Raw genomic sequence first — 144,179 nt, forward strand, 5'->3', positions numbered from 1 at the left:
TGGACGCCCCTCGTCCCCTCCCTCGAAAGGGTCTGCCTCGTCCACCTCGGCTATCTCGGGCATAGCCTCCCCGATTTCCTTCCTTGGCACGTTCCAGTTCTTTTTCAGGGCATTCACTTCTCCAGTGGCCAAATCGCTTGCAGATGGCACACTGATTCTGCCCCAGGGGTCCCCCTGGCCCCCGGCCCCTTGAGCCGCCCCAGGGGTCCCTCCGACCCCTCAAACCCCTATCCATTCTTGGGCCACCTCGGGTGGCAGGCCCGCTCATCAAAGCTGCAGCAAGCAATTCTGCCTTTTTATGCATTTTTTGCTCCTGCTTCTGTTCCTCAATTTTATCCCTGTTCGCAAAAACCTTCCTTGCAACTTCCATCAGTTCACTCATAGATTTCCCAAGAGCTCCCTCCAATTTCTGCAATTTTCGCCGTATGTCAGGGGCTGATTGGGAAATGAAGGCCATTGCCAACATGCGAGCATTTTCAGGCTGAGTAGGGTCTATGGGGGTGTACATTCGGTAAGCATCTAACAGCCGGGCATAGAAGGCTTCCGGGGCTTCACCAGCACCTTGGATCACTAAAGAAGGTTTTGACATGTTGGTGGTGGGTTTTCCCGCCACCTGGATTGCTTGCACCACAAGGCGCTGGTAATCCTGAAGGGACCTAAGATCCTCGATCTTATAAGGGTCCCATCTTGGATCTTCAGAGGGAAAATTTCTAGCCACCCAGCGTTCAATGGTCATATCCCGGGCTGGCATAGTTCCTTTTAAGATTTTAAGGGCGGCATTCCTAATCTTTTCCCTCTCTTCTGGGTTGAAGATGGTACTCATCAACTGTTGTAGATCCCTCCAAGTTGGATTGTGGGTATCTACAATAGTTTTAATTAAATCAGTAACCTCCGCTGGTTTGTTACAAAACGGACCATAATGCATTTTCCAATTTAAAAGGTCCGAGGAGGTAAATGGAACATGTTGAAACACAGAGACAATTACGGGCTCCCTGTTCGGTTCAACGACGGACTGATCTACCCTCCTGAGAGGGCTCAGAAGAGCCGGTCCGTCTTCCGACGAGTCCGCTTCCTCACTCTGCCTGGTATCCTTTGAGCGAGTTCGATCAGCTATGGGGCCTTCCTGTTTCCCAAGGGGCGACTTTTGTCCCCCCACTGCTCCTTCTAATTCATCCGAGGAGGGGGTGATCTGTTCGCTTTTCTGGGTTTGTCGCTCCTTCGGGCGGGCCCCCCCCCTGTCCGATCCATCCAAACTGGTTTGGGCGGAGCGGTCAATAGGGGTTGGTACCCCTGGTGAATCGGGGATACCCAAGTCGTCCATGGCTCTCAGGAAGGTGTCGGCTCCTTCTCCTGTACTGCCAGAAACCGAGGTGCTTGCCCTCTGGCTAAAGTCACCGTCCCCCCGAGGGAGATACGGTGGCGGATTGGGCAGCTCCTCTGGGCAGCTAGGAAGGATGGTGGGGATTGTTTTTTCCTTTTTATATGGCAAGGTGCGGGAAACCAATAATCTACACCTTGCAGCTTTGCACTTTTGTAGCCAAATGAGGGGCTCTCCTTCAAAATGATGGAAGCTTAGAGACAGTTCCTTTCCATCCATTTCTCTTAGCTCTGTTTCTATTCTATATAATCTGTATTTTCTGAAAAGAGAAATATATAATAGCAGCTCCTGAAGTTTAATGGCATGGGTAGATGATCTTAGGGGACAAGGGAAAGAAGTGCTACCTAGGAAAAAATCAGAAAGAGAAGGAGGAGCTCCCAATGGCTTATCTATCAGAGAAAGAAACTCAGGAAAGATCCACCCTAATTGATCAGACAGTTAAAAGTAGTAAGGGGAAGTTTGTATATTTAGACTTGTGAGATTCTATTAATTTAGCTTTACAATAGAGTAGATTTAGCTCAGCTAGTTGTGTTTCCTGTCTGGTTTACCTGACAGGACTGACATGAAGACACCCTGGTTAGGCTTCAGGGCAGACCAAGGCCTGGAAGATGTTGCACATGTGCTGCTCTTTTGTCTTTGTTTTCTGGGATTCCCACAAACTATATGTGTTGTTATTGTTGCTCAGTTGCTAAGGTCTGTCCAACTCTTTGCAATCCCATGGACCATAGCATGCCAGACCTCCCTTCCACTTTCTCCCAGAATTTGCCCAATTTCAGCTTCATTGCATTGATGACACCATCTAACCATCTCATCTTCTGCCATCCCCGTCTCCTTTTGCCTTGAGTCTTTCCCAACATCAGAGTCTTTTCCAACGAGTTTTTCTTCTCATTAGGTGGCCGAAGTATTTGAGCGTCAGCTTTAGTATCTGAACTAAGTGTGGCATGACCATTTTAAAAAACATGTAAATTTATCTTTATTCAATAAAATCATTAATTGCATTCAGCTACCAATTCAGCAGTATTATGATCCAGATTAGTCTTCCCGAATCTGATTGGTTTTGTGAAAGTGTTAAGAATTGAGATTCTGATGCAATTCATTTGTAATAACAAGTTGAGATATAAAGATGAGATATAGTTTCAACATGAGGTTTTCTATCTGATTCAGCTACTGTATTTGTGTTCTTTCACAGCTAAGGAAGTGGAGGCGGTTTGGTTTTGTTTGTTTGTTTTTTGTGAGAATAAATGCAACTAACAAAGTAGATTTTATGAGTGTTTGAGGGAGAAGTAACCTTATTAGAGACAAAATAGGATTTGTGAACATTCTCTCTTTTTTTCTTTAACAGAATGAAATATGAGTTTCACAACGTTTGAAAACTTGAAAACAAAGGCAAACTATTTTCACAGAAATAAGTATTGGTAGCATTTCAGGTTCCTTTTAAATTGTGCATCAACTCTAACCTGTGCTGTGACACTTTTCTTTTTTCTTTAGACTGGATAAATGATCAAATCTTTGCAACTTTATTCATCTCTACCAAGGTTCAGTGGCACCAGTATGTTATGGGAACAGCCTCAGTCTTTCATCTCTTATGAAGAATATGAAAGATTAGGAGGCAAAAACACCTCCTGTCTTCTATTCAACTCAGATTTAAGGAACCAGGAATGTAAATGTGTTATTGTGGATGTTGTTGAAGTTCAGTTTCTCCTCTTCTTTGTAGTGGCCAGAAAATTAAATCCTTGTGGCTATGCCAATGTCTACTGATTCCCAAAGCACTGTATCTTCTGACAGACACTCAGTCTTCTATATCATATGCAGCAAAGAGAAAATTAGGATGTTAAAATATCTGCTAAGTTTGATCCATATGCAAAAAGATTTTAGAAATCAGGAATGTAAACATGTTGCGATTTTGCTGAAGTTGTATCTGCTGTTTTGTCCAGAGCCAACAGACTCTGGTGCTCTGAAAACCAGAAAGGAACAAGTATAGAGGGGATCTCTTAAGAATTAATAGTATTAATAGTATTAATAATAATGTCGGCAGTTCAGCGGTTCGAATCCCTAGTGCCGTGTAATGGGGTGAGCTCCAATTACTTGTCCCAACTTCTGCCAACCTAGCAGTTCGAAAGCATGTAAAAAATGCAAGTAGAAAAACAGGGACCATCTTTGCATCCTCTTTTTTTCCTTTTTTTAAAAGCTTGTATTAGTTTTTCATAGTTGTAAGTTATTACACTATTAAATATATCCAAAAAAAGTAAAAGCAAGGTCTGGTCAGTGTTCACAAGGAGAGCCTGAGGATGATTATTTACAATCAAGCCTTTTAGAGATTCGCATCTTGAGTAGTAGGTCATAAGGATTGACTGATTGGTTGATGATATGCCATCAAATTCTCGTTGACTTTAAACCACCATGTAAGTAATCTCCCAGAGTCACTGGGAGTAGAGCAGCATATACATTTGATTAATAATAATAATAATAATAATAATAATAATAATAATAATAATAAGTTAATCTTTAGTGAGATTCACAGCCTTTGAGGCTGGTTAATAGCTCAGCAGCTCGAGTCCTAACCAAGGACCTAGGAACTGTTAAGTATCGTCGGAGGATGTAAGCTGTTCTGAGTAAGGTGGTTTTTTGTAGAGTCAAAATGTTCAAGTCGGATAAATTTAGAATTTCTAAATAGCGGGGTAGCCCTTTGGGTATTGCTCCAAGGGCTCCAATTACAATCGGGACAACACACGATTTCTTTTTCCACAGTCGCTCAACTTCAATTTGTAAGTCCCGGTACTTTGTGATTTTTTCTTGCTGCTTATCTTCAATTCGTGCATCATGATTATTATTATATTTTATAATATTATTATATTTTATAATATTATATATATATATATATATATATATATATATATATATATATATATATATATATTATTATTATTATTATTATTATTATTATTATTATTATTATTATTATTATTATTATTATTATTTTGTATTCCATGGTGATCTGTCCCTCACTTGGTCATAGGGAAAATCTCATAGAAAATTAGTGTTTTTAGAGAACAAATAGGAGTTGTAACAAAATCATTTCCACATGTAGCAGGTTCCTTGGGTAATTGATTTCAATAAGATTTTCAAGGATTACATAGACAATCAATGTGGCCTGAACTGGAGAAGTGCTAAACCAACCTAATCTCACTTCTGAGATTACTATTTCCTGATCAATGACTAATATTCAGAGCATTTCTGATCAGGGCTGAAATCAAATCAGCACAAAATGCAACCATAGGTAAACTGCTTCTGACTCATTACCAGTGGCCTGCCTTTTACATCTTTACCACTTGCACCATCTACATCAGGATTCAGGGCTGTCAAACTCCCAGCCCGCAGGACGGATGCGTCACACGCTGGCCACTCCCCAGCCCAGTTTAGCAAAAGGGAAAAAAGTCCCGATACATCACGTGATGCCGCCGTGATACCGTGAGTTTGACACCCCTGATCTCTCGCTGAAGATTCACTGCATAATCAGGCTGAAGAAGCTTTGTAAGACTTTGTTTGTTGTCATGGTATAGGGAGCCAAAATTGGAAACTGAAAGGAGTTGTTTTTGGACTACACTGAATTAAATAGAACTCTCTGCTCCCTCCTTCAACACACACACATTTCAAAAAGGAAAAAAAGCCAAATACCAAGATTGGTAAAAGCAAATTTAACACTAGATTTCTATGTGCTAATTCTGGGCTTATAAGCATTAGCTATAATTCACAAATAATTACAGTTTTTAATATATTCCATTCTGCTATTATTCTGATGTTAATTAAGCATGCTGCAACATTTGGTAACTTTCAGGATTTTTGCAATTAAAAAAAAACAACAACCCTGGATAATAGAAAAAAAGTGAGCTTTTTTGCAATCAGAGTAAGAGATAATTTTGTAATTGTAGTTACATTTGTTATAAAAAATCATAAGCGTCTTCTTTCTTTTTATTGTTTCTAAACTAACCTAAACAAATTTTGTTCTTTTAATACTTTGTGTTACTTTTCTTTGTGCAACTTTTATTAAATGTTTTAAAATTTTAATTTATTTTTATTTATTAAGAAAGGATTCTTGCAGTTCAAAGCGACGTCTAAAGTTTTAGTTGCCACTATGAATTCTACCTTGCTTTTAGTAAATTTGCCTAGGATCATTCTTTTGGAACTGGCCAGCAGTACGTGCATCCTACATTTAGTGATAGAGCTGACAAGAATGAAAGAGCCGAGGTGGCGCAGTGGTTAGGGTGCAGTGGTTATGGTGCAGTACTGCAGCTACTTCAGCTGACTGCTAGTTCAACAGATCAGTGGATCAAATCTCACCGGCTCAAGGTTGACTCAGCCTTCCATCCTTCCGAGGTGGTAAAATGAGGACCCAGATTGTTAGGGGGCAATATGCTATTTAGAATAGTATACTAATCTTTGGTGTAAGCCGCCCAGAGTCCTCGGAGAGTGGGCGGCATAGAAATATGACTAATAAAATAAATAAATAATAAATAAATAATAATAATAACTTTATTGTCATTGTACTGTTGTATGCCCAGTATACCCATACAACGAAATTCACTTAACACCCAGAAAACACCTATTCAGAAAACGTGTAGTGTCGAGTTTTAATTGTTCTGTATCTTCTGCCAGAAGGCAACAAAATAGCTATGTCACCAAAGTCATCTGATTTTCAAAGTGAGGGGTAGAGTGTACATTTCCAGTAAGTAATTTATTGGAGACAGACTCTGGCTACAATGATCTATACGGTGGGTTGGGCTGTCTCCACTTGGTTTTCCTTCTGAAAAAAATAAAAACAGAATGTGGAGGGAACAAACCCCCTTATACCTCTTCCTCTAAAACTGGACAGACTTTATGATTTTTGAAATGCCTTTCCTATGGTAGATGCATATTTTATTGGGTTAACTTGAAAAAAGTTGCAACCATTTGTGCATTTCCATATTTAACCAATGAATAGATCCTTACTGAAGGGAGGTGCATTTGTGCATAAACAGAATCTCGATATTAGCGCATACCTCTTATTTTTACATGGATGATTTCTACCCACTAAAATGAGTGGATAGTTTGATAAACTACATGAGCAATACACATTTTTCCCTATTATAAATATATTGTGAATCCTTGCCTTAGGAATTTAGGAACAAGCCTGTTCTGATTCTTTTTGACATTTAGGCATAATGCAAGTACAAGTAAAAGATATCAAAATTGTTTATTATATTACTGTATTTACTGTAGTCTATTAACGCTAGTCAATTCGCAGCTAGTCAATTGTGAATTGTTTTTAGATGAGAATGGATATATAATATTACAGATTATTCCTGTAATATTAATTCCTACAAGATTATATTTAATTGCAACATTTCTGCAGTATTTGGGAAAATATTAACTCATCTAAGGATACCTTTTATTTCATCTAAAAGTTTTTATTTTCCTTTATTAACGTCCAACAAATTAAAAGCACTAAAGCCCTCCAACTGTGTTCTCTTCAGAGGTGGGTTTCAGCAGGTTCTGACCAGTTCTGGAGAACCGGTAGTGGAAATTTATCAGTAGTTTGGAGAACCGGTAGTAAAAATTCTGACTGGCCCCATCCCCATCTATTCTCTGCCTCCCAAGTGCCAGCTGATTGGGAGGAAATGGGGATTTTGCAGTAACCTTCCCCTGCCACGCCCACCAAGCCACACCCACCAAGCCATGCCACACCCACTAAGTCACACCCACAGAACCAGAAGTAAAAAAATTTGAAACCCACCACTGGTTCTCTTGTGCAGCCTAATGAAACTCTGGTTGAATTTTAGAGGGACATTTTAAAGTAAGTTGTTCCAGAAGTGAAGTCGAAGTGGCATGTTGCATGAAAGTTTCATTTATTTGTAGAAGGGGAAAGAAGAAACTTGAATTTCATGATCCATCATTCAGCTCAGCTATCCCAATTGCCCAGCTGGCCATAACACATTTATTCTGGATAAGTGACATGGAAGACATTCAATTTAAAGAAGTACAAAATGCTACAGTCAGCAGATAAATCAGAACGTGCACCACTATCCAATTAATCATGGGCCTTGAGAGAATTTTACCAATGTTGCTTCTTCATTGAGAGTACAATGTGTGCTTTGTGTAGTATTCACAGTTTATCTACTGAAAGTTTAAAGATCAAATCCATGGTTAATCTTCTTTTCATGCATATCTTTGCCCATCTGTGGAAGAAAATGCTAGCTGGCTAAAGAAATAGCAATGCATTTCAACAGCGGCATACAAATTTCCATTCCATGCTGCATAAGCTATCATATGAATAGGACAGGACAGGACAGGACAGGATAGGACAGGACAGGACAGGACAGGACAGGATAGGATAAGACAAGACAAGACAGGACAGGACAGGACAGGACAGGACAGGACAGGACAGGACAGGACAACAGAATAAGAAGGGACCTTGGAACCACCACCTGCTCCGGCAGGAAACCCTATACCAGTGTTGGCGAACATTTTTGGCATCGAGTACTGAAACGTAGTGCGCATTTGGCGCCTAGCGCGCATGCACAGCCAACAAACCAGTAGCAAACCGGTTCAGATTTCACCATTGCTTTATGGGTTATATCACTTCAAGCTTCAGGTATAAAATGACAATGGAATGGTTTCTTACATTAATAAATAACTCTTTTCATGCCTGTTGAAAATTAGCATAGCAAGAAATAGGCAAAATTAGAGCCTTCTACCCTAATATATATATATGTGTGTGTGTATTTTGATGCAAGGAATGTTATTTTAAAAAGATTAGAAGAAAGCCAAAAAGGAACATTTAAAATTACTACTTGTAAAATATCCCTGCAGCAATATTGTCTTCTGTGGCACACTTTCACCACATCCGATGAGTGTAATTAGACCAGAATGTGGAGGATAAGCTGATTTAAGATGATCCCTATTCAAAATATTTAACATTTGTACCCTTCGCTTACAGCATTCCCTTGCTTGTTATTTGCTAAATGAATGGCAGGGGATGCAAAACAGCTGACAGGGAAGTTTTTAATTCCTGAACAGGCATAACAAACACGGTGAGCAAAACATTTATCTCAGACAAGTTTGAGACAGAGTAGTAACTTATTGGATCTGGTTATGATCATTTGTTGGAATATCAGGTCATTGAGACTCTATTCCTTTTGTGTTTATTATTTTTTGAACTTGGATGTCTCCCTCCCTTTAAGTCATATTCTTTTTTAAAAAAAAAAATCATGGAAAGTCATAAAGCTGTGCTTTTCTTTGAAAAGCTAAAAAATTTTTTTTAAAAAAATCTGAAGCATTAGTAATGGCATTATTAACTCATGTATTTCAAACTGTTCAGTTCTTTGCTGGTTTTTTTTTTCCTGGGCCTTTTGTGTTCTCCCTCTGAGCCTTTCGTGTTCAATCAAGCAGTACATGAAGCTTTTCTAAAGTGACAGTAAGAGGGTTGACAATGTGTGCTCCCCCACCCCATCCGAGATAAATTACAATGTTCTTTGTGAATAAAATGCTTCGGAACAGAGGTATTAGTAAGACACACTGAAGCTGCAGCCCTATGAACATTAGTATAACTCCCACTAAACCCAATAAGATTTGCTTTTGGATAGATGCTAATAGGAAGCGGTGTAAAAAAAAAAGATTGAAAAGGAAAAAATAAAACAGCCAAATCATAATCCTTTATATATCTCTTTCTAGAAAAACAGGCAGTCCAATTAATGCTGCAATTAAGTGTAATTGTTATAGCTAACACATCTGACTGATGAAATCCAATTTTATTCTAATTGCTGCAGTAGTTACACCAATCATGTTTTCTTTAAAAAATGAAATGTATGTTCTGTTTAAACTTTCCCCTATTTTATTGTTGTACATATTTTAAAGAATATAGGGAACAATTATACAAACCAGGGGAATTGGTCTTTAGCTTACTTCTGCAGTGAGCTGGTGATAAGATGGATGACACATGCATTTCTCTCAATCAGACATGTAAGCTGGGTGTTTTTTCCACCATCACCAGGAGGCTGTATGGGTGAGCCCTATATCAAAATCCAGAGTTAAAAATACACATTTTTACCAATTCAAATAGGAATTCTTGAATATGAGTATGCTCATGTTTGTTGCTACCACTGTTTAACCTCAGTTATGAAGTTTCTTGGTGCCATAGCTCCCAGTTTTAATTCTACTTCTTATTTAAGATAATATTAAAATATTATCTTTTAAAAATATTTTTTAAAACTTAAAAATATCACCGGTTACAGCAAACTTCTTTCTCATGCTGAAGGAAATCAACAACTGGCAGATGACCTGAATGTATTTTACTGTAGGTTTGAGAAAAACTACTGCCACTTATCTCCACAATCCCCATCTCAGACATAGTAACAACAGCCAAGTCTCCTACAACTGACCACATCCCATTGGGCCCACCACCTCTGATGATTACAGAAAATAAGGTGCAAGGTCTATTTCACAGACAAAAGCCAGGGAAAGCACCAGGCCCAGACAAGGTAACTCCATCTTGTTTAAAAGCCTGTGCTGACCAACTGGCCCCTATCTTCACCCGCATCTTTAATAAATCACTAGACATGTGCTATGTTCCTTCTTGCTTCAAATGCTCTACTATCATCCCAGTGCCGAAGAAACCCTCCATCAAGGAACTGAACGACTACAGATGTTAGTAAGCAGAGGGAGATATTTTTTTCTTGTTATCCTCCCCAAAAACTAATGTGTGTCTTATTCTCCAGTGTCTTATACTCCAAAAAATACGGTAATTCCCACAACACTGTCAAACTATTTACTAAGACTGTATTACTATTATTCTTCTCATCCTTCCTATTACCTATCTCCTCCCACTTATGACTATTGTATTTTTACAATTTATGTTGTTCTGTTGTTTCCTAGTATGATTTGATTGCTTATTAGTAACCTATGACTATCAATAAGTGTTCTATCTTATGATTCTTGATGAATGTATTTTTCCTCTTTTTTTTTCTTTTTTTCCTTTTATGTACATTGAGAACATATGCACCAAAGACAAATTCCTTGTGTGTCCAATCACACTTGGCCAATAAAGAATTCTATTCTGTTCTGTTCTGTTCTGTTCTATATGGTTGTTGTTGTTTTTTTAAAAAAATAATAATCAGCACATGACTTGTTTCATGGAATTTTAAGATCCAATTATCTGTTCTATTTTGAAAATAGCAACCTACTTGGAATTCATGAAGGAATAATTTTCTGAAAACAATTTATTGTTCCCCAAGCATTTGACAGAACACGATACTTTGAAGGGATTTGGAAAAGTGCATATCCAACAATTGTTTAAAATTCAGTTTAATGTAATGGTAGTTTGAAGTGACAATGCTAATTTCAAAGCTGCTTTATTTACATAAAAATTGGCTTTTTTAAAAAAAAAAATTCTTTATTTCACAGATGAAAAACAAAAGATGTCTCAAAAGAACCCAAATTGCTTTATTTGAAACACCATATGCTAATTATGTTTGTAAAAGTAAGCAAACATGATAAATGAATGGTGCACACTTGAACTCGAGATGGGACATGAGTGACTTCTGGATCAGCATACTGAAAAATCAGCAAAACAAAAATGAGTAGAAAATGTTGTACTGAAAATATTTTACCTCAACTGGCAATTTCATAATTTTAAAAACTGAATTAGCTCTTTCACCACACAAAAGGCTAATTTATTTTTTTTATAAAAGAAGGTAAAAATCTGATGAAGTTAACTGATATATTATGAATATTGCACTTTTAATTTTAATTTTTATTTGGAAGTAAACCCTGCTGATTTATGCAGAGCCTACTCTCAATAAAGTGGGCTTTGAATGTGTAGCTTTCCAAGACAGTAATTGCATATTCCAATGAACTCTTGGTAGTACAGTGGTCTAAGGCACCCTGTTATTAAGCTGGCTATTAAGACCAGCTGCCTGCAATTACTGCAGGTTCGAATCTCGCCAAGGCTCAAGGTTGACTCAGCCTTCCATCCTTTCTAAGGTAGGTAAATTGAGGACCCAGTTGTGGGGGCAATAAGCTGACTTTGTATAAATATACAAAAGGATGAAGGCTATTGCTGAGCACATTGTAAGCCGCCCTGAGTCTCTGGAGAAGGGTGGCATATAAATCAAATTAAAAAAAAAACAAAAACTCCATAGCCTTGCTTCTCAGTAGATTTGCAGATGATCAAAGTGTGATCACCTCTGTTGAACTTTGGACATTGCTGTAATTTTAATACAGATATTAAAAACTGTCTTATGCCTAAGCATATTTACCCATGTAATAGGGCTGTAATACAATTATCCTTCTCATCTTTCCTATTACCTTCTCCTATTGGTATCTTATGATTTATCACTTTGTATCTAATGATTTATGATTATATCTTATAACTTATGATTTATCACTTTGTTGTTTTATGTATATTGGGAATTTATGCACTGGAGACAAATTACCTTTGTGTCCAATTACACTTGGCCAATAAAGAAAATTCTCTTCTCTTCTCTTCTCTTCTCTTCTCTTCTCTTCTCTTCTCTTCTCTTCTCTTCTCTTCTCTTCTCTTCTCTTCCCTTCCCTTCCCTTCCCTTCCCTTCCCTTCCCTTCCATTCCATTCCATTCCATTCCATTCCATTCCATTCCAAATTAATACCCTGTTTCCCCTAAAATAAGACATCCCCTGATAATAAGCCCAATTGGGCTTTGGAGTGCATGCACTAAAATAAGCCCCTCCTGAAAATAAGCCCTCCCCAAAAATATTTAAATGGATGCACAGCCGGTCCCTGCCATTTCCTCTGGTTTCCTCCACGTGCCCCAAAATAATAAGACCTCCCTGAAAATTAGGCCAAGTGCTTATTTTGAGGTTCAAAAAATATAAGATAGGGTCTTATTTTTGGGGAAACACGGTATATCTAATTTTGATTCTATCTATAATTTTAATTTTAATAAATTAAAATTACATAAAATATGTAATTTAATGTAGAATAAAAATTAATGCATCTATTTTTGATTTTATTTACATTTTAATTTATTTAATTTACAGATAATTTATTTATTTAATTTATTTATTTAATATACAGATAGAATCAAAATTAGAGATATGAAACCTGCATGTCTTGGTGGACCAGTATGCAGCATGTAAAAAGTCTTGTGTCAAGTATTCTGCATTTCTGCAGAAACATCTGTTTACAATGATGTCCCTCTGATTTTTTTGGCTATCTAACAAGCAATTCCCCCCAAAGCAGAAGAGCCACACAGGGAATAAGAAGGTTTTAAGCAAGTTCTGAAGTTTTCATTTAGAGCAGCAGAAGAAAATATTTAGTACCTGGAAGGTTCTTTTGGCATTTAGTGGGGGACAAGTATTGTGAGTGGCTGAGTGATGAGAAAGGGGTGGAGCCTCATCATGCACATGGGTAGACTTTTTTTTTTCAAGGACTCCATCTCCAGGAGGACCAAAAAAAAAAGGCAAGATGGTGGTTATAAAAACCCTGCCGACTTTTTACCGTTTTCCCCAAAATAAGACATCCCCTGATAATAAGCCCAATTGGGCTTTTGAGCGCATGGCAATAAGGCCAAGCGCTTATTTCAGGGTTCAAAAAATTATAAAACGGTCTTATTTTCAGGGAAACACAGTATATGCATGCAAAAAGGGGTAGGACTTTATTTGGAAGGTCTCAGCTGCCATCTTTTACCCCTCCCTGCACTTTGGGAATGGAAGAAGGTTTTCCTCATTTATTTTAGAAAAACAAAAACATGCTAAATCTATTACATTACTATTTTTGTGAGTTTCTTACCACAATGAAATAGGAGACTGAACATTGAGAAAAAAGGCAATGAACTGCGGGTTGCCTCCTATGATTGTTATGGAAGATACTGCTGAGTTAAATGGCACATCAGGTTAAGAGTTGTGAAGCTCAAATTCAGGTTGTTGATTTTTCCATTGTTTCCAATTTGTATACTGTATTATCTTGGTAATTTTGTTTTTCTGCAAGAGTTTAGCTACTGCTATTGAAAAATCAAATCTCACCCATTTATATTTTATAAAGAGCAATATAGTCCCAAATACTTTTGAGATGTTGAGGTACTCAGTATGTGTAATGCTTCAGTAATAGACATCAGTGATGCTGTCACCTTGTTAACGGGAAATGAAATTAAATAATTCAAGCAGACAGGACAGTTTATAGAAGAATTCATGCTGTATTACAGTAAGCTTTATTCTTTCAGCATAACATGAATAATGATAAAGAGAGGACTAAAGCAAGGATGGAAATGTATATAATGGGGAAAACATTGCCAATGATATTAAAGAAAATTTTATGAGATTTCGTACTACAAATATTACAATATTTGTGGATACGTTTTGAGAAAATATACTTTGACATTTGTGGATACCACATTTGGGAGAATATATACTTTGACTACAATCCTCAAAATTTCTACTACCGGTTCTCCAGAACTGGTCAGAACCTGCTGAAACCCACCTCTACATAGGAGTCATGTAAACTAGTGAAGCTTTCAGCAAAATGCTGTATTTCATTCAATAAAAGGAGTTAAATAAAGATGGCAGGAAAACTAAAATTAGTTTTTTACTTCAGAGCGCTCTTGGTGGGAAAGGAAAGAATGGAAGGGAGAAGGGAGAAGAGGAACCGAGCACTAACAAACACTTTATGATATTTATCTCATACTAGATTAATGATATTTAGTGGATAATACTAGATTTTAAAGATGAGACATGTTTCAAAACATGTCAAGAACATCACAGTGGCTATTCTTAAAATTTCAGTGCCTCATAATAAAATCTATTTCATTCTTTCTCACATACATTGTAGAAATTACACAGATAAAAAAGTGAAGTACTTAATGCTATTAAAGAGTAACAAAGCTAACAGAAATTATATGGCCGTTATTAATTATGGTGAGTTAATCCCTAACAAGTTTTTAGCTAAGAAACTAAAAAACTAAACTTTTAGTATTTACTAAATACTTCAGACAGTGCTGGTCAGAATGCAACTCTTATTTCATGAGGAAAATTAGTTTTCCAATCTTTCTGTTTGCCTGGTGAAATTTCTTTTTTCTTTTTTTTAACCTGCAGATTTCAGTTCTCCACTTTGACTATTCTTTTCTAAGCCTCTTAAATACTGATAAGGGGAGGGTTTCTATTCTTTCCCTTCTATCTCAACTATCCCCTTCTCCCTTTTAAAGGTCTATACAATAGTCAGAAATGGCAGTGCTACCACAGGGCATTATAATTCCCAATATAAACTTTTTGAGCAAGATATTTCAGCTCAAGGGCATGACAGGAAGATAGCAGAAATATTAAAAAAAAAAAAACAATTCTCTGCCACACAACAGTAAATTTCACAATAGAAAACTGATAAGAAACTTAAAGACAGTCTGGAAAAACATTTTTTTTCCTGATTCTGAAATGGGTGCGTCATTTTTTAGGTGTGCTATCTTTCCATTAAATAGAGTATCATCTATGGCCGTGATGGTAAACCTATGGCATGTGTGCCATAGGTGGCAGGCAGTGCCCTCTGTGGGCACGCGAACCGTCACCCCAGTTCAGCTCCGCCATGCATGCATATGCACCTCCTGCCGGCCAGCTGGTCATTGGATCTCTGCCACGCATGCACGGGGGGGGCAGGGGGCATATGTGCCGCGCATGCATGGGGACCCCAAATTGCATGCACACGCACGCATTCACACACATACACACATGCTTTGGGCACTCGGTCCAGAAAAGATTAACCATCACTGATTTATAGAGTTGCCCTGTTCCAAAATCATAATTTTCTTAAAATGCTTCATAATTGTTATATTTTTCTCCAGTTTCAATAAAGAAGAAAAATCCTGATAGTGAACTGATAGACACATAACCTAGCTAAAGAGTCATTATTTATTCTTGGCCATGAATACAAGCAGTTAAATTTGATAGATATTTAAATTTGTCCACAATGGCATGATTGTCCTCTCATTCCTAGAAAAGGCAACATCATCAATTTTCACCTCAAGAAACCTGTTGACAATCACTTTTACATCTGGCAACCACAAGGACAACCAAACACAAATATTTTTTAAAAATTCTTGATAGAAATGAAATGCCAGGCTGGAATTACTTAATTAGTTAATATACATCATGTTTGTTTTACAGAGTATATAGACTAAGAATTTTGTGAATTTCCACCTCAGTAGGCACTAGAGAAGCTGCTATGAAGATACATGGTAATTGTTCTGCTAATTTGGCATCTTGTCATTGGTGGACATGGAGCTGCTGAATATGCATGCAAATATGAAGCTGACATGTAAGCAGAAAGTTTGAAGCCCTGCTGGGACATTGCTTATAACAATGTTATCCAACGGATTTTGGTGATTAAAGGAGAAATAAAAGAACACTTTCTCTTTTAGTTCTTCCTGAACATGATACGTTTCTGTATTTTTGGATATTAATTAGGTCCAACAGGTACTTTTTTTTAAATCCTGCACCACAGATATGAGGCATGGTGGCTCAGTGGCTTAAAAGACACCGGAAAAGGTCTATACTCCAGCAGTTCGAGCCCTACCCTGTGCAAAAGAGTGAAGTCCTGTCACTTGTCTCAGCTCCTGCCCACCTAGCAGTTCTAAAGCATATACAGTAAATGCAAGTAGATAAATAGGTACTATTTCAGTGGAAAGATAACAGTTCTCCGTGTTTCACTGCTCTGAATTGCAGTGTGCTGTCATGGTGGCCACATGATTGCAGAAACATCTTTGGACATCTTTGGACAGAACTGGCTCAATAGCCTAGAAATGGAAATGAGCATCGCCCCATCAAGTCAGCTATAACTAGCAGAGCACCTGCAGGGACTCCTTTACCTTTACCCCAGATAGCTTTTATTTTGATTTATTCTTACAATCCTAATTTGCTCATCTAAATCCTCTTTCCATTGGAAACAAAGTAGTGACAATAAGAAGCATCAGGGGCCTTTAAGAAAGGACAATCTTAAAATTTGGTGGCAAGCACAATTTGACAACATCTGTGACAACTACAGTTTTCACATTTGAAGTTCAAAATTATTCATACGAATGCCAGAGAAAATAAAAAAAAAACGTAATGCAAGAATTCATACAACACTCTGCAAATACTCGGGCTTTCATTTTAATCTAGTACAAAGCCTTTTTGATTGTAACAGAAGGAATTCCTTATCTTTGTGGCTTGCAGCTTGTCTTTAAACACTTTACCTCTGTGGCTATTTGGAATCTCTTTAAATGCTGATATACCCAACCTTTTGATATTTCTCCATGTATTATCTTTGCATTGCTGAGGAGCTCCAGATTGCTAAAAGCAAAATTGCCTGCAGACATTAATCCAGAGAGCATTAACAAAACAAACTACGAGGAAGCAAATTTTAAAGGAAGCTTGTAAATATTGTCTTAACAATCATGCAGCCATTGCTTATGCTTCTTCAGGCAGAAAATGCAGACATTTCTGTTATATTCTTTTCCCACAGTGGTTAAAAGAACATCTCCCGAAGATGTCAGTCTACAGGGGATTCAGGGAGGGTATAGTGAAAAAAAATCAGTTCCCAATTGCTCAATTCAAAGTAATACATTGTTTTATTCTGTAAAACAAAGTAAAACATTTAAGAGATGTGCTATCACACTTCAGGTTTGCACGCTTAAATTTCTGGGTATATAGCTTAGTGTCTGAATTCTTTGTTCACTGAAATACAAAATAATGCATGGAAATAACACTAGATTGAAACATGTCCTTTACATCTGAGTCACACTTCACTTACTGTAAAAGAGGCATTTTATTTTTGGAAAATTTGGTAAAAATTCACATGAAAGCAAAAGAAAATGCTTACCAACATTAGAAGAGTTCCAGCCATTCATAGCTTTCGTCATGAAAGTTTCCTTTCTGATAATGTTTCAGGAATAGTTGTGTGAAAATGCATATGCACTTTTATAAATGACAGCTTGAGCCATAAAAAGCTGTATGAGTGATAAGCAATACCTTGAACTGTGCCCCCAAGCCCCCCTCCCACACATACACCAACGATTAGTGCAGTATTAGTATTATTCTGCTCAACAAATTTCTACCAGTAAGGAAATGGCCAGCTAGATTCTTCACCAGCTGTAGCTTCTGGGTGGTCTTCAAGGGCAGCCCCATGTAAAGTGAGTTACAGTAGAATAACTAGATGATAGGTGACTCGTTCACCAGCTCCTTCTGATCTAGGAAAAATTTCAATGAGTGGATCAATTAAAATTGCCCTGGCTACAACATGCACCTCTTGCTTTAGTAACAAGTGCAAGTCCAGGAGAACTCCCATATAGCACAGCAGTTCTTTCAGTGAAAATGCAAATCCGTCAAGAGAAATAGGTAGAATTTTCTTGATAAGTTAAAGCCTCTGCAAAAATGATAATTTCATCTTTCTAGGTATCAAGCTCTTTGCAAAAGAAAGAAAAAAATCCACATAATGCAAATTTTCCTCTTGGCTATATTTATAGTATTGGTAATTGCAGAATAACAGAATTGGAAGGGACCTTGGAGTCTTCTAGTCCAATTCCCTGCTCAAGCAAAAGATCCTATACCACTCTGGACAAATGGCTGTCCAATCTCTTCTTAAATGATGGAGTATCCACAACTTCTGGAAGGAAGCTGCTTCATTGATTAATTGTTCTCACTGCCAGAATTTTTTTCCTTAATTCTAGATTGGATCTCTCTTTGATAAGTTTCCATCCATCACTTCTTGTCCTGCCCTCAGGTGTTTTGGAAAATAAATTGACACCCCCCCCTCTCTGTGACAGCACCTCAAATAGATTACTATCATGTCATCCCTAATCCTTCTCTTTGTTACACTAGACATATCTACTTTCTTCTACTGTTCATCATATGTATTAGCCTCCAGCCCCCTAATCATCTTTGGTGCTCTTCGCTGCAATTTCTATCAAGACATCAAATCTATTAAGACATCACAGCTGAAAAGCTGGCTTTTCAGTCATTGGAAGTTAGCTAAAGGGATAGGATTAGGATTAGTAAGCATTATAACACTGGAAGAAAAAAAATCTAAATTAGATTTACAACAATGAATTGTTGATACATTGTTTGAGAAGTTTTGATTTAGAATTTGCTTTTATTTTTGGTGTCAAAAGGACAAGAAGAAGACTTCCAAGCAATTTAGTCACATGGGGGTGTCTGTGTTTCTGTTTGTAACAAGATTTCCCCTTCCTTCCTTCCTTCCTTCCTTCCTTCCTTCCTTCCTTCCTTCCTTCCTTCCTTCCTTCCTTCCTTCCTCCCTCCCCCCCTCCTTTCCTTTTCTATTTATATTATTTTTGCTGCATTGTATTGTATATTGTTATTTTTGTGGACAAATATTTACTTCCCAGTAAACATCAATATAGAGACTAGATAACCTGATCAAGAGAACCCATGATGATAAACAAAAAAGGTCAAATCACAAAAGGGGAACAGTGGCAGATGAAAAGCAATGGGCTCATTTTCCCTGACTCCTATGGAATGGCCCAAATCACACAAGTCTGACATATCTCTGGCATCTCACAGAGGGGAATGAATATTCTGTCTACTTCTATCAGCTATCAACTCTCCACTACAATACCTCCCCAAAAATCAAGGGCCTAAAAATAGAAGTCTGTTGAAGTCTGTTTATTTATAATCTAGGCTCAGCACTGTTCATAGAAACAGATTACCTCTGCAATATTGGATAAAACAACAGCAGATATTCAGGATTAAGAGGTCTTAATCCTGTTCTGCATTGGACAAAATCAGGAGGAGGAGGAGATAAATTCTATTATCTTTTTGGAGGGCAAAAACAGGGAATGTCATTCTTAATTAAACCCTCATACACTATCCAGGCAATTTCTGAACTCATTTTTTTCTGTCCCACTTCCAAAGTATGCTTTTCCATATCTCCTAGAATGTCCCTCTCTGTTTCAGATAACGCATTTCAGATTGTTGTAGGCTAACCCCTGTAAATTGTGCAAATGGAAATTGAGTCCTCTGAGATTCTGAATGGGGTGAAAAATAACCCATAATGTTCATATAGTTTCATTGCATATGTAGTCATAGAGAGATTATCATTATAATAGTAGAAATAGAGATGGAGAGAGAATTAGAGAACAGCAAGAAAGATGTTTGTAGTTATACTCTGAATTAAGGTATAGATTTGGTATATACTTTGAATTATTGGATAAATATGTTAATATCATAGAGTGGCCAAAGTTTCAAGTACACATTCAAAATACAGAAGAGAAACCGGGGATTCAAGCTAATATTACATTCTTTTTTCTGGCTTGTATAAATTGTCTTTTATCCCCTGTGATTCCTAACAGATTCAAAATGTATTATCCTACCCAAATTCTGTGTTCACAAGCAAGCACAGTGGCAACTTTTGCCTGTACTGTTCACCTAAACAGCATTGTTAAGTGTTACTTGTGATACATTTACCACTTAATAATACCCTTTGATTATGAGTACATGTAACTGCTATTTAAGAAATAACACGTGCTAACGCTTTTCTACACAATTTGATGCCTCTCTGATTCCATAATTGCTAGTTTCCTAGGATATTATGTCACAAAATCTGAAGAAATAATGGCTTGTTTTATTCCAGACAATACATTTCCAAGCTGCTTAGAGCTGCAAGCATGCCATAAAAGCTTAACGAGAATGAATATTCACTCTGGAACCAGGTTGGCCTGTGTAGCATTGCATAGCAACTAGCACAATTCAGCATGATTTATTTGATGCCAGGACTGGTTAAAGTTTCCTGCCTCAAGGGGAGGCTGTTTTGTATTGACAATGTGTGCTAACACAGAGAATGCCAACAGCACAAAAGAAAGAGAACTGGGAAAATGCAAACATTTAACTATAATAATTATTTTTTGTTATTTACTATGAAGTCACTGGTCTTTAGAGGAATAATAGCAATTGTGTGGGTTCAGCTGGTGGTTTTGATCAGCACAGAGTCCCAAAATGAATGAGCGCCTTCAAAACTTGAGTTTTCAAAATACTGCTTAAGTTGACTGTCATAAGGTGCCTAAAACAATCCTGCTCCAATGCAAACAAATGGAGGTGGCGCTAAATCATCTTGAAATCAAAGCAGTTAATGTCAGAGCCATTGGAGAGCCTATTTGTTGGGTCTCATGGTCGTAAGGCACCAGCTATAAAGTGGGAGTTTGTGAGTTCAAGTCCCACCTTAGCCATGAAAGTCAGCTAGATAACCTTGAGACAGTCACTATCTCTCAGCCATAATTCATCTCACAGGGTTGTTGTTGTGAGGAAAATAAGAGGAAAAAGGTATGTTGGATATGTTTGGTGTGTTGAATTATTTGTAAAAATAATAAAGGACGAATATAAATAAGAATGAAAAAAAAATTAAAAAATTAAAAAAAAATTGCCTTGGCTCCTAAAACAGATAAGCACAAGGATATTAAGAGAAGAAATAGTTGTCATCCCCTTTACATGTGCATGCACATGCGTGCATGCACACACACAAAGCACCCATTGTTGCATCTTGAAAGCTTCTTTGTGGCCCTCTTTGTAATACACAATGGAGACCCCAGATAATGCTCGGAAAGGGGAAATTGGACTAAAATTGCGAGTTATATTAATTTAAGGTAGTTCCAGTATATAAATGTTTCTCGTTCCCTCCTGCTGCACCTGATCCTGTTATGATCAGGAGGCTCTATTCATTCTGTAGAGAGAATGTTGTAGTAGTGGCCAATGAGAGAAAAAAGGAACATTTTTTTCACCTCACACAAGCTTTTTTAAACTAACTTATCTTTGGATGTAAGCCTTTGATCTCCCTGAGCATTAGGCATGAAAAGGAGCCGTATGCAGCTCCAGAGCCGTGGGTTGCCGACACTTGTTCTAGTCCAACCCCTTGCACAAGCAGGAGACAGAATATACTATTCTGTCCAATTTCTTCTTAAAAGCCTCCTGTGATGGAGCATCTACAACTTTTGAAGGCAAGCTATTCCACTTGTTTATTTTATTTGGGAAATTTCTCCTTAGTTCTAGCTTGCTTCTCTCCTTGATTAGTTTCCATCCATTGTTTCTTAAAATACCTGTGTAGAAATACCTGTCATGTGAAGCCTGAAACAAAAACATTGCTTCTGGCAAAGGCTCAATACATACCTCACATGACTCTGAAGCACATTTTCCTCTTTACATCTGAAGCACTGTAAAGCTGTTCCCACCCATGTATGGTCATGGATTTGCTACCTTTCCCATATTGATCTGCATATACATGTTAGGAAGTCCTGGGGTCACTATTTGTGCAATATTGCCTTTAATATTAGCCTGGGTTTGGTATTTTTAGCTCTTAAAGTCTGTTAGCAGAAAAACATGACATCCGAGGAGTTACAAGAACATGGTAAACTCAACCTTTTTTTTAAAAAAAAATGTCAGGGTAATGATGATTTAATAGCTGACCACCTACTGTAATGTTGTAATGCTGTAATGCTGTAAGACTGTAATGATGATGCAATGGTAGCAATGAGTCAGCAGGGTTATTTGACTGCTACCACTTTAAGAGGCTGTATATTTAAGAGAGGCCCTGTGAGGGCGTATCTCTCTCTCCAGGTGTGCTTCCATGCTATAGTTGATGATTGATGATTGATTGCCTGACTTTGCCTAGCACGTGTATGTATATATTCCTTGTAGATAAACTACTATTTGAAAGACAAGCCTCTGTTTACTGTATTTTGCTCCTGAGTTTTCTCAAAATAGTCACACTGTGTGCACTCTGACAAAAAAAAACAAACCCTAGAATTACGTAAATTAGATCTCTTGGAAATGTAACTAATATAGAGCAATCTGCTGTCTCGTTTTCAGAGGAAGAAAAGATGGCTTTGGAAACATTGTCAAGCAGTTAAAGGAACAGTTGATGATGAGAAAAGTATTTAGACAGTCAAAAGCATGCCTAAGAGCTATAGAAGGAAGCTATGTCCTTGTGAAATTAGAAAACTGCACCGAAGAACACATCACAATCTAGGTTGCCAAGTCTGCTTCCAAAAAAAAAGCGGACAATCCGTGTGTGTGTGTGTGTGTGTGTGTGTTAAGTAGTAAAAAAATAAAAAAAAATTTACAATTAAATTATATATTTTCTTACAAACATTTTAACATACCATTTTAGGTCAGTCGACACACGCTACAATACATTTTAAAAATGTGAACTGTACATAATTTTATAATATATTTTTATTTTAATCTCATCATTAATTTTTTGGGAGAATCGAGTTCAATGGATATTCGATCTTTGTCTCATTCTAACTTATGAAAAAAAAGACAAAACGCGATTCTCCTATCCTTATTCTCTTAGACTGTACAGCTTTAGATTATGTACCATTTCATCATAAAGCTTTTGAATAAAAAAATGTCCACTATTTTGTGAAAAAAAATAGTGAACATAATGTGAAAAAAGCGGACTGTCCGCTCAAATAGTGGATACCTGGCAACCTTGGCTTTTAAAACAGAAGCATGTGTAAATAAATGTTTTGAAAATACCAGTTGGAACAAGTTGGAAAATAGGAGAAAATCCAATACCAAGAGAAAACTAACTAGAAAAATATCTGTGTTCTTCTCAAAATGAAGACTAAGATATTATGCTATAGATACTATAGATACACAGAGAGAGATACAGATATGGATGATACAGATACAGCTAGGGGGTGACATGATATTTGAGGGGCTGCCACAAAGAAGAGGGGGCCATCTATTTTCCAAAGCACCAGAAAGCAAGACAAGAAACAATGAATGGAAATTAACCAAGGAGAGAAGCAAGCTAGAACTAAGGAGAAATTTCCCAACAGTGAGAAAATAAACCAGTGGAACGGCTTGCCTTCAGAAGTTGTAAATGTTCCATCTCTGGAGGTTTTTAAGGAGAGATTGGACAGAATAGTATATTGTGCCTCCTGCTCATGCAGAGGGTTGGACTAGAACGGGTGTCGGCAACCTGCAGCTCTAGAGCCGTATGTGGCTCTTTGGGCCCCTTGCTGTGGCTCCCTGCCGAAAAAGATCCCACCACTGGCTGGCCCCGCCCCTCGCCCTCTCTTCCCAGCTACTCCCCACCTGAGAAGGTAAGGCCGATAGTGGCGGATGGAGACTTGTTCCATATTCCAGAGCGGGAGCAAAGCAGCCCTGTACTTGCCTCTTCTTCTGGCCCTAGTTGGTGCTGCGCGCACTTGGTTGCTCAGGGAGATGCATGACTTTCTCTACACCCTGAAACACTGGCCCGGCCCAGCTGCAGCCAGTGTTCCACATTGTAATCGGCTCCAGGAGGAGCAGGGGATGTCATCTCCTCCATTGTGAAGCATGCTACATTTAAGAGTGCTGTGCAAGGCGCTGCAAGAGCAGCAAGCAGGCCATGGAGGTGGCAAGAACACTGGTGTCAGCTGTAGCCGGGCTGGACCAGTGTCTCGGGGCAGAGAGAAAGTTGTGCATCTCCCTGAGCGACCGAGTAGCGACCGGGTAGGTGTGGCTGGGGTGTGTGTGTCATATGACTGGGTGGGAGTGAGTGACATTGAGTTGACCACACCCACCCAGGTTTTGTGGCTCCTGGTGTTTTCTGTGGGAAATGGGTCCAAATGTGTCTTTGAGTGTTTAAGTTTGCAGACCCTGAACTAGAAGACCTCCAAGGTCCCTTCCAACTCTATTATTCTATATTCTGTAAGATCCAAACTGTGACATGTTAATTAGACTGCTTGGCTCTTCATATTGCACATTACTCTTCTAGTTGCACTTTGCACTGTTACTCAGCAGTGGTCCTGCTTTATTACCCCAGCCTAATTTGCCTTGGCTCCTGATTCCATCTGCATCTCCTAGCTGGATTTCTTGATTTTATTTTTAGAGAAATTGAGTTGATTGTGGCCCCTGATTGTCTAAAGACTGCTGAAGGCACTGAGGCTCTGACAGGGCAATAGCCAGTAGCAACCCACCACTGATGCCATTCCTTTTCATGCCACATTTCAAACAATTAAGATAAAAGGGTTAAACTGAATTAAAATAATATATTAAAAAGACTGGGGCAAGTAATGGGAACTCACCCTATCATGTAGCACTCAGGTCTCAAACCAGCGGTGAAATCTGCCCAGTTCTATCCAGCTTGCCGAACCGGTAGTGTCGGTGGCGGGACTCTCCATCCACCCATCGGGATGTCATCACGTCCCATTTTTTTACCTTCTGCACATGCACAGAAGAGGCATGTGTGTGCTACGCGCACGCACACTCCCACACACTCCCGTTCCCAAACCGGTAGCGAAAGTAAGTGGATTTTACCGCTGTTTCAAACCCAGGCTGTTGGCTTTCCAGTTGACAAGCTCAGATTATTAACCGCAGAGTCATTGCTCCACCCATAAACTTATGTTTATATAATAAAAACCTAGATATTTTGAAAACAAGTTACTATTTTTATTATTACAGAATGTTGATTAATCCATCAAATCATCGATATGGAAGGACCGTTTAGTCCATGAAGTCCAACACTCAGTTAGTACAAGTGGCCAGGTCAAGATATCCCACATAAATGTCTTATCTAACCTCCAGTTGAACACATTTAATGATGGGACGCTCATAGAATTTCTGGGTAATTAATTCCATTGCCTGGTTTTTTCCTTAAGAAGGTTATTCTAACAGTTCATTGGAATCTGCCTTCCTGTAATTTAAATTCATGATGTTGTGACCTGTAGTCTGAAAAGAGAAGGAACCGGTTTGGATCTTTTATGTGACATAGAAAGTAGACCAGAACAGAATAAGGTAAAATAAATAATCCACATAATATGGAAATTATCCTTCCATGCCTTTTTTGCAGTCATATTGTATCCTGGCTGAGACCACCTCTCTTCCATTTCAATTTGTAGAGAAACACTGTATATAAATATTCATCACACATTACTGTAGTTGCTGTCTTGCATTGATAAACAGACCATCATTTAAATAATAGTGCAAGGTAGACTTTTAACTCCTACCAGTATGAAAAACATTTTCCTAAGTCAATTCATATATTAACTTATCCATCAGAAAACATTCGTAGATATTTAGCACCACATGCACATTTCTCTGGTTTTGCATACAAAATAAATCAGACATTTGTTTCATTCTTAATGCTTATTACATAATGTCAAATGTTCAACATAAATGAGAAAGGTCATTTTGAAACCAAATTAAAATAAATAGATAACAATGTTTGTTAGTTTCTGTTATATTTCTCATGGTTAGTTATTGTTTCTTGATTCTAAAGCAGGCACACAGAGGCATCTAAAAAGGATGAAGGCAGTAAAATCAAACTATAAAATAACCAGCAGTTGAGAGAATGTCTGCACAATTTTAAATATGGCAGGGTAAATAAATACGATCTATTAGAATCCAATAACTGACTTCCTAAACTAAGAGATCCGAGAAATATCTTAAAAGGAGTATTATTTGTCCCCATTTGTATTTAGTGTTTCATTAGCAAAGAGTGTATATATCATAGTCTGCACTGGCTTATTAATAATGTTGCTGGGTAACCTAACTGCTTCATGATCAAGAAAAATTCTCAGATGCCAGTTTAGCAAGTCCAAGCAAGTCTTAGGATTTATAATTTAAGTCTGAATGTAGACAACCGGGCTAATTTAAAACAGCAAACCGGGAATCTTCTTAATTAAAGAAGCTTTGACATTTTAATGCTACGGTGCATAAGGGATTCATATACACAATCAATCAAGTCTTTTACGAGAACTGTGATTTAAAATGTAGAATCCGATAAGAAATGAGTACTGCATGGTCAATCTCTATTATGAAATATAAATGGAGATAGGAAGAACAAACTAATTTGAGGTAAATTCTTTTAGAGCAGGGGTGTCAAACTCACAGCCCAAGGACCAGATGCGTCACATGCTGGCCACCCCCACCCCCATTTTAGCAAATGGGAAAAAAGTTGTGTCAGGTGACGACAACGTGACGCTGTGAGTTTGACACCCCCATTTTAGAGCATGAAATGTGAAAACAACTCTTTACTTGTCACTAGGAGAGGAGATATCTGTGTGAATATAAAACACAGAATAAGATAAGATCTGCTCATTAACTTTATTAGAGCCATATCATATGTGAAACATGTTAGTATGAATGTATTGAAACAAATCAGGCTTTTTAAAAAAGCACAATAAAGCATGTCAATACACCAAAATGTTAAATCACCCAATCCTTTACCGAACATAACTTTGATCCATAGACATGGACTACAATTCAGCTACATAGTTATATGAATCATTTATTTAGCATGTGTATTTATTACAATGATTTATAGTCATCTGCCATAATTCTGAAAGCAACTTACATTGACAGTAATTTAAAACATCCTTCAAATCATTCTTTTAAAAAATTAGAATAATTACATAAAGACTTATCCCCCTCTCTCTCATCTATCTATCTATCTATCTATCTATCTATCTATCTATCTATCTATCTATCTATCTATCTATCTATCTATCCCATCCATCCATCCATCCATCCATCTATCTATCTATCTATCTATCTATCTATCTATCTATCTATCATCTATCACCTAGCTATCAATGCTGATCAACTGATAAATTATTAATCTTGGTGTAATATCCAAGTCACATCAAAACATGTGATGCTGTATTTGTCTGAAATAAGACTTGGCTTTTCCCTATCAATAATTTAATTTTAAAATGGGAGGTTTAAAGTAGCCAATTTGTCCCATGAAATGTAAAAGTCATTGGGAGGTTGGCGGCATATAAATGTTAACAACAGCAGCTTATTAAAACAAACAAAACCCTTTAGAGAGATTTAAGGGAAGCAACAAAATTGACAAGTTTTAAGGAACTGATTTCATCCTTTTCCTCTAATACGTCCAAACAAACATGTATCTTTAAACTTAAGTGCACATGCACATACATTCACATTTGTTAAAAAATATCTGGCCCCAGCCACTCTGGGAAGTTTGCATTGTGGGCACTTTCCCTGCAGTCTCTCTTAAAGGAGTCATGGTGGTTCAGTGGTTAGAATGCAGTATTGCAGGCTAATTCTGGTGACTGCCAAAAGTTCGATCCTGATGGGGCTCAAGGTTGACTCAGCCTTCCATCCTTCCAAGCTCAGTAAAATGAGGACCCAAATTGTTGGGGGCAATAGGCTGACTCTGTAAACCACTTAGAGAGGGCTGTAAAGCACTGTGAAGTGGCATATAAGTGCTATTGCTATTAAAGGAGATGGCTTTCCTTGCCAAACTAGACTTGGAGGTCATGAGGTGCTGATGAATAGATGTCCATTGGCAATGAGTTCTGGATACAGATAGCTGAACATTCAAATAACCACTAGCAGTAGATAAATTGGAACAGAAACTTATTTACTGCCTCCAAAGGCAAAAAGACCAATCTTTCTATTCTTCTCTAGATCTAAATAATTCCAACCATGTTGCATTTTTATTAAATATTTTCTGTATCATATAAGCTAATATTTGCTTTCCACGCTATCCTTTCTATACCATTTTTCATAGCATCTATTATTTTTCTTCTATCTCCATGCATGTTTTTTTATAAAATTAATCTCTTCTTCATTCATTTTGTACAGTATCTGTATTAGTATTCTGCTCATAGAAATTCTGAAATTCCCTTTCTTCAAATTGGCTCTAATACAGTTTGTTTATTTGCCCCTATACAATAGGTCTGCAGTTTGGAGAGTAAAGGAGTCTTGATTTCTACTTAGCTAATCAAGGAATCAGGAACATGGATTCAGCATTAAGCCTCAAAAGATGCTCTGTGATGATTGCTATTGAGAAATAGAGGATTCAAATAAACCTCACATAGATTGCTGCTCTGCCACCACTGAGAGCTTTCAGGCAGCTTGGCCTCAATTGCCAATCTACCACCACCGAGTGGTTTACAAGGAGCAGATCGGTTCTAGCCAATCAATTGGGAGGCTTCTTGGCTTCTCAATTTAAAGCTAAGGTGTTTTGTTTTTTTCTTCTTTGCCAAGACTGGCAATTGAGGCCAAGCTGCCTGAAAGCGGTTTCTGATGCTCTCAGTGGTGGCAGAGCGGCAAAAAACTGTTTAAACTCTTGCCGCGGCGTTTCAAAGGGCTGCCCTACAGCTGATCAGTGGTAAAAGGCAGTGTGATGGTAGACTGGTGAGCTCCAAAAACAAATGGATAGACCGGTATAGCTCTGCAAGCTAAAACCCTGGTAGACCAGTACCTCTGCTAAATCCTAAAGAATTGTTTATCACATGACCATCAAACCATGCCCACAAAATAAGCCACGCCCACAGAGCTGGTAGTAAAAAATGTTAGAACTCATCCCTGGGCAAATGTATTCTGTTGAATACCAGGGAACTTCAGCTACGATTTTGTATTTAGCTTGGAGTAAATCCTATTTTAGTCTTACTGAGTGAATTTATTATTTTATTTTATTTTATTTTATTTATCTTATCTTATTTTATCTTAACTTATTTTATCTTATTTTATTATTTATTTTTACCTGGATTTTGCTACCATTTCCCCCTTATATTTTCCCCTATTTTTTTTTTATCTCCCTTTTCTGATAGGGTGGTATATTTTAAATCCTTTCTCCAGCATAACTCTTCCATGCTTGCTTTATATAACTATTCCCTTTCAAATTTCTTCTATGTTCCTTTTCAGGAATATAAATATCTCCTCTCATTTTCTTCATTTTTCATCTGTCAGGTACTCTTTCTCTAACTATTTATTCATGCTAACCCCTCTACCTCTCTCTGCTCTTTCTGTTCAGCCTGTGTCTGCAGATGAAAGCTGTTCATTCACATTACAGGTATTATTACAGGGGAGACAGCCTTAATGGAGAATTGTTTCCTTAGCTGAAGCACTTAATTGATGCCGTGAACTTATTCCTTGAAATTTAACAGATATAAAATCAAAGTGACTGGAGATGGCTTATAAAATGGGAGGTTGGTTTATGATGAGGCCAAATTGTTCTCTTAATTCGATTCAGGGCCCCGAACCTCTGAAAAACATCAAGATGAAGTGCTCTCTTGCGCATAAAGTACACATTTTGAAAAGGCAAGGTTAGTAGGATACTAGTTTGTATCTGGGCTGTATTTTAACCGTTGCTCCATTAACTGCATTATGCAGTGTTCCATGGATCACAGGGAAGAGAATTCATTCTCACCAGCTAGTATGAATCTCACCTGCATTCTATAAATGCTATGGTAACCGAAAATATACAGTGAGTAAGCAGGGTCTCTGCTTAGTCTGTTCTACTGATCAACAAAAGATGGATCGGAATCAGATGTACCGGTATATTCTGAAATGTAAGTCTTTCTCAAGTAATAGCAGATATAATGCAATGGTAACTTCTTCATCTGGTCAAATTCCCTTGCACTGAAAATTTGGATCAAGCTATCAGGTTGTAAAATACGACTGCACTCTGAGGATCTTTTAAATGCTTTCTCTTTCAGTGTTAAAGCACATTTCTTCTGTCATTTCAAAAAACTAAAACATGTACACCCAGCAAACGAGCATTTTAGTTTATTGTGGGAACTGAGGTATTATTTGGGGAATAAGGTCAGTGTTTTCTGCTGTGAAGACAGCTGCTACTCAGAGATGTGGAGAAATCAAAGAGCTCTCAGACTGTAGCCGTTCACTTTAAACTCCATTTCCTTGAAGCCTGACCCGGAAAAGGATCGGCCAGCCACACTTCGATGTTAAATTAGCAAAGCTAATTTACATTTTGCATTGTGCTTTAAACAAATTTTAACACACATAAATAACCGTGTGCCTGCAGTGGTAGGAGACTTATAATATTTATTGGTTTATTAAAATGATTTAAAATTCAAGCTAGAAGCAAAGAAACTGAGCTTTATTCCTGCCAGGGGTAAAATCCAGCAGGTTCTGACAGGTTCTGGAGAACCGGCAGCAGAAATTTTGAGTAGTTCGGAGAACCGGCAAATACCACCTCTGGCTGGCCCCAGAGTGGGGTGGGAATGGAGATTTTGCAATATACTTCCCCCAGGAGAGGGGAGGGAATGGGGATTTTGCAGTATCCTTCCCCTATCACGCCCACCAAGCCACACCCACAGAACTGGTAGTAAAAAAAAAAAAAGGATTTCGTCACTGATTCCTGCCTTAGGTGTGAAGCCAGCTGAGTGACTTTGAGCCAGTCACTCTCTCAGCCCTAGAAAGGGCTGTCCATTTCTGAAAATGGTTTTAAGAAAACTGCATGGACTTGTCTGAAATGTCACCAGAGATCAAGAGCAACTCAAAAGTACTTTCCCCCCCCACACATACACATGCAGAGTTACATTTATTTTATTTTATTTATTTATTTTATTTTATTCGATTTCTATACCACCCTATTCCCGAAGGACTCAGGGCTGCACAGCCAGACAATAAAAACACATCCATACAAAATTTAAAAGTAGAATAAAATCAAATTAAATAGTTTTGGCTCCGATTTATGTTTATATATGTGTGTGTGTGTGTGTGTATGTGTGCACATCTTTCCATATGCATGTGTGTGTGCTTTTCTCTCTCTCAGAATAGATGTTTGGGTGTACATAAAAACACACTTGTAATCCTAAAGAGAGCTACACAGGCAGTGGTTTTCAGGTTGCTCACCTGCAGCTATATTCACTATTGCAGATGCAAGAAGCTTTTCAGTTCAGGTCTTAAAATGCTTGAATTAAACTAATAATAAGAGCCTTGGTGGCACAGCAGACTAAACTACTGTTAAAAGTAGCACTTAGCTGCCAGCTGCCTGCAATTACTGCAAGTTCAATTCTCACCAGGCTCAAAGTTGACTCCATCCTTCCATCCTTTTGAGGTAGGTAAAATGAGGAGCCGGTGTGTGGGGGCAATAAGCTGACTTTGTATAAAATAGAACACTGCTCCGGGGGGGGTGGCGGCGAAAGCCCTACTAAGCAGGTGTATACAAAAGTATGAAAGCTATTGCTTAATGCATTGTAAGCCGCCCTGAGTCTCCGGAGAAGGGGGGCATATAAATCAAACTAATAATAATAATAATAATAATAATAATAATAATAATAATAATAATAATAATAAATAATAAGAAGAAGAAGCTGTGATTTCTATGTAGAATGAAAGCATCAAAGAAATGACTGTGTTCTCCATGAATCACTTGAAAGTTAAACTTAAGACAATTTATGTTATTTATATAATCATCCTTCTTAAGCCTTTCCATATAGATCAGCACTGTACACACATACTTTTACTTTTCCAGTGGAAGTTGTCTTCAGGCATTTACCATAGAAATGGTTTGACTATCAAAGTCAGAAAATGCTTCCCATGCACCTTTCTCTCTAGGCTTCCCTGCATTCGTCTTGGAGGTCTAAAGGAGAGGTATAGTTGTATTGGGTTAATATGTGTCCCACTCTTCAGATAATCTGAGAAATAAAGCTAGGGATTTTTTTTATATATATTTTTTATTTTTTTAAAAAAACAAAAATATAAAACATTCCATCTTTCCTTATGCAGTATGTCGTCTGTGCTACATCATTCATCATTTATCACATCTTTCATGTTTACATTAACATTCATTTTATAATATGTTAAGTATATTACACATTTAAATATTGTAAAAATTCCCCATTTTCTTAGCATCTTTCAATAATAATACTCTGTTAACATCAAACATCATTATTCTCTTCATACATATATGCTAACAATTTTCATCTTATTTATAACTCTTTCTTAATACTTATTCTTGGTCTCCTTCATTTCCAAACTCCATTTTTATTCTCCAACCATTGATAAAATACTTTCCATATCATATAATATTCACTTTGCTCTTTCCCTTTAACGTTAATCTTAAAATTAATGTTAATCTTAATTAACATTAAGCTAACATTAATCTATTTATTTCTGCACATTCTAATATTTTCATTATCACCTTCTCTTCAATAGGACTTTTTCTGCCAATGTTGTGCTAATACAATTCTAGCTGCAGTTAATACATGAATAACTAAATATACATTCTCTTTATTATAGATTTCCGGTAAAAGTCCACATGGAAAGATTTCTGGTTTCAACTCAATACGTTGTTGTATCATCTCTTCCATGTCTTAATTTTTTTTAGAAATAAAGCTAGTTTTGTATCATAAGGAGAGCAGTGTTCTGTATGATCCATGTACTTGTAAGATTTAGATTGCTAGCATCTCATAGAAAAACCAAGAAAAAGTTCCTTTTCAGTGGCATCAATCTCTAATCATTAAAAACTTTTATTATGTGCCTATTTTTTATATAATGCTTTTACCATTGTCCATCTGTACATGACTGAAAATGCCAGATGGTAATCTTGCACTGACAATGAGAACATTAAAAGAAAAAAAAAACCCTTAGAAATCTACAATGTTTGAGTTTTCTATTTCTTATATACCTCACAGTTTGAAAAACTTAAAGAGACAGAATAAATGTTCCAATCATTTAACCCAAAATAGTTTCTAAAGCCCTATCTATTTTTGTCAGAGCAATTTGTTCCTGACCTCAAAGGCTGAATAAATGCAGCAACAGATTGCGTAGCAGATTGTAAAGAGAAAATGGCCTTTCAACTGTAGTGATTAGGATTCTGTGAGAGTTTTTAAAGTTCACAGAACATAAAAAGTAAAGTTTTCATTCTAACGTCATGCTGAATTTTCTTTAAAATGCATACCTCAGCATATTTCATCTACTTCCATACATTTGCTGAAGATCTAGTTTTTCCTGTGATCCATTGAGATCCACCCAAAAAAAATCTCCAACATATCAAGATGTAAACCTGAATGAGTCCATTGTGATGATTTTTGAAGAGGACAGATAAGAGAGAAGATGAAGAATCTAGAATGGTCAATATCATTAAGTTTAATAATGACAACAAAGAATTTAAATCTTTTCAGGCATTTTCCCCACACTGGTACATCAACAGACTCAAAATATGTCAGTCCTTACAATGAAGCCTATTTATCAATGAGTTTTACACGGACCGATGATCCAAATTGTCCTATTCTGTTGTGCCTCATCTGTGGAAAAAAACTTACCAATGAAGCAAAGTTTCCAACAAAATTTTAAAGATACATAACTACAAATCACAACCACATGACAAATAAAAATTCTGATGATCTTAAACAGTTGTTGGAATCATAGAGCAAACTAAGAAAAGCTTTTGTTAATAAAATGACAGTCAGTAAAAAAACAAACAAAGCCAGGAAATTTCAATAATTCTGTTATTTCATAGCAGATGTTGTTATGCAACAACTGAAAAGTCACAATTTGAGTGAGAAAATAATCATGCCAGCATGTAAAAACATAGTGGAAAAATTCTAGGACTAGACGTAGTACAAGAGATTGAAAAGAAAGTTTGGCATATTGATGGCATATCACATGAAGAGGTTTTCTGTGATAAGCTTTTTTTAGCCAAGTTGATGACTCAACAGATTTTACCAATAAATATCATGCTATAGCAGTGATAAGATTTGTAAATGATAGTGAAATTCAATAATACTTTTTCTGGTACACAAGAAACATCTAAAGGCCAAGATACGTTTGATGTTTTGCTTTCATATCTTGAATGTTTGTTTTGGAAAAACCATGCTGGTATCTGTACTGATGGCTCCATCAATGGTTGACTTTTCAGCTATTAGGAACCTTGCAAGTTTCATATCACCAGGTGAGTTTTATTCAATCCTTAGCAAAATTAGTTTAAGAACTAACAGATAATGGGAGGGGGAAATAAACAGCAAAAGGGTGATTAGAATGTTGATTTTGGAAAGTTACAAAGAGTCCAGATGGATTTGAAATAAAATTTGAAATTAATTATAAGTCTCCTTCCTATGATAGAATGCAACTTTGAAGATTGAATATTACAGGGAAAAAAAGATTACAATTAAAGGAGAACACTTAAATTTACCTTAGAGAATGGAACAAAATACTTTTGAGATTGAACACATTGAAGGATATTTGTGAACAATGGACCCAGAAGTTAATTTTAAGGGTGTCTTCCACTATACATAGATTTAAAATATGGTTTGGGAGAGAAAGAAACTTTTTCAGAAAAGGCTAAGACTGATTTGACAATGGATATATAAATAACAAATCAAAAGAGTACCTGAATAACTTTTTTTATTGGATTTACAAAAGAAACTTATTTAAATTTTGAAAGGCTTTGTGAGAAAGGACAAAGATAAAAATGAAAAGAAATCAAGTTCTAGGATATTATTTGAAGGGATTAACAATCAAGACTGTTAAAAATAAAAGCAAGAAGTATAAAGTTTTTTTATTTGATCAAGGTTAAAACAAGATATGCCTTTATGGAATTCTGGCCATCCTTTATGAACTTTTTGCTAATACCAGGACTGAAATGTTTTATGGATTTGTTTATAGATAAGAGATGGATTATGGGAAGAAAAGATATTGGTTTGTAACCGTCTAGAGCAGTGTTGGCGAACCTTTTTGGCACCAAGTGCCAAAACAGGAGCACGCAGAGGCATGCACCAGGGGTGGGTTCTATTTACCTTTACTACCGGTTTGCAATAGGGCTGCTCGCATGCACTCTTCTGTGCATGCATTCTGATGATGCTGGGGTCTGATGACATTGGATGGAGCCTCCCGCCTGGTTTTACTACTGGTTCTATAGAACCGGTGCGAACCAGGGTCAACCCACCACTGGCATGCATGCATGTGCATGCCGGAAACTGGAAGAGCAGTGCACACCAGGAAGATGATCTTCTAGTTTAGGGTGCGCATGCTGGAAATTGGAAGAGCAGCCACCCGGTGCACATGCACACACTGGGAAGATCATCTTCCAGTTTACAGCGTGTGCATGCACACCGGCCAGCTGGTTTTCATGTGCCAGAAACCAAAAGACCAGATAGCCGGTATGCATGCGCATGCTGGAAACCAGAAGATCACGTTTCCACCGTGTATATGCACACCGGGCAGCTGCTCTTTCAATTTCTGGCACTCCAGTGCATGTGAAGACCAGCTGGCCAGTGCACCGGAACCCGGAAGAGCAATGGGCGATGGCCACGTGCCCGGAGAGATGGCTCTGTGTGCCACTTCAGGCACGCATGCCATAAGTTCGCCATCATGGTTCTAGAGGGTGAAGAATTGCCAAACTTATTTATTTTTGTTATGATGATGAATATTGGAACCACTTTTTTGCCTATTTCTTTTTTTCCCCTCATTTCACTCTTTTTTTTTTCATTTTCCTTTTTTTCTTTTCCTTTTGCTCTTTTTCCTTTCTCATTTTTAAGTTTTTATGACTGTAGTTAAAATTATCTCTATCATCTATCTATCTATCTATCTATCTATCTATCTATCTATCTATCTTCTATCATCTATCATCTAGCTAACAATACTGATCAACTGATAAATTATTAAGCTATAGGTAGTCCTCAACTTACAATCATTCATTTAGTGACCATTCAAAGTTACAACGGCACTGAAAAAGTGACCTATGACCATTTTTCACACTTACAACCATTGCAACATCCCTATGGTCACGTGAATAAAATTAAGTTGTTTGGCAACTGACTCATATTTATGATGGCCGCGGTGTCCTGGGACCTTTTGTGAACTGACAAGCAAAGACAATGGGAAAGCCAGATTCACTTAACAATTGTGTTAGTAACTTAACACCTGCAGAGATTAATTTAACAATTGTGGCAAGAAAGGTTATAAAATGGGGCAAATTTCATTTACCAATTGTCTCACTTAACAACAGAAATACATACACACATGACTTTTTGAATATATGTAAGACTGATAATAAGTTGACTTTGCAGTATTATTGTCCGCATTAACCTATGGATTCCAAAAAGAAAAAAAAAAGTTTTACTTGCAATTTTCAACTGAGATTATCCCATAGTATAACTTTATCATGTGAATAAGAGTCAGTATAATGTCACATTGTGCCTATCTTCAATTCTTTAGAGATGTTTCATACTTTTACTTCAGAACAAAAAAAACACAATGTCTTCTATACTTTATACTGTATAATACCAGTAGATATCTGACAGCCAAATCTAAGAATTGGTGAAGGCAGAATCTTTCTTAATAAATGTAACAACAACAACAACAAATCCATGTCAAACCTTCATGCTCAATAAGGATAAAGACCCTGACATATTCAGCCAGAACAGCTCTATCCTGTAGCCATTAGATCACCTTGTGATCCAGATAAATAGATAAGTGAGTGAAGTATTACATTTCTTCAGAGACAGTTTTGTCATCCTTATTTCCTGAAAGTGAATAAGATAACTGGGCTGTGTTATCTTCACTGTCAAGCCTGTCTGATCTCCGTTTCATAGATCCTTGGAGCAACCTTGTTGATATCTTCAATCTCACTGTATGTAATGACACCAGAGTTTTAATGGGAATGCTATCCACATGGAATGGAAATAGGGAATTAAATTGCAAATATACACACAGCTGAAATATTTAATATATCTTGGTATGTAGATAATGGGGAAGAAGCAGCTTTCATGAAAAAGAACTGAATAGGACCCAGGAGATGGATTGTGTGGTGGCTCCGTTACCGGAGTCTGTGTCATCGTCAGGAGAGGACTCCGAGAGTGAAGGGGAGGATTTGTACCCATGCTTTCCAAAAATAAGACTGGGTCTTATTTTGGGAGGGATGTCTTTTCCCCCCCCCCCATGTACGGGAGGCCAACTTCTGTTTGCTCGCGGTGGGGCAGGAGGCTGCATGGTGTGCCAGTGCCATCACTGTGAGGCAAGGGGAATGGAGCTGCCTCATGCACCCCTCACTAGCTTACCTCAGAGCCCCTGCAGTGAGTCCATCCACACCCCAACCCCTGCCTCACCTTGCGACTATGGCACTAATGCACCACTCAGCCTCCTGCTCCATTGTGGCTGCAAGAAAGCAGAAAAGTGGGCCAGCGGCCATGTGGGCTCCTGCTGCACATGGCTGGTGGTACTACTGCTGTGAGGCAGGTATCGGGGCATGGATGGCTTGGTTGCAGGGGCCCTGAGGTAAGCCAGTGCAGGGCATGTGGGGTAGCTTCACCGCCACCTGCCTTGCCTCATGACCACAGCACCACAAGCAACCAGACGGAATGGGCAGGGGACCAGTTGTGCAGGCTCTTAAGTAAGGCTTATTTTGGGAGTAGGGCTTATATTAGGCACACATGTAAAAACATACTAGGGTTTATTTTTGAGGAAACAGTATTAGATTATTGCTGATAACTACCAATAAGGAAAGACTGAGGCAACAACATCCTAAAGTTATATAGGTTTTTTAAAAATAAATATCTTTCCCCAACCTTGATGACCTTCTGTTCCTGAAGATGTGGCTTTGCCATCTGGCCTGATGATCAGAGTGATGTAGAACCTATAGAATGACTGTAGGGTTCTTGGATTATTGTGGTCTCCCAGTGATGGAATTACATGGTTTTTAATTGTTCAACATTTTGTGTTCTTTGTATGACTGTTTTATGTTTTGGCATTGTTTTTGCTTTAATTAGAAGCTGCCAAGAGTCATGAATGTGAGATGGATGGCTAAAAATAAATAAATAAACAAACAAACAAACAGTGATTTGCGTAGCTATGTACAACTACATGGATGTAAGAATGTCAATATCCTCTCCCTGTTCCCATGTGAAATGAAAAGATATCTCCAATATTGCCTCTTCTGCATAATTCCTAATGTTTGAAATAACAATCTTTTTAAAAACAGCCTGATATTATAGGAGAGGAATATATTTTATTTATTTATTTATCATGTTGAGAAATATATGTCCAAATTGCAAATTATATTTAGAATATAGTTACATGGCTATTGCAATAGGCAGGAATAGCTCAGTTTTGCTTTTTCATACACCCAATTTTAATAACACTACATTTAGAGCTTCTCTTCTTAGTTGTGTGTGTGTGTATATATATATATATATATATATATATATATATATATATATATATATATATATATATATATATATATATATATATATGTGAAAACCACTCACACATTAATCACGAAATCTCCAGAACCATAAAGCCTACAAACTTGAAATTTGCCCCGTATGTTCCTCTTGGCTTCTAGGTGCTCACTAAGAAAGGATTTTTCGAAACGATCATCAGAGCATTAGTATTTCCTATATTATTATAACACGCTCTGATGCTAATTAGTTAGGTGTTCTACTCCCCCTCCCAAGTCTCCCAATAACTCTGGAGAGAATGGGATAGCATAGGACAGGCTTCTGTGAGGTAAGCCTCATGGAGAGAAGGGGCTAGAAAGCCTGAGGGAGAGAAGGGGATTGGAGAGGATCTATGGGGCCAGCCTGAGGGAGAGGAGGAGATAGGAAAGGATCTACAGGGCCAGTCTGAGGGAGAGAAGGGGACAGTAGAGGCTGATCATAACCATTCATTAATTTTCAAACTCTAAGTGTTGATTTATCAAACCCAATCACATAGTTTCGTAGTGGAGCATGGGTATTCAGCTAGTATACAATATGTATATGAATGGCATGTACAGCCACAATTTGGAGACATTTCCAATTAAATATTGCTTTTATGGGAGATTTTGTTCATTAAAACAATTTTCATAATTTTAATTGATACTGTAACAACTACTATTTAATATTTAAAATCATTATATCATAAGCAATTAAACCGAATTACCCACATAGCTACAATATGAGAGATTATTCTAAAATACTAAGTACTTTTAATGTAACACTTTTCTCTAAATAGTTTAGCCTTATTTATCTTATAATCAGCTAGCTATTATGTATAATAAGATAGTGTAGTTATTTTCATTACGTGTGCAGCATTTTTGAATCATCAGGAAACTGAATATAATTTAGACAACACAGAGATCTAGTTCAAACCATCCATCTATCCATTCATTCCTACAAATACTATCAGATGTATGTGTCAATCTTTTGGACACCCTCAGGCTCAAAACTAGGCAAGTAGATCGAAAAGAGTGGTAGCAGAAAACCAAAGACCAATGCTCTGATAATAACAAGGGAGAACCTGGTTGTTATCTTATTAATTCTTCAAAGCTAAAAAAGGTAAGGGATCAAGAAGATTACACAACCAGCAATTTTAAGTCACCTCTCTTATTCACTGGATTCCAAGGCTAGAATAATTCTGACTTCTTGTGTTGGTACTTGATTTTAGTCATTACTAACCATTGGAATTAGCTTTTTCCTTCTTCAGTTGTATCCCCAATTTCACCCAGAATTGCATTGCCAGTTTCATACAGCATATCTCATCCATAGGATAAGATCCTATAGTATCGTATTAATGAATTTTTAAATGTTTTTAAATGTTTTAAATGTTTTAATTGGTAGTGAGTTTTAATTGGGCCAAATTTATATATCTTTTAATTGTTTTTTAATATTTGTCCTGTATGTTTTTTAATTCTGGCTGTACACCGCCCTGAGTCGTCAGGGAGAAGGGTGGTATAGAAATTCAATAATAAATAAATAAATAAATAAATAAAATGATAATATCACCTTATTTTACACATTTATAGCCTACCTATCCTCATTAATCTAGCTCTCCAACATGATACTCAGCTGACAATAGGGACAGCTTGCCTAATTCTCTCTCACGGTTAGTGCTCAGTAATGTGGCTGATTTCTCCAAGGTGTATAACTATCATTTGGGATACCAAAAATAACTCTATAAAGCTGTAGTCTGAGATCATCTTTGCATGGGAGATTTATTTATTATTTATTAAATAGATTTATATGACTGCCTAATTCACATACAATGACTCCAGGCATTGTACAACATTAAAAGATAAGACTGCAGGACACATTATCATATTAGACTTGTCCATGTGGATTTTCTTTGTCTCTCATAAGACTAAAATGCCAGTGACTGCAGTAAATTAATGACAAAATAAATCAAGTATTCTAAAGCCCATATCTCTTCAGACCAGCAACAGTTCCTGCTTGTTCACAAACCCAGAAGAGAGAGGAATATGATTTCCCACCTTGAGATCAAGTGGTACCTCTCTGCTAACTGCTACATTTTAAAATGTGATTATTCCTACAATTTTTGGATGCCAGTGTAGGAATCAGCAGATCTCAAATAATGTAAATGTCCTTTGTCTCTGGCCTTTGTATCTGGCTCCTCTTACTACTCCTTTCTCTTCAATCTTTGTATAGTCTTAGTTGTTAACTCATGTAACCAGCACAAAATGGTCTGATCTGATACAATGTGAAAACATGCTTTCAGTGCTTTGCAATGTGATCTTCAGCCTGATTAAATCAGCTAAGCCATTTGACTGGTTACGTGGACAAGTAAGTAAAATGCAGGAGCAATGGAGCAATGCACAGTAATTCCGTATTAGAAATAATAAAACAACTAAACTATAAAATATTGAAAAGGAATGCCTAGACCTTGATAGTTGAATGGCACAACCCAGAAGTATTTAAAATGTAGAAACCTGATTTGATAACTATACATAAATGTATCTACTTATTGCCAAGGTCTAAGGAGCCTTTCCTGTTTCTCTTTAATTGTATCTATGTCACTAGAACAAGAGCTGTACGTGTGTGTATGTCTGTGTTTGTGTAGGAGAAAGGGTCAGAAGATGATGTATGCTTGAATTTCCATTTCCATCCCTACAGAAACAATAGTACATTTTTAATACATTATGCTAAACACATGTAATTATATTACATTTGTCAGATATTCTACATATATATCTGACAGCAATACGAGCCAGTTATATTGAAAAGAATTTAATTGATTGTAAGAAAGATGAGCTGAGTTAGAGAGGAGCTATCTTATTTGGGATATCTAGTTTTGGAAATCTAGTTATTGAACTTCAATATTGTTAAATTTTAAATGTCATATATCATATATTTTTAGACTGTTATTTCTGTAACTGTTTGTTTTATCTTTTTCTTTGTTTTTTTGAAAAGGCCTTCGGGCTATTCAATAAAAGAATCTAGAATCTACATATATATCATGACAATTTGAGGTGCCTTTTTATGATAATTTGGCTGAACATTCATTTTATAGATCTAAACATCCTTTATACTTTTCCAAGATAAAGAGCAGAAATAAGTTCTATAGGCATAAAGGTACAGGTGTCTTCGGAAGCTGCCCAGCAGAAACTGAGTCATCCAAATTGAGCCAAGTAATCATTCTCACCAAGATAAAGCAATAACAATATTAAGGCTGCAATCAATGCAGCCTTCTAATGGATCTTGTTATCCCATTAACATTCAGAGCTAAGAAGGACTCCATTTTACAGTGCAAGTTTCAATGCTTTCTGCATTTTGTGCTTCAGCATGAGATCCAACTGCATCTGTTTTGATCCATGTGGGGTATCTTCCAACAGATATTGACTCTCCTTGATTCTAGATTCTCCCTCCCCAAGAGTTATCTGATTTTACAATCTAGAAGCAAGCAGATCCTGAAAAACACACGTCCACATTAAATAAGGGTAGATCAAAGTGATGTCCTCATCTATCTCCACTTCTTCAGAATAACAGAAAGTAGAGTTGGAAGGGACCTTAGAGGTCTTCTAGACCAACTCCTGCTCAGGCAGGAAACCCCATGCCATTTCAGACAAGTGGTTGTCCAATTCCTTCTTAAAAACTTCCAGTGTTGCAGCACCCACAAGTTCTGGAGGCTAGTCATTTCAGTGATTAACTGTTCTGTCATTTAATTACTTAACATGAAAGGCTATCAAACTATCAGCAAAAAAGAGATATTTTAGTCTCAGCCATATCTAGAAGTTTTACTAGACAACCTGTGACCCAGAGGTATTCACTTACCTAAACAGATGAACAGAATCTCCAAAAGAATGACCTTTCTTGTACTCTTGTGAATAGGGAGATGTCCGGGTGGCATAGAAATACTAACTGCTTTTTTGGTCCTAGGGTATTGCTCCCCCCCTCCCCCCGCATCATTTTGTTCACAGAGCTTGCATTTCTCCATCAAAATAATCTTCTAACTTTTTACAATAATGAATGAAGTAACATTTGAGAAATTCTAACTTTTCCCACTTTGACTCCAGTTCTCTGGGTTTTTAGTTGACATGACATTGTTGAGAAGTGTGGGAGATGAAATGCACCCAAGTGAGAGAGAACCTGGATGGGGAAAGTTGACTTAAATAACCAGAAAACATAAGATAACTGCTTGAATGGTGGTAAATTGATTGCCTGTATCAACATCTTAATTATAGGTTTATAAAAAAAACCTACAAATCAAAGGCAGTAAGAGTTGTTTTTCTGCTGGGGTATGAAGAAGGTGCAAATCATAAGATCAGAAGGTGCAACAACAGTTAAATGGTGGAGAGAGAGTTTCTCCAGAAATAAAACAAATATGAGATTTCTGTTTACTTTTTTTGGCAACTAAATTAGCAACAATGAGAGTCATCCTTAAGATCTATCAAGATAGATAGGCAACTGTGGGTCATAGACATGGATTTTTGCCCAGGGGTGAAATCTAAAATTTGTTACTAACAGTTTTGTGGGCATGGCTTAGTGGTTGAGGGGTAATGTGACTGGGTAGGCATGGCCAACTTTTTTTTTTAACTTTTAAAAGCATTTTTTCAACCTTAAGAGGTTGCAGAAAAAAATGCTTTTAGAAGCCTCTGACGATCAGGCAACTCAGCTGGATCGCCAGAAGCTTTTAAAGGCATTTTTTTTTCTACAACCTCTTCGGCCGAAGAGGTTGTAGAAAAAAATGCTTTTAAAAGCCTCTGATAATCCCAGCTGAGCCACGCAATCATCAGAGGCTTTTTTTTAACTTTTAAAAACATTTTTTCAGACAAAGAGGTTGTAGAAAAAATGCTTTTAAAAGTAAAAAAAATAGCCTCTGATGATCACGCGGTTCAGCTGGGCATTGGGGGGGGGTTGGGGAGGATTTTTCCTACCAGTTCTCCGAACCACCCACCGCCATTGCTACCATATCAGGTGATCCGGTCTAAACCGGGAGCATTTCACCCCTGTTTTTGTCCCTTTTTTGTTACTTGAGCCCTAGCAGACACACGGTGAAGAAATAGGTAGGCAATATGCAATGCTAAGATAATGTAACCATGATACAGTATAAGATGGAATATTGGCATGCTAATAGCCAAAGTGTTAATTTTAAAAATCAAGTTATTAATGTTCAAATATAAGCCTGCTGGCTGGCAAAATCTGTTGCAATATATAGAAGTGTACCATTTGTTCATATGCTTCTTGAATTTTCATCTACCGCATAAATAAGAAGAATAGAGCAAAATTAATTATATGATATATGAAACAGTTATTATGGCAAAATGCACAATTTATAGAAGAACTACTAAACAGGATTCAAGAGCTTTATCTAAAATGCTATAGCTATTTTTTTTTAAAGGAAAATATATTTTCCTCTTTGGGCTTATCAGAGATATTGTATGTCTATTGCTGAAGTAATGATTTATATTGTTTGTTTCAAAATGAAAAGAAGATACACAAATATCTAAGCAAGAAGGAAGGAAGGAATTAACAGTTAGGTGAATGTGATACAGTATCTCCCTTTTCTATCGGACAAGCAAGATAGCTTTTCATTATAGTTATAAAAGAGCTACAATACTGTGATATGATGATTATGTAAAGTGATAAGTAGCTACAAGATGGCAGCATCTGTCTTTCTTTCTCCTGCACAAGGCATTACCAAACAGGTATGACATGATCAGAACAGAAACTTGTACTAAATCTTTCATAGTCTGTTAGGGAAAGGAGCAATGGCACCTCTCACACGAACAATTCTTCAACAACAGCAACAAAAAGTAGGATTTATTTGGAAAGGAATTTATTTTCTTCAGCCCTGTGTTTATTTGCTAGCTCAGCTTAGAACTGAGTTCCTTTAAATTGGCTTTTTTACATTGCTTAGTGTTCACTACCCTGCATGTATTATCAGATTTCTGTGAACATACAGTAACTCTTTCTCTAGTTTTTCTATAACACACCAGCTGTCCAGCTCTTCCTTGCAAAAAAAAAATATAACTGTTAAAAGTCCAGGATGCTTTGACAATGTACTTTTCTGACAGTTAATGGTCAGGCAACTTCATTTGATAGTGGGCCATCCAAAATATTTTAAAGAAGTAGAGAAAATACCAACTAAGGGAGAAGATACATACCTTCTTTCTTAAAGATCATACTTTCTGCGTCTCTGTAGGAAATAAATATACTATTAACAGTCTGAGGGAAGCAGAATTTCATAAAGGTTTGGTAAGCCCCTGAGTCTCAACAGATGGAAGTAATGATCTGATTTGATCCTTGACTGATGTATTCACACCATGCTCACACTTATGTCAGGCCTGTAAATAAGATTGAATTTTAGGAAGAGACTCAAGAAGGTCTTGGGCAACTTCCTTCCTAAAGGCCCTAAACTCAGAGGTGAAATCCAGCAGGCTCTGACAGGTTCCGGAGAAACAGGAGCGGAAATTTTGAGTAGTTCAAGGAACCGGTAGCGGAAATTTTGAATAGTTTGGAGAACCAGCAAATGCTGCCTCTGGCTGGCCCCAGAGTGGGGTGAGAATGGAGATTTTGCAATAAACTTCCTCCAGGAGTGGGGAGGAAATGGGGATTTTGCAATATCCTTCCCCTGCCACACCCACCAAGCCATGCCCACCAAGCCACACCATGTTTACCAAGCTATGCCCACAGAATCAATAGTAAAAAAAATTGGATTTCACCACTGCCTAAACTCCAATTTATCATGGAAAATTTAGTGGAATAAAAAAATATTTTTCTTTCCCCCAAAAGTTCCTGTTCCATTCCAAAAACACAGCTATTTCACAGTAGATTTGAAAGCTTCCCTTTTTCTTTTTCATCTGAAGGACATTCTGTAATTCCAAATATCATCTGTAACTAGAAAATGCAAGCTTTTCGCACTGAATGTTCAAATTCCTCCCCCCCACCCCCCATTAATTCTTATTCTGGGTGTTTTAGTTATGTTTAGAGGCATGCCTGAATCTCAAATGTAACAAATCAGTGTGGGTTTTTTTAATTTTAAAATGCCAATTACTGAATGTCATTGCACAGATTTTTAACCTTATTAGCTGTTAACAAGCTTTCATTAATTTCAGTGAATACATTCATTTTAGAAGCATCAGTAGCCCTCTTGTTTCTCCTATGGAGAAAAAGCCTCATCTGAAGCATAACTTTTCAAGCACAGGGGAGATTGGATTGTACATTTTCCAACTCTAAAAGTAGAAATTTCAGTAGCTATCTAGGTATTGAATCCCTTTGTAAGTACTGTAGCAACCTTAAGCCATGTCATTATTTGTGCTGGGTTTATGCCTAGTGTTTCTGCGATGTCACTCAAGGAAACATCCCATGCTTTTTAATAATAAGCTTATGCTTGCATTCTGCTTGCAATATACAATACATACCAGTTTATAAAGGCAAATGTCATACTATGGATACTAAGACATTTCTTCTCTTTGAAAACCATAGGAAGTTACTGTAATTTTTTTTAAAAAAAAACTGTGAGCATGTAAGCACATTTTTCTTCAGCATTAGAAGAATATTGATGGTCGAGCCATTAAAAATGTAATAAATTCATTTTATCATAACATCATTATAGACTTGGTTCTATTATATGATTGTTTGAGTAAGCTACAAATACACTACAAATCCATATAGATCTGGATCAGTCTCAGGAGGATGTAACATTAAATGCTCTTTTGACATTTCTAGCATTAGCCACTTAGATGTAAAATAGATAGCAGTTATTTAAAATAAGTGCTTGGGTTTTTTTCTCCTGTATTATTAAAATTATTTCCATACGTAAAGGTCAGAACACATGTAAAAATTAATTAAAATATCTTTTTTTTTTCAAAGAAAGAAAAAGAAATTAAGCATTAAGTACTCTGAGGGGATTGCCCTTTAAATTTTACAATGTCTCTTTCACTTTTAAACCTCCATTAAAAATTCCACTCATACAATAAAGGCTTAAAAGTGCCATAAATGAGAACTGTCTCTCTCCTGAAGCTCTGCATTGACGAATCTTGACGGTCTGAATCACTCTTCTGACTTCTGCTCTTATCTGCTTATCCTCCCAGTAGTGCTCGGCTACAAAGTATACATAGAGTTCAGGTACAGTATATATAATTCTATAAATTAGGTACCCTACATTAAAGATATTGCCCTGGCGGCTTTGCACCAATTATACAGTTCTAGTAAAATGTTCAGTCTCGGTTTCCTCCTGATCTCTTAATTGAATCATGTTAATTGAATCATGCTTAATAATAACCTGGTTAAATTAGTTAGAAAAATATGATCATAAAAGGTAATAACAAATATAGGCATATCTGTTACATTTATTTGGATCATATTTTCCTACATTTTATATGGTGCTTCTCAGACTCAAACATTTTCTCTTTCTCTTCCCATCTCTTTCGTTTATAACCACATCCGTTTTATTTGTACTTCCAGAATTTACACATGCTGGACTTTAGACTGCCAGCCTTATTAAAACTACTCATTTTTTTATCTTTTACAATTAACAGCAATCGGCAATTAATATTACTTATTAATATATTTTCATTCTTACAATTTTAAATCAAATTCGTTCTAGTCTCTTCATTTAAACAAAATTTATAAAAGAAACTTAGATTAAGAGAACGATGAATGAAAATGCATACACAGTTTCTGAAAACCTTTTTTAAAGTTGCAAAGCAAATTGTATAGAACAATCAGTTTTCGTTTTGCCTTGAGCAAAAAAAGGCACGTGTTTCTTATGCATAACATTCATTTTCTGCAAGCTGCTTTTCATTGTATAATTTTTATGCTCTTAAACATTAATGCATGCATATCTATATATAGTTTTTCTTCCCTTAACCTGTGCATTTCCTATCCATTTAAAATTACTGTATGACAAAGTTCAAAGATATTAAAGCTTGCATATTGACTCAGGAAGTGCAAATTTGGTAAGCTTTCACCAAAAAGCAACTGAATCAAAATCCTATCATCTTTATGCATAAAGAGGGAAATGAAAGCAAGAAAAAAAGAAGAGAAAGAAACCCAAATTGAGACTGAGTCCATTCTTATTTATTAAACATAAAAACTATTTTAAAATTATTACCATTCTTCCTTATAATAGGACAGTGAACTGGAAATCTCATAGTGAGTTTTATTTCCCTTCTCTCTGCCGCATCTACCTCCCCACATCTTCTACAGACAATTAAAGAACTGACTGGGGCACAGACAGACTAGCTTATTGGGAATTCTGGCCAAATGTATTTAAGGATGAATCCTGCATGAAAATCTTTCATCCGCTTTGACTTGCATGTATTTCAAATAAACTGCTTTATGCTTCAGTAAAGAGGGCTGGTGGAAAGGGGTTTAACAACCAAGCTGTAGGCTGTCTTAAAGTATAAAGCATAAGTAAAACATAAGTGCCACTAACACAGAGTTCAGAAGTTCATATACTACATACTGCATAATATAGGGCCTCAAAGAACACAGTGTTTTTTTCCCACAGGCACTTTTTAGACATTTGGCATGCGAACCAATGTGGAAGGAGAAGTGAGATTCCCACCAAAAACTGAGTTTTTCCTGATTTTTGAGCTTCTGCTACAGACTCTTTTGAACACTGAAGTCAACTGAAGTAACTCATCCTTCCAGTAAGTACACTTCTAAAAATTGTACAACTGTATACATTTATTTTCAAACATTGTGACAGGGCAGTTGATATTTATGACACTTTACACAATAAGAAGGATTCTGATAATGGAAAGTCCCAGGTGTTCATTGTTCTACAGTCTGCAGAACATTACAACATGTTACAAACTGCTTCATAGGACTGGGACTGGTAGTCAGTGATAAACAACAGGTAGCTGATGCCTTGAAGGAAACAATGAAAAGCAATCTACTTACAACTGATGCAAATGATTTCTATTTGTTTTTGTTTTGTTTTTTTCTATTAAAGAAGAATATTTTATTATTAATTTATTATTATTAAACTTATTTGGTGTCCATCTTGCAGTTTGAGGCGACTTTGAATAACAGAGTTTGAAGGGACCTTGGGGGGCTTCAAATCCAAATCCCTTGCTCAGGCAGGAAACCCTATACTATTTCAGACAAGTGGTTGTCCAGTTTCTTCTCAAAAGCCTCCAATGATGAAGCATCTACAATTTCTGAAGGCAAGCTGTTCCACTGGTTAATTGTTCTCACTGTTAGGAAATTTCTCCATAGTTCTAGATTCTTTCTCTTCTTGATTAGTTTCCATTCATTGCTTCTTATTTTGCCTGCAGGTGGTTTGGAGAATAGGTTGACCCTCTCTTCTTTGTGGCAGCCCCTTAGATATTGAAACACTGCTATCTTGTCACCAGGTGCTTCTTTTCATTAAACTAGATATACCCAATTCCCGCAATCATTATTCATATGTTTCAGCCTCCAGTCCCCTAATCATCTTTGTTACTCTTCCTTGCACTCTTTCCAGAGTCTCAACATCTCTTTTTAATATTGTGACAACCAAAACTGGATCCTATATTCCAAGTGTGGTCTTACCGAAGTATTATAAAGTGGAATTAACACTTCACGTGATCTTGATTCTATTCATCTGTTAATACAGCCTGAGAACTATGTTGGCTTTTTTGGCAGCTGCAGCACCCTGCTGGCTCATATCTAAGTGATTGTCCATTAGGACTCCAAGATCTCTTTCGCAGTTACTACTATTAAGTCAGATACTATCTCTTCTATACCTGTGCATTTGGGTTTTTTTGCCTAAATGTAGAACTTTACTTTTTTTTAGCATTGAATTTCATTGGTTCAAAAAAGACTTTGAGATACTTAATACAAATAATATCCAGAAAAGTTGCTTCACCACCTAACATTATCATAACAGAGACATTTTACCATGACTAATTTTTAAGACGACTTGAAGCTACATGCATTTCTGATCCAGTTTGCATTAGCATATTTATTTATTCAATTTCTATAGCCTAAATCTATTTATAACATGCCCTGTCTGGATTCAAAAGTTAAACAAAGTCAGGACTGAATAATATTTGTATAGAAGTCCTAGGATTGTAGACTAAACTATGAAAGCTATCTGTCGACCCATCCATCCATCCATCCATCTATCCCCTGAAACATAGCAATTTAAGTGGTTCTAAGAAGTTAAGAAGTTCTCAGTTCTAAGAAGTTAAAATATTAGTTTTTTTTCTGAGGTGCAGAAGTATAGTAATATAATAATGATGACCATGAGCAGCAACAGGTAGTCTGTGCAGTTTCACATTTCAAACTAGCACCAACCTCAGATTAATATAGTAGATTATTATATATAGTAACGAGGCAGGCACACTACTATTTGGAAAATTATTCTGGTAGAGTTTTTGAAATTTAAATCATAGACATTGTTAAGCAGCAGCAATCTGAGGAAACTTTAGAAAGAGAATCTCACTGTGAAGGAAAAATAAATGTCAGCAGGGAAAAAATGTGTGTGTCATAGATGTGTTTACTCATATATATGTGTGTATATATATACAACATATATATACACACATATATACACACACATATATATATATACCCAACACGTGAGATGGAGCATTCTGCTCCCTTTCGCCTTTCAGCTCCAATCCAGGAGCCCTCAAGCAGTCGCATTCACGAGAAATCTTTGTATACCAAATTTATATTTTGCTGGTTATTTCTTTATATAGAGAAGATTATAAAAGAGATTATATAAGAGATATATAGAAATAAATAGAAATATATATAAAGAAATATATAGATTATTTCTTTAGATAGAAAAACACTTTCCTCTGGCTCAAGCTGATGAAGGGAGGAGAACTTGTGGCTCAGAAGCTTAATTCAATTGCTTAACATGCAGGAAGCCCAAGTTTGAATCCGAGTAAGGGTATGGCTAGCTGATGAAAGCTAAAAAGCTTGAAATAGATCTATACTAGTCTCCCTTTATTTCTTTATCAGAAAAATATAAATTAAAGATGGATTTAAGTACAGAATAAGTAAATAATTCAGGACATGTGAGTTTCCATCCTTGGCCTTCAGGTGCTTTGGAGAATAGGTTGATCATGTCTTCTTTGTAGCAAGTGGCAGCCCCTTAAATATTGGAACAATTGGAGTAAAATTAATTTTATGAAGTATCCCCTGTAATAAGGAGGGGCAAAAGCTGGAGAGGATAAATTAATACTTTTATAGGTTGCAACCAAAATAAGAGTATAGGACTACCATTACCATTTTTATAATAGAATCCTTTTAATTGACAGCACCCTCTAGTACACATATATTTTAGTTATCTGAACATCCTGAATATTTTTTCCAAGTTTATAAATGCAATGGGATTTCACTGTTCGTAGAATACAGAAGCAATATTATCAACCTTATACAATTTCCACAGTGGTACAGTACTCTATTAAACTAGAATAAAATGTTTGCAATTATGGGGAGAAATAAATACCTACCTTAGTAGAAATCTCATATCAGTTAAAAACTAATATCCTGGAACATTAATTCACACCTCTTAGTTGAGGTAAGTCTTGCAGAAGCCAGCTTGAAGATACTGAGCAGGTCATTAATGTTGTTGACCAAGGGTTATTTCTGGTTTAGCAGCATTTAAATGCAATCCCCTACAGCATTTTTTTTTAATACTTCCCATTAAGAAACATGCTACATTGGCAGCACACCGTTTAGATAAATCTTATTGAACCTGCTGTGAAGGAACAGAAATTAACATTTTACTATTGAAATATTATGCTGTGATATTACCCATCCACACAAGAATTGAGCTAGGTCTGGATTTATGAAGTATTGACCATAACAAGTACATAAAAAGCAAAAACAATATTTAAATATGAAGCTACTCTTTTTACTTTATTCATTCAGTGAAAATAATAATAATATTGTATTTAAAAACACAAGAGAATGAAATCCATGCATCCCTTCCATCTGCAGGATTCAACCCTATGTTGGAGGGTCAACACTTACACCAAAGTTTTACAGTAAAAATTCTAAACTATGTATAGATCAGTGGTGGGTTGTTCCTGGTTCCGTCCGTTTCTATAGAACTGGTAGTAAAACCAGCGGGAGTCTCTGCCCACCCGCCACGACATCATCATAGGTGATCTGTGCATGCGCAGAAGCATGCACGCTCACACTGTGAACCAGTAGTAAAGGTAAATGGAACCTACCCCTGGTATAGATATGAAATGAAAGTATTTTACAAATAATTGTGGATAGATAGATAGATAGATAGATAGATAGATAGATAGATAGGCAGGCAAGCAGGCAGGCAGGCTGGTAGGATGGTAGGTAGGCCGGCCGGCAGGCAGAAATTCATAAATCAGTCTTCCTTGTCTTTTCTACAATTAGATAAAAATGTACCTTTTGGTATTCCAAGGATTTTAGAAAGTTTTTAACAGTGAAGCATTTAGTTATGTTCCATGTACTTTAACATTCTGAATATTAATAATGCTTTTCCACATTCTAAATATTATGACCAACGATATGAGGTAAATTTATAAATCTATTCCTTTGACTCTTACTGGCAATGAACTGATTCACACATGCAGACCAAGCTCAACCTGAAAAAGAATTTTTGCTTAAAGATTTAGTGCCTCACTGAATCATTGCACAAAATTAAATATATTATTTAATAGATTTCATATATTATCCATACATCAGAGTATCTTGAAAATATTTTCAGAGGAATTTAAAAGGGATATATTTTTTGAAGTTATAATCAATGTTCTTTTTTTCTGGAGGGTAGTATTTTTTGCACATTTTGGGATTACCTGCCAGCATATAAATGTGTGTTTGTGTAACAGTGTGTGTATGTGTGTGTGTATGTGTGAAAGATATAACAGTATCTTGTATATTATGTTTAAAATGATTAACATTCAGTGGAAATCATATGGCATTTGTTTTTTCTCACCTACCCACCCATATCTCTTTAAATTTTATTTATTTATTTATTTATTTAATTTTTATACTGCCCCCTCTCCCAAAGGACTCGGGGTGGTGAACAGCCAAGATTAAAAAAACATATAATATAAACATTAAAATACAGTTAAAAGAAAATTAAATCCAAAATGGCTCCCCAATTTAAAACGCCTTACCCATAACCCTATAATTAAAACAAATTTAAAATTGCCACATGTAAAACGGGGAAGATTTAGGCCAGGCTGGCTTGATGAAATAGATGAGTCTTAAGCGCGCGGCGGAAGATGCGCAGATCCGGGATCCTCCGTATCTCTGGGGGGAGCTCGTTCCAGATCATAGGTGCCCCCACAGAGAAGGCTCTCCCCCTAGGGGCCGACAGCCAACATTGTTTGGCCGACGGCACCTGGAGGAGCCCCTCTCTATGGGAGCGTACTGGCCGGTGGGAGGCTATTGGTGGTAGCAGGCGGTCCCGTAAATAACCAGGTCCTAAGCCATGGAGCGCTTTAAATGTGATAACCAGAACCTTGAAGCGCACCCGGAAGACCACTGGGAGCCAGTGCAGCTCGTGCAGGAGAGGTGTTACATGGGAACTCCACGTCGCTCCCATAACCACCCGCGCGGCCGCACTCTGCGCCAGTTGGAGCCTCCGAGTGCACCTCAAGGGGAGCCCCATGTAGAGAGCATTGCAATAGTCCAGCCCAGAGGTAACAAGGGCATGAGTGACTGTGCGTAGGGAGTCCCGATCTAGAAAGGGACGCAACTGGCGAATCAGGCGAACCTGATGAAAAATCCTCCTGGTCACGGCCGTCAAATGCTCTTCTAAAGACAGCCGTGAATCCAGGAGGACGCCCAAGTTGCGAGCCTATCATTTTGCATGATAGGATCATTTTTCTTTTAATTTATATGCATAACAAAGGCATCCCACCATAAGTTAAAATAATTACTTGGTAACATACAGAAGAAAACAGTATGGCTAATCCTGAGTTTACCATGCTATCTCTTGTTCCAGATCTACTATAACAAAGCATAAACAAATAATCTCATAGCAATCTTTCCCAGTAGATATGAAGTCTTGTTACCTCCAGGAGATAGTATCACAATACAAGCTGGCTGTATGACATACTATTTAGGATTTTTTTGGGGGGACGGGTGGGGGGGAAGCTGAAACTTCAAAGAACACCTTTTACTGGACTAGTTTAATATCTTTCTTTCTGCATTAACTGTGGGAGGCAACATAACATTCCACTTTTGGCAACACAAATTTAGCTTTGCGATTTGAATCCATTATTTATCTTTTCTTGTTTTGTTCTTTGTATAGTGACTCAGTAGAAACTCTTTGATTACCACATTATCTGATAGTTTACCAGCTTCCATTGTGTTGCATTTATTAAATGATACAAATCAGATTACTACTTTAAATGTGATAAAATTTACTGATCAAGCCATATGACATGTGGTAGAGCTGCATTAAATTGCTTAAATAATCTACAGGTGATTATAAATCCAAATTATAATGAATCAGTATTTCATCTGATTTATCTCAGTAATTTAAATTTGAGGTCCAGTTTGGTTAAGGCACCAGGCTAGAAACTGGGAATCCATGAGTTCTAGCCCTGCCTAAAGACACAAAGCCATTTGGTGAATTTAGGCCAATCACTTTATCGCGGCCCTAGCAAGGATACAATGGCAAATTACTTCTGAAAAGCCTTGCCAAGAAAACTGCAGGGACTTTTCCAGGCAGTCTTCAAAAATTGGGCATGCTTGAATGGAAGAACAACAACAACAACAAAAAAAAAACCTTTCCAGAATCCTAGAATTGGCCTTTTTAGGTTATTAACACCAACTGCAATGGAAATTAAAGTATCTCAGGTTAACATTAATCCCTAATTTCTTTGAAGGAATTCAGCAATTTACAGTTTACGAAATCCTCCAAAACATTTCATTTCATATTGCTAGGAGCATAATTTTTCTTTATATAATTTTGTTCACACAATGTTCTTACTTCAATCAATGGAAAGGAAATGATGTTATAAATGCCATAACTCAATCTGTAATGAAGCAGGAAAGACTCAAATTTAACCCAAAATACCTTTGCTTGATTTTGTTTTCATACAGTATATTATCAGTGTTGAATGAACACTATAAACTACTCTGCCTCCTTAATCTATCAAGAATATATACAATTCTCATCTTTAATAGTTTTATTGTTGTACTTTCTATTTTGTTTAGAAATTAAATTTTGTTTAATTGTATAATTCCCAGGTCTTTTTGGAGTTGGGCAGTGCCTAAATTGATTAGATTAAATTAAAGTAAGAAAAAGAGCTACAGAAATTAAGCAACTAAGAAAACAAGGTATTACATTACAGAATTCACTGTCCAATAATGCCTATTGCTCCATGACCAATTGAAAAAAGGTTAAATGCTGTACTGATTTTTGCATCTTCCCGATGCAAGGATTCTTAATATATTCTGGAGACCTGAGGTATAGATTTTAGATACTCAGAATTATGACTGCTACCCTTCGGATTGTATGCTGCAGTGCAATCTATAAAGATATTTGACTGATTTAGTAACATACCTAAGTCTTTTATAGAAACAGGGCAATGATTACTTTCAAATAGTATTGTGATAATCCCTTAGCATCTACAAGCAATTTTCTTTTTTACATTATCCCCTTTTCATATTCCGCACTCTAAATGTATGAGGGTTTTTAAAATTGTAAGATACTTTAGGTACTATTAGCAAAGGGGGGCATACCTTGAAAAGCAAAATTAAACCATCTTAATCCTCAAGGCAAAATTATAGTTAACACTAATGATGCATAATAGCTTATAAAATGTGCTAGCTCAAGACAAGGCATTAATTCAGCAGAATATGTTCTAATTTCTGTGCAGAGGTCTGATTCACTTTGGCTGAAATCCTGCCCTCTCTCCTAGGATACTCCAGCTTGTTCTCCACATGTTGTTCACCATTCCTTCTCTCCAATAGTCACTCCACATTTCCTGACCAATGTGCAAGCTCCCTCTCTCAGAGTTTGCTTGGCATCCCTCCCTATTTTCACCACAATCTATAATCTTTTTTTCTGAAGGGTAGTATTTTTGCACATTTTTGGATTACCTGCCAGCACATAGATGTACAGTACTTGGATGATTTTTCAAATGTATGGTTACATATGTCTATGGAGATTCTCAGTCATCCAGGTCACGGCCATCCCAAAGGTGCTTTTTCAAGAGGCAACTGAACTTTTTTTTTCTTTTCTTTGAAGACGTTTCATTTCTCTTGGATGAGACCTGAAACGTCTTCAAAGAAAAAACCAGAAAGTCCAGTTGCCTCTTTTTTTTTTCTAGAAATATCATTTTTTGAATTTTATGTATACATTTTTTAGTTGCCTCTTGAAAAAGCACCTTTGGGTCATATGGTTACATATGGTACATAATAGTCCAACAAACTATTTGAGGATTTCAAAAATGATAATATACACCTGGGCACAGGCTGCTGAGAAACAAAATGCAGGACATTTATGCAGATACTATCTCCTTGCAACCTTCTCAGAGGCATAACCCACTGGAACTCTTCAGAAGGATTCTACAAATCCTAGAGGCCATATAGGTAGCCCTCAAGTCACGACCACAATTGAGCCCAACATTTATGCTATTAAGTGAGAAATTTGTTAAGTGAATTTTGCCCCATTTTACGACTTTTCTTGCTACATTTGTTAAGTGAATCACTGCAGTTCTTAAATTAGTAACATGATTGTTAAATGAATCTGGTTTCCCCATTGACTTTGCTTGACAGAAGGTCCCAAAAGGAGATCATATGACTCTGGGACACTGCAACCATTATAAATGTGAGTCAGTTGTCAAGCATCCAAATGCAAATCACGTGATCATGGGGATGCTGCAAAGGTCATACATGGGAAAAAAGGTCATAAGTCACTTTGTTCAGTGCCGTTGCAATTTCAAATGGTCATTAAATGAACTGTTGTAAATCGAGGACCTGTACTGGCTAGAAATTTGGCCATTCTAATTGGAAATCTTGACCAGTATGGTTTCTCACACATCCAAAAGGAAAAAAGTAGAGGGTGATTGCCTTTATTGGATCCAGCCAGGCACCTGCATAATTTCTCTCAATTTCTATTTTATTTTGTTGAATGATCATTACCCTACGGAGAAATTAAAAGCTTTAATTCTTTGAAGTACAATGTGTAATGACAGAAATTAACTGGAAAAAGTGAGGAATAAAATTTAGCATTTTCTAAAATTGCAAGAATTTTTTTTAGTATTGAAACACCTAATGATTCATGTGGTAGTTACTTTGATTTAAAGCTAAAAGCAAAAAAAAAAAAAAAGGTTTAAAATACTGTTCCTTTAGAAAAGCAATTACTTGTAATTTAATCAACTTGGGTTTTTGCAAAGTGGGGGGGGAGGGGAGAAGCAACTTCTTTACGTAGGAGAGCAAAAATGACTCATAAAATGAACCTGCACATAGTGAGGGGGATTGGCAAGAGAAAGCTCCTATTACCATCAAAATGGTGTATCTAAGATTCCAAGAAATAGGCAATAAGAGTTGACAGTGAAGACGTGCAAGCAGCAAGTCATTTAAGTTTGTCACACAGCCTTTGGCCATTGAAGTCTTGGGCTTTGTGAGGTCGTCAGAAGAGAAGATTACTCAGCAGTATGTGGGACATGATGACCTGCAGAGTAAGCAACTGTAGAACCGGATCTCTGCTTAGAGATAAATAAGGCAAGTTATTTGGTTCTCTCTTCAGTGAAATTTGGACAATGGCATTCTCTATGAATCAAGCACATATCCGGCCTCTTTTCACCTTCAATTTCTTCACTGATTGTAGAACATTGTAGAGTAGGGTGATATTTAGTTGAATCCATTCTTTCTTCCAGGCACACATATTTCCTCTGTCATTGGCTACTGCACAAGTCTAAAATACTATAAAGCTGCTTCAAATGTAAGTGTTCATAAGATGTGCTTCAGTTGCACTCACCTTATTTCTCCAAATGTTATCTTGAATGGTTGCAACTGAACCATTTTTGAATGGTTGCAACTGAACCAAAAAATAGCACATTTTTTAAATGTGCTATTCCCAAAAAATTGTTTGGAAATGTTTCAGGCTTATCCAGATAGTGATCTTTTTTGAGGGGGAGGGCAGGGTAAATCTTCGAAAATGACTATTGTGATAAGGTTGGAGAAAACGTTTTACTGCTGACATCCCTCCCAGTGCAAATCACTGCTGTAAAAACAACTCTAAACTGAACTTAAACTGTGATTCCATGCTGCAGATCTGACTTTTTTTTCTTCTTTTTTTTTAAACTGTTATAGCAGAGATTTTTCTTGGTCTCTATGTGAGCTTCCCAGTCAGTGAAGAAACTGAAACTGAAAAAAGGATTGATATTTTAGCAAAGCAACTACCCAAAACATATTTCCATATCATTCACAAAGTATTTACAAGGAGGAAAAAAGATACAGTCTCTGTTGCATTCTCTAGACTTGAATTTATTGAAGACTATGGGGAGATTTTGAACTTTCCATGCATGTAAGGAGATCCAAGAATGTTTCTGATCTAGAAGAGTTCTACTAGGAAGAGATTGGATGGGGGGGGGGAGGAATTAAAAGCAAATATAGAAATACTCTTAGCAGGCTAATGAACGATTTGAAAGCTGTTATTTTATCTGTGGTATACTATTTATATAATATCCAAAGGAGGTATCATAAAGTACTGACTGAAAAGATGTCCAACTGTTATATATTCAATTTTCTAGTTATGAATCACATTAAGCATTAAAATCTGCAGAAAGATGTGTTTACCTTTGAATCAAGTTGTCAGCCTTTGCTCACATACATTGAAATGTTCAGTTAGTACAGGGGTGCCTAGCCTGTACTGATGCACTAAGTTTGAAGGTTGACTTCCCATCTTCTACAAACCACTGCTTCTTCTGTAGATTGAACTATGCATATCTACCATGGGGGAGAGTGGGGTAAAGGAGACAACATGGTGAGCACCGTTGTGGAAGAAATCCCCACTACTTCGAATAACATAGGATCTTCAATATGATTATACCTGCCATTTTGGCCCCGTTGGTCCACCTGTTATGGATGCCTTTGCATTGATCGCTATATATAATGGACCAATGAAAGTATTCATTTCAACAAATAAGTTAAAATTAAATGAAGTATGTGTTATTGATCAGATTCCTGAATTAAAGGGGTCTTTCACAACTCTTTATAACCAAAAGAGTCAGACATTCTATCTTTCAAATTCACATTAACTTTTCAAGGCTAAGCTGCTTATGTCTGCTATGTTGCTAACAGAGATTTCTTGAAAAATTCTCATCCTAGAGAAACTGATTCTTAAATTATTCTTATCTTAGTTAGCATCAACAGTTTGCACCAAGTCTGGAAGCAATCAGATAATCTATTAAAAGAATATAATCTGATCTCCATGATCAGGTTAGAATTCAATATCTATCTCTCTCCCTCCCCCTCCCTCCCTCCCTCCTTCTCTCTCTCTCTCTCTCCCTCTCCCTCCCTCTCTCCCTCCCTCCCTCCCTCTCTCTCTCCTGTCTTGTGGTCTCTTGTGATTTTAGAATCTAATCTTAATATAACTTGGCATGAATAATGAGCTCAGTCCTACATTTTTGGCTATTATTCATAATCTTAGTAATATTAGCTATTAGTGGCTTTTTTGGAGTAAAAAGAAAGGATCTGGTGTTTTTCCTTGCTATCTATTCATATGACACATATTACTGTGATTTATATTAAAAGATTTCCACTATTCCAACACTTATGTGAGAGATCCCTTGCTTTTGGACAGCATATAGCTAAGTAAATAAATGGCTTTCAGTGGAGTTCTGCCATTCCTTTCATATTAACAATTTTCCAAAAAGATAATGGAGGAGGAGGAAGAGGAGGAGGAGGAGGAGGAGGAGGAGGAGGAGGAGGAGGAGGAGGAGAATGGCAATGTTCCTACTAATATATGCATGCATATTTACATGCATTTATCCAATGCACAAAGGCCTAATTTAGGTCTGGCTTGCAACAATTTAATTGATTTTCTACCTATTTTCCAGCTATTGTTAATTTCCACTAAGATAAATTCAGGTTTGCACTCACACCATAGTACAGCAGTCTTTTCTGTCTTCTTTCAAATTGTAAATGCATTAATTTTACAAATATCTTGCCCTTCTCAGCAACTGCATCACACTTAGGTGTCATGCTGTGTCAAGAAAAGTAAATATATATAGAGAGAATGAGTGAATGAGAGAAAGGGAAAGAGAGTCTCAGATTTTTCTGTGACAATGTATTTTTATAGTTCTCCTTTTGCCTAAGAAGTTGTGTTTTTAATTTTCTCCACCACAGGAAATCTATCCTTACAAGAAAAATAATTTCCACTTGAAATGTTAATGTCAAACCTCTTTGCCTTCCTGGTATAGCTCATAAAGGTGTGATATCTAGTAAAATTCTCAGTATTTCTAGGAGGAATTGACTCTTAAGGGAACATGGAAAGCAAATCTATTGGATTATCTGCAGCGATAACCAAAGATGAAATTATATAATTGTTTTCAAATGAATCTCAGTTCTGTATATGTATAGTATATATTGTATACATTATTGTATATATATATATATGTATCTATTGTATATTTGTATTTCAGTAATAAAGTAAGTAAAGCAAAAATAATTAGACCAAATCAACAGGCAAAATGCAACGTAATAAAAGATCCAGACATTGTTCACAGCTGAACAAAAGTGCTTTTACTAAGACTTTTTTTTTCTTTTCCTATGTCTACAAAGGAAGGTAGATCTACTGACTAGAAAAGTTACTAAAGTGTTGTTGTTCTTGTTATTATTGTTGTTGTTGTTATTCTGACTTTTATTACTAATTTATTCCAACTCAGGATACTGATGTAAAAGCTAATAATGGGTTCTTAGGGCAACCAGCAGTCCCTAATAGGAGAATAATCTCTACCAAATTGTAATTTCAGAAATGACAGAAGATTGAAATTAATAAATATATGGGAAAGAAGTCTAAGGATGTTAACTAAATTTACATTGAATTGAAATGAAATGAAAATCAGTTGGGATCCTGGTCCCACCTACTTCTTTATTTCAACCCCACTATTTTGGGGTGTTGTTGTTCCAGCTGAACATTTCATCTATAGTAAAATTACTTCTTCTCATTTTCAGTTCAGTACAGTAGTAGTATTACTACATTACCCCAAAGGTGCTTTTTTTTCAAGAGGCAACTGTACTTTCTGGTTTTTCTTTGAAGATGTTTCACTTCTCATTTGAAGAAGTTTCCTGGATGAGAAGCAAAATGTCTTCAAAGAAAAACTAGAAAGTACAGTTGCCTCTTGAAAAAAGCACCTTTGGGACAACCATGACCTGGATGACTGAGAATATCCATATCCATATTACTGCATTAATTTATTTATTCCACCTTTATTATTTTTATAAATAATTCAAGGAGATAAACATGCCTAATATTCCTTCCTTTTCCTATTTCCCCCACAACAACAACCCTGTGAGATAGGTTGGGCTGAGACAGAGAGTGACCGGCCCAATGTCACAGAGTTGGCTTTCATACTTAAAGCTGGATTAGAACCCATGATCTTCCAGTTTGTAGCGTGGTATCTTACCCATTAAACCAAACTGATCTCCATTGGCAAATTTCTCAATATCAAGACAGCTTATTCATAAAAGCTGATTCCTTAAAACCACAATCAGAAAGGAATACAATACAACATACAACCACAATCAGAAAGTAATACAATACAACACAACATAAATACAGTTTTGAATTTTATTTTTTTTAATTTATATTCCGCCCTTCTCCGGAGACTCAGGGCGGCTTACAATGCGTTAAGCAATAGCCTTCATACTTTTGTATATTTATACAAAGTCAGCTCATTGCCCCCACAATCTGGGTCCTCATTTAACCTACCTTTGAAAGGATGGCGGGCTGAGTGAACCTTGAGCCTGGTGAGATTTGAACTTGCAGTAATTGCAAGCAACAGATGTTAATAACAGTGTTTTAGTCCACTGTACTACAGGCTCTTCTTACCAGTAAGATGTTAATGAATTCATTTCCAAACCAAAATATATAGGACTCTATAAATTATCTTAGTGTTATTTTTCCAATTGATCTGTAAGATGTTATAGATGAATCTTGTTCTTCATCATGCAGATATCAAGTCTTTTGAGAGCAAAGAATTTTAAATGCTGCTGGATTTAAATTCAGCCAGGGCTATAAGTTTCCTATAATCACTGAAACAGTACAATTACATGAAATGTCTTGAAGCCATTCCTGCCTCGTAAACTTTAGCAATAAAAGTAAAGATTTTCTAGCTGCAACCATGAGAACGTTGATTTCTAAAGCAACAGCGTATGATTGAAAAGATTGATGGATGTAGTGCCTCCTTATTATACTGACACTGAGAAGCTGAAAGGTAATATAAAAATGTTTATAGTTAAATTACCGACATCAGGGCATTCATTTGGAAAGCTGCTTTATGAACATTTCCTCTTGTCCATGGATAGTTGTATATATTTATTATTCATTTAGATTTATTGCTCTTTTATAAAATGAAAAACCGAAAGCAAGAAAAATAAAAGGAGGGATTCATTTAAGGTGAAATACTTGTGAAGATATACTTTGCAGAAGATATATGAATATCAAATGATTGCCTTAGACTCTGGAACTTTGCAAAGAGCAATTAGAGGTTTCATGCCATTGTGAGAGTCTTATGAATGTTCAACCTTGAGTCTTTCAATGAAGAAATGCATTAATAACCAAGCTCAGAACCTTGGCAGTAAGCTAAAACTGAGGCATAATGGAAAAGTACTGGGCTATGCTAAAAACAGGAAGAGAGATGGAGGGTAAGGGAGGAAGAAAAATAATAGGAAAATATTCCATATGAGCTGAGATTGTGTCCCCGTAGACAAAGACTTATCAAAAGTACAGTTCACGTCCTACTTTACTGTAGCCGACCTGTCTCAGAAAATCTCACCTAATACAATACTGGGAAAACACTGATGCTTTTTATGTACAATTACTGTTATTGGATCAGTCTGATGTAGTCTCTTTGAATTTAGCTAAATTTTGTTATACTATCTACAAAATTTGGCAGAGTTTCACTGCCCACTGTGATTGACAATCCACACCAATTGTAATATATTACATTGTCTTTTTATAAATTTTGTTTTAATACTTCTTATTTGTAATGCTGGTCAGTGACAGTAATAAAAATTATTATTATAAGAGGAAAATAAAATAGGAAGTAGGGAAAGCATTGGACTGCTTGTATCTTTCAATATATATTGTTTTGTTTTTTGTTTTGTTTTTTGTTTTGTTTCCTAGTACGATTTGATAGCTTATTAGTAACCTTGACTATCACTAAGTGTTATATCTTTTTATTCTTGATGAATGTATTTTATTCTCCTTATGTACACTGAGAGCATATCCACCAAAGACAAATTCCTTGTTTGTCCAATCACACTTGGCTAATAAAGAATTCTATTCTATTTTTTTAAAAAAAACAACATAACTCAAGCAGAAAGTAAAAATATTTGTTAAGATGATTTTTTTTTCAAAGCTATTTGGTTAAATAATATATGTTTATCCTATTATACAATATTGGATATAAGATATAGATTTCCCATATAATAGTTAATAAATACATTTCTGAAAGGAAATACAGCTTTCTGCATTCAGGTCATTATTGCTATGTTATTGCAAACAACAATGAAAAAAACAGAAGCCACAACACAAAAGAATATATATTACAGAATAAGCAAAGAAACATAATGCTGTATTTGCATTGAGTTAGAAAGGAAATGGATTCGTCCAAGTTTTAGTTTATGAATCATGTCTTGAATGTTTTTGGAGAAACCATTGGCCTCTTTTGGTGCCCAAGGTGTCCTAGGTCCTTATATGAAGAGCTTTCCATTCAAATTGGTTCAGTGATTAAAGTAATCATAATGATAACTTATATTTAGTGTTTTGAGGGTTCTCCACACAATCACCCTATCTAAAAAGCTACCATCTTAAAAAATATGCAATCAAAATATTCAAAAGATGCCAGCTACACTAAAAACTAGGTTTTGAGGTTAAACAACAAAGGCAGATTTTCATATTCAACTCTAAATGTGCATGGTAATATTAAATGCATTTATATTTCTTTTAAAGTTAATATTGTATATTAGCTCACAGAAAATAAATTGGTTCTCAAATGGAACTGATTTTAAGCATATTAAAAGCAAATTGAATGTAATTTCTGAGAAATCTTGAGTATTATTTCGATCATGACCTGAAATTCAACTTTACATAACTCATCAGCCACTTCTCATATTTTGTGCTCCTGTCAGAGAAAATTTTGTCAAGAAATAATGAAAAGTCAGCAAGAATGCATAATGAGAAAATGAGCAATGTCTGGGCATACCCAAGGAAATATTCAAGGATCTCCAAGAAAAGGCCTCCCCCAAACATTTTTGGCCAGTGGCAAAGAATAAAATGAAGCATCTACTTTCATGCCACAAAGAAACTGAACAGCTTTGCAGTTGAATCTGATTAATCAAGGTCACTTTCCTCTGCCAAAACTCAGGGGGATGTTTGCTTAAGAGATGCTTGCTTTGTCTGATCAGTCAAAAAACTGACAGAAGTTTCTGCAAAATACTGCTTCCTCTGATAGTTGCAGGATTTCATTTTGCCCAGGATAGCTCTGGCCCTCAAGCTACTAATAACTGAAAGATAAAGTAATTCACTTTCTATGGTTTAAAACCATAGTTTGCCGTTTACAGTTTACAGTAAGCATAGTTTATAGTTGCAATGTATGGCTGTGAAAGTTGGACCATAAAGAAGGCTGAGTGCCAAAGAATTGAGGTCTTTCAGCTATGGTGCTGGAGAAGACTCCTGCGAGTCCCTTGGACTGCAAAGCGGTCAAACCGGTCAGTCCTAGAGGAGATCAACCCTGACTGCTCTTTAGAAGGCCAGATCCTGAAGATGAAACTCAAATACTTTGGCCACCTAATGAGAAGGAAGGACTCACTGGAGAAGAGCCTAATGCTGGGAAAGATTGAGGGCAAAAGAAGAATGGGACTGCAGAGAACGAGGTGGCTAGATGGTGTCACTGAAGCAGTAGGTGTGAGCTTAAATGGACTCCAGAAGATGGTAGAGGACAGGAAGGCCTGGAGGAACATTGTCCATGGGATCGCGATGAGTCGGACACGACTTCGCAACTAACAGTTTAAATGGTTTAATGGTTTAAAACAAACAAGCCTAGTTTTCACCAGAAATTGATCAAGGCCTAATTCAAGCATTCTCACTGATATTTATCCACTTATGATAAAAGAGTCTGCAGGAATCCCCAGCTTACTAGGAAGTGGTACTATGTTTCTGTTTGTCAGTTGCATGCAGGAGAGAGTTCCTTGGTTATTATTGCATTAAAATGCATAATCTAGAAAGTTCACATATGTGGGAGTCAAGAAGGAATTGTGTAAGAAAACATCCAGCTAACTAAAAACAAATATATGTCTCACACACAACTTCTTCGTCAGTTTTACAAGCTGAGTGTCTGTGTGAGAGAGAATTAGTTAACAAGAGAGGAGCCTGTGGAGAAGATATCCCTAATATCCCTGACAAGAAAGCATAATAACAATTTATAAAATCAAGCATTACTCAAATTAAAAAAAAAATCCCAAATTGTCTCATTTTATTAATGAGATCATTTATTTATTTAATACAATTCTATACTCCCCTTCTCCCAGAACAATTTCTAAGAAAATTATAACCCCCAAATAGCTTTACAGAAAATATGACTACCTTAACATTTTTTTTTAAAAAAATCAAAATTTAAAGCCTGACAGAACAAAAACAAGTCTTCCCTTTCTGCCTGAAATATAGCAAACTGGATGCTTAGACGTGCAGATCTATAATGAATGGCAGAAATGTACACCCCAAGAAATAGAGCATAAGGCAAAAAGATCCCTGAGGTACTGAAAGGCACTATGTTGGAGGTCGAAAAATTCTTTCTTTGTGTTTGAACGTCCTTGAGAGCAAGAATCTGACCTGAGCAGTGAGGAGCAAAACATGTTTCATAACTATCATAGAAAGGAGATTTCTTTACAGGAGAATATAATGGGCTAGGAAAAAAAAAAAAGCAACCGGTTAACTACGTCAAATCAGGAGAGTCAAAGAACACATATTATGTACACATCTACCTGGGAAGAAAGACAAAAGGAAGTAATTTGAGATTAATAATCCTAAAACAAAGAAGGGACACAAAGTAAATCCTCAGCTCTATGTAACACTATTCTGCCCCCTGCGTGCCATTGGAATCACAGTTCCTACAAACAAGAGGTAATTATTTCATTTGTATTTGTTCAGCCAACTCTAAGGAAAAAGAAGAAGAAGCACGAATATCCAGAATGCATAGAAATAAACTTATATGTATATTAGCTTTATGAGACACCAACAGGCATATTTTAAGTTTGCTGGTGGCATGAGAATGGCCAACAATGGAGTGGTGCAGTGGTCCTGAGGTGGAGCTCTTGCCTCACAATCAGGAGGCTGTGAATTCGATCCTAGGTAGAGGCAGATATTTCTCTCTCTGGGCACACTGAGAATATATCTCCTGAACAAAACTCTGCATTGGCGACAGGAAGGGCATCCGGCCATTAAAACACTCTTCTAGCTCCATTCAGTTGCCCAGACTCCACCTGGTGAGGGATTATGGGGTTGTTAAAAGATGATTATGATGATGAGAATGGCCAACACTGAACAGAAAAACACATTCTTGTGATTATAGGGAACATAGTGAACATAAGAGCTGGCATATTTCATATAGGCAGGTTGCAACTTTCTTTTGATTAACATAGGCTCATTTTTAAAACGCCATGGATCTTCCACCTTCCAGACTCAGAGAACTAGCTGTGGATTGCTCAAATATTAGAGAGGTGAAGGTGAGGGAAAGGATATACTTCACAAAGAGGAAGAATGAAAAAGACCCACAGCACTAATGAAGGATCAGCAGAATCAGACTAAGCCACAAACTGGACAAAAGGATGCAGATCTATCAAAAGAGAAAGAAGCACAGTTACTGAAAGGATACAGTAAGTACAACATAAAATATTCCACTTTTTTGAAGCAAGTGCCAGTAACTAGAGATATTTAGATCTCCCACTCAAATCATTATTATCATCACTACCATTGTCATCTTCTTCTTCATCATTACTGTCATTATTACCACCAGCTGCTGCTGCAGCAGCAGTATCCAGTGCTAGAAAAGAAAAGTAGCAAAAAATACTGAATTCCGGAATCTTTATGCTTTAAATAACAACATTTCACCTCTCCTGTGCTTTTTGATCCTTTTTGATGCCTTCCCCGGCGAGCCTTCTCTGTGGGGGCACCCGCCCTGTGGAATGAGCTGCCTCCTGGAATACGATTGATCCCGGACCTCCGGACCTTCCGTAAAGCCCTGAAGACGTTTTTATTTCATCAAGCCGGCCTAGCCTAAATGGTTTTTAATTGGGATTTTAAATTTTATGGATTTGGGGTTTTAAATTTGGGTAGCCAATGATTTAATTCTTTTAATTATCTTAACTTTTGCATTTGTATGTTTTTTAATCTTGGCTGTTCACCGCCCTGAGTCCCTTCCGGGAGAAGGGCGGTATACAAATTAAATTAATAATAATAATAATAATAATAATTGTAGTATCAAAAACCGTAGAATCGGTAAGCCCCTGTAGACGTGATACTATTGTGAAGAATGACTGACATCCATCAGAGACATAGACTGTGTAATTAAGGTAAGCCTATCAAACAAGAATTTAACCCTATGTTACTTTACCTCCAGCAAAAGCAGAGTCAACCACATTTTCTTTTCTAGCCTATTTGAGAGAGAGAATAGGGTGATACAGCAGTGTTAGGCCTTTATGCGGTTTCTAAGAGGGTGCTTCCTTCCTTCAACAGTTCTGACAACTGAAAAAGGCTACACAAATGCTCTGTGCTGAAGTCTTTTCCAATCAGTTGCAGGCTGTCCCAAAATAGATTTCCAGTGGACTCTCTGGATCAGTCTTTACATTGTGTGAAATCCCGCACATTGGGCCCCTTCACCTCTCAGAGGAGACAATGGTGTTGCTTCTCTGCCCAAAATGCATCATCAAAGCAAATCATACTTGCCTCACAAAGCTCCGTCTAACTCTCCACATAATGAGATAATATAAGTCCTTTATGGGAAATATATGTACTCACTCTGCTCTTTGGGAGAGTTAAACACTCTTATCTTTTTTCATATTGTTACAGGAGTCATTTAAAAAAAAATACTAAGCTTGATGCTACTCACTCAACAAATCTAAACTGCATGATTTCTGGTGGGAAAATTACTGCAGCAAAAAAGTGTGAAAATTTGTATTTCATATCATTTGAATATCTTGCAATAGCACTTGAGTTTAGCATCAGATTAAAATGCGTATTTGCCAGATAAAGAGATTCACTTATATACTAAGATAATGAAACCTGTAGCTTTATATACACATAGTCCTTGAATTATGACCAGAATTTCCATCACTAAGTAAAGGTGATTGTTAAGTGAGACACACCCGATTTTACAACTTTTTTTGCAGTGGATCACAGCAGCTGTTAACCTAATGGACGTTACGTGAATCCAGCTTCCCCCCCCATTGACTTTGCTTGTCAAAAGCTGTCTAGGGAAGTCACAAATAGCCATCACATAATCTCAGGATGCTGCAAGCATCATAAATACATGCCACTTCTCGTGGGCCCAAATTTAAATCACATGACTCTGAGGGTGCTGCCCCGGTTTTAAGTGTGAGGACTGGTTGTAAATTACTTCTTTTAGTCCCATTGCAACTCTGAACAGCTGCTAAATGAATGCTTGTAAATCAAGGATTACCCATATTCTACTCTTATGTGTTGCTTTCGCTACATCATGGAAGGTTCATCATTTAAAAATTATGAATTTTCTTGCCCACCTTTTATCTGAGTGAAGTGCAGAAGGAGTTCAAATTATCTACAAAGAATTTTCATCTGTCCTGATCAAAGGTCTGTTTTTCACACTTCTACCACTCAAAACTTCAAAATGTTTCCTGCAGTTTCAGCCAGAGGCTGATGTCATGTTTTTCAGAGGAACTATAATTTCTGTTGCACATAAAAATCTAAGCAGTAGAGTTTCCTTTCATGCGAAACATAATCCATTCACATAGCTGTAGCAGGTATTCGGAGATCGACAATGGACTTAATTGCTATAAAAGATATGTGGGACAAGGGGGGGGGACATTTTATCAGAAACAGACAAAAAAATCCCCTGCTTGATGTGGGTGGAAAAGTATCAAATCCAGAAGTTTCAAATACAGGGTGCCTGTTTCTTTTTAAATAATCTATAAAGATACTCCACAGACTAATATGAGCTAAACAAAAACTGAGCTGTTAAGTTTGTATTCTTCAAGTCTGCATCAAAGCAACAACAGCAGAATATGTATATCATAAATAAACTGAGTGCATCTCTCAAAAAATACATCTGCTTCACAGAGGACAAGAGCCAATATTTCATTGTTGAAACCTGTGAAGAATAGTAACTATATTTTCAGAAAATAACCTTGCTGAGCCATCTTCTTCGTTTTTTGTTTTTCTACCAAGGTTACACTCAATTTGGCAATTCAAAAAAACAAAGTGATTCATTGTAAATTGATTTGGAAACAATCTTAGTTGGACGCCAGGCCAACAAATCCAAAACCATGAAAATCCCCCGAATGCTGTTTACTGTTAACTGAAAATCAACAAACAACTACAAACATTAAAATGCTTCTCTTCTTTTCTGGCTTGAAGCCTATCAAATTCAAGAAAATTAGACATATTTGTAGTCATTGTTGCTTTTTACATGGAGGCAAAGCCTATTGAGCCTGAAACTTGAGCAAAGTTTTCAAGTGATTTTCTTTTTTCCTTTCTGTTTATTATGTTGTTATAAGTCTTGGTACACTGTGCTATTTCCATAATTGATGTTGTTAGAACATGTTTAAAATTATTAACGTTCTATATTTAAATAGCTTAGAATATTGAGAACAGAAAGAGAAAGAAAAAATATTCTGTGTGAATTACAGTTTAGAATATTGATAATATTACAAGCAATTTTTTTTAGCTTTTTCATCCAGTATAACATTGAAAAAGCAAATTTAATCTCCTTTTTTGTTTGATAGATAATTCCTGTGAAAACAGCATGTACTTTAGAGATGCCTCTTCATAAAAAAAAGCCATCTAAATTATAGAAGAATATATTTGAGATTGAAGCATCCTCAGCCTGTAAGTAAACATCTCAGGAAGCTACAGTAATTTAAGCAGGATTTGTAAAGGAGAGTTCATAATAAGAAAAAGATTTGTCTATAGAAATGCATTATAAGGAGAGGCAAAATATAGCATCCAGGTAACTGATCAAAAGCAAAGCCAAAGAACATGTTTCCTTAATTATCTGGGAAGAGAGGAAAAAGAAAATGACTTCAGATTAACATCCTTTTAGACAAAGAGGCATCTTTAACTTTCTAATTGCACCAAACTGCCTCCTTGGGATCCATAGGTCTCGAGATACCAGAGTCTCTTACATTGGAATTGCATTTTCAACAAAATATTCAGAGAAGGAGGGGCAGTCAGTGCTTTTATGTTAGATACCAATTGGTGGTTTGGGAAGAAAGGAAAATTAGACTTGGCTTGGGGGTCTTTGGTGCTCTCTGATCGTGGTGGTTTTCTTGCAGACATTTTATTACCAAACTAGGTAACATAATCAGTGCACTGCAAGAAAACCACCAAGCTCAGAGAATACCAAGGGCCCCACAGTTCAACCCTGAGCTACAAATATTCTCTTCTCTTGAGACTTGCCTTTCTCACAGCTAGTTCTTGCAGGGACAGCTAATGGTTAGAAAAAAAAAATCAGCCTGCCTTCCCTCAGCCCTCTGAAATCCTGAAAATTGCATTTTTGTCACTTTGGAAGGAATCCTGCCTTACTTTAGAATATCTAAATACATATAGGTAATATCTATGATACATATAGGTAATATTGAGATTCTTTTTATATGCCTCAACATTTGCACTGTTAAAGTCAGTGTTTTCCTCCATATTTTGGAAGATAGCTTGCTGAAATAGATCAGTAAAATGCATTAATGATAATGCAAAATAGCATTTTAGAAGCAATTGCAGGTAAATACTGATTTTCCTAATACATGCTTTTCTCTCTCAATAAAGACATTTGATGAAATGTAACACATTTCAACTTTTATGAATTATTAACTCAGTAAGAAGCAAGTTCCATTTCAATTACCAAAACACATGTTATTGACAAGCCAAAGAAAGCATTTTTCTATATTTTTTATTTTATTACTAAACTTGTGTTTTTAACAATAAAGATCTATTATTATTTTAATAACTCTAAGGATTAATTACTAAGGATGATATTTTTAAAAAATAAACACAATAACATTTGTTGCGAAGTTTTTGTTAATGTATTTCTATTTATTTTTAAATGGAATAATAAATAGAATAGTAACTTTTTAACAGATTGTTCTGCTGGGAAGGACAATCAGTTAATGCTGATTTGATAATTTTTTAAATTTTCTCAACCATAATTTTTAAAACGCTAGTTTCACATCAGTTAGTAAATGCAATAAAATTGTCTACATAAAAATTAATTTACATTTTTATGACTCTCTGATATATGAATTTTTAATATTTTTCTTAGTATATTCACTTTCTACATGTAATTTTCCCTTTCTTTTGTACATGCATTTCTCCAAAAATTTGTATCATCTGTGTTTGAGTTGCAGATGAAGATTGCCACTCATTATATAGATTCAAAAGATTTCAACTGGATATTTTTACATAAAATTAGTAGAAAATCTACACAGGGCGTAAGGTACAAAATGTCATAACTAGCATTTGGAGGGGATTATAAAGAAAGAAAAACAGTATATTGATAACTCTCATTCCTTTGGATATTAAATGAAAATCTTGGAAACGTTTACTTGCCTAACAAATTTTATGTTAGTGCTAAGTGTTAATGTTTAATCTTCAGTTTTCATTCCAAGAATTTCATAGCGGCTTTATTAGTAACCTAGACAGGAAGAACATGGATCAGCTTTTGCTCACTGAGAAAATGGCATGATGCATTCTAGAAAAAGCTATGACCATACATTGATTTGATAGAGACCAACAACCTGTGTGGGAGAACATATTTTTCCATTTCTGCTAGATTCAAATAGTAAAGTAAGCTCATGCTTTGTGGTCAATCAAACAATCAATCAGAATAGAGCTGGAAGGGACCTTGGAGGTCTTCTAGTCCAACCCCCTACTCAAGCAGGAGACCCTTTACACTTTCTCTTCTTAAAAATCTCCAGTAATGAAGCACCCACAACTTCTGACAGCAAGCTGTTCCACTGGTTAATTGTCCTCACTATTTTTTTTGTTTCAAGTTTTTTTAAATTTTATTTTACATATACATATCAATGCGTGAACAGTATGGCACCTGGGTGTCATACATTCTAATACAAATAAAACTAGTAAAATTAATGATAGTTATTACATTCAACCAACATATATTTCATAGACATATAATAATATACATTTATATTAAGTTGTAGTTTATCATTATTTAATTATTCCATGTTTTAATATATTGCTCTAATGCCACTCACCATATTATTTAACATAATAATACCGACATTCAATTTCTAAGCTTCCCTCATGTTATTGCTTTTATTTTATTATGTAAAAATGTATACACTAATATTCCCCTTTTCCTCTTATTTCTATCTCTATCCTAACTTTTAATCATGTCACCCTTTTATTAAAAGACGTTTTCTTTCTATCCAACATCTCTCACCCACTTTGGTGCTTTGAATCCTGTTCATTTTTAACTTACCTCCCATATTTCACTCTTTACATCTATTTGTATTAAGATACAATCATTCATTATTTCATTAGTTAATGTTTCAATTCATAATTCTAATACCAATCCCAATATTATTTAGAGATACAAAATTATTCTAATCATATTCTTTACAATCATCAAATCTATATAATTCTGATAGTAATACACATGTTTATGTTAAAGTGTGTTCTTTCATTATTTAATTGGTCAATGTTTCAATATATTATTTCAATGCCAATCACAATATTATTAAAAAATACTTCATAATACCATCATTCAATCTCTAGTTTTCTCATTTTATTGTTACTTTTATTCCATTATATAAAGGTATGTTTATACAAATGTTTTTCCTTTTTCTTATTTCTACCTAACTTCTAATCATGCCACCATTCTAAAAATGAAGGAAAAGAAAGAGAAAAAGAAAAGCAAATCATGACATTAAAAAAAAAGAAACCTTTTCCTTTCTATCCATTGTCTTCAGTACTTTAGTTGCTATCCTTTTTTTTTTTTTTTTTTTTGACTTGCCTCCCATATTCCTCTCTTGGATCTTTAGTTCTGTCTGCATCTACTTCTTGGCTAGTCAATCTAGGTATTTCTCCAATCTCTACCGTCTTCCACTGCCTAGCTTCCAAAGTATCTGCCAAACCCCTATCTCCCATTCAAAAGTATCTTCCTGTATCTTCAATTCTCTTTTCAACTTTCTTAAAATATTTTTTCCCTGGTTTAATTCATCAATCACTGTTATTTTTATTATCTCCATCTTTTCCTCTTCTTTTGTTCACTGGTTCTTTGGTTCTATCTTTTCCTCCATTCCTTCTGTTAGCTCCTCCCTTTTCTGAGCATCTAGATCTTTACTCATCATCCCTCATATAGTATTTTCCATTTTTCCCATAGTCTCCTTAAATCCTTTCTCCATGATGTCCTTTGTGCTTTAGAAAATCAATGCCATCTTCTTCAAAGTTCCACTCATTTCTTCTTTATGAAGCATCTTATTTTGTTTTTAAAAATTCCACTTTTGTCCAGTAGTCCAAGAATCATTTCTTCAGACCTAAAATTGCCCTTCAAGAAGTACACTGATCACAGTTCTTTGTATCTCATAAGAAATCAATCAGTTCTGTTTAAATAGTTCCAGAAGTTATCAAAAGCCTCTTTACGTCCCCTTTAAGATTCAATCTTCTAGCATAACATTCAGGGGTCACTTTAATTAAATAACTTCCTTGTTCTCATATTTGAGTCTCCAGTAGTCGTGGGGTAGTTAGATATAACCCAGTAAATATTTTCACAATCTTTCATATAAGTATTCCCAGACTTGTATATTTGCAGGTGGCACTCTCAACTTAAATTTCAATGTTGCCACTAGTCAGTCTAATCTTACTTATTTTGATCGTAATTTTAATTGTAATTCAACTATAGAAGCAGGATAAGTTTTTTAAGTAAATAATTCTAGCGTTTTAAAATGCCTTCCCAATACCACATCTTCCTAGTTTAAGTATCCAATCTTCTGTATTTTTAGAAATTTATTGCTTTTCTCTCTTTAGGTCTTTTCCTTCTGGTCTGGTATTTTTCTCAGAATGCTTAATCGCTGCTTTAACAAACAATTCTGAGCAAATGGTTCTAAATTGTTTCTTGGGGTTAGGTTTTAAGTAAAAAGGAATCCTCTCCCCCAGTTCCAGTCACTGTTCACCTACGTCGCTCCAGCACCAGTCATAGTTGTTCCCCGGTTGTCCCAGCTTTGTGGCAGCCATCTTTTGGCTGCCTCTTCTCCTTGCCATGGCTGAGAGGAAAAAAGAACCTAAGTCAGACAGGAGAGTTGTGACTCTCCGCGACCTCACAGGGCACCCTTCTTTGCTTCACTGTCCCTACAGGGCAGCTTTGGCTCCTTTCGGAGCTCACCAACAGGGAGAACTCAGCACGGGAATGTGGATGTCCAATCTCACCACAACTGTTAAGAAGTTTTTGCTTAATTCTAGGTTGCTTCTGTCCTTGATTAGTTTCCATCCATTGTATCTTGTCCAGCCCTCTGGTGCTTTGGAAAATAAGTTGAGCCCCTCTTCTTTGTGGCAGCCCTCAAATACTGGAATACTGCTAGTCCTTTTTTCTAGCCTAGCCAAACCCAAATCCTGCAGCCATTCTTCATATGTTTTAGTCTCCAGGCCTTTAATCATGTTAGTTGCTCTTTGCACTTTTTCCAAAGTCTCAACATTTTTTTTGTAATATGGTGACTTTTTTGTAAAGTGGATGCAATATTCCAGGTGTGGTTTTACTAAGGCTTTATAAAGCGGTACTAATACTTCACATGATCTTGAGTCTATGCCTCTGTTTATATAACCAAGGATTATATTAGCTTTCTGAGTCAAACTCACTGCACAGAAGAACTTTGAAAAACATACCTCTTCTTGACTAGACAATTAGATTTTTTTTTTATTGAGCTCACTAAAAAAAACAGGCCACATAGAAGAAACAACAACTGAGAAACGAGGTTCTTAAAACTTCCAAGCTCCTTAGGTGAAAAAAAGGAACCCCTCCCCCAAAAAAGGAGGAATTTTGAAAGTGTTATGAGTTCTGTTGACTATTGTTCTCTGACTATTGTTCTCTAGATCTTCTGGTGAACTGCCTTTTATGTGGATGGTCCTAACTGTAAGCAAGGTGCTGAATCTACAGAGTTTCTTTTTTAATTCATTTGTGAATGACAGAGTCTCCATGCAAAATAATCATAGTAGGATTCTCCCATTAATTGGGAGGGGAGTGTTAATTTCACTGTATTCTCTTAGAAAACTAAGTCCAGCTTTCTGTATATAAAGTGTAGCTTTCTGTGTTTCAGGGTTAATTGTACTGCAGTGATAAGAACATTCAGATTGTTATCCCATACATGCATCTTCATTTTTCCTAAAGAAAACTTGTCAGCAAGACAAGCTGTATGTAAACAGGAAGATAAAAGTAACTGACAAATAATTAATGTTTTTAATGGAAAAATCCGGTTATAACTATCTCCTGATAAAAACAGTTTGCCAGATCAATAACAACAGATCGGGCATTTAACTAATGCCTGAAATGAAGACAGATGTTTACAAAGAAAGTGTTATCTGTGATATATTAGAGTTTCTTGTTCCTAAAATTCTGCTTCTAGGTTTGGCAGCTTCCCTGACTTGATTCCAAAGTATTTCTAAACCTTTGTTTTTTCTTTTTAAAATGAAGTCTGTGTTTATACCACCAACCATGAACATTATGGCAATAACTCAGCAGAGGATTCTACAACCTTCGGAAGGATTTTTCTTTTTTTTTAAGAATGAATGTTTGAAATCAAAAGTCAGCTTTTAATTATTACTGAAATGTTCTGGGAACCATGTAATTCTGTCCCTGATAATCAGGCCTCACTTCATTTAAAAAAAAAACCATGAGTACTCTCGCTTATATTCCTGTATACAGTGAAAATGCCTATGAGGAATGGAAACACAGGAATTTATAACTAATTACTCTCAACATTACTGGCTGTAATCTCTAGTTTTAGACATTAGCTTTTCCAGTTCTATTTGAAGATGCCAAGAATTGACCTGGAAACCAACTTACAAAGTATGCTGCTGAGGTGGGACAGGGTAAAACAGTACATGAATCTATTTTTAATGTGATCTATATTTGTTTTCACCGTGTCCACACCCCCTTGTCTGTACAATTTTATGAGTGTTCTTGACATTTTTTTTTCATAGTTCACATGCAAGCCATTAAAAGGTTGGGTTTCTATGGAAACATATATTATCAAAAGTTGGTTTAAAAAAAGGTGAATGTGAATGAAATCACTAAGTATTAAAGTTGAGATAACTGAAGAATAATGCATCATAGCTACATAGGGAGCTATTATACAATATCAACATTCTCTGTGGCTCTCTGTGCTTCTACCATGAATTTTTCCAGTTTATCTGAAAGTGCTGGGAATTGAACCAGAGACCTTTTATAGGCAAAGAGAAATTAAACTGGTGAACATTTTTAAAGTATATGGAGGAATTTGGAACAATTGCAGCATCTATTCTATTCTATTCTATTCTATTCTATTCTATTCTATTCTATTCTATTCTATTCTATTCTATTCCATTCCATTCCATTCCATTCCATTCCATGAGTAAAAGGACTTCCAAGAATGTTAATTATGTGATTGGGACTTTTTGTAAGTGCATATTTGGCAAAAGGGATTAACAACCATACCAAAGGAGCTCCACTACAATGTTGTTTTCATCTTTGTGAGTTATATTTCAATTATGTATAAGACATTTCAAGTCTCAAAATTAAAGCATTAAGGTCCTTGTTGTTCCCTCACGTTTATGAGCTGTGTGTAGCTAGGCAAACTCTGATACTTAATATGCTTCTCTTATTCTTTATGAGTTGAATTGCATTATGACCTTGGGCATTGGCTTTTGTTAAATATTATCAAATGGTAGTGATTATAACCCCTGTATGATGTCCAATCACTTTTGGGAGATGTTTAAATTGTTTAAATAAATAAATAAGCAAACACTACTTCGTACAACCTTGGATTCAAACAACTGAGTTAACTATTCAGAAATCCATTGAACTAATACTCCGTGTGGAAAGAATCAATCTGTTGAAATACAGGTGTTAAAGACTGAGTTGTGTTTGTTTATTAGTAAAGCTGTAATAATTCTAGGCATCTGATGACATATACATTGACATATATATTAAAAATACATCATTTATTTCCCATATAAATGTTGCTAGCAGTCATATTTCCACTATTCACTATACTTCAGATTTGTGCTTTAAAGCAGCAATATGTGACTTAGATTAATCTTTCAGGTGATTCTCCTGTGTGTTGAAATCATTCTTCTTTAACACAAATTGCTGACAAACAAAGCCGTGTGTTGGTTCCTTTGACAGAAGGATGCAAGCATTACCAAATGGAACAAACTACAGAATTTCTTAGAGTTCATTGCATAGCCGCTTTTATCAAGATGGCTGGTTTGATTTTATCCATTAATTGTTATTTTTTTTTCCTCCACAAATAAAGAAGAACCTGGTTCATTTACTAAGTCAAGGAAGTGCTCCCAATCTAATTACAAGAGCAAATGTTATAGAAGTCTACTTAAATTCAGAAAAACATTTCCATCAAAAACAAAATGATTATAAATTTGATATAATAGTTTATTTTTCAAAATGTAATCTTGCCAGTTAAAAATATGCACATTTAAAAACTAAGTATCAGCGATGTGACTGAGTGCTGAATAATTTTTTGAGGGCATGCTGTCATTTATATTATTTCTGTTTGCTTTTTCCTTGCCTCTGGAGGCATTTTCTCCTTTCCATATAAATGATAACTGGAACAAACTAATTGAAAATACAGTAGATAAAAATTGCCTTTTTCTTTCCTGGAGTTTCTATCACTCAGGAGTAGACAGTTGGGTATCTATTACTTCAGTAGGCTTTACTCAAGGCCTGCTTTTATGCTAAGGTGCTTAATCTATTTAATAAAATACTTGAATTAAACTAGTCTTCTATACTAACATACTTAGGGTAAAAGAGTGCTTTATAAGATTTCTTGACAAGCTTGTACTTAGGTTTCAAATTACAGGTAGGCCTTGACTTACAACCGTTCGTTTAATGAACATTTGAAGTTATAACGGTACTGGAAAAAGTGTCTTAAGACCGTTTTTCACAATTTATTTATTTATTTATTTATTTATTTATTTATTTATTTATTTATTTTTAATTTGATTTATATGCCGCCCTTCACCGGAGACTCAGGGCGGCTTACAATGCATTAAGCAATAGCCTTCATACTTTTGTATATTTATACAAAGTCAGCTTATTGCCCCCACAAACTGGGTCCTCAATTTACCCACCTTAGAAAGGATGGAAGGCTGAGTCAACCTTGAGCCTTGGAGAGATTCGAACCAGCAGTAATTGCAGGCAGCTGTGTTAATAACAGGGTGCTTAGACCACTGTGCTATCAAGGCTCTTTTTATTATTTATTATTTATTTATTTGGTTCGATTTATATGCTGCCCTTTTCTGGAGACTCAGGGCAGCTTACAATGCGTTAAGCAATAGCCTTCATACTTTTGTATATACCTGCTTAGTAGGGCTTTTTGGGGCCCCCCTAAGCGGTGTTCTATTTTATACAAAGTCAGCTTATTGCCCCCACAAACCGGGTCCTCATTTTACCTACCTTGAAAGGATGGAAGGCTGAGTCAACCTTGAGCCTGGTGAGATTTGAAATTGCAATAAGTGCAGGCAGCTGGTATTACTTAACAGTGCTTTAGTCTGCTACGCCACCAAGGCTCCTTATGATCATTGAAGCATCCCTGTGGTCACATGATCAAAATTCAGATGGTTGCCAACTGAGTTGTATTTATGGCAGTTGTAGTGCCCAGGGTCATGTGATCACCTTTTACAACCTTCTGACAGGCGAAGTCAATGCGGAAGCCAGATTCACTTAACAACTATGTTATTAACTTAACAACTGCTATGATTCACTTAACAACTGTGGCAAGAAAAGTCATAAAATGGGGGCAAAACTCACATAACAAATGTCTTGCTAAGCAACAGAAATTTTGGACTCAGTTGTGTCAAGGGTGAGGGAAATCAGGAGATCCAGCCAGTTCAAATGAGTATGAAGATTTATGACAAGCTTAAGCTCTCTATAAGAATCTGAACAATTTTTTATATTTTATCTTTCTTCCTATCCCTATCATACTCTCATTTTCGTAGCATCTGAGACCTTCTTGGATGAGAAGCGAAACATCTTCAAAGAAAAACAAGAAAGTCCAGTTGCCTCTTGAAAAAACACCTTTGGGACATCCATGACCTGGATGACTGAGAATCTCTATAGGCATCTGAGACCACCTAGTTCCCTTTCCATTATGCTGTATTCCTGCTATGAACAGGGACTATCAATTTTCTTCCTAGGTAAGTGAAAAAGGTTGAATACAATTGTAAATAGGCTTTTCTGACCTCAACGGCGCTTAAAGCTGAGAAAATCTGAAGAGCATTGTGCTGCTTGGCCATCGACATTTGGCATTTCTCTGCCATTTATCTTTCTTTTGCTTTCTCTGCATGGTTCACAAAATCATAGATGTGTGTGAAGAAATTATTTAGAGTCTCTTAACCAGATCTGGACAAAGTATATAACAATCTGCAATATTTAAGCTGGTTTGGTTGAACAAAAAACACTGCTCAAATAACATTTCAGTACTAAAAGAAAACATTCCCCTGGGTTGATTTTTGAGATGCCTGTTATGATTCTGACTGAAACATATTTTAATTGCGGTAATGGAATTCCCTCTAACCTCTGTTTATTTTGGAAGAAAGGCACTGGACTGTACATGATGACTCCAGACACAGAATTGGGGACATGCAGTTCACAAAGCATTCCACCTCTACACATTTCCATTGTAATAAAAGATTGATTTTTAAACGATAGGGTTTGATTTCAACATTTGAATTTGGATGAACCCAAATGTACTGTGGTTAAAACAAAACAAAACAACCAAACACACTGAAATCAGGCTTCCTCCTGCTAGGTTATCATTAAATAGAAATAAAGGCTTGGGATTTAATTTTTATGTCTTTAATCCCCCCCCACTCCAAAGCGAAAGCTCACATCCAATCAATAGAAAGGATGTCAGAGCTGTCTCTTTAAGATTACATCTGGAAAATTAATCCCTTCAGAGGAGAGTGATGACACTTCCAATCTTTAGAGCACAAACTTTCACCTAAATGTGATATTTGGACAGAAATACTTATGCAAGAGTCACTATCCGCTCAGAAACCAAGCATGCAGCTAAAAATAGTGCCATGTCCTTGCTACCAAAGCTAGTGACCCAGGGCAAATCTGTTCCAAAGATTCCTGTTTATCAGAGCAGAAAGAGAACCAGTAGTGGCTCCGAGCTACCACTGATGAATTTAATCAAGTTGATTTATACTACGGCGGAAGTAGAGCACTGCTACAAAGCTGAGCACAAATACAGGATTAAAATCCCATCTTCATTTTAGCATATTTTATCTAGGGTCCTGCACCTAGAGCAGAGTTTTGAAATAGCCTCTGCTTATTTATAACTGAAATCAGCCAAAAACAGCATCCCCAATAATGTAAGTATTAATCCTTGCCAATATTCTGGGTCTGTATTTATTAGATTGATATCCTACCTCCCCTTAGGAGCTCAAGGTAGCTTACATGGGAATCTCTATTCATTTTACCCCCCCACAAAAATAATTTTGTGGAATAGGCTGAGCTGAGAAAGTATCACTGCTGCATCGTGACCCAATCAACTTCGATGATTGAAGCTGGGACTGAACCTAGTCCTCAAGGATGCACCATTCTACAATAACTAGACAAACACCTGCAATTCTTTCTTTTGCACAAGGTTCTCAAACTTCAGGCATTTTTGTGCAAGCCTGCCTGGCATATTTTCCCTTGCATTCTGAGCTAAGAAACATTTTGAAATGGATGTTAACAGTATCTATTTATTTCTCACCTGTTTCTGCGATGGACCATTCAGTTCTGACATTTTGAGCTTAATAGATCACAGGATTTCAAAATAAAAGAAATCCAGGGTAGCATTCTCCAACATCCCTTCTTTCAGTATGCAATAACACTGGATTTCTGACTGTTACTTTCACATGCTATATTGGTTGCTGGATGAATGATTAGCCTTATGTAGTTGGAAAGGCTACCAGGGATGGTTACCAAAAAAAAAAAAAATCATTTCTGTGATCATAGAGACCAATCTGTATGCATAGAGATGTCATTTGATTCAATCTTCCACTAAACCGTAACATGAAGAGCAATGATCTCTCTGCAGAAATTATCACCCTGAAAGGCAGCACATCAAGATAGAGGCTACTACACAGCCCTTTCCCCCCAAATGCTACTTTTAAAGTTCTATTTTCTTTTGATCTGTACAGATACCATTCCAAGAAGTTATTGATTGCCATGCATAGATTATACCTGGCATTGTGTGGCAACCTGGCAACTACTTCCAGTAATGACGAGAAAATACAATGTGAATTCCAGTTTGCTTCTTCTTTAGCTCTTGGTGTGTCTTGCAGTTACAGCTTGTGTGTGTGTGTGTGTGTGTGTGTGTAAAATTGTAATAAGGAATTGATTTTATTTATCGATTTCCTTGATCTGGAATTCTGACAGCAAAAATGGGCCTGGGGATCAACCATGGGAGAAGCAATGCAGAAATAGCTCCTGCAGCTCAGTGTGGCATTTTTGCAACTCCAGCATTCACTTGTGGCAAATGGGATCTGACTTGACTTGAGGCTATTATGCCTTGCTTTTTGTTCATCATATTTTCCAAGATAATGCAATAAACTGTCAGGCCCATCCATTCTGTTCGGCTTCTGTATAGCCTACAGTGCAATAGTCAGGGGAGATCACGTTGGACTCAGATTTTGATTCAAATAGAAACTGTCACACAATCAGTTCCGAGGACTAAATAGAAAAGTAAGTAAAACAATCCAGTGATTATGGATGGGGACATTTTGCAGACTTGGGTCGGGAAATTTTCTTAATTCTCTTTCTAATATCTTCAATATATCTATGAGCTTAGATGAGAAATGGTTTAAGAGGAACTTAGAGAACCATTCCTCCCACAGGTACTCTTCTCTGAGGAAATCTCCCCATGAAAAGCTCCTCATCAGTGCTCAGTTCCATCCCCTAGGGTCCCACATGTGCCACTGGGACTTTGAGCTTAAACTACAACTCTATTTTGAAATGACATCACCCTACAACCCATGCCTACTCCTTGTACAAGACTATGAGAAGGCTATGAATGGGTGGAATGGAGAGCAAATCAAGAGACAAAAGGTGAGTCAGTTGACAGCTCATGCCAGGTAAAGATTAGTCTGGGAAGAAACATTCCAAATCATTCAAAGAATCTCCACCTTAACCAATAAATTAGTGTTTCACAACTTGAAGATGCTGTCTGGGGAATTCTGAGAGTTGAAGCCCAAGCTTCTTAAAATTGTTGTGGTTGTATACTGCTATACACGTAGTCTTTGATTTACAATCTTTTGTTTAGTGGATGTGGTACTTACCAGTGGAATATAAAGTGGTATTATCAGTTCTCATAATCTTGATGTACCCTCTTTGATGCAGCCAGAGCAGTCCTGGTAGGAAGCAATTCAATTCATGGATCGTATGGATTGTTCTTCATTGTTCAATTCAAAGGTTCGTTGTTCTTTGGAAGAGGTCTGCATACAGTATCTCCAAAGCAACTTGCTTGGGTTTTATATTTAATGAACCAAATGAATGCACATCCCCTGTTGAAGCATTGACTGCATTTACTGCGAAATAAAACCAAAGAGCAGGCCTTGTTGCCATCATTCATGCTTCAATAACCTTAAGGTTTTAACTAGTATAATTTTTTCTGTATGTGACTCTAAAAACAGTTCGGAAATCCAGCTCATTAATTTTCTATATTTTCAGTTACTGCACTGACTAATGATTTGCTTCTTACCCTAAGTGCTGCATTTGGCACCTAAAACACCTTTAAGTGCACCTAAGATCTCAAGATATTTGTCTGCCCCACCTTCGAAACTTAGATGTCTTTTATTTTATAGAAAATTTTCATTCCCTATATTTATAAAATCTATATTTATTCATTCATGCATTTATTCAATTTATATTGCTGCTTGTCTCATTCATGACTCTAGGCAGCTTATAATTACAATATAAACAATATCAAAAGAAATCCAGTGAATAAAGCAACCATGCAAGCAATACAATACATTAAAACAATTCAAAATGATTAAAACCATTCAACACAGTAATTCAAAAATGGTACAGTCATTTTATGGGGTGTATGTCACTCTCTGTTCCCCAGGCCAGATAGCAAAGCCAAGTTTTCAAGCTATAAAGGAAGGGTCTTTATAAAGAGATTTATCCCACTACTTTAAAAAAAAGTTAAAGACCTTATTTTAGAGTTTCTTCAACTTTAGTTGATACATGAAACAAGGAAAAATAGGATTTATTGGGTGGATCCAACTCATTTTCTTTCATCAATTGCTTTCTATGCCCAGAAGTCCACTTCTTTCCTCAAAGTGTTGGACTATAGTTAATGGGGGGGGGCATTGTTTTACAAAACTATTTCAGTAGGATTATTTATTTCTGCCTTTTTAAAAGAAAACAATTGAAGAGATTGGTTTGACTGTTTAGATGGACACATTTTTCTTTTTTTCTTTTTCTTTCCTTTTTCTTTTTCTCCCTTTGTAATTTTGTATTAATTTTAAACAGAAAAGACCCTTGGATTCTATTGGTATGACAAGCTTACTTAGCCATCATTTATTGCAAACTTAGGCTGGAAACAACCTTCAAGCAACAAAGAAATGTTGCTGCAACATATTGATTTAAAACCAGAATTGTTTCTGTTGGGTATTTTTTTCAGAAAAGTATAGTAAAGAACATATATATTTAATAATACATATCATAACGGCGGTAAGAATGATATTTGCACAAAAGTGGAAAATCGAAAAAATCCCTACAAAAGGAGAGGTAATTAAGAAAATATTGGAATATGCAGAAATGAATAAGTTGACATTGATAATTAAAGGGAAAACAGAATCGGAGTATTAGAACATTTGGGGGAAATTTTATCAATGGATAGAGAGTGAGTATAGATAATAAACAGGATAAAGACAAGAACTTTGAGATGAATATGTTGTAGTATATTAAAATTAAATGAAAGAAGAAAAGATAAATATATATTTTAAGAAATAATGGTAAACTTTGAAGATGATAGTACAAATGTTATACCCAGATGATACATGGATTGATTTAAAAATGTACAGGAATACTAGAGGAATAATAGTAAAGTAAAAACATGAAATTGGAAATGAAGGCGTATATAAATAGAAATCAGGTCTGCTCAAACACCATCTCAGATTGAATTAAAAAAGGAAACAACAAAGGAATGGAAAAGAGGGGAGGAGTAGAGAGGGAAAGTATGGGAGTTGGGAGGTGAGAAGAAGAGAAAAGAAGAATGGGAAAAGGGGAGGAAGAAGGAAGGGGAAAGAAGAGCAGGAGAGAAGGTAAGAAGGGGAGGAAGAAGAGAGGAGAGGGGAAAGAGGAAAGGAAGTTGGAAAGGAAAGGAGAGGAGGAATGAGGAAAGAAGAAAGAACGGAGGAGAAAGAAGGGAAGGGAAAAAGGAAAGGTTGTAGTAAAACAAAAGAAGGAAATGGTAAAAGAGCAGACTCGAACAAAATAATTAATTAATTACTTAATGGAAGTTTAAGAAGAAGATGAACAAACAATGGATAAGGATGGATAAAAGATTGTACATTTAAACATGTTGATGAAAAATAAAAATAAAAAAACTTTTCAAAAAAAAAGCAACAAAGAAATGAATGTAAATAAACTTGGCTAATTTGTTGTCAGGTGTGGTCTAAATGAATTAACATGGAAGAAAAGGAGCTTATTTAACTTCAATTACATGTTCTTTTATCATTTTCCCCCTCCAATTTCCATGTCCTGCCACTGAAAACAGCTTCCATGACAAGTTTCCTGCTGGTGGGATGGGATGGGATAGTATGGGATCCGATGAACAGCATGTGATTAAGAAAGAAACCCCTTCATTGAACTGGGTTGGATTAAACCATTAAAGAAAATGTTTCAAAAAATTAAAAGGCTATTTGGTTTAAAATATAACTTTGGAGGGCTATTTCTGCCCAAATAATTGGCTTTTATGCCTGCAATGCAGTTTTCTGAACTCTACGCTTGAAGAGAAAGCACATTTTAAAAGCAGGTGGGTGGATAACTGTGGAGGAGGCAGAGTAGAAAGACAAAGAAAGTGAGAGCGAAGGAAAATGCAAAAGCTCTTGGGAATCTGTTCATGAGAAACATTTTTTGAAAGATAATATATGTTAAGTTAATATCTGTTCTAATTGCTAGGCAATAAACACCATCCACAGGCTGAATAAATGTCAGGAACAAATTTATTCTGAAAGTCAGCTGAAGACGTATCGGCGATGGTCTTATAAGAAATATACTGAAACTTTCTTTTGCTCATTTTAAGAAACAGATTGTGTGTGAAAGTCCATTGGGGTTTGTCAGGATGGGGTTGGGGGTTGTCCCCGAATCGTGAACCAGCTCACAAGCAAACACACTAGGACTGAAATAAAACTAGCAGAGGAGTCTTGTATAAAAATATACTTTACTTCAAAACGTTTAAAAAACACTATATCTTTAAAAAGGCACATTAACAACAAAGTCTTATCTTGGTTAAATGAAGCCAGGCCATCTCCTAAATTCCTCTCCACAATACCGAAACAGTCCATAAGAAAAAACTAACATGACATTAAGCAGCTTCGGTGTCGATATATCATCAAGGTGGTAGAAGGGCAGCAGCGTAAGCTTCACAGCTAAAAGTTACCTGTGAAAAACTATTCAATCAGCAAACGTGGCTTGAAGCTCCTGGGAGGGAAACTGTCCAGCTCTCCCTCCGATTGTAGCTCCAACAGCAGCAACAGTTCAGATGTTGGCTTGCGTGCTTCAACTCAGCAAAAGGCAAGCCGAAATTGGAGACTTCAAAAGGCTCCCAACTATCTCAACTCACAGTTGCAGCTAGCTCCGTGGGAGTATCTTTACACAGCTCTTCGGCTCCTTTTCTGCTGCTATCTCTGCTGCAGCCGTCAGGACTCCTTAGCTGAGTTCTCCTCCCTTCTGCAGCTCTGCTCTGGGCTCTGTGTCCAGGTGCTTCAGCACTGGCTCTGCATCTAGGCCTAAACAGCGTCTAGGCCCGAATAGCAAGCAGAAAGGTCCATGCTTATATGGGGAGTTAACCTGCAATTAACTAGGGCGGGGAAGGCTTGCAGTTAATTGCAAACAGGAGATGGCTTGATTGGATCCATACTGTTTGTGACTGATCAAGTAGTTACAGCAATTCTGAAAGCACTCGTGACAGGGTTGGACAGCCAATACATTTAAATAGAATAATGATGATAGTGATGACTATATAATTTAATTGAATTGTAATCTTAAAGATTTTTTTTATAAAATGATGTGTCATTGGTACATGACACCAGATAAATGATCAAAAATGTATATGGGAATTTCAAATATGTGTTGAAAATGTAAGCAAACTGAAAAAACAATTTTTCATCTTTGATCGGCATGTAACAAAGCTAGAATAGGTAGACTAGAATAGATTTTTTTTTTTTGGCCAAGTGTGATTGGGCACACAAGGAATTTATCTTGGTGCATATGCTCTCAGTGTACATAAAAGAAAAGACAGAAATATTGGATCAAGTATGTATTTTGATGCAGAAAGATTTTCTTGGGGACTTAATGGACAAACAAATGGAAACATCTTATGGAATTTTGCTTTTACATATGATAATGGCAGTGACATTTTTATATGCTGAAGCATAGAAGTACTTGCCTACAATGGAAGAATGAATGGTGAAGCTGGTGAAATTGATAGTTTTGATTAAAGAACAGACATTGACAGATTTTTTTTCTACTTGAAAACCATTTTTGGACTTTACTGAAATCAAAAGAAATGACATGCTGATTTTTGGGATTTGATAATTAAAATTACATGGGACTATAGAAATAATGTAGATATTAATCTTTGAATAAGAGTTTGATGTATTTTTATTCATATCTTTATCAAAGAAAGTTTGATATTTTTCTATTTGTTTTCTCTGTTTTATTCACACTTTCACTCTTTTTCTTTCCTGAGCTTTTTCTTTTTCCAAATCTTCTTTTTCTGTTTGTTTATCTTTTAACTTTGATAGTACCAATATTAATAGGTGTCTTGGGTGCAATCACAGAACAACTGGAGCATCAATTGAACACCATTGGCATTGACAAAATCAACATCAATTGCAAAAGGCAGCTTTACTTGGAACAGCTTATATCCTATGATGAAGTAACTACATCTGCCTATCTCAGGTCCTTAGGAAGGACATGATAATGTGGGCAAAATGATAAATCCAGTCTAACGTATGGCTTATTGCGTGACCAACTATATTAATAATAAGTAGTAGTAGTATCAGTTTACAACTTGCTCACATAGATGATTTATGTAGTTTCATTACATATCTCATAATTCTCTCTCTCTCTCTCTCTCTCTCTCTCTCTCTCTCTCTCTCTCTCTCTCTCTCTCTCTCTCTCTCTCTTTCTTTCTTCCACCCCTCTCCCTCTGTCTCTCCATCTCTCTCTTTTGTCATATTCTAGACCACTCTTCACCAACATGGAGCCTTCCAAGTCTATTAGGATTGTCAATACAGAAATAAAACTCCTGAGGATAGGTTGTTGAGAGTTATTCTATATACAAATATATTCCTTCTGTAACTACTTATAAATGAGGAGAGAGATATATATACCCTAAAGCTACATAATAACGAGAACATTTTAGCTGAAACAGATATATCTTCTGTGTTATATAATGAAAGCAGATGCCAACCTACCTAAATCAGGGATAAAGAACTACTCCCACCACAGCAGCTAAAGGCCTATTTTTCACTAACCTGGTAAGCCAGTGTTGGGTGATATTACTACCTTATCGGGGGAGGGGGGTATATCTGAAGGCTCATGAATGAAATAAATAGCCCCACCAAATCTTTCCTAATACATTTTAGAGGGGAAGGATCTCCTCGTTACCTCTTTTTTATGACATCAGCTTTTTAAAAAGGAAGTATTTCATCAACTGAGTGTTTTTCACGAAACTATATACAGTATGATGCACATTTACTTTCCAAATTAATTTTTAAAAACCTTATAGTATAAAACTTTGAAGCACAGAACAAATACATGAACTTAGCTTCAGTATCACAAAAATTCTGTCTTGATCCATTTTGCCAAATTGAAATTGTTATCCATTAGCAAGTTTAACTCCTTTAACTGCTAACGTAATGTCAATATGGATAATTTGTTCGTTATTTTGCTTTTTTGGAGGTAGAAGGGTTCAGTGTGTGCATGTGAGAGTTCCTGAAAGCAGGAACCTGAGCAAAGATTAGAAAAACAGGTTTCAAAACTAAACTAGAAAGGAGATTTATTTAAAGGGAATGCATTATAGGGATAGGCAAATCGCCTAGCTGCTTAGATTAATTCTGTTCAGAAGATCTGAATAAATCGGAATTCAAAGGGGCATATTCTCAACTTAAACATACTGTATCTATGGGACCACAAATACATTAATGCAAAATCATTTGGTATACAGAAGAAGCTCGTCCAAAATGATATCAAACATTTCTGAAGATTGAACTGCCATAAAAAAGAAAATAATAAAATCATCCTTTTAAAAAATGAAGGTCTTTTTTTAAAAAAACCTTTTTAAGTGTATTTTATCCATTAAGGTTTTAAGGAGCAGGTATCTGTTGTGCAGCACAAGAATCCTGATGCACAAAAACTCACCTTCACTTAACAGAAGGGCACCTACACATCACCTACACATCCCATACATCATATTGGAAAGAACTCGGCACATCTCCCACAGGCATGTACACAGCTCCCACTTTTCTTTTGAAGAGACAAATTAGAGCAGCATCAATTTCACAGAGGGAAAAAAATGGCTTAAGAGTAACCCTTTCATTTCACTGAAATTAAAAGTTATCTGAAATAGCGATGCCTTGTAAGATTTGTGAGTCAATTTCAATTTTGTTTTGGCAAATCATCAAGAATTGACCTTAAAATAATTTACAAGTATCCTTATTAGTTTTCTTTATATCAAGTGAGACATTTCTAGGCTGCATTGGAGGGCTTGCAACCAAGTTGGTGCCTATTACCATTTCTAGACTGTGGAGCTGAAGAAACATTCCAGAAGAAGGCAATGGAAATGACTGGACTGTTGCCAAAAATGTCCATGAAGTTGCTAGGAATCAAAAGCAATTCAAGATAGTACTTAGATTTACCTAGGGGAAACCTCCTTTATTATTTATTTGGGTTAAACATTGCTAAGTATTTGGGGAAAAGAATTGGTAATTATAACAGAATAATAGAATTGGAAGGGACCTTGGAGGTCTTCTAGTCCAACCCCCATTCAAGTAGGAAACGGTATACCATTTGTCCAGAAGGGTGTAGCATCTCCTGCTTGTGCAGGGGTTGGACTAGAAGACCTTCAAGGTCCCTTCCAGCTCTGTTATTCTGTTAGCTGTTAATATGAAGGGCATCAGGTTGAAGATAGCTATTTATGCCTTTGAGAATGTTCAGAAGCATTTGCCATCAGCTGGTATAACAAAAGGGAGAAAATATTTCAATAGTAGTTCAGGTTTTTTAAATCTGGGAACAGTGTGCTTGAGTGGAGTCTTTGGAAGAGAGAGCAAGAGTATACTCAGTGATTTTCTGCAGAATCATTACAGTACCAATTTTAAGGTCTGTAATGTGCATCTTAAGATCCTGTGATTTCATGCAAGAGGAAGCAGTCCTTCAGAGCTTCTTAACCCTTTGTTCCTACCAGCACTCCAAGCAAACTGCAGTCAGTATCATTCCGTACTTGCAACCTCCAGTGATTCAATAAAAAGGATGTGAGTAATATACATACATACATACATACATACATACATACATACATACATACATACATACCTATCTATCTATCTATCTATCTATCTATCTATCTATCTATCTATCTATCCATACACACACACACACACACACACACACACACACACACACACACACACAAACATATGAACCAAAATTCTATATAGGTGAATCAGTTAAAACTGCTGCCAAAAATCATGGTACAGCTAGGAGCTCCCAAAGCTTCTTGAATTATAATTCTTTTTTTATCCATGTACTATTTGTATGGACAGACAAACTTTGTTAAACTAATCCTGAATGAAAAAGGTCTGAGCAAAACAAGGAGGAGGGACAGAAGGACATTACTAGGTTTCTATCTGGACAAAACTACCTTTATGTACACTTCTTTTAAAGCATTCCAATTTTGCCACTTTTCTTAGAAACAATCCATTTTTGGACCAAAAATTCTATGAAAGGTCATGGTTGAAATAACTTCATAAGCTACGTCATAAATCTTTATACAATACGGTAAGCTGTGATAGCTAAACCTCACCGCTGTGGTTTGTAAACCATGTTTTATTGGAGTGCAGCTAATTGTGATCTACTTAGCAATCCATGTTAAGCAATGTGTACATTCAGTCACTAAGATGCTTTGTCCTGAAATACATTGTCCGTGAAAAGCAGAGAATGGAGTAGAAAGGAGATGAGAGTCTAATCTTGCTCTGTTTATTCAGTGACAGAGGGTCAAAATGGCATACTCTTATTAAACTGGCAAAGTTATCCTGGTACATATACTTTTGTCTTCAGTTTTCTCACAATTTTGTTGTTCGTGATCTCCTGGAAAAACTTATTTTGGCTATAGGCATACTACAAGAAAAACAGCTATTGAAAAATGTTTCATAAAATGGGATTTACTTAGCCCTCATGTGGTTTATATATAGCAGTTGTTTATTTTCTTTGAATAAATTCATCTATTAAATCAGTTGCCAATGTATTTTGCACTATAACGTTGTTCTTTTATTCTTTTCCCTAAATACTTTTAAATCATCCATATATTGTAAATGCTAAAAGTTTAGTGCATTCTATAAAGTAAACTTTGTATATTATGATTAACTATGGTCTCTTTCTAAAGTATTAATTACTTGGAGCGGCAAATCATAGAACATAGAATAATAGAGTTGGAAGTCTTCATCCAACTGCCTGCTCAAGCAGGAGACCCTATACAATTTCAGATAAATGATTGCCCCATCTCTTTTTGAAAGTCTCCAGTGATGGACCACCCACAATGTCCGAAGGCAAGTTGTTCCATTGGTTGACTGCTCTCACCATTAGGAAATTTCTCCTTAATTCTAGGTTGCTTTTCTCCTTGGTTAGTTTCCATCCATTGTTTCTCATCTTGTCTTTTTTTGTGCTTTGGAAAATAGTTTGACCCCTTCATCTTTGTAGGAGCCCCTCAAATATTGGACCACTGCTATCATGTCTCCCTTAGTCCTTCTTTTCATTAGGCTAGACATACCCAATTCCTGTAACTGTTCTTCATATGTTTTAACCTTCAGTCCCAATAAATTTTGTTGCTATTCTCTGCATTCTTTCCAGAGTCTCAACATCTTTTTTAAATTGTGGTGACCAAAACTGAATGTAGTATTCCAAGTGTGGCCTCACATTTTCAAATTCTCCTTGAGGTGTTCATCGGAAGTAGCATTCTCTTACATCTCCCAGGCTTGAAAACTATATTCTTTTTTCAAAATTTAAGGAATTTCTATCAGGTTCTTGTGCAATCCAATCATACACAAAATGAAGAAACAATTTGTTGTTGTTTATACTATGCATGTAGATTTATTTAAAGGAGGCTGTTGTTAATCGACATTGTTGTACACCCATCTTCATCTTTAATCAATCAATCAATCAGAATAGTGCTGGAAGGGACCTTACAGGTCTTCTACTCCAACCCCCTGCTCAAACAGGAGAACCTATACCATTTCAGACAGGTAACTGTCCAGTCCTTTCTTAAAAACCTCCAGTGATAAAGGACCTACAATTAACCAGTGGCAGACAACCTGTTCCACTGGTTAATTGTTCTCACAGTTAGAAAGTCTCTTCTTAATTCGAGGTTGCTTCTCTCCTTGATTAATTTCCATCCATTGTTTCTTGTCCTGCCATCTGGTGCTTTGGAAAATAAATTGACCCTCTCCTCTTTGTGGAAGCCTCTCAAATATTGGAATACCACTATCATGTCCCCCCTAGTCCTTCTTTTTTCTAGATTAGCCATATCCAATTCCTGCAACCATTCTTCATATGTTTTATTTTCCAGGCCTTTAATTGTTTTAGTTGCTCTTCTTTGTGCTTTTTCCAAAGTCTCAACATCATTTTGTAATATGGTAACCAAGATTGGATGCAGTATTCCAGGTGTGGTCTTACTAAGGATTTATAAAGTGGTAGTAATACTTCACATGATTTTGATTCTATGCTTCTGTTTATACAACCAAGGATTGTTTTAGCTTTTTGGCTGCTGCTACTGCTCACTGCTGATTCATGTTTAATTGATTGATTCTAAGGTTCCTCTCACAGTTACTGTTTTTTGAGCCAGGTTTCACATAATCTGTACTTGTACCATTGCTTTTTCCTGCCTAGGTTTGAAACCTTGCTTTTCTCCACATTAAATTTCATGTTGTTGGATAGGACCCATTGTCCAAGTCTTTCAAAAAAAAATTGGATCCTAAGCTTGTCTTCTAGGATATTGGCTTTCCTGCCAGTTTAGTCTGCAAATTTGATAACTTCCCCTTCTATTCCCTCATCTAAATCATTTATGAAGATATTGAAGAGTATTGGGCCAAAGAGAGAATCTTGTGGCACCTCTCTGCTTACTTCCCTCCATGTAGATGTAGTACTATTAAGAACTATTCACTGAGTACAGTTTGTCAGACATTTAAAAATCCATCTGGTGGCAATGCTATCTATCCCATATTTTTCTAGCTTACCAAGAAATAGGTTTGTCAAATGCCTTGCTGAAGTCTAAATATAATATGTCCACAGCATTTCACTGGTCTACTAATTTAGTAATTTAACTAATTTAATTTAATCATTAAACTAAGGTGTAACAAGGAAGGATGGTAGTTTAGTAGAACTGTACATATATATTTTTGTTTTCCAAAGGTTTTTGATTCAGTTCCCAATATTTCTAGGTACAACTGGAAAATGATCTCCTCTTAGAGGTGTGGTTAGAATGCAGTACTGCACGTTACTTCAGCTGACTGCTGGCTGGCTGCAATTTGGCAGTTCAAATCTCAGCAGGCTCAAGGCTGACTCAGCCTTCCATCCTTCCAAGGTTGATGGTGAAATGAGGACCCAGATTGTTGGGGGCAATATGCTGATCTGTAAACCCCTTAGAGAGGGCTGAAAAGCACTGTGAAGCGGTATATAAGTCTAAGTGCTATTGATATTGCTAGATAGATCTAGTGGCCTGATTCAATAAAGAGCAGTTTTTAGAGGTTTTCCCGCAAATGACTGGACTGACCACTTAACTTAGACAGCCAGAGGAACAGTAAAAAGAACAACAACACATCCTTATAATTAATTCCACAGTCTCAAAAATAAAACCACATCAGTGGAAAAATTTTGGTTGGAATTATTGTGTTTCCTATAAACAATAGAGCAGACAATCTGATTAGGAAATAATATAGATGGAACTTCCCTTGATTCCCATCACCCCTACCCCACTCAGGTTTTCATTGGAAACAAACATTTGACAATGCTATAGCATTCAGCAGTCAGTCGAGGATGTTGAAGAATAGGAAATCTCTGCATTCTCCATGTTATGCTTTTATATGTGCTGCACAAAGTCCAAGCCTTCTATCAGACAGATGGTGGTGTCATATGTAATTCCCTCAAGGATCATCACTTTCCTAAATAGAAAACTTGTCTTTGTTTATTAGTGCCTCCTTGTCATACCTATCTAAACAATTCTGTTTCACTTGACCACCCATAGATGCAAAGCTAGCAAATTAAAATGGTTTTGAACAGAAGAAATCTGGGTGGGCGTTGTTGTTTTATACTGGATCTCTACGAGTGAATTTTAATAAAAAAATCTTTTACATGAATCACATGTCCTACAAATAGATAACATCTCTATTTTATGTAAAAGAAAAAGGCTTTATCAGTGGAATGGAAAAATATATTTTATTTGTGAGTCCAGCAGAATGGATTGGATCCTCCCTAGTTTTGAAATAGAAGCAACAAGAACTGATCCAATGAATGATTTCACTTAAAAACTGAAAACAGGTTATAATGATCAGCAAACCACTTCAATATTATAGCTAAGAAAAATGTATCGATCTATCCATGAACAAAACTCAACACAAAAGAAATTTTACATGTGGTGCAAAAGTATGTAAAAATGTGTCCCGATAATCCATTTTAGTTCAGACGTTACTTCTCACAACAACCTGCCAGATATCTCTGAACTCTTCTCAAGCAGGAGATGGAGCAATATCCCTCTTTTACTATTGTTCCCCTGCAATTGAACATTGAGTCATGAAGTTCATTGATGAATTCATCTACGCCTATTTTACATCCATTCAAATTATGGCCATATCTTGTAGACATTAATTCCTAGGTTAATTTTTACCCTGGGTGAAGTACTTTCTTTTGCATGCTGTAAACTGTATTTCAAATTTTATTGCATTTATGCATTGATTTCATTTCAATATGTTTCACTAAGATATCTCTGATACTATGTTTTGCAAGATGGAAAAAAAACATGTGCATTTCTGCATACCATGGATGTTTCTAAACATCTCAGTTATGAAACCCTGGATGGATGGATGGAAATGATAATATATAACAGATAAGTTGATATGATGGTAGGTAGATAGACTCTCATTTTATGTTGTCTTTGGGCTCTCAGAGATTCAATTTTAATGTTGTTGTTAGTTGTGAAGTCATGTCTGACCCATCACGACCCCATGGACAACATTCCTCCAGGCTTTCCTGTCCTCTACCATCCTCTGGAGTCAATTTAAGCTCACACCTACTGATTCAGTGACTCTATCCAGCCACCTCGTTCTCTGTCGTCCTTTTCTTCTTTTGCCCTAAATCTTTCCCAGCATTAGGCTCTTCTCCAGTGAGTCCTTCCTTCTCATTATGGCCAAAGTATTTGAGTTTCATCTTCAGGACCTGGCCTTCTAAAGAGCAGTCAGGGTTGATCTCCTCTAAGACTGACCAGTCAATTTTAATAATAAGGAAAAAAAGAGAAGAATCTAAGAATCTAAATCAAAAATAGCAAATAGCAATAATTCTGATCCACAAAATTTCACCACCTATTGTATTTTATGTTCTATAAATGCTTTGGAATTCAGAGATATTCCTGAAAGTAAAAGTGATGGCTGGGGGGTAGTCTAGGCCAGTCCAATGTTTTAATACACTAACCTTCCATATTTTTACTTATAGAATTGCAAAATAAAAAGTAGGAGAGACTGAAAATCTTCCAAAAGTAGTCTAGGATTCTGCTACAGAAACACATTTGGGGTCCCAGGCAATGTTGAAACTATTAAGATCAGATAAATAAACTCCATCACAAGTTATTTAATATTTTCTACTTCCCCTCCCCCAAATGTTATAGTAGCTTCTACCCAACCAACATAAACCTTTGGATTAAGAAGGTAAAAAAACCTCAGTCCAAAACTTTCAACTGACATTCTTTTTCGTTAGGAAAAGCACATCATTTTTATTAACATTTCACAAACAGCATTTCCAGTGAATATAAATATTCTGAGAAGACCTAATGGGAACGCTATAGTAGACAAAGGGTCACAGCGAGCAATTTAAGTGAATCACATTCTTTCAAGTCACTGCCATTCAAGGGGAGCCAATCTATAATTTAGCTCTTAGTACATTATTGAAGACTACATACAAATTTGCTTGAATTTTTATGCAACAATACTTTCTTTAAAAGGGAGAAAGCATAATGGTGGGTTTTTTTTCCTGTTTTTAACTTTGTTTCAATGATATAACCCATTCATTCTTTCCCAATTAACATTTGAACAGGTATTAAGTGCACACTGTTCCAATTCAATGGCTTTGATTTCTATCATGGCTTAGTGTGGCAAATCTAAATGCAGTTGACTCTGGCTCTGTGTGTACTGTAGGAAAGAAATGTAAAGCATTGCACCCTGAATAGCATTGCCTTCTTGCACCTAATAATCAAGTATTTATCTTCAACGTGTTAATCAAGAAGACGAAAGGAGCTCTTGGAGGTTTTGCTCTTTCTTCCTCCATCTTTCTTTCTACAAAGGGGCTTCTGAAAGAGAATACTTTAGGGAGAATCCTTACAACTGAAAGCAGCTCTTGCTTCAGATAATGAAGACTTAGCATAATAGGTTTCTATGATGAGAATTATTATTTACAGAAAAGGACGAAGGAAGGGCCTTGGATTTAAGATAGCCCTTCAAAAATGAAGAACAGTCAGAAAAAAAAACCTATAATCATTACAAAAATCTCATGTACTGTCTAGCTTCCATGCTTTGTCAACCCAGAATTGAAAACACCAGTGGAAGTCACCCCTGGAGGACACAAGTGTGCATGAGCATTTGTTTGTGCACAAGAGAGAAAAAGAAAGAAATCATGAATGTGTAAAAGACCTCCTGTATATGCATATGTGTAAGACAGGGGTGTCAAACCTGATTTCATTGAAATCCACTTCAGGGTTGTGTTTGACCTCGGGGAGCAGGGTGGGCAGCTCGACATCAGTTGTATCAGGGGCGCCTCTGGTGGCCTGAGCACTCTGCCAGCAAAAACAGGCTCCTGAGCTCCATTTTTGGCTGCAAAGGCCTCCAGCAACCCTCTCCCACCGAAAACGGAGCTTGAGAGGGTCACACACAGAGCTCACAAGGGTCACAAGCAGCCCTCCCGAACTCCATTTTTGCTGGCAAAGGCACTATGAACTGGTCCTTTGCTGTTTCCAGGGCAGCCCCACAGGTCAGATCTAAGCACCCCCCGGGACGGATCTGACCCCCAGGCCTTGAATTTGACACCACTGGTATAAAGGATATTATGTGTATATGAGGAAGAATGTTTGTGTGAGAGTCTCAAGAATTCAAGGCTGTTGTCCTGGTGTTTTTCCCTCCAATTTCAGCCCTAATAATGTTGTCAGATAGGTTAGCCTATGAGATAGGTTGGGTTGAGAGGCAGTGATTGGCTCAGAGTCACCCATTGCACTTCCATAGCTGAGGATAAATTTGAATCAGATTCTTCTCAGTTTAATGAAATACCTCAGTGGCAGCACCACATTGCCCTCATTCCACCTGTATCTCATTTCACACAATATTCTCAAATTCTAGTGGCCTATTTTACAACCAAGAAATATTTTTTTCTTATAATTAAACACTGGAAAAGTATACATCCTGTGTTTATATAAGTTATAAATATGACATTTGACTCCATGCAAATACTCTGGCTGTTACTTTTCTTTGCCTTTAAGAAATCCTATGTCTTTGCTATACAGAAATATAACTACAGTATAAGCAATTTGGCCTAGCACTACAACTCATCAGGCAGGATCCAGGATCCTTATGTCCTCTCTCCAACCTGCCTTTTCTTTAAGCTAAAAAAGAAGCCATAAATGTGGTAATCATCTCAAACCAGGTAATTGCAGGGACTGTGCAGGACTTTAGAATAATTTGGAAAAGGAGGCAAGAGTGTGAATATAGCACCATCTTGCAACTATGGCAACTGCAGAGGGCAGCTGCATGACTCCAAGAATCAAGGTTACACCCACTCCACCCATCCTTATTCTAGAACAGGGGTGTCAAACTGGCAGCCTGCAGGCCAGATGCATAACGTGCAGGCCATGCCCATCCCAGCTCTGCAAATGGGAAAAATGTCGCAAAACATCACATGATGGCAACATGATGCAGCCATTGGTGGGTTGCCCCCGGTTCTATAGAACCAGTAGAAAAACCAGCTGGAGGCTCCGCCCACTGACCTGGATATCATCATAAGTGATCTGTGCATGTGCAGAAGCTTCTGTGCAAGCGCGAAGCGAGTGAGAGTGCGTGGGCACGATGCGAACCGGTAGTAAAGGTAAGTAGAACCCACCCCTGGATGCAGCGAGTTTGACAGCCATGCTCTAGAAAGTCTAATCTGCACGCAAGAGTCTTCACAAAAACTCAAGAATAAGGCTTGAGTTGTTCTTCACAAAAACTCAAGGACAATAAGCAGCTTTTATTATAGTTCTTGGAATGACAAAAATAAGCTTCTGCAGATCTAAATGACTAGCAATGTATGGGTATATTATTTGTAAGTGTTTGTCTTTGGATTTAAACCCTGCTTTCTTTTCATGGTAATGGACTTCTGGCAGCTTAATACTCAGGTTTGGCTGGTGAGGGCAGTTACACTACATACTTTTTCTTAGATTCTTTGCTTCCCACAGTTAGCTCTCAGATTGGGAAAGGCTAGTCATTTCTTTTCATCTTTACAGATTTCACATTACATATTATAATATGTAATGTATTATTGAGGCCTTTGAACTATGGTGCTGGAGAAGACTCCTGCGAGTCCCTTGGACAGCAAGGTAATCAAACTGGTCAGTCCTAGAGGAGATCAGCACTGACTGCTCTTTAGAAGGCAAGATCCAAAAGATGAAACTCAAATACTTTGGCCACCTAATAAGAAGGAAGGACTCACTGGAGAAGAGCCTAATGCTGGAAACAATTGAGGGCAAAAGAGGAAAGGGACAGCAGAGAATGAGGTGGCTGGTTGGAGTCACTGAAGCAGTTGGCGTGAGCTTAAGTGGTCTCCGGGGGATAGTAGAGGACAGGAAGGCTTGGAGGAAAGTTGTCCATAGAGTCACGATGGGTTGGACACGACTTCACAACTAACAACAACAAAATTTATCATTTACATATCATTATGAGAGTAAAATGTGGGAGACCACATCTGCCATAGGAAAGTTGGGATATAAATGCAATAACAATAACGGCCAATTTCACAGCATTGTGAACACAACATAATATACTGTCACTCCTATAGCTAAGTAATCTCACTGGTGATTCAAACAGTGCAAAACCATTGTGAGCCATTTTGAAAATATGGAATCTTTGTCCACTTTCTTTACGAAGTGCCTGGCATTGAATGACCCCTTGCTCATCTACTGTCCAAGCTTCATAGATCCCCTTTTCCATTGGTCAGACATGGGAAACATGGAAAGAAAAGAAAGCCTGGTAGGACTTCAAGACCTGTCTTGCCCCAAAAGTATTAAATTCCCATTGCATGTTCTTGCTATTGTCCCACATTCCAGCAACGTTGTCTCTGGAAGCACCCAATGAACAACATCCATTTGCTGAGCCTTAGCATCACCATCTTGAAAAGGCCTACCAGGAACAAAAGAAGGCTCTTCCCTTGTATGGCCTGCTCCCTTCCCTTTCATGGTCTATATTTAACCTTAAACAAATCTGATGTTGTTAAAAATTAAAATTGTTCCACCCTAGCCCCAGAACTGACTGGATTTATAGGTAGTCCTATTACCACAATTGGAGCCAACATTTCCACTGCTAAGCAAGGCAGTTGTTAAGTAAATCATGCCTGATTTTACAACCTTTTTGCCATGGTTGTTAAGTGAATCACTGCAGTTGTTGAGTGAATCATTCAGTTATTAACCAAATCTAGATTCCACCACTGACTTTGCTTGTTGCTTTGCTGGGAAAGTCACAAATGGTGATCACATAACCCCAGGACACTGCAACCGACACTGCAACCGTCATAAATACATGCTTGTTGCCAAGTGCCCAAATTTTGATCACATGACTATGAGGATGCTGCAAGGGTTGTAAGTGTGAGGTCTGGTTGTAAGTCACCTTTTTTTTCCAGTGCCATTGTAATTTCAAACAGTCACTTAAAAATGGTTGTATTACGAAGATTACTGTAAATAAATATTATGGAACAATGTACATATACACACCCTTGCTTGCTATCCATTGAAACTGTCAAGATACACTCTGTCCAAATGAACTGTAAAATTTCTTCTGAAACTGTGATGCCCATTGTGAAAAGCCTTTGCCTACCATTCAGGTACAGTACTGTAATGTTACAATGCTGAGATATTTTTCTAATTGAATGTATGTTCCAATAAAAGAAAATGAATGGAAAAAGGCAGACTATATACAGTAATGTTCTATATAAAAGTTTAGAACATAGCTTTTAAGCAGTGAGTAGCACTGTATGGAGCTACTTAGGTATAATTCCTGAGATCAATGGCCCTTCAACAATCCTCAAATGAAAATTGGGAGGAGAGTTTGAACAATCATATTTAAAAATGATTAACATTGGCTATAGATGTTCAGATATCAGTCCTTTAACCTAAGGCTTAAAGAAAAAGAAAGGTGGGGGGAGGAAATAGTTACTTTTGAGAGGGACTGGAATTAGTTGACGTTTATAGTAGGGCTGCCAGATTTCTGATAAAAGAAGAAAGAATTCAAAGAGAATCTAATGGTTTTTATAGGAAAGAAGTTTCATTTCCTCCATTACCAGGAGTCAGTTTCTGTGAAAACAGCACATGTTGTTAAAAGCATCTCTTTATTTTTATTTTTTTTAAACTCTGACAAAAATGGAAAAGTAGTAGGCACTCACTTTTCTGGGTCAAGTTTCATCAAAGATGACGGACAACAATATTACAAAGCATTTTGTTATGCCTGTACCTTTTTACTCAATAACTGTAATTGAAATCCTTGGTAGAAGGATTGCCTTTATATAACAGACAGAACTTTCAGTCACTTAACTTTCCCTCCCTTTCTTCCTCCCATTTTAGCATTTCTATGAAACAGTAAAAGCATAATATCACACCCACATGCACACATATGGGAGGGGGGGAGAGATTGAGAGAGAAAGCACTTTTGTGTAATCTTCTTTGCTGCAAAATTGCTCACAAAAGTTTGAAACGGATTAAATATCTTCAGAGAGAACTAGTTTGAAATTGAAATAAATCGGAGGAATATTGTTAAAAAGTAGCAAGTTTAGTTAGCATTTTAATCAGACACCAGCACATTAACATAACATAGAATACATTAGTATAGTGCTACTTTCAAGTCTGTGATAAATTATTGTCTCTATGTCCCCTCTGTCATATTTAGTGAAAAGTAAATTCCAGATCTTCAATTCAAAATTTAACAATTTATAGTATTTAAAACTAAGATTACATGAGCGTGTCAAGTTCTTAGTTTTGCAAACTTTAAAAAAATCAGTGCGTTTCCTCATATTTTTATACTATGTGCACATTGCATACCTTTTTTTCTGAATATATTTATTTTTTCAACCAGAAATATACATATTCTTGTTCTCAGATCTTTTTAGCCAACAGGTCTAAATATAGTAAATTTATATAATTAGTTCTGTATGAATTAATTTCTAATCCATCTCTTCCTAGAAAAACAACAGATTTGCAAAAACAAAAAATGTTGGTTTAGTACAGGGGTGTCAAACTCAATTTCATTGAAGACCACATCAAGTGTTCTGTTTGACCTCAGCGGGCCGGGGTAGGTGTGGCCAGGGTGAGCTCCATTTCTGGCTGCGGCAGCCTCCGCCAGTGAAAATGGAGCTCGGGAAGACTACGTGCTCCATTTTTGCTAGCAGAGGCACCATGGGTCAGTTCTTTGCTGTTTCCATGGTGACCCCGCAGGCCAGATCTAAGGCATCCCACAGGCCGGATCCGGGCCTTGAATTTGACAACCCTGGTTTAGTAGGATGCGGTTTATCTACCTCATAGAAAGTCCCATTACTGACAATCTTCCAGAAAGAAGCTTGGCTTCATCAGTTCACAATAGTGGTATTTGGCGCCCGATTCTCCATTCAGAAGATTTTATTTCTATAATATTTTGTAATCAAAGTCCTAAAAGACAGCAGACCAGTGGTGACGAAGAACATCATTCATTCTCATAATATCATGTGCTGTGATGTTTTTTGGGGTCACTTGGATGCCAAACTACATACTATAGTATATAGTATATATACTATATGTATATCTGCATACAAAACACCCATGACATGCATGTGGAAATATATTCTGAACGAGCATTACAGGTGTAATACCATAAGCCAGGCAAGCATCTCTCTCAATTGCCCCCAAAAGGGTTATCATCTTAATAGATTTCTATATGCTGTTAGAAGAATTCTATTGTAGGGTGGCAACAAATGTCAACTTCAAAGAGAAATTCAATTAAACACAAAGCCAACATCTCTCCTGTGGACCGTTTTAACATTTTTGTCTCTGATCTCCAGAAACCTGAGGTTTTACTCATTTATGCTGCATGGTAATTATTTATGTTGCCTTGATTAAATGATGGCTCTTAAAAGCTTCTGATGATTAGTTTATGGTGCCTCCAAAAAGTATGTCACAGTTCTTTTCACTGAAAGTATGAGAGCAACAAACTCAGATCTGTTAAGCACTAGCGTAAATTATTTGAAATATGTAACCTAATGAGAGAAAATGTTTATTGTTCACCCATGTATAAAATATATAATCTTTAGTTACAGTATATCAGTCTATAAATCTCAGGCACATGACTTATTACAATTTTCAAATAACTGCTGTTATAGTATTTATGAGCAAAAGATGTTGCGTAATTTTAAACCTTTTCCTCATTTGCTAAAACAGTAAAAGTATTTACTGTTAATTATTTATTGGATCCTACAGTAAAATCATGGTTTCACTACATCAGTTTAGAAAAGATTGCAGCAATTTTACATATTAATTTCTCCCCCTCCCACCTCCCAGCAAGAACTAGCCAGATTATCTGCAAAAATAAAAGCTCTACGATGTAAAAATGTGCCAAGTTTTTCATATCAGAACATTCAGGATGTGAGTCCAGTCTAAGATGAATGGAACCAGGAAGGTAGAATAATTGTTTGGGGCAAGTGATTTATTACAGGGCACTAAATCGCTCTCCAACAAGCATTCCCATTCTGTATGTCAAATTGCCCTACTGTTTTATGCCATATCTACGCTCTGTAATCATAGAACTGTCACATTTAAGGATTTGGAGCAATAAAAATTGCCAAAAAGTGAAAATGATCATAGATAATATAAATCAGTTTACAAGGTAGAAGGATTGTGTCCCAACTTAGCTGCTTATCTGCTGATGCTGGGGTTTGATGTAAAATGTAATGAAAAAAATGAACATTAAAATTAAAGAGAAAGAGAAAAATTCACATATCACATACAGTTATAATACAACCAAAAGAAGTTCCTTCTTGTTTTTTTAACAGCCTGTTGGAGTTAAAACTAGTCCTGTTAATAAAAGAGAACGCACATTTTTCTTTATAATAATCTCTTTATAATAATCTCAACACAAATGAATAATAATAACCACTACCCTATACTAACTTTTCAGAACTTTAATTTCCAGAATCATTTATCAAAAATGAACACACATTTGCTGCAGCTCTGTGATATTGTAGTACCTAAGATGTGCTTCCTGATGACAGAAGTATAAAATGCACCTTCAACCTAAACATGATGATTCAATGGGACACAGCAGCAGAACTAAACAGATTCTAGGACTTAACTATGGCTGAGATGTTGAAAGCTAAAGACTCAGGATGCAATTGTGCATGGAAACTTGCATGCATGATGTCATAACAATGGTTTTGAAGAAAGACTATCCTGTCCAATGACGGATGAAACCTCACGCCAGAGTTAGACTAGGCAGACTGCAAGCCACAATCCTCTGTATAGTTTTTTGCACATCATTATCTCTCTGGATCAGGCAACGGTAATATAAGTTAGCTCACAAAATTGACATGGATGATGATATATCTTGCATGTCAAAAATATGACAAAAAGAACAAAAGTCTTCGCAGGCTGGAAAGCTTTTTTTTAAAAAAAACACAGTTTCAACAACTTTGATTAAAATGTCTAAAAAAGATAAATAGTTACAGATACCTGGTAATTATTCTTCTCAAGATAAAAATGGAAGCTTGCTTCTCTGAAGATTTAGCCTAGTTAACTGGAAAAGATGCAAACAAGAATTTAAAATAATCTTTGACAGTTCACTAATCATATCCTTCCAGAGAAAATACTGTATCTCCTGATGTTGATAAATTGGAGAATAACTATTAGTATTCAGTTACTTGCTAGAATTTGTCTCGGAGATCACTTGACAGGAATATGTACTGGAAACAAGAGCTTATATGAGCCCTTTTGTATGTTCAGTGTAAATAGATGTAAGGTGTGCCTCCACAGGCAAGAAGCATGTGTTGGTTCCCACTTCTCCTGATGAATGCCCAATGAAGGTTTATCACACTACATTCTTTAGTTTTTGAAAGCCACATCTGATAACTTTGGGGTAGAGGAGAAATTATATTTATTGTAACATTCAAACTCAGTTTCTGGTCTGAATGTTTTTTCTTTGAATTGAGGTTTGTAATGAGATCATGCTTTCCTTTCTTTCTTTCTTTCTTTTTTCTTTCTTTCTTTCTTTCTTTCTTTCTTTCTTTTTTCTTTCATTTTTCTATCTTTCTTTCTCTTTCTTTCTCTTCCTTTTTCTTTCTCTTTCTTTCTCTCTCTCTCCCTCTTTCTTTCTTTCTTTCTTTCTTTTGTTCTTTCTTTCCATTTTTATTTCTTTTCTGATGTTTTATTAAAAGCTTATATCTGTTTCCCATTTTGTGGGTTCTTTGTGAACATAAACCAGAATGTGTTGGCAAACACACACACACACACAAATGAGCTATGAATTTCTGATGCTGAAAGCAAACAAAGAAAAAAAAAGCTTAAGCTTTCCAGCTTCTGCATCATTAAGATATTGTATCACATGCACATACAGGTCATGATAAATAGAGAAATGATTCAGCAGAAGCCCTTCGGACTAACGTCTTAATGTCCCTGTGATTCATATTGTCCAGAACACTGAACAGCCTGCTCATAAGGATAAGGCTAATAAGAATCAAGCAATTGATGTTGGGGGTGTATCATGATATTTTTCTCATATCAACAGCCTCTGTCTCCCCAGGCTCTAAAAGAGGCACTAAGCCAACTTTGCTGCATTGGGTCTGGGTATTGGAATGTTGCTTCAATGCTTTGTATTTATAGTGCACATCCTCAGCTGCCTGCTTTTAATTTGCCAAATATGTTATTTCTCTCTTTGTCTCCTTGTAATAAGGAGTAAGTGTGTCAGAGGAAACTTAAAAGGTGGGAAGAGATTCTGAATCATCCTGTTTCCACACCCAAGTCCCCTGTGGGGTGGGGGACACCCTATTTTCCTTTTTTCATGAGAGAGAGAGAAAGTCTTCCTTGTTCTTCCTCTCCATTGTGTTCCAGTCTTCTTTGTCCAGGCCTTATGGCATTCAATAAAAGCCACAATGATGTCACATGCACCATATGCCATTGCATAAATGATATATATATATATATTTGTTTTCTAATATATATATATATATATATATATATATATATATATATATATATATATATATATTAATGAAATGTATGTCACTCATCTCATTATACAAAAATGTTCAGCATGTCATTCACCTGATGACATGATGTGCACAACATTTCTTGCTATCTCCCCCTGATTCTCCTGGAAATACCCACGGTTGTGAATTTGGATGGTTTTGGAAAGAGAAAGCCTATCACAGGTTTTCTCTTTCATGATATTTTCCTCAATAAAATGGTAAATATGGGCTAAATGTATCAGATGGTTGGATGATATTACCCAAAGAGTTCTCATTAATGGCTCCACTTCAAAAAAGACTGTTAACATAGGACCATGTTCAGAGAAGAACTACCAAGATGGTGACAGATCTAGAAACAATACCCTGTAAGAAATGGTTAAAGAATCCTTGTATATTCAGCCTACAGATGTAATGACTGAGATATATGATAACACTCTGCAAACATTTGAATAACTAGAGAAGTGGACATTATGTGGTGTCTGTCAGGACAGGACTATAAGCAGTATGTTAACATGATGAAGGAATGGTTTAAGATTAAGGTCATCAAAACAAAATTCTTGCTGGTTTGAGCCAATAAAAGAGACTGCTTCCAAAACTGTGCTTCTCCCCTTTTTTGATCCCTTGCAACTAGCATTTGGTGGCAATCTGGAAAAATGCTCCATGACATAAAGTTATCAAGGCTATCAGTCATCAGTAAAGTTGTCAAGGCTATCAGTCATGATTGATTATGTGACATCAAATTATTGCTAACTCCTACAAAACATATGTATAATGCCCATGGTGATCTGTCCCCAATGTGGCCTTTCAGATTTTTAAATAGTACACCCTTCACCATTATAATTGAGTCCATCCCTCTTGCTTCTCTTTTATTTCCTCATACATTTCCCAGCATTACAGCCTTCTCAAGAGAGTTAGGTTTTTGTATAACATGTTCAAAATAGAATAATAAGTGCAAATAACAATAATAAAATTGAGAACTCTGGATTGATTTGTTCAATGACATGTTTGTTTCTTTTCTTGGCTGTATTATCAGAAATCTTCTCCAACACCAAAGGTACAAAGTGTCAATACTCTTTCTATCCTGTTTCTTCAAAGTCCAACTTTTGTTTCTATAGATTATTGCTAGGAATACCACTGTTTGCTAAACTTTGTAAACATAGATGCATCCGGACACCTGAATATTTTTTTTCAAAGACTTCATTATTGCTCTAATAAGTGCTAGTTTTTTTAACTATTAATTTCTTTATTGTTGATTGATCCTAATCAGCAGTAAATGATCCTAAAGGGCAAATTGTTCACTACTTTGATATTTTCATTGTTAGCTTCAAAGCAGGCTGCTGTCATTAGATTGGGCTTCTTTATCATATTCCCATTTTTCACTCTCCTCCTTGAACTTTTTTAATGGAGCTTGCAGATTCTTTGCATTTTAGCTTTTAGTGTGGTATCATCAGCAAAGCACAAGGTGTTGATATTTCTTCCTTCACTTTTAAAACTATGCTTATCTTCTTCCAGTCCATCTTAGATGTGATGGATGGATGGATGGATAGATGGATAGGTGGATAGATAGATAGATGGATGGATGGATAGATGGTAGATAGATGATAAACAAATATAGATGATTGAGAGATCAGAGATTAGAGATCAGAGATCAGAGAGAGTATAGTGTAGTGTAGTATAGTTAGTATATAGTGCATAGCATAGCATAGCATAGCATAGCATAGCATAGCATAGCATAGCATAGCATAGCATAGCATAGCATAGCATAGCATAGCATAGCATAGCATACGCTCCTTTATCAACCTGAAGCCAGACTGTTTCACTATGTTTTGTCTGTAATGAGGTGACCTGTATGTTGGTTTCTCCTGAAGACAATGTGTTTTCTGGGTTTCCTATTTTTTGAAGCATATTCAGTAGCTTGAAATGATTGAAACAATCTAAGATCTTTCTATAATCATTGAAGCACACTCTGGCTTCTTTATGCATTCTTTGATGTTCTCAATTATCCATATATACCAGAAATAATGTATCATATTTATTGACCTTTTCTAAAGGAAACTTGAACATCTGGCATCGTTTTTTCCTTGTAGAGTTCTAATCTGCATTGGATGATCCTTACCATTATTTCTTTCATGGGTTTAACCAGTACTTTTTAATTTGTTATCACTGTGTCATATGCTAATGAATCCCACAAGTTAATTAGGTACTTTCTTTGGTCTGTCTTAAATCTCTTCCACTCAGCTTCATTAGATGACTCCTGGTGGTTTGAGAAAGAGAGAGAGAGAACAAACCTTCTCCCTATTAAATTATTCAGCATGAGAAACTTTTCCAATCTACTGCAAATCACTTTGAAAGCTAGCAACAGATCTTCATCTAACTTGCCACAAGAACGTATCTTGAACTACCTCTTTATCATTCCTAGTGCAGATTATACAAGGAAAGGGTGGCATTGTTATTTTTACATTTTTTGCTATTCTTCTGTATCATTATCTGATATCAAGAGATAATTAAAATAATCTGAATGAGGCCAAGTAGCTTTGGGGCAAGCGAATAGCTTTTGGGGAAGCAAAAGGAGAACAAGAAATAATTGGATTTTAGAAACTTTTTTTTAAACTTAATCTCTTTGGAAGGTAATATTTCAAAATATACATCTTATTAAGATTCAGAAATACCTGAAAGTATACTGAATCCATTTTTTCTAAAGAAAATTAATCTATATTACTTTTGTGCATTTTCCAGCTGAACCACAATTAGTAAATATTTTCAGAACTAATTTGTCATTTTCTGACGAGAATATGTGTGATAGTTCCCTAACTCTTTAGAGAATAGTATTGTTCAAAATATTTTTTAATCAAGTTGGAATTACACAGCATACATAATTTCCATAAACTGCTTACACAGATGTAAATATAAAATAGTGGATGAAGATTTTTAAAATGAAAGGATAAAATTAAAATTATCTCAGGCCTGTTTTGGAGTACAAATCTCTATCTTAGTAGAGAAGTTTTGGATTAGTGGTTTAACAAGCATATATTATTTCTAGTTAAATAAAAGAGCTCTTATCATAGTTACAAAGATATAGAAATACTTAAAAGCATAAGTAGCAAATGTAAAAGAGGAAAAATCAGGACATCCCATGATAAAAGAGGAACTTTTGCTTACTGGGATAATACCCTGTTTCCCCCAAATTAAGACATCCCCTGATAATAAGCCCAATCAGGCTTTTGTGCGCATGGCAATAAGGCCAAACACTTATTTCAGGGTTCAAAAAAAATATAAGACAGGGTCTTGTTTTCGGGAAAACACGGTATATTCCTTATATGTATAAAATACCACAGAAACATAATTGGGAGTGTGGGTTAAAGCCCAATTTGATGTGCAAAAATATTAGATTATATGCAGAGGGCCGAACACCCTATGAACTGCCACAGTAAGGAGGAACTCACTGAGTGAGCCAACAGATATACTTTGTCTGGAGAATTCAACTGAGGAGAGGAAAGAAGCAGAAGGAGGAAGAATTGAGTGAAAGACTGAGGTGGGGATGAGAGAGGCTATTGATGGTTTACTAAGTGCTGTTAACTGTCTACAGTATTGTGTGTAATTGGAATATCTCGGGTTGCTGACCTAGTTGAGGCATTTCCAAGATTATATAATTAAGCCAGCTCCTCAGATAGTGACCTCACTGAGAAAAGAGGGAAAGTAAACAGGATGTTGGCGGGGAAATATAGGTGGGGGAATTTGTAGGTTTTGGTCATCAGAGAAATTGGGAGATGGAGGATCTGCAGGGGATATGCAATATTTCTTCTCTTTTCGGGAAATAACAAAAACTATATAAAGCAAAGCTTCAGACTGATTGCCCTCATGGAACAGAAGATAAGAAGGTCAAGGAGCTAAAATAGGCCTATAGAGAGCCATTAGCACCAAGAAGCCTCCCAGAAGATAGAGGAAAGTTAAACAGATAGAGAAGAGTACCAACAGGCCCAAGATTGTGAAGAAGAGCATTCCAACTTTGGAGCTTCAAAATAGATTCTAGAACATACCTACTGATAATGTTTCTGAAGTGCTGGATGAAAAGCAGCTTTAAGAAGAGCCACAATCTTCTTAAATTGATGAAATAGAGTGTTTCTGCCCTGAAGAAGAAGTGATTTTGTATATGTAACCAGAGATTCTTTATTGAAAAGAACAGAAGCAAAAAATCTGTTGGCTAGACTGCCTATCAGGAGAAGTGTGCTGATTTCCTGGAGCAAATATTAGAGTGATGACTGACAAGAATTAGGTCCATTGACAAATTCAATCTCATTTATCTATATGGGAACAAATGACCCAGCTGGCATTGTTATGGAGGTATTGCAAGGGACTATAAAGAAAAGTGAAGGAGCTGATGGCCCATGAGACATTTCTTCACTCCTTCATGTTGAGGACATGGCCCAAGAAGAAAACAAATAATATGGGAAATAAACAACTGGCTACATTGGTGGTACAAGAGGAACAGTTTGGAAAATGGACATATTTTCAAGGTGAGACAAGACATTGTCTGTACCTCACAAGAAACTGGCATAAATGTCCATAGCAAACTGAGGTTTTGTAAAAACAGTGAAAGAGAAGTTGTGTTAGCACAATGTAACTTCCACCCCTAATGTATTTGCATGTGAGATGGTGATGGAAGTACCATAGAAAGGAAGCTAACATTAAATTATGCATTTTGTTGTTTACCGTTTCCTTTGCTCTCTTCTTCAGATGCTGATGAGAACTAGGGATAATGTGTTCAGAAGTCACCATACAAGCCTGAGTTGGAAGTTTTTAAACTGAATTGACAGTTCAAAAACTTCCAAGGCTCTGTTTTAGGCCCAGTACTCTTCAACATCTTCACCAATGATTTGGACGAGGGGATAGATGGGGAACTCATCAAACTTGCAGACAACACCAAGCTATCAGGAATAGCCAACACTCCGGAAGATAGGCTTAAGACACAGAAGGATCTTGACAGACTTCAACATTGGGTGCTATCTAACAAAATGAAATTCAATGGTGAAAAAAGTAAGGTTCTACATTTAGGCAAGAAAAACAAAATGCACGGTATATGTGGTACCTTGCTCAATAGTAGTAACTGTGAGAGGGATCTTGAAGTCCTGGTCGACAACCATTTAGATATGAGCCAGCAGTGTGTAGCAGCTGCCAAAAAAACCAACACAGTTCTGGGCTGCATAAACAGAGAATCAAGATCACGTGAAGTGTTAATACCACTTTATAATGCCTTGGTAAGGCCACACTTGGACTACTGCATTCAATTTTGGTCGCCACGATGTAAAAAAGATGTGGAGACTCTAGAAAGAGTGCAGAGAAGAGCAACAAGATGATTAGGAGACTGGAGGCTAAAAAACATATGAAGAACGGTTGCAGGAACTGGGTATGTATAGTTTAATGAAAAGAAAGATTAAGGGAGACATGAAAGCAGTCTTCCAATATCTCAGAGGCTGCCACAAAGAAGAGGGAGTCAAGCTATTCTCCAAAGCACCTGAGGGCAGGACAAGAAGCAAAGGGTAGGAACTAATCAAAGAGAGAAGCAACAGTTAGAACAATTAATCAGTGGAATAACTTTCCTCCAGAAGTTGTAAATCCTCCAACACTGGAGATTTTAAAGAAGAGATTAGATAACCATATGTCTGAAGTGGTGTAGGGTTTCCTGCCTAAGCAGGGATTGGACTAGAAGACCTTCAAGGTCCCTTCCAACTCTGTTATTCTGTATTCTGAAGGGAAGAGGATGCAGGCCTAGAAAACAGGCTGACTCAAAAAGGAGCTTGAACCTAGTAGATCCTAGGTCACTTCCAACCGTCATATTTTATGATTCTAAGTTTCTATTTTTTTTAAAAAAAAACCCTCATTATGTTCTGATGATTAGTTAAAAAATAAGAAGTGGAAAACATTTAGGCTCTGGGCATTTCTGAGAATGTAGGGCTGCCCTTGGCTAAATTTCTTTCAACATTCTTTACTTTCTGCAAAAGATGCTAAACAAAAAAAACATAACTCAGTTCTATATACAGAAAAGATCTTTGTGAAAGTTTAAGGAGCTACGCCATTTATTTTTAGTAGTCCTAGATTTGTTCAGTAACATACGTATTTCTCATGAATGTCTCTCATTGTAGAAATATGTAGAGTTTCGTTGTAGAATTCAATTTACCTATAGCCACCTGTGTTTTAGCTTTCATTTAAATGCTAACTTTAGACCTTCATGAAAACCAACCAAATTCATTGGTCTATTTTTATGGATGTCTCTACCAATAATCCTTCTTTTTGGATTCATCTTTAAATTCTATTTCTCACTTACAAATAGGAAACAGACCTGAGGAGTTATGGGAAGAGATGAGACATCATGAAAATGCAGGAGAAAATATATTCGCAAATTTCACAGAAAAAGATCTAATTAGCTTTCAGAATAAAATTAACGTTGAACATTTTTAAAAGATAATGTCAGTGTGTATCTTTAATGTGCATAAAGATACCGAATTGTTTTATTTTGTTGGCTCAAAAATAAATATGGACAGAATGCTGGAGAGTAAGAAGATTAATTCTAGGAAGGAGAGAGATTAGGCAAGACTATGAAAAACAAATACATGTCTGTAACAACAAAATGAATATATTAGTGGTCTTTCCATTGGCAATGAACAGCTGTGAAAGCTGGACTTTAAAAAAAAGTTAAAGAAAAATGTGATATATAAAATATGGATCTGGAATTAAGAGTTCTCCAGAATTGTTTTTTGTTTGTTTGTTTGTTTATTGTCTCCCTAAAGACAATAATGAAAAAAACATGTCACATACATTTGACATTTAAGGTGATGTAATAGAAAAAGTTACTTTGCTTGGCAAGTTGAGAGAAGTAGAAGACAATCAATAATATGAAGAACATTACCTATTAAAGAGATTACTGCACAGTAATGGATGAATTACACATTGGATGTTGCAGGCAAATTAGTATGGTGAGTATTTGCATATGCAGCCTTCTGGAACTGACCCTAATCAACCTATACCCAAAATCTGGGAGTAAATCAAGCTGATAATGCTGGATGCTATTTCTGAACTTTGCTGAAGAAATTCTTGTACTTTTGTTTTGGAGTGCTCAAGCATAAAATAAAAATGCTAGTGGTTCTGGACTAAAACAAAATGATTAACTCTGGTGAGATCCTAAATAAACAAATAATAATGCCTTCTTAATTAATCTTGTTCACTCCTAAATGGAAATTAAGATCTTTAGTATACATACTGGACAATTATCTTTCCAGCACAGAATGACTGATACCTTAATAAGTATTCACTCTTTGAGTTTGTCAATCTTTACAATTTGTCAATCTTTACAAATTCCTATCAGGGAAAAATCCCAACAGAAATGTTGAAAAGCCACAAAATTAATTAAAGCCATCTGGCTACCATTCTGTTTTCTCAGACCATGGCATGATTTGGTTAGCTTCTTTTTGGCTTATAAAAATATACAAATCCAAATATTCATGCACACATTTTCAGAAAAGACTGCAATCAATCAAAAGAGTAAGGCTATTATTAAAAGGTTCACAGCCCTTTGACACTTTCAGCATTTCAATGAGCTTCTTATTTCAGTTGCTATTCATATTCTATTAGAGTTTAAGAAAGAATTACATTGTTTAAATAGTAATAAGGTGCCTAAGATGAATTCATCAGGTATATATGAAGAAGACTTTCACTGAAAAACCTTTATGCTTCCTAGGCTTTTATTACATCAACAAAAAGGCCATCTAGTTCTTATACTAAATATTTACTCCATGTCTAAACCCCTTTTGATTCTCTTGAAGTCTTTCAAATGAATATTTAATTTCCATTTCCATACCAGAATATTGTTGAGTTGTTTCTAGAGAATAGAAGAATTCAGGGCACTTCGGTAAGGCAAGGTGAATTGATACCCATATTTTTTCTACTTCATGCAGGACATTGTCTGAAAAGGCAGCTGGATGTGAGCTCCAGACTGCTGAAATTCTCTTAGGAATAAAGAGATCTGGAAATTGCCCATATGTACTCTGGACAGTTGATTTTGGTAGTGAGTGGCAGAAATGGATGTTTTTGCAGCTGCTTGTGATTATTTATTTATTTATTTATTAGATTTATATTGCCCCCTATTCACCCATGGCAACTCATGGGTGAATAGGAGTGAATTTTTATATTACAGAATATAAAAAAACCACATTTAAGAAACAGTAAAACACATAAAAAATCAAATCACCCCTGACCCCTACCTCCTGCCCCAGTGATAGCCAATCATCCAAGCCATTTAATGGGCTCCATCCCACTCTGGGTTCCCCAGGCCCATGGCAGAACCAGGTTTTTAGCTCCTTCTGGAAGAGAATTAGGTGGGAGCCAATCTAATCTCTGGGGGAATGATGTTCCAGAGAAAGGGAGCCACCATGGAGAAGATCCTTCTTCTGGGTCCTACCAGGTGCATCTCCCTTGGGGATGGGACCTGCAGAAATTCCCTGCCTTCCCACTCTAATGGGTCAGGTAGATGTGACCAGCAGAGACGTCCCTCAGATAACCTGGTCCCAAGCCATGAAGGGCTTTAAAGGTGACAACCAGTACCTTGAATTGCACCCGGAAGCAAATCGGCAGCCGATGCAGCTCCCACAGGAGAGGTGATATATGTGCACACTGGGGTCTGCACAAAACCATGTGGGCCGCTGCATTTTGCATCAACTGGAGCTTTTTGGATGCTCTTCAAGACCAACCCCATGTAGAGCGCATTGCAATAGTCAAGATGGGAAGTGACTAAGGCACGAGTGACTGTGAGTAAGGATTGCCAGTCCAGGAAAGGGCATAACTGGCGCACAACTTGCAGTTGCACAAAGGCCCTCCTGGCCGTGACCATCACCTGCTCTTTGAGCAGGAGTCGTGAGTCCAGGAGAATCCCCAGATTACACACAGGGTCTGTTTGAGGTAGTGCCACCCCATCCAAGACCAAAGAATGGCAATTCTTCCTGAGCCAACAAACCCCAAACCCAGAGCCACTCGGTCTTGCCAGGATTTAGTTTCAACCCATTGCTTCCCATCCAACCCCTAACAGCCTATGACTCCCAGATTAGCTGGGAGTCATAGGTTCCATTATGTTCTTAGTTATAAATGCTGCCTTTTTATGGACCCAAACTTTGAGCAAGTCTCATTTTTCCAATCACTTTGAAGATTTAATTTTTTTATTGCTTCTTTAAGATTGAATAACTTTTGAAGCTACAAGTTTACCAGTCATTGGGGAGTTTCTCTTCAATCCATTAAAAAGAAAGAAAATTATGTGTTTCCAGCTTTATAATATTTTTGGTTTTTTTGCAATATATAGCAAAGGGATGATTATAGAGTTATTTTTGGAAAGTTTCTAAGTGCTAAGATTTTGGATAAAATTGATTTAAAGAAAGACACTGAAGTTAATTAGAAAAATTCTCTCAAGTGGGAAAAAGTCATCTTGTTTATATTTCGAACTCAAAACAAGACTTTGAAAGTTGATTACTAGAGCACAAGATGGCTATTTTAAAGGAAATGTTTGATCTGTGAGCTTGTGAAATGCTCAACTTTTTAATTCCATACTGAAGTTCTTAGTGAAATATGAACAAATTTTTTTACTGAAGGTGAACAAGTTTCTTTAAAAAATAATTGAAATCTACTTTAAGGTGGATTTAAAAAACTATAATGTGATGGCTCCCTTGGATGCCAGCTTGGGTGATAAGGAAGAGCCAGCTCCAGGGAAATCTGAGAGGGACAATGGGAAGCATCAGGGAGACCTGGAAGGCTCCACAACAAGAACAGATAATTGAGCCAGGTGGTGCCAGGAACATCAGGGGAATCCATGAGCAAACAACCAGATTACTGGCCAACTGCACAAACAGAAGGGAGACACTGAGTGCTGTAGCCAGTGAGTGTTGATTACCATCCAGCTGTGTGGGCTGGAGAAGAGAGGCAGCTGCAGCTAGTCAGTGGTGAAGAAGAGGAGTTGCCTAGTTGTGCAAAGCTAAGCGGAGTGAGCTGCAATGGAGGTCAGAATAGAATAGAATAGAATAGAATAGAATAGAATAGAATAGAGTAGAGTAGAGTAGAATAGAATAGAATAGAATAGAATAGAATAGAATAGAATAGAATAGAATAGAATAGAATAGAATAGAATAGAATAGAATAGAATAGAATTCTTTATTGGCCAAGTTTGATTGGACACACAAGGAATTTGTCTTCAGTGCATATGCTCTCAATGTACATAAAAGAAAAGATACATTCGTCAAGAATCATAAGGTACAACACTTAATGATAGTCATAGGGAACAAATAAGCAATCAAATCATATTAGGAAAGAGTCAATATAAATCTTAAGGATACCAGCAACAAAGTTAGTCATACAGTCATAAGTGGGAGGAGATGGGTGATAGGAATGATGAGAAGATTAATAATAGTTAATAGCGAGGCTATTTGCAAGGAGCCAGCCTTGACCCTCCTAATGAGCTGCACCAGTCATCACTATTTAGTTAAGCATTTGGAACCTGAACATTGTCAGAAACAACGTTCCCAGTCCATTGTTTGTGCATGCTCTGGACTTCCTTGGACATATTGGCTTCCTCATTTTTTTTTTTATTTGATTTATATGCCGCCCTTCTCCGGAGACTCAGGGCGGCTTACAATGTGTTAAGCAATAGCCTTCATACATTTGTATATTTATACAAAGTCATCTTATTGCCCCCACAAACTGGGTCCTCAATTTACCTACCTTAGAAAGGATGGAAGGTTGAGTCAACCTTGAGCCTGGTGAGATTCGAACTTACAGTAATTGCAGACAGCTGGCGTTAATCACAATGCTATCAGTCTGCTGAGCCACCAGGGCCTGTTCCTCTATTGAATCCATGCTTTGGACCTATGGACTCATATTGACTTCATCATGCTGTGATTCCTTTGACTCCCAGCATGACTTCCTTGTCCCTTGGACAAGTTATTGACTTTGATGGGTGTTGACTTCATTGATTTTACTGGTCCAGATTTTGGAAAAACTGCACTTGCAGTTGGGATCTGGGGAATGAAAAGGGGGCTTTGCGATGTGGAATAAACATGTTAAACCCTGCTTGCGTGTACCTGTGTGTACTGGGACAGGACATGAAAGACGCCTAGAGAGCATTTGGAGGACTTGTCAATTCGATTCTGACCGAACACTGGTGAGATCTTATATCAAGACCTACCTAGTGGCGATAAAAGTGGTGAAATCTAACATTTTTTCCGCTCTTATCGCATCTACAGAGAACCACCCAGCCGCTCTGTTTAGGGTGACCCACTCCCTTCTTCGGGGGGGGGAGTGCAGGAAGATCCCTTGCAGTGTCATGCTGAGGATTTTGTGCAATTCCTGCATGATAAAGTCACTTGGATTTGGGAAGGCTTGGACTCCGACTGGGTGAGTCCAGGGGAGGAGATGGGGGTAGGTCTTGAGAATATTATTTGGGAGGAGTTTGATCCTGTGGCTCCCGAGGATGTGGACAGGGTTCTGGGTAATATTAGTGCTGCCACATGCTTATTGGACCCGTGTCCCTCCTGGTTGGTACTGGAGGGTACCCTTGTGTAACTCCCAGGAGGTTACACGAGTCTGGCTCCAGGGGATTATAAATGCTTCTCTGAGTGAGGGTGCCTTTCCCGCTGTCTTGAAAGAGGCAGTGGTGAGGCCCCTCCTCAAGAAGCCATCCCTGGAGCCGGCTGAATTAGCCAACTACCATCCGGTCTCCAACCTTCATTTGTGGCGAAGGTTGTTGAGAGTGTGGTGGCACAACAGCTTCCCCGGTACCTGGATGAAGCTATCTTCTGGACCCATACCAGTCGGGCTTCAGGCAGGGGTACAACACAGAAACGGCATTGGTCGCATTGGTGGATGATCTCTGGAGGGCTTGGGACAGGGGTTGTTCCTCTGTCCTGGTCTTATTAGATCTCTCAGCGGCTTTTGATACCATCGACCATGGTATCATGCTGCAGCGGTTGAGGGGGTTAGGAATAGGGGGCACCGTTCTGCAGTGGTTCTCCTCCTTTCTCTCCGACCGCTTGCAGTTTGTGTTGGCAGGGGGGCAGAGGTCAACTCGCGGTGCCTCGCTTGGGGAGTGCCGCAAGGGTCGGTCCTCTCGCCCCTTCTGTTCAACATTTATGTGAAGACGCTGGGCGAGATCATCCGTGGTTTTGGGGTGAGAGTTCATCAGTACACTGATGATACTCAGCTGTACATCTCCACCCCAGACCACCCCAATGATGCCCTTGATGTGATGTCTCGCTGCCTGGAGGCCGTGCAGGTCTGGATGGGGAGAAATAGGCTCAGACTCAACCCTGCCAAGACCGAGTAGCTGTGGCTCCCGGTGTCTCAATATAGTCAGCTGGTGCCATTGCTGACTATTGGAGGTGAATCTTTGCCCCCCACAGAGAGGGCTCGTAATCTGGGTGTCCTCCTGGATGCACGGCTGTCTTTAGAAGAGCATATGACGGCCATGGCCGGGGGGCTTTTTATCAGGTTCGTCTGATTCGCCAGTTGCGGCCCTTTCTAGACCGGGATGCCTTGCGCACGGTCACCCACGCCCTGGTTACCTCCCAGCTGGATTACTGTAATGCTCTCTCCATGGGGCTCCCCTTGAAGAGCACTCAGAGGCTCCAACTGGTCCAGAATGTGGCCGCGCAGGTGGTTATGGGCACGACTCGTTGTGCCCATGTAACACCTCTCCTGCGCGAGCTGCTCCCAGTGGTCTTCCGGGTGCAATTCAAGGTGTTGGTTACCACTTTTAAAGTGCTCCATGGCATAGGACCCGGGTACCTTCAAGACCGACTTCTGCCACCAGTAGCTCCCACCGGCCAGTCCGTTCCCACAGAGAGGGGCTCCTCAGGGTACCATCAGCCAAGGTATGTCGGCTGGCGACACCCAGGGGGAGGGCCTTCTCTGTGGGAGCTCCTGCCCTGTGGAATGAACTGCCCCTGGAATTGCGCAAAATCTCTGACCTCCATGTATTTCACTGTGCCCTCAAGACCCTGCTATTCCGCCAGGCCGGGCTATCAATGTAAATGATTTTAAATTGGGTATTTTAAATTTTTGGGTTTTAATTTGGGCCGAAATTATTTAATAATTTTAATTATTTTTTAACTGATGTCTGTATATTTTTGTGTTTTTAATAGGCTGTACACCGCCCTGAGTCCTTTGGGAGAAGGGCGGTATAAAAATAAAATTATTACTATTATTACTATTATTACTATTACTATTATTATTATTGTTGTTGTTATTGTTGTTGTTGTTGTTGTTGTTATTATTATTATTATTATGAAACTTATAAGAAACAGATGGAGATATTGGATTCACAAATGGAATTAGATGGTCATTTAAAAATTAAAAAGAATATACAAATATCATACAAAAAGGATGATGTAGACTACCCTTTGAAATTGAAGTATAGTTTAAGAGACCGTGATAAGTTGTTAATGTTGAATATACTTTCTGGAGATGAAGAGGAAGTACCTTTTTCTTACTATCTCCTTTTGGGGAATTCATTTTCTTCCACTTTTCTTTCTTTCTTTCTTTCTTTCTTTCTTTCTTTCTTTCTTTCTTTCTCTCTCTCTCTCTCTCTCTCTTTCTCTTTCTTCCTTTTCTTGCATTAGCTTTATCTGTTCAATATAACCCATTAAGTTTTCCGAGAATAAAAGAACTTTACTTCACCTGCCAGTTAGACCCTCAAATAGCAGTTCTATTTGTGTCTGCAAGATGATACAACAGTGAAGGGAAAAGGCTTCTCTTATCGCCCTGGAGTGAATGCGCACACCTGATTAAAAGTTGTCCCTGGAGCCTAGACAGCTGTTCCACATACAGCCACTGAACTATACTCTCTATAGAGAATTCACTCAGAAAATTATGTCTTATCCCTTGATGAGGAACTCCTCATCCTGAAACTATCAAATGATTGCCATGCATTTTAATCCATGAACTGTCAAGGTCCATTAGGGTATCTATTCAAAAGCAAATTGTTCCAAGAAGGTACTACAGATTTTTTTCCTCCTCCAGGAAAGCAGACATCATGGGACCCAAGCACAATAATTCTCATGTCTGGTTTCTTCAGGGTTGTCAGTCATAATTGAACTTCTTAGAGATGTGGGACAAAACTGAACTGCAAGGAATTTTCACGGGGGGAGGGGGTGGGGAAGGTGGGAGGGGACACAGCAATACTGTTTCCCATGAATATATGAGGCAGTAAAGCATCCTCTGAATGGCTCTGGAGGCTTTTCACCAAGGGGCTTTCTGTACTCAGCGACTTCACTCTCCTCCAGCATGAACCAGCTGAAAAGGAAACTGGCTTAAGAACTCCCTTTCTAAATTTCAACCTCGTTGTCTGCTTTACTTCTGTGATAGCCAGGTGTTCTGTCTGGACTGCAATAAAAATGAAACCTGATTGAATAATTTTCTCACATGCTAGGAAAGAAAGAATGCCAAGAGTGCTCTTTTGAGGACTTCTGGGGGGAAAGAAGATGATAGAGTTTTGTTTTTGTTTTGTTTTTCCCTTGTGCAGTAGAGTAGAATGGGAAATTCTGAACAGGTCAAAAAGAAATCAAAACAAAGCAAAGAAACTGTATTTCTGTAAAACAAAGAAAGAAACAGTAGCATTTTAAACCTGTTGAAAATCAAGAAACCCCAAGGCAAAAAACCAAGATACAAACAATAGCTGGGGGCAAATGTTCAGAGTGTGAAATGGTCAGCTATAGAAACTGAAAAACAAAATGGCAAAGAATAGGAAATAGGGGATGTATCCATCAGAGCACACATCATCCAATTGAAAGAGAGGCATTTGTCCCAAGCACACATCATTCAATTGGAAGAGAGACATTTCAGGAGGCAACTGGGCTTTCTTGTTTTTTCTTTTGAAGACATTTCCCTTCTCATCCAAGAAGCTTCTTCAACTCTGACAGGATAGTGGGTAATGGAAGGATTAATATTCCTTGCAGACAGCTGGTAATCTGCATCCTTTTAGAGGGTTGTTGAAGCACTTGGAGGTTTATCTGTATCATCAGGGTCACCCGAGTAGTCAGTGGTGGGCTGCTGCCAGTTGTAACAACCGGTTCTCCAGGAACCGAAAATGTGAGCGCACGGTATCGAAAAACCAGCGATTATATAGGATGGGATAGTGCCAGGGCAGGTGGGCGGGGCCAGTCACTGGTCAGAACTACCGGTTCACGTGAACCAGTCTGAACTAGCAGCAGCCCACCACTATGAGTGGTGCTCCTGGTTCCTGTAGCCTGCCATTTTTCCTCTGGAAATCCATTCCTATCCCACACCATTCAAAGGGTGTTCATCCCAAATTGTATAGCTAAAAGTCTGTAAAGATTCTCAGTCATCCAGTGGTTGTCCCAAAGGTGCTTTTTCAGGAGGCAACTGAACTTTCTTGTTTTTTCTTTTGAAGATGTCTCACTTCTCATCCAAACATTCCAAGCACCTTTGGGACAACCATGACCTGGATGACCAGCTTGTTCTGTTTCTTCCAGTGGAGGGGGGAAATGCCACTTCTGATGTGAAGCAAAAAAAAACAACAACCCTTAAATAATCTTCACCTTTCCCCAGTAAGCTAGAGGCAAGCTGAGACTGACATCTCCCACTCCTGCTGTTCCAAAATGGTAGGTGGCCTGTCTTTCCACTGGGGTGAGTAGGAAATGAGAATCAGTCCTGAGAGTAAATTTATAGACACCGAAAACACATTTATCTTCATCTGCCTGGAAGAAAGTTCTACTAATAATTAAATCTCTTTTTTTTCCTTTCCCTCTAAGAACCGTGCAACATCAATAAAAGTTGAGCTGTGGTTTAGTTCCACCGCCCACATATACACATCCATACACACAGAGAGTAATTCACACTTTCTTTTTCAGATCACTGCCTTCCCTGCTCCAAACTAAATATCCGTTGCTATTTTTCATCTGATTTTCAACTATCACCTCAAGTGAAATATGAAGTGTCATTTTATGCAAAACTGGTATATCTAATTGTACTATTTATATAAACTTGAATGCCTGTAACATGAATGGTTCAGAAGGGGAAAAAATAGCCAGCTGCCAAATGTACATTTCATTCAGTCATGACTTTATAGCAAAGGGTCATGGTTTTGTTACAGACAGAGGATGAGAGCTGTCTGTCTGAATTCTTCTGGGGATGTGAAAAATCTGCTCAAATGCATATACTGCCTATAGACACATATACATATAAACAAAGCCTAAGCTCTGGAGCAAATGTGCTTATTTATTTATGAAATGTATCTTTCTCCCCAATCTGATGCAATCTGGCTATTTTATAAAATAAGACTGTAAAAACAAAGAGTACATAATTTTAAAAAGAAAAAAAAACCTAGAGAACTAACAACCATCTGATAAACCAAGTGATGTGCTGGTGTTAATAACTTAGAAACGTGAAATTTATCATGCAGATAAAGGTTGCTGAAAGTTCCATCAGTACAGATCAGCAGTCTTCATATTCTAAATAAATCTTGACAGAAATCCATTAACGCAATCCAGATCATTCTTTTGAGGAGGTGTATCACTTATCTTTCCATCTGCTACATTTGCAAATAAATGACAATAGACATACAGGTTAGAAAATGGTAGAGGTACCTTCAACCTGTTTGGAGGATGAGAGATTAAATGTAAGGGGCTATGTACATACAATGCAGATAGACAAGATGGAGTTTTAGCTCAATACATGTATTACAAAACAATATTATTGATATTAATTCAGTACAGTGGTGTACTGTACTGATTTGCCCCGGTTCAGACGAACCAGTAGCGACAGCGGCAGGAGGCTCCGCCCATCCACCCAGACATCATCAAAAACGCTCTGCACATGCACAGAAGCACCGCATGCTCACAAAGCGAGCACGTGCACCCACGTGCTACCGATAGCGAACTGGTAATGCCAGGATTTGAAACCCACTACTGATTTAGTACCCTTGAATTGGTTCACAGTGGATTCCAGCATGCACAGATCATGTCGGACCCAAGACAACGCAGAAAAATCTAATCAAAATCTTCATTTTTTTTTTTGCACTAATGGACAGAATCTTGCCAAACTAAAGCTATAAAGTTCTAAGCTACTGAATATATCCTGAGAGTCTACGCTGTGGCCAGTGGTGAAATATAAAATTTGTTACTACTGGTTCTGTGAGTGTGGCTTGGTGGGGTTTAATGTGACTGAGTGGGCACGGCCAACATTTTTTTTTACTTTTAAAAGCATTTTTTCTACAACCTCTTCAGCCGAAGAGGTTGTAAAAAAAATGCTTTTAAAAGCCTCTGACGATGCCAGCTGAGCCGCGTGATCATCAGAGGCTTTTTTTTACTTTTAAAAGCATTTTTTTGGCCAAAGAGGTTGTAGAAAAAATGCTTTTAAAAATTAAAAAAAAAGCCTCTGATGATCGCGCGGGTCAGCTGGGCATGGGGGGGGCAGGGATTTTTGCTACCGGTTCTCTGAACCACCCGCTGCCATCGCTACTGGATCGGGCAATCCAGTCCAAACTGGGAGCATTTCATCCCTGGCTATGGCTATACCGAACCTCTTTTCTCCTCTCCATCTTCCTTGGTACTGTACCTTAATTATATCTCTCTCTGATGAGATTTACTGCTTCCTATGTGTTGCCAAAACTCCTACCCACTGATTTTTCAGGTGCATATTCCATCATAGTTCAGGAATGTTAAGATAATAACACCTGGAGAAGGGACCAAACTGGGAGATGAAGTGGGAAAAGTGGAAAAAGAGGTTCAGGGTAGCTGAAGTTAAGATATTAACTTCACATTTCTCTTGCTAACCAATTTCAGAAATTGCCTAATAATTCAACCAATTCTTTGAAGTTGGACTCCTTCAAATTGACAAGGTTGCAAACACTGAGTGAGCACTCCTTAATATAAGAAAATCCTTAATATGCAATCCTTAATATAAGAAAAGCAAGATATATTGTTATAATCATTAAGAATTTAAAATAAGAAGCAACAAGCAGGACAAAAAGCTCTCTCGGCACAAAAATCAGTAAAAGAGGAAGAAAAGAAGAATAGATGAATCAAAAAACAGGACAAAGTTTTGACTAGAAAGTTTTAAATAGATTAAGAGCTCCAAAAATGTTGGAATATTGGATTTTAAATATTACAATTTTGAAATTAATTTTAAAGAATACATGCAATTTTTTTTGTGAGAAAGAAAAACTGTTTTTGATATTGGAGCTATAACAAGACAAGTAATTTAGCATAGTGTTTAAAGATATCTTTGAGGAACTTCACCAGGACTTTGAATCAATTATGTCAGCTATACTGTTCTTCTCCAGAACAATATGTTCCCAGAAAAAGATGTTACAGACAAAACTATCCAACAAAATCTACCCAAGAATGACATGAACAAAACTTTAAAAAAAATTGTCATCAGAAATAAAGAAAATAAAAATGAGAATCTCAGAGAGAATTGGAACAATTTTTTTGTGAAGTAATAAAATAGGCTGTTGAAAGTATTGAAGAAATTCATAAGAAGATTCAATAAACATCTGAATGGATTAGGGTTAAGGATTGTTCTATATTTTTAAAAAAGGGAATACAAAGTCAGTTTATTTAACCAAGTTTAAAATGGAACATATTGTTACTCTGGGTAGATATTCATGGATGCTGATATCTGGACTGCAAAAATGTAACATATTGGATTTGCTTATATTTAATATAATGTTTAGGTTCCCCCCTACAGTTACCTTATGTATACTAATTTGATAGCATTTACATTGGCTCTGTATCTGTATCTTTTTACTTAAAGAAGTTTTGTGAACTTGTTCTTTTTAAAGGATAAATTATCTCTCTTCGTTATGTTACATTTAGTGTTTTTGTTTCATATCAGGATACTGGAATTACTTTATATTTGCTAAATGTGGATTTGTTTATAGTTTGGAGTTGAGATATGGAATGTTTATTTGAATCAGATTTGTTGTTATTTGTGATGGTTTCCTTTGGAATTGTTGCCATTTGCCCTTTTTGGCCATGATAATGACAAATAAGGGCATGGAGAACACAGTCATGGGCTTTGCAATATGATGACATACATGCATTTTATCACTTACCCACTTGTTCCCCCCTTCCCCAAATAGATGCCAATTATATAGAAGGCCTTACTATGGCTTTTTAGCCCAGCAGTTTGCTTGTTTACACCACCGAATTAGCATTTTCACCAGGACTATGCCAATCTTGAAGAAAGTCTTCTGTTCTGAGGTGAATTTGAAAAAGCAGCTACATCAAAACTTATTCCAAAGAGCAAAGTGCAGGGGCCACCATGTCATGTTGCTATTTCTGTTTCACAGCCCCCTCAGTCTTCTCCTGCAGAATTCTTGCTGGGGAAAAGATGAAGAAGAGGCATTTTCAGGCTAAATAGTTTATCTTGTAGCCCTGATTGAAGCATTCCTTGGCTAGGTGGGCTTTAGCAATGCTGAAGGCTGGAAGAGAAAGCTGAGTGAAGCCGTCTCCTATAGCAATTGCCCAGAGTGGTTTGTGGGATACAGATTTCTCTGTTAAAGCAAATTGTGTTGCCTCTGCAGTGAAAGCTTCCCTGTCAAAGTGAATATTTTACCAAGTCTCATGTCCATGTCTTTTCTCACAGGATACCTCTCTTTCCCAGATATAAAATGATATATAAATGATAACGTTTTATGAAGAACTGACCAAATTTTGCAAATTTCTTTATAAATGGATTAGAAGAAATTGGTGATTTAAAAAAATTAATGAACACAGGGAAATGGCAGCTGGCCTGAAAGTTCTGACAATATTAAAACCATCTCTGGCTTAAAAAAGCAAACATCACCTACACAAGCTTAGTCTTCTATATTTCATTTTGTCCCTTTTTGCAGCAAAAAGACAGATTGGAATTCAGTATGAAGAACCTAGCATATTGCTTGCTGCAACTCTATGCTCAAACATTTTGCAACTAGGAACCTACTGTTGTAGTTGGTCTGGCCCAAAAATTGCATCATGTGAAATAGAAGAAGGACTGATGATTGCCCAAGTGCACATTTCCCTGCTTTTTACTCCCTGGTTGCAAGCATTCAGATGACTTCTGCAGACAGATGTTTTAGTTGCCTTAGAGAATAATACTTCAAGGATGCCACTTTAGATTGATGCATCTAGAGTAGTATTCCTCAACCTTCATTGCTTGACCATGCATGGACTTCAACTTCTGACTGGAAGAACATGCTGGCAGAGGAATTCTGAGAGTTAAAGTCCACCCATTGTGCCAGGCATCATGGAAACCACTGCTATTGATCTTCAGCAATCTAAATAGTCAGAGCCTGACTATCTTAGTGTCTGTTTTACCTGTTATGAATCTGTCTGGCTATTAAGGTCAACAAGAAAGTCACTCTAAAACAGCGGTTACCAACTGGTGGTCCGTGGACCACTGGTGGTCCGCAAGAAAATTTTGGTGGTCCTCAGAAAAATTATTTGCATTTTTTATATTGCACTAAATCAGGGGTCCTCAAACTACGGCCCCTGGTCCAGATCGTGCAATGAATGTTTGTGTTGCAGCAGAGAGTCTCCCTCTTCTGGGTCTTTTTGTGGACCCTTTGGAGGGGGGCAGAAATTCTGACTTGCGTTCTGCTTCAGTCTCCTGGTGTGGGGCTTTGGCCAAAGGCTAGAAGGAAGTCCCGCTAGTGGCAAAGAGCTGGATGGCCTTGTTCTAGTGAGACTGCATCATGGCCTCGAACTGGCTGACCATCTCAGCTTGCTGAGCCTCCAGGCGCTGGTACCTGGCCTTGCACTCCTGCAGGTCTTCCCTCTGTTTGGAAAGCCTATGCTCATAGACCTCAGTAAAAGTGCTTCTGATGAACCTCCTTCTTGGTCAGATCCAATTTGAACTGAGCCAGCTGTTTTGCCAACTGTTTCTCATGGTGGCTGCTTAGCTCCAGCAACTGCTTCCTGTTGGGACCCTAAGGAGCCAGGGCAGACAGGTGAGGAGTAGCAAGTAGAGGCTGGCAAGGCACCTCTCAATGTGAGTGACATTGAGTTGGCCACACCCACCCATTTACATGACCACCTTGCCACACCCACCCAGCCAGTCATTAGGCAGATCATATTAGTGGTCCGCCGGATTTAAAATTATGAATTTAGTGGTCTCTGAGGTCTGAAAGATTGATGACCCCTGCTCTAAAAGATGTCTCTTCTGTCACAGGCTCGTCTTTCTGGGATAGGAAAAAGAGTCTTCTCTTGGGTTGTTCCCAGGCACACTTTTAGGAGTTGTATTGGCTCCCATTCTCTCAATATTTATCTTATGGTTAATTTAATTTGCATTTGTTCACTTCTTATAATCTCTTTCGACTCAAACAAGATGAGTTGCCTTAAGTCTTTGCCAGATAGAAAGGTGAGGAATCAAATAATCTGATTAAAAATAAATACAGTTTGTCTAACAATAGCACCTATCATGTGGGATGGTAGAAAAAAAACACCTATTGGAGATCAAAATGAAAGATGTTGAGCAAGAAATTCTGACTTGATACATGGTTGCCTTAGGACTGGATTTCAATCATTACCGGTAAACTGAAAGCCGTACTAATTTAGGAGATGGTTTTTCAGCATTATTCATACTCAAGAGTATCAGCTATACAATTTCTCTTGCTTGCTCACTCTCTTTCTTGTAATAAGAATTGGGGCTGTCAATCATCACAAGTAGAGTCAATTATGGTGTTTAAAAGTCATAAAAAGTTCAAAACAAAAGATTAGCATTTATACTGAAAGCATCATTCATAAACTCTTGTGTAATAAAAGATTATGACTTCATTATACATTGTGTAATAAATAAGGCAAGCTAAACAACAGCCAGACTTCAATTAATTCATATGCATTAAGCATTATTGAACTTAATAAGATTTTATTTACCACAACTAAGCATTTGTGCACAATGACTTCGTCTAAAACGAGATTTCCTTGTGTTTCATTGCTTCAGAAATTACTTTACTCTCAGCAGAGATGTTTTTGATTAATGGCAGGTTTTTAAAAAATCAGGAATAAAATTAGCCATGAAAAAACTTCAAAAAATGCTATTTATATAATTCTATGCAAAATTACTCTTGGAAATAATCCTCAGATGTTGTTTAATGATCTATTAAGTTACATATTGATCTATTTTCCATTTATTGGAAAATCCTTCCTTCCTTCCTTCCTTCCTTCCTTCCTTCCTTCCTTCCTTCCTTCCTTCCTTCCTTCCTTTCTTTCTCCCAAGGAATTTTTTGAAGACATTTTAGGAGCCATAGTAGCGCAATGGTTAAAATGCAGTATTGCGGGCTAACTCTGCCACAGCCAGGAGCCATCCTTCCAAGGTTGGTAAAATGTGGACCTGGATTGTTGAGGAAAATATGCTGACATTTGCAAACTACTCAGAGAGTGCTGAAAAGCACTATGGAGTGATATATAAGTCTAGGTGCTATTGTTGTTGCCATTTATCACAATAAGATGAATATCACCAGCTATTTGCATTCTGTGCATGGCATTAATTTAATTTTCCTCAATTTTCCTGTCTCCCTCATAATCAAACTGAAAGCACTGACATCCTTCTTCAGAATGTAGCTCCCTGTTGTTTATTGTCTTCATAATTTACTTCCGCTCACTGCCACAGATTTTATCAAAATACTCCAAGTATCTGGAATATATTTTGAAATAGAAGAAAAAACTAGAAGACAGAGGAGCTAATACTGCTGACAGATGATGATGATGATGATGATGATGATGATGATGATGATGATGATAATAATAATAATAATAGTAATAGTAATAATAGTAATAATAGTAATAGAATAACAGAGTTGTAGGTCATCTAGTCCAACTCCTCACCCAAGCAGGAGACCCTACAACATTTCTGACAGATGGCAGTCCAGTCTCTTCTTGATGATGAAGAAAAATTATTTAGCAAATGCATCAATTCTATGCAAATAAAAGGCCAATGTTCTTGAAAGATTCCAGTGATGAAACGAAGGATTATGTTGGTTTAACCTATCTACTCCAGAGGGGAAAAAATAGCAAACATCTGCAAAGTTGTGAGTCCCCTGTGGCATTTTATCAGCAGAATAGGCAAGCCATAAAGTATAGAAGTTCAGATGAGGTTCAATTTCTTCTCCATTTCCAGCTTCATGAATTTCAACACAAATTAATTTAATCATCACCTCCCAGACAAATGCTAATGTAGTGTTCAAGTGCCGGACTGGCACCAGGGAGATCCCACATCAAATCTGCCCTCCATCATAGAAGCCCAGTCTTTGGGCCAGTCACTCTGCCTGAGGCCAACCTGCCTCATTGTGTTGCTGTTATTGAAGAGAATTGGATGAAGGAAAGTTTATTTATTTATTTGCCAAAAATTTATATGCCGCCCTTCTCCCTAAGGACTCAGGGTGATGAACACAAGTTAAAAACATACAATAATAAAAGTAAGATGATTAAAACCCAGATTAAAACTATAACAATCAAAATAATAAAACCCAAGGATCAGGGTCAGCCTATTTTTTGGAACAGCCAAGTCTTTAAGTCCCGACGGAAGGAGCGGAGATCAGGCGCCGTCCGAAGCTCAGTGTGTATGTTTTTTTTTTTATTGAAAAGGTTTTTCAAATACAGATTTTTCCCCCTTTTTCCCCCCCCCTCCCCCCCACCCCCCCTCCCCTTGACTTCCTCATAGTAAAACCCAAGTTCATAACAGATTATATCATACTTTACTATCCACATACTCAATCTCCATATACTGACCCTTTCATTTTAATAAGATTATCATACCCCCCGTATACTATGCTATAATAAGCATTTCAAAGTGACATTCTATTATAACATTATCTAATAACTCCTGATTTAAAATAATAATATTATTATATCTCCCAATTTAACAATTTCTACTCGTAGTCTACCCTTTTACTACCCCTCAGACAATATAACATTTCAAAACATACTTCTATTCTAAGTATTCAAAAAGTCCTAATTTAACACTTATTCAGTTCCAGTAGCCATTTCGTTTCCCCCCTTCATTACAAATATTCACATCTAAACATTTCTTTAAAATAGACAATCCATAACCTAACCTTTCTCCACCCACTTTCCTACAGAATTACCATAATTATTCTTAATATCTTTATTCTTCTACCCAATCCCCTAGAAAAATATTCCCTTATGTAAATAAGATCCTAAAAGAAAAAAAAAACTTTAAACTTATGATCCATATAGCATCTTCTGGAATATCTTTCAACTGGATGATGAACTCCACCCATGTTAGGGTAACATCGCATCCTTATTCCAACAGTATTTTCGATATCTTCAGTTACCATCTGCCCCCATCAGCAACAAATATCTTCATATTGGAAAAGAAAAAACCCCGACAACCACCCGAGTGACTTTATAATTATATTCCATATAATGTTTATGGAGGTGTCTTTGATCCAGATAAGTGGTTCCAACCATCATAATAGGGTAACAACCAGATCTTCTGCGTGCCCCAATCCAATAAGTCTCTTGCCATATAGCTCAGCATACACGTATTTATCCGGAACTCCAAAAAACAAACAAGATATTTCCAACCATTTGGTTTAAGGCCTTTTTCACACCCAATAATTCAGCACTGCAGAGATCTGCCACTCTCCTCAGGATAAAATAAGCCAATATTTTGCCCATTATCTTTTTATATATTCAGTCCTCTCATAAGTAACTGGCATTACACTGTTGTTTAATTTAAAAGTTTTTATGTTTGTGAGACCTACTTCTTCTTTTCTTAACTTCTTGTGGGTTGGATCTCCATCCTAAACTCCCTTCTGTAGATTGTGTATCAACTATTTGGTTTTGCTGAAGAGTAGCTTGATCCTGTTGGGTTTGCATCTGTGGCTGAGATCTTTCTGGTTCTGTAAATTGTATATCAGCTGATTGACTTACATGCTCGTTTGTGGCTTGACAAATCATTGCATTAGGGTCCGGAACCGCCTCTCTTATATTAGATAATCCAGCTGAGGCCTCTGAAAGAGGATCCAAAAGCGGCTCATCTATGGAGACCTCTTTAATTTGTTGTTTCTTCGTTATTCCCATCTCCTTCTGCTTTTCTTGGGTTTCTATCTCTTGTTGATTTTGCTTTTTAAGTACCTTATAATAGAATTCTTCCGCTTTTTCAAGAGTATTTAACTGATATCTTACTCCTTGATATCTCAATATTATACCCACTGGGACATCCCACCTGTATAAGATATTCTGTCTTCTTAACTCAGTCACCAAGGGCCCAAATTTCTTTCTATCTCTTAAGATCTTAGGCGGCAATTCCTTATATATCCAAATTTTTCTCCCATTCAGTTGTAAAGTAGAGTTAAAGGATTTTTGCACAATATCATTTCTTATCTCTTTTTCTGTAAAGTAAATTACCACATCTCTAGGCAATTGCCTTTGCTTGGCAATCCAGGAATCCACTCTGTAAGCCTTATCAATTTTACTGATTACGTCCCCGTGATGAACCTTTAAGATCCCAGCCAAAACTTGAGCAGATGTTTTTCTTAAGTCATCACTATTATTTTCCTGTAAGCCTCTAATTCTGATCGCAAATTCTGTGATCCTGTATTGCAACATTACAGCCTCTCTTTCAATTCCTTGCTTTATATCTTCTAGATTATAAGTCTCGTGACCAGCTTCTTCTTTAGACTTTACTTCTAAGCTATTATCTCGAATATTTGCTAAGTCCTTTTCAATTCTTAATATTTTATTGTCCAAGTTATCAATTTTCTCCATTTTAGACTCTAGCAATTTAATATTTGTATCCAACTTTATCGCAATTTCTGAAAAACCATTAGTCACTGTTACAATCTTTTGTTGCAAATTATCATACTTTAGTTGTATCATTTCTTTAATTTCCTGCCTTAAATTTTCAAATTTCTGATTCACAGTTTCATAATATTTTGCCATTTCCTCCTGAATAAATTCTTTTAAATTACAACCATTCTGCAGAGTCTGTAGGCTCAGAGAGTGGGGGAGCACACCCCCCCTTTCTTGTCTGTCAGCTTTTATTAACGCCATCCTTCCAGCAGACTTTTCTCTTTTACCCCCCAAACAAGATCAAGTAATCACCAGGAAGAGAGGAACCTAAAATAACTATTGTTGTTTCAAATTGTAGCCAGCGCTGTATATTCCGCAACTTTGTATCTGTTATAAAAAGACTCTTCTTTCTTCTACTTCCCAAGCCTCCGCGGCCATTTTAAAACTTTTTTTTTTCCTTCTCTTCACTTTAAAATGCTTATAAATTCATTAAGAATACTTGCGGTTTAGGGTCCCAAATCCAAATCCAAATCTCATATTTTTTTAATAAATCCATCTGTTAAGTTCATTGATTAGTCCGGTTCCAGCGCCTGGCTATGCAAAAGTGCATAGTGCACCCGATGCCTGGAGCGGCGGCGAGGGAAAAAGGGGGAGCGCCAACCTGCTCGTCCCCAAGAGTTTAAAAAGACTCTGGGGACTTCGCAGAGGGCTCTACCCACCCCCACCCGCTCAGACTCGCATTTCCATCAGGAAATGGAGTTTTTTGAGCTGCCTTTCAGATGTAAAGGCGGCTCTTTTACAGGCAACGGGGCGGCGGTCGCAGAGGACCGTCTGGCGGCACCGGAAACCAGACAGGAAGCTCAGTGTGTATGTTATCTTGAGTTCCTGAAGGAAAGATGAAATATAACTCTAACAAATAAAATAATCAGATTAGAATAAAGCCAACTTTATTCTAAAGAGAAATCTAATTGTTTTTGCTTCTTATAAGTGTTCAAATGAAAGATGTGGCTCAAAACCATCAAAATTTCATTTGAAGAAAATGTAGAGTGCGACTGTGAAAAGTTATTTCAGAAATAAGTTTCACTGCATTCAACAAAGTTTAATGCAAGTTAAAATAACTAGGATTAAATCTTAGAAATACCTATTTTAAAATGTCTTTTGTTGAAGCATAAGATTTTGGCGGGAAAGCACAAATCAATGGTAAAACACATGCAGAAATTGGCACTGCTTGGAAAGTTTGTCCAGAGGTAAATTCAGCTAACAAATTTGTGGCATTTAAATATAATACAAAGTTTGGGACCTGGTTTTCTATATTGTTGCTGGTTTTGTTCTCCGTTTTTCAAAGCTTGTTTTAGAATTAATACTACTGTCAATTTGGCATTAATCCTGCATGTATCTAATACAGGCTATTTAGCAATAGCATCGTTTATGAAAGAATGCAGAGCTGCCATTGAGATATAATACTGCTTTTGGCCAACAGGAACAAAGCTGGATTTTGTTGGCTTTCCTACTAAAGTCAGAAAATTTAAAACTCTCTCTCTTCCTGAACAGTTTGCAAAGAAAAGATGCTGCCAAGAAAGTAGCAGAACCCTACCTTTTTCTATAGAAGATAAGAGGAGGAACCCATTGGTGAGGGTAGCTACTCACTGCTTTCCATCAGAAAATCTGGGAATCTCATTTGCAGTAGGAAATTAAAATTATGATAGTGGCAACAGAAGCAAAACCATGGGGATCAAGTTGGGTTTAATTTTCTCCTTCACAATGTCCTCAGGTTTTAAATTAATACTATGTATTTTGAAGAGCTCCAGTTTGGTCAAATGTTTTTTGGGTTTAATCCAAAAATATTCCTGCAAACTCTAAATTTTCTTTAGAAGCATCCATAAGCAAGAAATAGAAAAACAACAGCAGTAGATATAAATGCCAGCATCCCATACCTTTATATAAATTCTCTTCCAGGACTTCTTCAAAACTTCTGAGTGCCAGAAGAAAACTTAGAGACAAGAAGAAAAATTGCACTCAAGTTCTTTTTTAAAACTTATGTCCCAAGTGGATATGTGTAACATGCAGTTGAAGGAGACACTACCTTGGTCTCTGACATCGCATTCTCATGAGGTGATCTACGTGAGACAGTAAAGCAATATCTTGGGCTATGTTCCCTCTAAACTTCTCAGGTTTTGTCAAAAAATAGCCTTCTCTTTCTTCTGGGTTTACACAAAACTTTGAGAGAGCGTTTACTTCAACAAAGCCACTATTCAAACTCCTTTGTGGAGTTGCCTACTTCTTGTAATAATGCTAAATGCTGTTATCGTTTTGCTTCATCTCTCTTCTGACACCTCCTCCTTCTATTACAATAGCCAAAGCTTCCAAACAGGGGTTAGAAGTACTGGAAGAATATCCTGTTCATATAAAACATCTACCCAGACTTCCTTCTTGTCAAAACTTTGAAACAACACTATGAAGAATCACAATGGGGCAAATCATATCACATTTTTCCTACAATGGGGTGAGCCATGTTGTCCTCATGAAGAAGAGTGCCTCCTTCAGACAGAATGCAGAGTGCCTCACACTTTCTTTCTTTTATATGTAGTCCTTGTTTAGAAACCACAACTGGGACCGGCAATCAATCATTAACTGAAAGAGTTGCTAAGTGAAACTGCAACAGCACTAATGATCTTACTTTGGCTTTCTTTTGCTTTATGGACCTGCAATGGTTATACAGGTGAGGATTGATCATAAACTTTTTCATCACTATTGTAAGTGTGAACAGTCACTAAATGAGGTGGTCGCTAAACAGATTACCTGTACTTTCACTATTCATCTGCATGATCATTGAATGAGAACTTATTTTGGGTATCTCTAGAAGCAATAAGAACCGTTCTTCCCTTTCTCGGTTTCCATGTTCCCTTTTTTTCGTTATTATTTGGGAGACACAAAAGGAGGCCAGTTTTTATCTCTCTCCATGCCTCCCTTCCCACACCAAAAAAAAAAATGTGTTTGGTTGATGATGCACTGACAGTGATGTATCACGAGGGCTGTCTCTCAACAATATCTTCTTTGTTAAGCTGACTTTCAGAAAGCAATTACAATGCTCAAGGTGCCTGAACATTAAAAGGGCTTTTTAAAACAATATTTCTTTTGATATAATGAGGATTTTAGATCATGCCTAGCTTATTTGGCAATGTTATCCTTTCACTTTAGCTTTTAGTTAAATTGTCATGAAGCAAATTAAAAATGAAAGAAAGCTTTGTGCAGCATGCAGAGGGATAACACCACCTTCAGTGATATCAATCTTGGCTCAGTCTCAATTTTCTTTTCATTTGCTTCCTAGTACAGGTGGTCCTTGCTTACTGACCACTCACTCAGTCAACGTTCACATTTCCAGCACTGATGAATGAATTGAAGTTTCAGCTGTCACCCTTCTCTGTGTCATGTGCAGTCTAGGGACTTGACAAGTGGCTCACACTTACAACAGCTGTAATTCCCATGGATCATATCATCACCGTTTGCAACCTTCTTTGCTGGCTTCCCACAAAATCATTGGTGAAGCCATCAGGTAAGGTTGCAAGTTACTCAGGTAAGTCTCCCCCACCAGCCTGAAATCACTTGTGCACACCTCTGCAGTCCACTACATACCCCCCCCCCTCATCTATCAGCAGCCTAGTGGCCTGATTGCTAGCTGCCTGGGACTTGCAACTTCCTGCTGATTTCCCCACCAGCTTTGCTTGTGGGAAGGCAGTAGGAGGTCATAAGAAGATTCTCACTTAACGACCCACAATTCTCATTTAGCAATATCAACAGCGACTGCCAGGATTGTCGTTACTAAGTGATATGATCATGTGAAGTCACATTTTATAATCATATCACTTAACAATGGAAATTCTGGTCCCATTTACCATCATTAAATGAGGATTACCTATATACGAGCTGACCTAAGTCAACACTGCTCCTAACTAGAGATACTACAGTACAGCTTTAGTTTATTGTAGACTGGAGTCACACATGATATTAAACCATAGTGTCTTTCATTATGTTTCTTAACTCATTTTTTTTTTCAATATAAAAATTGGATTTGTTATTGCAGCTCAAACAAAGCAATTACATTTTGGCTTAGTGCAATACAGAAACTTTGCTTCTAACATGAAGCATAGTGACCTGGTATTAGCTGTCTCCTTTCTGTGACCTTGTTAATACTTTATAGGAACTCATGGTTTGTTTAAACACATTCTCTGAATTTATCATAATTGTATCTGAGTTCTCCCAGTCAGTCTATCTAGCCTGGAACTGCCATTCTGAAGTGTTTTCTGGGTAAAAGGACTTATTTTTCATTGTTGTTTTTGTTAATAATAATAACTAGTACCACAATAAAATAATACTTCCCCATCTGTTGTTGTTTTTTTAAAGCTAATTAATTCCTGGACAATTTTAAAGTATTCTCTGTTGGACTCCTCAAGCCTACACGTAGATTATTTGTGGGCATTTAAAAAGTCATTATTGTGCCATTGTTTTATTCTGGTTTTTATTGCTTTTTTTTTTTTCCTCAGCGTGCCTGGGTTTTTATTCAAGGTCTTCTTCTTTGTGTTTTCTGCCTATAATCTCTTTCTGTTCATCCCAAAGAAGCATCAGTAATGAACTCCCATTTTCTTCTATGCTTAATTGGATTTCTGTCAATTTTTTTTAAAAAAAATATATTACAAGATATCTGCAAGGAGTAAGGGAAACAAATGGAACTAATTAAGGTGTTGTTAGGTGGATAATCCTATGCAGTACCTCTGAGGTTAACAGCTAGAGGGAAATAGGAGATGGAAATTGGAACCCAAAATTGAAGAGCATCGTAGTACTGTGGTCCAATAAAAAGGCGATATCAGAGAACAAGACAAGTTGTTGGGAGCAATATCTGACACTGTAAACCGCTTAGAGAGGACTGTAAAGCACTGCGGAGCACTATATAACTCTAAGTGATATTGCTATTGCTATTAGAATCAAAATACAATCAGAATCCAAAGCATTTAAGAAAGAAAGAAAGAAAACTCAAAGTGAATCCTTCTATGCTGTGTAGCATATCGGGCAGCAAGGGATTTTTGGTCTTGGGCAAAGTACTTCATTATCTTCCCATGTGACATTTAGACTCTTCCATGAACATTCTTTGCCATGTATTCTGAGGGGGTCCTCTTTGTCATATGGAATCCATCTCATTGCCAGCTTGAGAGTCAATTGTTCTTCAAAACTTTAAAAATAATCCTTCCTATCTAGAAAGTGCCAATGATGATTGTGAGTATATGAAATCAGAGCAGATCAGGATTATTCTTCCATAAAGATCGCCAAAGCTTTGTAAAAGTACATAAATAAATCTTCATACTGGTTTGGATCTTGGCACATGGATGAAAATAAATTCCTTTGTAACACTTGAAGGTTCTTCTTTAATATATTCAGAAGGCCAAATTATACAGAAATTGATTCAAAAGTTGAAACCAAGTAATAGATGGATTGATCTGGTTTCTAGAATAGCATCCAAATGCACACAAATGAATTTGATCATATGGCATGGAAATTCAGTTCCATTTGGAGAATCAACTGAACTTCCTTTAAGTAAAATCTCTAAGTTGAGTATTGGCGAATATAATAATTAGTGTTGAGAAGAGTAAAAGTTAATATTCTGCTCTTCTCCCAAAGGTGCTTTTTTTTCAAAGGCAACTGGACTTTTTGTTTTTTCTTTGAAGTCATGCACACTTCAAACCCAAGAAAACACTAAGGCAGAAGCTTGTCCACCCCAAAGATAAAACACCTAGACATAAACTGAGAAACGTGGTATATGCAGTACAATGCAGCGAGCCATGTGCAGATCTGTACATTGGGGAAACAAAACAGCTACTTCATAAGTGCATGGCACAACATACATTATATCACAGAAGTGAGTACACCCCCTCACATTTTGTAAATATTTAAGTATATCTTTTCATGTGACAATGCTGAAGAAATGACACTTGGCCACAATGTAAAGTAGAGAGTATACAACTTGTATAACAGTGTCTCCGGAGAAGGGCGGCATATAAATCAAATTTAAAAAAAAAATGTGCTGTCCCCTCAAAATAACGCAACACACAGCCATTAATATCAAATAGGGCAAAACAAAAGTGAGTCCTAAGTGATAATATCCAAATGGGGCCCAAGCAGGGGTGAAATCCAGCAGGTTCTGACAGGTTCTGGAGAACCGGTAGTGGAAAGTTTGAGTAGTTTGGAGAACCGGCAAATACCATCTCTGGCTGGCCCCAGAGTAGGGAGGGAATGGAGATTTTGCAGTATCCTTTCCCTCCCATGCCCACAAAGCCACACCACACCCACCAAGCCACGCCTACAGAACCGCTAGTAAAAAATTTTGAATTTCACCACTGGGCCCAAGTAGCATTTTCCCTCCCTGGTATCATATGACTCCTTAGTGGTACAAGGCAGGGGTGAAATGTAAAATCTGTTATTACTGGTTCTGTGGGCATGGTTTGGTAGTGGGGGGTAATGTGACTGGGTGGGCGTGGACAACTTTTCTTTTTAAAAACTTTTCAAAGCATTTTTTCTAATGCTTTGAAAAGCCTCTCTGCCGATCAGGAACTCAGCTGGGATCGTCAGAGAGGCTTTTTAAAAAATGCCTCTCTGCCGATCAGGGAACTCAGCTGGGATCATCAGAGACTTTTGAAAGCATTTTTTTTACCACCTCTTCGGCCAAGAGGTTGCAGAAAAAAATGCTTTGAAAAGCCGCTGATGATCCAGCTGAGCCGCGCGATCATCAGAGGCTTTTTTTTTTTACTTTTAAAAGCATTTTTTCATCGGAAGAGGTTGTAGAAAAAATGCTTTTAAAAGTAAAAAAAAAAAGCCTCTGATGATCGTGCGGCTCAGCTGGGCATGGTGGGTGTGGGTGTGCAGGGATTTTTGCTACCAGTTCTCCGAATCACCCGCCGCCATCGCTACCGGATCGGGCGATCCGGTCCAAACCGGGAGCATTTCACCCCTGGTACAAGGTCTCAGGTGTGCAGGGGGAGCAGGTGTGTTAAATTTGGTGTTATCACTCTCACTCTTTCATACTGGTCCCTGGAAGTTCAACATAGCACCTCATGGCAATGAACTCTCCGAGGATCTGAAAAAATGAATTGTTGCTCTACATAAAGATGGCCTAGGCTATAAGAAGTTTGCCAAGATGCTGAAACTAAGCTGCAGCACCGTGGCCAAGACCATACAGCGGTTTAACAGGACAAGTTCTACTCAGAACAGGCCTCACTATGGTCGGCTAAAGAAGTTGAGTGCCCATGCTCAGCATCATATCCAGAGGTTGGCTTTGGGAAATAGACATATGACTGCTGCCAGCATTGCTGCATAGGTTGAAGGGGTCAGTCTGTTAGTGCTCAGACCATATGCTGCATACTACATCAAATTGGTCTGCAGGGCTGTCGTCCCAGAAGGAAGCCTCTTCTAAAGATGATGGACAAGAAAGCCCGCAAATGGTTTGCTGCAGACAAGCAGACTAAGGACATGGATTTCTGGAACCATGTCCTGTGGTCCAATGAGACCAAGATAAACTTATTTGGTTCCGATGGTGTCAAGTATGTGTGGCAGCAACCAGGTGAGGAGTACAAAGACAAGTGTGTCTTGCCTACAGTCAAGCATGGGAATGTCATGGTCTGGGGCTACATGAGTGCTGGGGAGCTACAGTTCATTGAGGGAACCATGAATGCCAACATGTACTGTAGATTCAGCAGTCCATCTGCATTTAAAAGACACAGGCCACTTGTTTGAAGACAGCAAAATCCACATTTTGGAGGGAGAGGACTGCTGGTTTGAAAGAGGGATCAAAGAGGCCATCTATATCAAAATTGAACAGCCCTCTCTCAACAGAGGGGGAGGGATATGACATCATCTATCTCCAATCTACAACACAGTCCTTTCAACAGTTCCAAGAAGACTCCACACCAGTGGTGGGTTGCCCCCAGTTTGCACCGGTTCTATAGAACCAGTAGTAAAACTGGCGGGAGGCTCCGCCCACTGACCCTGATATGAAAATCCTTCTGCGCATGCACAGAAGACCGTGAGAGAGCGCAAAGCTCACTTTGCTCGCACGCACGGCCCCGTTGCAAACCAGTAGTAAAGGTAAGTAGAACCCACCCCTGCTCCACACCCTTTTGCACCACTCTGATGACCTTGATGACATAGATAAATGATAAAGGTGACCTTAACGACTCACTAAAAGAATGCAAATGTCCAGCTGTCTGCAAGGAGTATAAATTCTTCCATTTCCCACCATCCAGTCAGAGCTGAAGAAGCTTCTTGGATGAGAAGTGAAATATCTTCAAACAAAAAACCAGTCCAGTTTTCAAGTTGCCTCTTGAAAAAAAGCACCCTTGGGACAACCATGACCTAGATGACTGAGAATCTCCATTAGACATTCTGCTGCTTTGTGGATGTCTTTATTTTTGACATTATGCAAAATGCATTTGTTAAACTGAGTTTAAGCGCATCAATACGATATCTTCTTTAACTGTGACAACAGAATAGTCACTATTCTATTTTAGAATCATCCTATTGGATATTTAGATGGGAGATGGCACAATGTTCATTCTGAAGGAGACAAGAGTAGAGCAAGCTAGAGAAGGGGTCATAATACTAGACCTGTTCACCTGAATCTATGCTGTGCAAAGCCTTTATAGTAACTCTAAAGCAGCTGAAGACAACAAGTAGGATTTACTACAAGTAGGATGAGGACCCAGTTTGTTGGGAGCAATATGCTGACTCTGTAAACCACTTAGAGAGTGCTATAAAAGCACTGTGAAGCGGTATATAAGTCTAAGTGCTATTGCTATTATCCACATAACACTCAACAAAGATTTATTTGGATGAGCTGTCATTTCCATATAACTTAGATTTTAAAAGCTATATCCAAGAAATTGCAAAAGTATTTCTCTGCTGCTTCACTTTCAAGGTAGAATCCTGCAGATTTCTTCTGTTACGTTCTATAGAAAATTGTGTCTTTTTCATACAACTAAGCCTTCCTGATTGATTTTCTGGTTTTAAGTAGCAGCTGATGCATGACAGGATCAAGAAAAGAGAAAAAAAAGTGTCTCTTAGTTCTTCCCCTCGATTTTTTGTTTCTAATGGAAGTCACACACATCTTCAAGATTATTTTTATTCTTAGTGCACTCGTATCTTTTCTCCAATCAACACTCTTTTAATGTTTTATTCTTGATAGAAAAATAGATAAAGTATCAAGCGGGAGAAACTCCAGCCTTAGAACTTGCATTGAATAATAATGCCACAGGATAAACCCCAAATATGTGATGTGTGGTTTTGTCTTTAATCATGCCAGTACATTATTTCTGTTATCATTTTTTGCCTGTCATTTTTGGAAGATCTTATATCTACTTCTTGCACATTCCAGCCAAGTTTTTGCCTTACAGTTCAGCTGTTGCTGAAAGAAGGGCATTTAAAAAACATGCTTCATTTATATGTGCTCTACCAGATTAATGATCAATCCAACTATAGTAGTAATCAGAGCTTCACAGTCTCCATTTAAACTAGCAAAAAGTAGGAATAAAAGCAGCTCTAATGTATCCGAGAGCATATTTGCACCAGGTGCTTCTAAATTTGATAATGAAATGAAAGAAATAAAAGAAAAATCTGTTTTCTTTGGCACCAGTTTGCAAGATATTCAGTACAATGGCAGGCTATCATTGACTTCTTGAGCTGCTGTGCTAAATCCTACTGGTTCACTGGTTGATTCTTTAAAAAAAAAGGAACAAAAAAGCCTCATGGAAAAGTAAGGAGATTAAAAAGGTAAAGGTTACCCTCACACATATGTGCTAATCGTTCCCGACTCTAGGGGGTGGTGCTAATCTCTGTTTCAAAGCTGAAGAGCCAGCGCTATCCAAAGATGTCTCCATAGTCATGACTACGTAGTCTGGCTGGCATGACTAAATGCCAAAGGCGCATGGAATGCTGTTATCTTCCCACCAAAGGTGGTCCCAATTTTTCTACTTGCATTTTTTACATGCTTTCAAACTGCTAGGTTGGCAGAAGCTGGGACAAGTAATGGGAGCTCACCATTACGCGGCATTAGGGATTGAACTGCTGAACTGCCAACCTTTTGATCGACAAGCTCAGGGTCTTAGCCACTGAGCCACCGCATCTCTTTTGTAAGGAGATTAGAGAAAGAATAATATTTTTTAAAATTCTGCTGAATTTTAATGGGAACTTTCTGTATCTGAGGTAGTTAGTATAACATTAAGCCAGGACTAGCCTAGAACCATGCAAAAGGCAGAGGACAAACCAGGTAGCACCTCTTGAGTATGCATCAACCAAAACGCACCACTTTCCCCACAGCAGATAAACATGGACAGAGGTTATAAATGGTGGACTCTAGGTGAACAAAGAGTGATGATGCTGGTCCTTCCCTCCTGAAATTGTTGGTGGCTCAACGGGGCAAACTAGGATGGCAGATAATTATTGTTTGTTTGTTTGCTTGCCTGCTTGCTTGCTTTATAAAGAACTCATGGCAGAGAACCTGCCTAATATTCCTCTTCTTTCTATTTCCCCCAAACCAACAATCCTGTAAAGTGGGTAAGATGTGCCCTGAGAATCAATTCATTCTTGTTCAGTCTTTTTTTCATTCACTTTGGGTCACTATTCTATATGCTCTTTTTGTCTGGTTCTTGCTGTTCCAATCCACTTTGAGGAAAAATTGTTTTTGATGTTTACTAGTGATTTGGTAAATAAATCATCATCGGAAGCATCTAGTGTCTGAAATGCAAAATTACCAAAAATCTTCTGAGAAAGGAAAGCAGTTTGTGAGCATCACATTGTTACCTGTCCTGATCTGTGTTTATGCATCCTAGTGACAAATTACAATTAGTGCCAGGCAAAGAAATAATCCTGCAATTTTTTTTTCTACAGCATGCAATTTCCATGGATCATCATAATTAAGTAAATCTTAAGGGAAGGGATATAATGGGAAGGGAAAAAGCATTTGGCTTTTTCTGCAACAATTTTGCAATAAACCCATCTCTGCCATTTAAACCCATCTCTACCTGAAAAGTGAAGCCATATTCAAATTTGCTTTGATTTGGCTTCTTGAAAGGAAATGTTAAATTGTTACTTGCAGAGCTGTCCATACATTATTTTAATCGTGGGTAAAATTGGAGGCCATAAAATCTGTGCATTTTGCCCCATCACCTCCACTAGGAGCTACATCAACTAGCAGTAAAAGTAAAAAGACAAGAGTGTGAAGACTATTTTTAGACAAGTGCCGCAAGCTTGTGCAGTCTGTGTATTAATAGTAAAAAAGATGCACTGTTGACTGGTTCACTAAGCCCTATTTTTATGGATGAAACAGAAGCCTGTGAAAGTTCACAGATCGGCTTGAGAAAAGTAAGAGTTCAAATAGCAGATGTTTCCTTGGATTACCTATTTTTTTTTATAGAAGGCATGGACAAGTATTCTCACCTTTTTATTGGGCACTATTTATAACTCTCCTATGACTCCTACATTTTCACCCAATTATTCATATGACACTAACAACCAATCTGCTGTTCCATCTTGAGTTCTATCACCTACCATGAAAAAGACCTGTCATTTATGTAACTGAGATTCTTCAAGTGATCATCTGTGAAACCACCCATATCAGTTCAGTCCATGTAGAGAGAGTTGTTTTCAAGATCTTAACAATCTTTTGTCAGGAGTCTACATTCTCCGCATCCTGAAATTGTTTCAACACAGGTTTGGTAAAGGAATGTTAGAGGTTGCACTTATTTGTCTGCAAATGTTGTGGGTAACTGATGCTTAGCTGAATCACAACAGTATCTTATCTTTATAGGAATAGGACAGGACAGGACAGGACAGGACAGGGCAGGGCAGGGCAGAGCAGAGCAGAGCAGAGCAGAGCAGAGCAGAACAGAACAGAACAGAACAGAATAGAATAGATCTGGAAGGGACTTTGGAGGTCTTCTAGTCCAACCCCCTGCTCAAGCAGGAGAGCCTATACCATTTCTGACAGTGGCTGTCCAGTCTCTTCTTGAACACTTCCAGTGATGAAGAAAAATTCTGATTCTTAGCAAATGCAGCAATTCTATACAAATAAAGGGCCAGTGTTCTCTAGGTATCAAAAGCATAAAATTACTAATCTAGCGGAATCAAAGAGCTGCGGAAAAGGTGAGTAGAGCAATTATTTTATCTTAGTAGAAAACTGAGATCCTGCTGATTAAATAGAGAATGGATGACTCCACCTTTAGTGGGGACAGGAATATGACTAAATGAATCAAATGTTTATGTTAAATTACCTTAGGGTATTAATATGAAAAGCAACCTAACGGATGCAGCGAGAGCAAAATACTATTGTATAATTCTATGCTCTCAAATATCCCACAAAAATAAACATATGACACCAGTCTAGCATCTTAATCTGAAGAGAGATTAAGATTAATTTGAACATATCAAGGTTAAGACATTTTGTAAATTCAAAGAAGCAGATCAAAGTCTTCAAATTAGCATTATCTTTTGCCTTTCCAGGTTTCATAAACTAAATTCATAAATGAAATGGTGAGATTTCATAATAAGATTAAATTTAAGAGGCTTCAGGGATTCAGTTTGACATTAAGCCTTCTTCAACCTGGTGCTATCTAGGTGTTGGGGGATCACAACACCCATTAATCAAATAAGTGTATCTTAAGCATTTAATGATAGAAGCAAAGAACCTCATGTGTTTCCATGTGTATGGCTCCAGTGAAGAGAATTCCTCCCCCCTTTTTTGTCAATAAGAAATATTTCAAACATACCCAGAAGAGAAATATAACTCTCTTCTTTGTGCTTCTTTCCAATCTGTTCAGGTACAGGAAGCCTGCAGCAATTTTAGAAGTAAAATAAGTTGTTTCCCAAACAAGTGAACTGCAAATTTTGAATATCCTTGAATAACCAGCACTATTTAAAGTTTTATGTGAATGTAACAAAATCTGTGATTAATTTCTTACCCACAAGAAAAACAGATTATTCATAAAAATATAGTCAACTCTAAACTTGTATGACAATTTTCAATATACTTTCCAATATATCTTTTATCCTCGTATTAACTTCCAGAATATTCAGATTAAAGGATGGAGATAGAAATAATATGAAACAATCATATTTCCCTGTCGCGGGTTGTGTTGGAACAGGTACTGAAGAATAACACAGAGTCAGCACTTTTCTGCAACAAAAGATGTGGTGACAAAAACTAGACACAGGAACAAAGGAGCTTCCAAAACAGATTTTAGCACAAAACAGCTAAACTACATTACATTGATCTCTTGGATCAAGCAGGGC

General features: G+C 37.1%; 1 long non-coding RNA gene across 2 annotated transcripts; it reads left to right on the forward strand.

The window, feature by feature from the left end:
• The first annotated feature begins 29,585 nt into the window (after positions 1-29,585).
• Positions 29,586-86,964, forward strand: LOC117657134 (uncharacterized). 2 transcript variants are annotated; one of them, XR_009621578.2, is made up of 6 exons: positions 29,586-29,668; positions 47,796-47,937; positions 69,440-69,542; positions 78,873-79,070; positions 81,765-81,975; positions 86,904-86,964. It is a non-coding gene; the product is annotated as an uncharacterized LOC117657134 (long non-coding RNA). The 2 variants fall into 2 exon arrangements; XR_004589076.3 differs by lacking the exons at positions 81,765-81,975; positions 86,904-86,964 and adding an exon at positions 80,390-80,720.
• The last annotated feature ends 57,215 nt before the right edge of the window (positions 86,965-144,179 follow it).

The sequence above is a fragment of the Pantherophis guttatus genome, chromosome 2, assembly GCF_059756535.1.
Source record: "Pantherophis guttatus breed Tessera chromosome 2, ASM5975653v1, whole genome shotgun sequence".
Classification (NCBI taxonomy): domain Eukaryota; kingdom Metazoa; phylum Chordata; class Lepidosauria; order Squamata; family Colubridae; genus Pantherophis; species Pantherophis guttatus.